Source organism: Erythranthe guttata, chromosome 12 (assembly GCF_056151865.1).
Source record: "Erythranthe guttata isolate IM_541 chromosome 12, IM_541, whole genome shotgun sequence".
NCBI classification, from domain to species: Eukaryota; Viridiplantae; Streptophyta; class Magnoliopsida; order Lamiales; family Phrymaceae; genus Erythranthe; species Erythranthe guttata.
The window spans coordinates 20,047,999-20,182,010 of NC_142544.1; the positions used below are offsets into that span (position 1 = coordinate 20,047,999).

The window sequence follows — 134,012 nt, forward strand, 5'->3', positions numbered from 1 at the left end:
GAGAGAGAGAGAGAGAGGAGAGAGAGAGAGAGAGCAAACTAGGATCAAAGTGTTATTACCGTTGATATTTATCGTTCCCGCCCAAACAGGGGAGTCCTTTTGTTTGGACACGGGAAAGGATTCTCCGGTCAGAGTTTTCTCATCAACTTCACAGTTGCCTTGCACAACAACTCCGTCAATTGGAATAGTTTCGCCCGCCTTCACAGCTAAAACGGTGTTCAAAGGAACTTCATCCGCGTTGACTTCTTGACCGGTCTCAGCTAAGACAGCTCTTTGCGGTACCATACTAACTAACGACGACATAACAGCAGTGGCCTACACAAAAAAATGAACAATAAGCAGCTTGTAAGAGAAACATCGGTTCTTGATTTTAAGTGAATCAAGAAAGTATTTTTATTTTTCATTAGTATCGTTTGACCTTATAACTAGCCCTCGATTCGAGCCATTGGGATACTGTAAACAGAAAAACGACAGTTCCAGCCTCCCAGTAATCTTGCAGGGCAATTGATCCAGCAACTGCACGACATTATTACATAATGCGTTAGATTCTACAATCCAATGTAGTTATGGACAGATGTTTTAAATACATTTTATTTTAGCACCTGTAATAAGAACAAGGATGTTGATATCAAATGTGAGATTACGAATCGCTGCAAACGCCTTGAGCATAATTTGTGGGATCCCGACAACAATCGCTCCGACAGCTAACCATCGAAGAGGGCTGTAGAAATACTTACAAAACGACAGCAAAAGTAATACACCACTAGCAATTGTATATGTGCTTGGCCATTTGTGCTTATGGTTTGTCTCACCAGACACTCGAACATTCGCCTCTAATCTTGCTCGATTCAGTGCCTTAACTGCCACAATCACAATACAAATACGACGATTTTTTTTTTAAATAACCGAAACAAAGGAGCATGATAATTAATGATTGATAAGTATTTTTTTACCTATTTGAATCTGGGAAACGAGGAGAGAGTCGTGAACAACAATCAATGTCTTTGTAGGAACTACCACCGTGAAATCTTTGACACCATCTAACGATTTAACGATGTTTTCGATCAGTTGAATTTCGGACGAACAACAAAGTCCCAATACGTCGAAGTAGCTTTTCTGTAGCTTCTTGCTCATATTCTTGTCTGTAGAATCCATGTCTATCTTTTTCTTGATCTCCAATCTGTACAAAATATTGCAAATAAAAACTCAATTTGTGATCAACACCTACTACATTTTACATTTTATAATGTGAACAAGACAAACACTTACATGTTAGAAAATAACAAATTAATAATTTAAAGAGCTGACTTTGAGTGGTTATATAAAGACTATTATATTTCAGGTTTTATATACGTGTACATGAGAAGCTGCTTGCTTACACGAAATCATCGGTATCAATGAAGAGACAACAGACACTGTAAGAAATAATAAAAACTGACTGACAGAAATAACTCATCCTGTCAATAATTAAATTAAAAAGCGTGCTTTATAGTAGCGACAAGTATACGTACACGTGAATCTTCGCGCGCTTTTGGTGAACAAATTATCGCCGGTGGTTTCTGAAAAACCACCACTTCCGACGAAACCACCGGTGCCAAAGTGTCCATTTTTTATGCAGCGTTCTCATCTGAAACTATCGCCGCACCCACCATGCAACTTGTCGGAAGCAAATCGAGAATCAATCTTCGCACATTCGGAACGCAAATCCTGGTTTCGTGGGCTGCGATTTATACATTGATTTTCCATGCAACGGTTGAATTTTGAGAACGGACATGGTTGTGTGGTTACTGAGATTCCAAATCGTGACCTAATTCGTGACAGAGTTGATGATCCTTGTGAACTGATTCAATATCAGAAGCAGGGGGAGTTAGCACACTATGTGTTTGTGAAAATGTCACTGAGAGAGGTAGACTTGCATTTCAGCAGCAACTTGCTGTTGAAGATCACAAGCAAGTAAGCAAGCACTGCTGCCCACACAACTGGATGCATTACCAGCAATGGCTGAATCCCAACACCCCAATCTTGGTCGAGGTAGTAGATATCATTACATTCTCGATAATTTTGCGCCGGACTTTCTTCGCAATAACAAAAGCTTTCGGTATTTTCCGAATGTCGTTCGTCTCTTACGATTGGGTTAATCATAAGATTTTAATAAACAAGTCAGCTACCAAGGTGTTTTATCTTTCGAATCTCTTACATTGTTCGTCTTTAGCGAGATTATGTTGTTTGCACGTATGCTTTTATTGCGTTTTATCGAACTCTTTTTTTTTTCTTTTTCTTTCTTTTTTGGGTTTATTGTATTGTGTTGGAAAATTTCGACCTTTTTTTTTTTTAATCAAGTTCACATTATACCCGAATTTAGAACGGAAATTTATAAATTAGTGTAATCTTCAAATTTCTAAAATTGGAATGATTTTTTTAGAACGAAAATTAGATCCATTTTTAACTTTCGATTTTCTTTTAGAAAAACTAGCATTTTTTCTCCCGTGCGATGCACGGGATATTATTTTAAAAGTGAAAAAAGAATAACTTTAAAAGTGAAAAAAAAAATCAATTTAAGACATAATAAGAAAATATAGTACACTAACATAGTAAAATTTAATAATGTAGTATTGTTCATATTTTATATAGCATTAGTTTTTTTTAAAAAAAATCTTATATATTAATATTTATAATCCAAATATATAGATTAACATTTATCAAATCGTATTTCTATCTTTATCTCTTAAGATTTAAGATATATTGATGGAAAATAGAAGATTGATAATTGTTGAAAATAAATAGTTAGAAATTAATAGAGAAAAAATATTTAAAATAAATAATTACAAAATATCATTAGGGTTTTTTAGGGTTGCCTAGCGTTTCTTTCTTTTATATATAAGATATCCGAAAAACCTATTTCCGATCAGTTCCGTCCGGTTTCGACATCTAATAAATGCCCTTTTCCCATTCCAGTGTCATTGTTGTAATTTGATGCTATTTCGCAGACAATTTCATTAAAAAATAAAACTTAATGCTCAGGCACATCAGGTTGGGCTTTTATATGGGCCCCGGTTTAATCTTTACTGCTTTATGGCCGACTTTTTTTTTCTTTTCCTTTTTATCTTCACGAATACACTCCCCATTAACCTTTATTTTTCCAATTCTTTATTCCCTAATTAATTAATTAATTCGTTAATCTTATTAATTAACAAATAATAACAAGTGAAAATGACATAGCAATTAGTTAATTACGTTTTAAAAATAAATAAAAATAAAATCCTCATCATTGAATAAATAGCTTTAAATTCCATAGTTATGGTTGGGATTGACAAATCATGAGAAAATAATTAGTCATGCCTAATTGTTGGAAAAAAATATATCAAAAGACCGAGGGCGTATCCGTAAATAAGAAGAAGAATAAGGGCCATAATGTTATCATGCTTTTTCCTTTATTTTGCTTTGGTTTTATTTTATTTTCCTCTTTTCTTTTGTTGCCTTTAATCAAATCTTTTGACCGTTGCTTTTCTCCTCTTCACCAACGTCTCTCTCTCTCTTCTCTCTCTTCCCCTTTCTCTCTCTACACCACACCACACCAGTGTTGAAGCAGCAAGCAAAAAACAACTTCTGCATTGGGGTACGAATGTTCTCTTTCATTCGATTCTCATTTTTTCTCTTTCTCTGTTTACTAGCTACGCTGTAGAGGGTTTCATAATTCATACATGAATAATTATCATTTCCTGAAACGAGGTTTTAGTTTTTGTTTTGCCCCATGTTTGGTCACCTAAAAACCCATATTCACGATTCTTCGTCTTGGTTTACTATTTGCAGGAATTAAATTGTTTGTACACGGGCTTTTGTTAATTCATCAAAATCCGTATTTCCTCATTTTCCTTGGATTGTTAAAAGAAATTCTCTCTCTCTCTCTCTCTTTTTTTTTTCCAAAGAGGGTTTGCTCTGACTATCGCGTCAGTAGTATTGCTGTTTCATTTTTTCTTTTCTTTTTTTTTTTAATTTTTTTTAATGTTTTCTACAGAGGGATTGATTATTTTGTGACATGATTTCCGCCATGTGTTTGTTAAAATTACCGAGTCGTTGATTGATGTTCATCCTCTCTTCTTTGTCCTACTTATTTGTTTCTTTTCATAGAGATGTTTCGGATCCATTCTGTTTTCAATACATTTCGTCACATAAGTTTTGTTTTCGACTTTTTCTCGGTTCGAGGAGGCCTTAATTTCTGATTTTTTAATCATGTGATGGACTAATAAGAAGCATTTGCTTTAGCCTTTAATGTGTTTGCTGTGTGTTCCCACTGACTTTATGATAAAGATTTTCACCTGAAAACTAAATTTGAATTATCCTTTTTTGTGTACTCTTGGTAAGTTTCCACCCTCTAATGTTCCGGTTTTCGAAAACCCCAGAACTACTATAACCTATCTGATACGAGATAATAGATGAAGGCCCTAAATTGCAGTTTTCTCTTTTATCACTTTATAAGCTGTCTTCAGATCAAAGTAAAGAATCTCCACTGTTTGTTGCTAAATAGCCTTAGTTTTGTCTCTTTCTTTCTAGTTTGTATCTCCCCTTTCTTTGCTGCTTACACTTCCTATGATTCTACTTCTAATACTTATTACTTTCTCTCTGCAGAGAGGGATTTCCTTATGAATCTTGTAGGGACACAAAGACAGCTTTGTCTTCGTGGTTCCCATTTCGATTCAGGCCTGAAAAATTCCTAGAAAATTAAAAGACAATGGGATGTTCTTCATCCAAGTTGGACGATGAAGAGGCTGTCCAGTTATGCAAAGACCGTAAGAAGTTCATCAGACAAGCCGTCGAGCAAAGAACAAAATTCGCATCGGGACACATTGCTTACATACAAGCCATGAAAAGAGTGTCCGCTGCACTTCGGGAATATATTGATGTGGACGAGCCTCGTGAGTTTCTATTGGATTCATTCACAACGCCAAAGAAAACAACGAGCCCGGGTTTTATATCTATAACACCTGGTGGTTCCTTCTCAGTGACACCGTTTAAAACCGAAACAAAATCTTCTTACAAAATAAACTACTTTAAGTCCGGTGGAAATTCGTCTGTTTCTGTTGAAGAGAGACCACCTCAATCACCGGAAACTTACAGAGCTGAAGCTTTCTACTCTCCCACGCCTCATTTTGGCATGGATAGCATGTTTTCTATGCAATCATCTCCGATGAATTCTTCGTTTTTTCAGTATTCGCCCAACAATAGGCCTAGTTTTCCTCCACCTTCTCCACAAGCATCTCAATGGGATTTTTTCTGGAACCCGTTTTCTTCGTTGGATTACTATGGCTACCCAACAAGAACCAGTCTTGATCAGACAATGATGGATGACGATAATGATGGGCTACAGCAAGTTCGAGAGGAAGAAGGCATACCTGATTTAGAAGAGGAAACGGAGCATGAAGAAGTTGATGTTAGGAGGGTGTTTAAGAAAGAAGAGAGCGTTAAGCGAGAACTGAACTTTGATAGAGAAGAAGTTGTTGTTGAAGATGTTAACGATAGTGATGATAGTGATGACAGCGACTGTGAAATGGAGGAACATGTCCAAGAAATGCCTTCCCAAGAACAAGAAAGTGTAGAAGTGGCGAAATCGCAAAATGTGGGGCAAATAAGTAAAAAGGAAGCAAAGGCAGTTGCGGATTGTGAATCAAGAGAGGAAACGACACCTGGATTCACTGTATATGTGAATAGAAGGCCGACGAATATGGCGGAAGTTATTAAGGATCTTGAAGATCAATTCATGGCTGCTTGTAATGCCGCTGGAGAGATGTCATGCATTTTGGAGTCGAGCAGAGCTCAGTACTCATCACCATCATCATTGAATGATCTAACAGGTCTGAAAATAATCTTAAATTATCTTGGAATGTTGCGTTAATCAAAGCATGATTTTTTTCTTGTAATTTAATAGATCTTTTAGCTCAACCTGCCAATATATATGTTGATATCGATGAAAGATGACAGTTGTTATCTGTGATAGAATCCAGTCGTTTATAATGCATTAATTTCACTCTCAAAAGGAATTCTCATGTGAAGAATATGCTTCAAGAAAGCGTGTTAAGATAGCCAGTCAAATTCATCTTTCTTTTGAATAGATTAATATTTGTCATCTTTCGGTGTTTCCAAATTCAACCGACGGCAGCTAAACTTAGCAGAAATGCTTCTCACGTCAACTGTTGTAGTCTAGTCATACATTAATTTTTTTTCTCCTTTTGCACAAATGCTCTGTCTAGTATTTCAAGTTCTAATTGAATGGTCTTTCAAAATTTGTTCTCTAATCCATCATTCTCTTTTTCTTTATTGATTACAGCAATGAAGATGCTTAATCCAGTAGCATTATTTAGATCGGGTTCGTCTCGATCATCATCATCAAGATTTATGGTCAGTGCTTCAGCTTCAGCTTCAGCTTCAACTTCAAGAGATGAATGCTCCGAAAGCAGCAGCGACTTCTCCGAAGAATCTTGCATATTTTCAGGCAGTCACCAATCAACTCTTGACAGACTCTACGCTTGGGAAAAGAAACTTTACCAGGAAGTTAGGGTATGCATGCTTCTCAAAACTTTTCTTGAAACATTAAAAATCCTCAGAAAGTTATCCAATGTGAGTTACTAGTAAGTTATCATTGACAGGCTGGCGAGCGTATTCGTATAGCGTACGAAAAGAAGTGCACGCAGCTAAGCAACCAAGACGTAAAAGGAGACGACCCTGTTTTCGTGGACAAAACAAGGGCCGCCATTAGAGATCTTCAAACCAAGATAAAAGTCTCAATACACACAGTTGAAGCCATCTCGAAGAGGATCGAAACCCTAAGAGACGAAGAACTCGAGCCTCAGCTTTTAGAATTGGTTCAAGGGTATATTCCAAAATCCATTTTTTTTATTTCTTCCTAGTATTAATGAGATATATTAATGATCCCATTTTTGTATTCTAATAAATTTGTTCGACAACAAAATTACGAAAACAGATTATCAAGAATGTGGAAAGTAATGGCAGAGTGCCATCAACTGCAGAAGCGTACGCTAGACGAAGCCAAGATATTACTTGCCGGAACACCTTCGAAAAAAAATATATCAAAGTACACAATAATGTCACCATCGGAGCCTCACAGGCTAGCTCGTGCTGCCGCCAGTCTCGAGGCTGAGCTAAGAAACTGGAGGGCATGCTTTGCTACGTGGATCGTTGCTCAACGATCCTACGTGCACGCACTGACAAGCTGGCTGCTTCGATGCGTGGGGCCCGATCCCGACGCGTCGAAATCGCCGTTTTCTCCCCGAAGGTCTTTGGGGGCCCCACCTATATTTCAGATATGCATCCATTGGTTGAGATTCTTGGATGGGGTAAGGGAAGCAACGGTGCTTGATGGAATGGACTTTTTTGCTGCTGGGGTGGGGTCGTTGTACGAGCAGCAGCTGAGGGAAGATTCTAGAAGGAGATTGTCTAGTGGCGGCGGTGGTGGTGGTGGTTCGAAGAGGTTTGGTGGGGACCACATGGTGGTGGAGGTGATTGGTGGTGGTGGTGGTGATGAAGATGAAGTGGTGACGGCGGAGAAAATGGCTGAGGTCGCGATAAGAGTGCTGTGTGCTGGAATGTCGGTTTCGGTGAGTGCACTCACTGAGTTTGCTGTTTGCTCGGCACAAGGGTATAAGGATTTGATCGAGAAACGGGATACTAATGGCGAGACGAAAAGTTTAGATGGAAAAGGAAATTGAGGGGTTTTTTTTCTTTTCTTTTTTCGGTAGAGTTATAGTGTAGCAGGAAATGAATGTACATTATTACAAAGTTTAACTTATGTTGTAGCAAATAGGTATATGTGTAGCTTTTGCTCTATATGCATATGCAATTTTCACCTGAATTGTAAGAACAGAAGATAAACAGGTTGTTGTAATCCAAGAAAGGTTTTTCATTTTCAATTATTTTTCGAATTTAATGAAATATATATATTTACTGTTTTTTCATGCTAATAACTTCCTAAATCAGTAAAACAAATTCCTGTATATGATTTGACTTTTATATTACAAGTATTTGATACTCATAAATTGTTGATTTTCGATATAATTGACGCAATCTATTTTAAATGAATTTGATCATAACTATTTCAATTAATATATAGAAAGTTTAAAATTAGAGGGGTCTAGAATACTGAGGTTATATGGTAAATAGGGAGTGATCTTGAAATCAACAGTAAATTCTTTGACTGCATTGCACAACATAATATTACATTCTTACTAAAAGTAATGCCATTTCTCTTGTATAAATACCTCCAACCAAAATACAAAATTACATGCAAAAAAAAAAAAAATTAATTACATAATTATCAGCAAAAGAATAAATATGACAAGGAAAAGGATAACGCACGAGCTAATAAGCAACGAAAGCAAGAGAAACGCGACACTGCTAAAAAGGACAGATGGTTTGGTCAAGAAAGCGAACGAACTCTCTGTCCTATGTGGAGTCGACATTGCGATTGTTGTCCATAAGAACCTAGGAGGAGGAGTAGTAGAAGACAACGCGGTATTGTGGCCGTCTCCTTCGATGTTTAGGGAGAGGCTCCATCGATTTTTCAACTTCACGAATTTCGAGAGGAGTAAAAGAAAGATTGTGCATGAGAGATATATGGATCAAAGAATTAACGAGGAGATGGAATGTTTATCGAAATTGAAGAGGAGGGTCGAAATCGGAGAATCTCAGCAGATGGTGGTTAATATTGGCCGGAGGGAAGAATTGTATAAGAAGTATTTGGATGAAGTTGACTTGTTTCAGTTGGAGGAGTTAAACTCAGTTGCTGATGAGATGCTGGAAGAACTCGATGAACTGGAGCTGCCGTTGTATCCTCCTCCTCCTCCTCCTCCTCCTCCTCCACCGCCACCGCCACCGCCGCTGTTTTTCTATTCTGGCGATCGGAAAGAACAGATCATGGGTGGTGGTGGTGGTGGTGGTGAAGCTTCTGCGTTGGAGTTTGAATTAGGGATAGATAATTTGAAGAATGAGCAATGGTTTATCGACGTTATGTCAGACGAGCAAGCAGCACCACCACCACCACCGCCGCCGCTTCCATATACTGGTGGTGCTGCTGGTAATTGTGCTGCCGGAGAACGTACAGAAAGATCAGTTGGTGGTGTGGATGTGCCGGCGGCGGCGACTCCTATCAAAGAATCTGCTACAGAGACACCTCAATGATTATGTTGCGTTATTATTTGTTTTATTTTCTTGTATTGCATTTTCTATTTTTTTTGTTTTGGCCATGAAAATAAAAATATGTTTAATCAATAAAAAAATAAAAAACTATTACGTCTTTCAAATTACGCTATTATCGATAATTTAGCTTCGAATGTCGATAAATCGAAACATGGTAAAAAAAGCAAGGAAAAATAAATGTCGACGGAATTATTCGACTACTTATATAAAAAAAGTCACTGCAAGTAATCATCAGCTCCACACTGAAAGCAATTAATTATCAGTAATTATCAATTAATCACTCTTTGCAAAGTGTGCATTTATTGCCAAGAATGTGTGTTTGTGTGTGAGAGAGAAAGAGATGAACTTACCCCTATTGGTCCAAAAATGACAGAAATAGTTAAAGAACCAATCAAGGAATTGTATGTATATATGCAGATTTTGCAAACTCAAGGCAGTGAAAGTAGAAAAGGATGAAAAATAATCTAGCTGGCAGGGTAAAATTCCTAGTCAAACCCCATAACGTCGTCATCGTCTCCAAGATCCACGTCAGCATCGTCGGACCCACCTAGGAGAGAGAGGAAAACTAAAACAGCAACAAGTTGAGTAGCCAGAAAGTACTTAGCTCTTCTCCTGAACTTCTTCTCTTCTTCACTCTTCTCCTTCTTAGGTTTACTCTTCGGCTTTGAACCTATGTTTCGTTCATAACGGGTTTCATTTAATACACGACACATTTTAATAATGGATAAAATGAAGCATAGAAGCCAGCAATTATTGATCCAAAGACACAAAAACAATACGTAAACGGTGAATAGCAAATGCTGAATAAGACTTACGCCAGTACGAGGGGCCGTTTCTTGCAGCTGATGAAGAAGGGTCCGACTGTGGAGCTGATGAAGATGATGAGCTGGCATCTATATACTCCATTTTAAGGTTCTCGGCATACTTTACAAGATTAGCATGACCCAAGAGCTTGCTTCTTAGAACCGATGTTTCCTATTATAAAAAATAAAATAAAAAAGATTAAAGGATGTGATGCATTGAGCTCATCACAAATATGATATATTATTAAAGAAAATTTGATCATACAATCTTCTTAAATGCATTAATGAGTCAACGAAAACCAAATTAAATTGATGTTCCAAGAAGCACGACAATCCCATAATCTTAAAGTTCATCCTTCTGTATATTCATGTCATAGAACAGCCAAAATGATTCTAAATATTGCAGTAATGGGCATAAACACTCAACATAATCTTAAAAAGATTATAGGATTAACCATTTAACCTAGACGGGCCCAACAGTCTCGATAATGATTCAACCTTTTGGTTGTTTCAAATTTTTGTTTACTTTCTATGTCTATTTCTTTCGTCTTTAGGAAGTAAAAAAATTTGAAAAAGATCTCCTTAAATTAATTGTCTAGAGAAGATAAAGAGCATAGAACTCTTAGAAGCACTCACCGGTAAGGCATGAAGGGTAAACAGAACGTGCCCAAGAAAAACTGCATCCAAACTTGTCGGCCTGCATTTAAGACAATGCTATAGGCAGCATGTTACCGAATCGAATACAAGAAATCTATTGTTTTCAGAAATGGCAATTGTTCAAGTGCACAGAGCAAAGGGGAGCACCTGTTTTCAAAGAAAAAGGACTCTTCCCCTAACCTAGATGATAAAGCATCATAAGCCAAGCTTGCTCTACTGTATATCTGCACAAAAACAGCATTGTACGGTTATATTTTACGTTTTTTTTCTAGCGTATCCAAGAAGTAATACGCATAAATCTGTATAACATTCCACCAATGCCTCACTAGTCAAGTGGAAATGATCGATGCTACACGGGCTTAAATCAATGCCCACACACACACACACAAGTGTAAATTTCAAGAAATGGGAGTGTAGATCATATACTCAATGTTCTTTGACCAGACACTAAAATACTAAATTCGATGAGAAACAAATGTAAACAGTAGTACCTCTTCTTCTCTATTCTCTGCATTGTCTGATGTTATCCCAAATAGTTGTTTCACAGCGTGAACTTGCTTAAAGTACAAAATTTTCCCTATCGGCCAAGGGAGATCGGAGTAATAAATCTTGTGAGCTGACTTACCATCAGAGCCTAGCCAGAGTTCATACATGACTGCATCGGCAAGCCACGACTCGATCATTGCCTTCGTTGATACCCATTCAGGTAAACCACTGACCCCGGAGTCCAAATCAACAATGCCATCTTCCTTCAAATTCTGAATCACGCCACCTTTTTCATTATTGTAGGCCACACGATCACCAGATTCAACAAAGGGTATTTGATCTGGTAAAAGTACAATGAATTCTATCAAGAACGATTTCAGATATTGAAAGCTGAAACTACTGATTTAGGTAACAGCCGATATGAACTCAGAACACAATTACTGGTTTAAAGCATGAAGAGACAAACCAAAATATTCTATGTATAGCAGGACCGTAAGGCCAAAATTAGAGCTATTAGATCCATACAAAAAAAAAAAAGAATCCTTTCAATCGGAATAAAGGTTTAAGAAGAAGGGGAAAACATTTGATAGAAGAGTTGGACCAATCTAATTGCAAAAATTATAGTCTGACTTAACCTTAATTATCACCTATGACCCGAAAAAAAGGAAGGCCAAAATTTGCGGACAAGCATAGATCACACACCAAGCAACTTATGAAAGAAGTTGAATATACCAAATTACAACATCGAAGCCCAAAAAATCCTCAAAAGCTAGACAAATCCTAGCCCCGAAGTCGAAATCAGGTAAAATGTTTGAACAAACTATCACTCATGCAGCATATACTAACAATTGACAAAGCATCAGCATAATCCCCTACATTCATCTAATCAATAACAATCATGACTTACGGCTCAGTTTCTTGTAAGCAAGTTTTATCTAATTCTGCATTACCTAGTTGCTATTTTCCAGCTGTTTTTAAGCTACATTAAAACTTGAATATATATGGGTCAATGACGATCTATTCTCCCAAACAATATGAATGCGAAAGGGCTCGATTTTGGATCACAATTAGAATCTAAACCATGACAATCTAAAATTACACCATAAAGCCGAGAACGAATCACAGCAATGTAACATAATTACAAAACGGAAAGCATACTGTAAGAGAAGACGCAACAAAAGAATTGAACACTAGAAAAAAAAAACGAAACTTTAGGTAGAAAAAAAAAGGTACCAGAATCAGGGTGAATGAGATTGAATTCCAAATTAAACGGGATCTTGGAAAATCTAAGGTAAATGTAGACTGGTAGACAATTAGGACAAGCGGTGGGCAGCCCGAAACAAGGTTTTCTTGCGACAAGCGTCAATCCCTCTCTTTCCCCAGTGCCATGTTCCATAACTTACCACGGATTCTGTGAGGAAATCAAAAGCTGTAGAAATGCTGTAATTTATGATATGACTTGAGATTGAATTTTACTGAATCTAGCATGAATCAATATGGATTGGCGGTTAAACCCTAACGAGGGCTTTGCTGATTTTCTGCGTCTCTCGCCTGTTTATTCCCCAAGTTTTAAACTTTATTAAATCAGACAAATATAATTAAATTAGAGGTAGCTTTTTAATTTTAAAATGTTACTAGTAATTCACCCGTGCGATGCACGGAGATTAATTCTAAGTATGATTCTTCATCACGGAAACAATAGCAATTCCATTTGATTTAAGTAACGATATAAAAAAATAATAAAAGAAAATATAAATGTAAAAATTGTGATATAAAAAATAGGATATATTATCTGACCCAAATGGTACTACTACCTCATCCAATACACTTGGATCCTTAACAGAAACTTAATTATTAAAGTAGTGTTTCACAGTATATACTAATACTAATACTAATGCTAATGCTAATAATCATGCTAATACGACTAATACTAATACTAAAATTAATACTGATACTAATACTAACATTAATACTAACAATAATATTAACGCATTACTAACACTAATACTATTACCAATAATAATACTAACACATTAGTAACACTACTACCAATACTAATACACATACTAATAATGATACTAATACTTATACTGAATACTAATACCAAATACCAATATCAATACTAATACTAATATTAATACTAATGTTAACAATAACACTAACACTAACACTAATACTAATACTAATACTAATTAATACTAATACTAATACTAATACTAATACTAATACTAATACTAATACTAATACTAATACTAATACTAATACTAATACTAATACTAATACTAATACTAATACTAATACTAATAATAATAATTAAACTAATGCAAATACTGATACATATACTCATATTAACACATATACGGTTATTTCTATGCTACACCCGGTGAAGGTTACACCGGGTGATTTTTTACCGTTGATCTAGACACACCAATGTGGATGTGTGTGTATTTGTGTGTGTATTAATTGTAAAGATCTACCCGGTGTGTTTCACCCGGTGTAGCATAGTATAAACCCACATATACTCATATTAACACATATACTAATGATATAAATACTAATTGTAATGATACTCATACCGCCACTCATGCAATGCACATGCATTAAAACTAACCTCGCCATACATGCAATGCACATGCATTACATCGTAAAAATGATAGAATAATCTCAAATCGTGATTAAGGGATAAGAGTTTTATACTTGAAGTGTACATGATAATTAAGTAAATTACATGTTGATAAGAAAATAATCAATTAATATACATCGATCGTTAAACTTTTAGCCAAACCAAAAATGATAACCAAATCCGACATTTCGAATGAATAAAGAAATTTGATAAGTTTCGATATTAGATTATTAGTTAATCATTAACAAATACAAATATGGAACAAATAAACACAATAATATATTTAAATAATAATTGACGAAAAATATAATATTTTTTGAAATCATGTCCAAAACTTTACGATAATTGATTATTCATAACCGAAAATTTTATATAATAATAGAGTTGGAAACTTATACAAAATTGCATGTTTACGATGCATCTTGCATCGCCAAAAGAGAAATTTGCATACGACATAAAAGGTTTAATTTACAATGCTTGATATAAGTATAAACATTTGAAATTACCAAAATCCGACCTATGTGAAAAACACACTACAAAGTTCAATATAATGCATAAATATTTTGAATCACAGTTTGTCTACCACACTTTTCAATTGAATAATCTTCTTGTCAGGATATAGCATTGTCGATGTAAACCAACTCATTGTCGAGTTATTAATGATTAGCTTTGTGGTATATTACACACCTTCTCGCGATTCTGAAAAACAAAAGAAGAAATGGAAAAAGAATAACAAAGATTAACAATAAAAAATGAACATCAACAATAATAAAAATAATATAACAATGAAGAAAAAATATCAATAATAACATAAGAATAAAAATAATAACTAATCACAATAAATAACAATAAAAATAATAACGGAATATTATGATATTTACAAACCACAATAGTAGGGATGGCAATGGGGCAGGTTTTGCGATCTCCATCCCCGTCCCGCTTTGGAAATTCCCATCCCCGTCAAAAATCATCACGGGTATTAAAAGAATCCCCATACCCTCCCCATAAAATCCCCACGGGTATCGGGGCGGGTAAAAATCCCCATCCATTTTTTTCCTTTTTTTTTCAATAAATAAATATGCAATCTACTTTTAATGTAAAGGCTTATTTCAATAAATAAACTAATATTTAATTATAATACTAATATTTAATTATATAATCGAAACCTAAAAATCCTCATTTATAGTTAATATTTAATATATTACTATTATTTAATTGTTTATATTTAATATAATAATTAATAAATATATATTATATATATAAATAATGTTGGGCGGGTACGGGGACGGGTACGTGGCGGGTATAGGTGCCGTATACCCGGTAAAAAAAAAAATCAATCCCCATACTCGCCCCATTTCTTTTCGGGGCGGGGCGGGGTGGGAATCCATCGGGGCGGGTCAAATTGCCATCCCTACACAATACGTATTTTACGAAAAATAAGAAAGACATAATGAAATGGAAACAAATTTAGAAGAATGGAAAAAAATAACAACAAATAATGAAAATTAATATCAAGAAAAAATAAATAACATCGAACTCCAATTAATGTTCTTAGGATGAACAAATAAAAATTCGATTGAGAAAAAAATAGGGGAATAAATCATGAAAACAAAGCAAACAAAAAAACCGATGGGATATAAAAATATGAGTGAAAATAATGGAGTTTTTATAGTGTTTTTTAGATGTGGTGTAAAAAGATCTTTTCAGGTTTATATATGTTCGACAATTAAATTATAAATTGATATTAACAATTTAACATAATTAGGGAATTAATAGCTCAAATTTATGGACTGATTGATGATTGATTGTAGTAAAAAAATAATCGAAAATCGTGATTGGTATATTATATTGGAAATGTTGGTTATTAACATAATAAATTAAATTCTTAATTTAAAAAACCGGATATAAATTATTGGCTATAGAAAGCGATTTTTTGGTTATTGGTTATAGGAATCAATTATGTGTATAGATAAAAAATTTTGAAAACTTTCTTTTTTGAGTCATAAATTAAAATGTTAAAATGAAATAGAAAATAATTTATTTATTGATTTAGGTATAGCGTATACGTGGATATGCATATATTTAAAGAAACTGCATATATAAAATGAAAACTTGGACAAAAAGGTATATACGTAGTAATTAAAAGAAATTATGATGCCAAGTGAAAATTAAATGAAAATTGTGGGGTAAAAATTAGAAATGACAATCCTTAATTGTGGCTTTTGTCTTCATATATTATATAGATTTCCCTTAAAAAAAACACATGTTTGTATTACTATTTACAATATAACAAAAGACGGAATTTGTGGATTGAAAACATTGTGTAATTCTGTAAAATTATACTATCCAAATCAAACATTAATCATTCACTTTCATTCTTCCATTATTATAATTTTCAATAACTATTAATGAGATTTAGTTAATTGAATCATTAATTATAATATTACCATTAATATAACCAATTAAAAACTAAAAATCTAAATCAATCATTTATTTTAGTTGGTAAAACAAATCCGGTCATTATGCAAATTATATCTTTCAAATTAATATAAAGAATAATTTTATACTTATAAAACATAATAATGTAATAATAAAAAAATATAAAATTTATAAATTATTCATATATAATTTATTCACACAGATTAAAATATGTGCACAATGCCCATTTGTGTGTCAAAACATTATCTATATTTGCAAAACGAAACAAATAACTAAAAAATAAGATAGATCAAACAAAGATTTTACACGAAACAAAGATTATGAATTAATAATACACCAAGCATGACAAAAATAAAAGAAAAATAAAGTAGACGATGATTGAATGTCGAGAGAATGTAAGAAAATCGTAATTCTCATTGAAACAGTATCAAGTGAATAAGGATACAAAATAAATTTTATAATATGGCATTTAATGTAATAGATTCTTTTAAATTGAATTAGTAGACAAACAACATAATGTATATGCGAAAGACTTTTATTAATTGCTTGCAATAATATATCATCTTAAAACTATTTACTATCAATAATTAGTGCGACAAATAGTTTCACATATTTTTTGTAACCTATTAAAAAGAAGGGAAGATAAGCCTAGTAGTAAAACTACCACAATTTCACTATAATAATTTTGCAGTAAAACTTCCCTTGGATCCCATTTCTCTCACTTCCGCATAACCAAAAAAATAAAATAATATATCAAATTGTGTTAATAATGCAAATATGTAAATAAAAAAAAAATCAAAACAAATTACAGAAAACTACATTATAAAATATTCATATCATAAGAAAATATTGAGTAATACAATAAATAATTGTAAAGAAAAAATGTAAGCAAACCGCGTTGATGTTGGATTCGTGAAAATAATCTGCAAGAAATACATAAAGCATATGACATGTTATTATTTAACTAAATACAAATATAAAATGGAGTTGAAACATATAAAACAATTATGAATACATAAATATATAATACCAACACAAAATAAAAGAAGAGAAATGCACATATTTAAAATAATTATGACAACATATTTTTAGTATCAGTATTGACTTCAACATATTTATGTATATATAAAATTAATTGTGAATATAAAACTATGCATATATACTTATAATAATTTATAAGAAATGATAAAAAAAAAATGTAATATGAAACTGTATAATACGAACATTGTGCACTTTGTAATCGAATGGTGGTAGAAAAAAATGAAATGAACATTGAGGGGTTTATATAGTATTGAAAATGAACTTAATTCTATGGAAAAATAAAAAATTCAAAAGATTTATATATTAATAAACGAAATCAAATCAAACAAATAAAGGAAACAACCCAAAAAAAAAAATAACTTGTGGAAAAAAATATTGCAATATTAAAACATTAAATATGAAGATACGATTTTTATTTTTTACCATTCAATTTTGAATTAAAGTATAAATTAAATCAATCAAAGATGATATGATAGAATTTTGGAATATTAAAGATTCCTTTATATTGGTGATTTGATATTTTATTTGAAATAATAATTAATAAATATAATCCGTTTTATAGTTCGGAGCATATTATATATTAAATAGTGTTTTCCAAATATACAACCAACTACTGCATTTAGAATTAATCCACAGTGCATTGCATATTTATTAAATAATATAATTATTTTTAATTTGAAATATGGTATAATAAAAGTTATATAAAAAAATAGTGTAAATTTATTAAATACTTCAATTAAAAACTTAAACATTTTTTTATTATTTTTTTTTAATGGAATCGATATTCGAATATTCTAAAATATTGAAAATTAAAAAAAAAAAAAAAAACAATAACAACAACATATTCCTTTATTTTAATATTTTAGTATTTAAAAAAATATTTTTTTATGAAAATTATTTGAATATTCGTAAAACAATTGAGTTTCATGAATTTATTTGAATAAATATATTTTGAAATACTGAAAATATAAATAAGATTTTTTTATTTCGAATTTATAAAATATTAACTTTGAAAATAATATATATACATGTGGTAATTATTAAATGATTGTGTAAATGTAAAATAGGAAAAAACTTAAAAACATCCATAAATAAAAATGTCACCTAATCAATTGCAGAATCCACCTAATCAATTGAACTCCAACTAAGCAATTTTGACAAATGACATCATCATTTGCCACATGTCAATCATGGAGGGCATAGATCCTCTTTTTATATTATATATAGATGTTTCTATATTTCTTTATTATTATTATTATTATTTTATTTTATTTTGAGAGAGAATTTTTCAATATTTCTTAAGCAGTGGATAAAAGTTAGATTATCATAGAATTATTATTATTATTATTATTATTATTATTATTATTATTATTATTATTATTATTATTGTTGTTATTATTATTATTATTAATTTAATATTATTATTATTATTTATTAAATTTATTTTATATTGAATAAATACAGTAGAATCCAATGCATTTTTTGGGTCCATTGGTCTGTGGAAGTAGTCGTTGATAAGCCCACGATCTTGTTTAATGGGCTTCTTTTACCCCCAAAAACAATATCAAAAACTACAACACAATCAACCACATATTAAATATATATATTAATGAAATTATATGTATGCAATATATATTTGATTGTTGTTAATTATTTTCTCGAATTTTCTGATTAGAAATGTAATGGTTGAGCTAAGACGACCCGAAAATAATTGATACGGTCCTCAGTTTTCGACCATATCGATTATTTAGGACAAGAAAAATTCCACGGACAAATAGTGAAAAAACAAAAAATAAGAATGTGTGGCTGCAGATGAATTGATATATATATATATAGGTCTGTAATGGACCAGGCCACTAGAGTGCCCCTTTGGAAATTTTATCGTTATCGTTTTCTTTGACATTCGGGATAGCAATCGATTTCTTTGAACAATCGGGATAGCGGTGCCCGGAAATACGACAAACAAATATCTATCCCTAGATGCTCGACCATTACTTAAACAATGTTTTGAAAACGCAACCGCATTTGTACTGTGTACGTAAATAATGTGTGTAATAAAACGCGTCACGACCTCATGAATTATCTATCGTCCCGAACTACCTTCCTTAAATACTCATCGAAACATACATTATCTAAATCATGCGCAACAACGTAATCTAAAACAGTAAAATGGCTCCGCTGGTATTATTGATCTCGCCTCTGCTAATTCTCGTCTTCTTCTTCCTCCTCTTCAACACACAGAAAAAACTCGTAAAAAAATCTCTAAATCCACCACCGGGCCCTTCGGGCCTCCCTTTCATCGGAAACCTCCACCAGTTCTGCAGTAACGCCGCCGCCCCACATATCTATTTATGGAAACTATCGAAGAAACACGGCCCTCTCATGTCGATGAAGCTCGGTTCAGTCCCACTCGTGGTCGTTTCTTCTCCAGAAATAGCAAAACAAGTCATGAAAACAAATGACCTAGCATTTTGCAGCAGGCCGAAAGTTCTCGGGCAGTACAAAATATCCTACAACGGCTCCGACATAGCTTTTGCCCCTTACAGCGAAACGTGGAGAGAATTGAGAAAGATCTGTGTTCTTCATCTCTTGAGCAATAAGCAGCTCCAATCATTCAGGCCCATTCGCGAAGAAGAAGTCTTTCGTATGATCAAGAACCTGTCACTACTTTCGGACAACAACTCTGTCGTGAATTTGACTGTTTTGATGTTGTCCCTGACGAGCACTTTAATCTGCCGGATCGCGTTCGGCAGGATAAACGACGAGGAAGAATCGAGAAAACGGAGGTTCGATGAACTCATGATTGAAGCTCAGGCCATGCAGGGCGGTTTCTTTGTCTCGGATTATTTGCCTTCGTTTGGTTGGGTGGATAAGTTATCCGGAATGATTGATAGGCTGGATAGGGTTTTTAAAGACTTGGATGAATTCTTCGAGGGGCTGATCGAGGAGCATCTCGATCAAACCGGGGTTAAATCAATCGCGGATAATCCGAATATCCTGGATCTGTTTATCCAGCTCAAAGAAGAGAAATCGTCTTCGATTGACCTAACTTGGGATCATGTCAAAGCAACAATCATGGTATGACAATCAATTTTCAATTTTGAAACAGTATACCAAATTTTCAATTTTGATTTCTCCCTATCAGATTTTTTCCGAAATCGCCAATTCCGATCCAATTCGTCCGATTTTCCACCCTAACCCTAATATTAGCAAACTATCTTAAAAAAACACTATTTAGGGGTTCTGTGCTAGAAAAAATATCATCATAGGGGTTTTTCAGCAATTCAGTATAATGCAGGGGAACTAAATGCAATATATCTGACTTTATCTTCCGAAATTAATTAACACCGTATATATATACAGGATATATTCGTCGCCGGAACGGACACCGGAGCAGCAACGATAATTTGGACGATGACCGCCCTAATGCAAAATCCAAAATCAATGAAGAAATTGCAGAACGAAATCAGAGATTCAATTGGGGGAAAAGGCAGAGTAGACGAAGACGATCTCCACAATCTCCCATACCTAAAAGCAACGGTGAAAGAGGCGCTGCGGCTGTACCCACCGGCGCCACTGCTAATCCCGAGAGAAACAATCGAAGAATGCGAGATCGAGGGCCACGTCATCCATCCCAAGACACTGGTGTACATAAACGCGTGGGCAATCGCGAGGGATCCCGACCACTGGGAGCGCCCGGACGAATTCGCGCCGGAGAGATTTTTGAACAGCAGCGTCGACATCGTCGGGCAGGATTTTCAGGTGATTCCGTTCGGGTCGGGCAGGAGGGGCTGCCCGGGAATATCGATGGGACTTGCCACGGTGGAGCTCGCGGTTGCGAATCTGGTGTACTCGTTCGACTGGGGATTGCCGGAGGGGATGAAGAAGGAAGATATTGATACTGATGTTTTGCCCGGCGTTACTATGCATAAGAAAGTTCCTCTTTGCCTTGTGCCTACTAAATATGTTTATTCTATTTCAAATTATTAAATTGTAACCCTCAAATTATTATCTATATGGCGGGAGAGATTAGCTATGATTAATTAAATAATGAGTAAATCCCACTTTATCGCCTTGTACTTTGGTTGGATATCACTTTACTCCATTGTACTCTTAATTGAATCGATTTACCCCCTTGTACTCTGGTTCGATATCATTTTATCCCCTTCTACTCTCAATTTATCAATTTGCCCCCTTCTACTTTGACTCGATATCACTTTACCCCCTTTTATTCTCAATGACATCGATTTGCCCCCTGTACTTGAAAAATTATCTCAATGTGGCCCTCACCGCTAGTTTTCAGACCTTTGACCTTAACACCGTTTGATCTAAGTTTGAAAATTACAAAAAAATCACTCCTCCCAGTTTAAACTGATAGCGAGCCAAAGTACAAGAGGGCAAATCGATGAATTGAGAGTAGAAGTGGTAAAGTAATATCGAACCAAAGTACAAGAGGGCGAATCGATGCAATTGAGAGTACAAGAGGGTATAAAGTGAAATTTACCCTTAAATAATACGACATCTTTGATATTTGGTAAGTTCAATAACTTTTGTGTTGACCCCAAAATATTATGTTATTATGTATTATCTTGTATTATATTGCCTTGTAGTAAACTTTTATGTTGGATGTTTCGAGACCCAATAAGTTATTTGTAGATTATTTAATCTTATTTTGACTAATCTTATCTTTGTAACTAAACGAAGTCTAAGACCTCGTTTACCTGGAGATATTAGTTATGATTAGTTAAATGATTGATGTTTAGGCATTTCCAATCATTTGTTGGATTGACCCGCAAATATTATGTTATCATGACTTATATTTCCTTTCAGGTAGTATTTTTATGGAATATCCCAGGATCCAATAAAATAATAATTGAGTCTCATTAAATTATTTAATCTTATCTTGGCTAATCTTATCTTGTCAATCAAACGAAACACTTAATTTTATATTGACTAATCTTATCTTGGCAACCAAATAATACTCTACAATAAAAATAAATAAAAAAGAGATGCCGAGTGGTGCTAGAAATTCATTAACGAGATAATGTAACCTTCATAATATTCATGACAAATAGCTTCTAAGATTTGAAAATTCAGAAAGAAAAATGGAAAAGAACGGACACTGTTGCGTATTGATTCACGCTACATCCCATGAATTTCACCGATGCTTATACGCGAATATATTAATTAAATGAAAAATATATTTCATTTAGGTCCCCTCCTTTGAAAAAAATGCAGTAGTGCAATAAAACGTTTTAAATAATTGAAAAAAAAAAGTTCAATTTAAAAAATTTCTATTTTTAAACTCTTTAAATACTCAAGCAAACCATACGTAATTCAGCATCCATCTTCAAAATTACAAAATACAATCCCAAAAAAAAAAAAAAAATGGATTTGCTCTCCCTACTGTCACTGATACTGCTACTGATATTGCTACTGATATTGCCTGTAGTAATTTTCTTCTTCTTCTTCCACAAACAGAAAACACTTCAAAAAAAATCTCCATATCCACCAGGACCTTTAAGCCTACCTTTCATCGGAAACCTCCACCAACTCCACCACAACGCCGCCACACATATCTATCTATGGAAACTATCCAAGAAACACGGCCCTCTCATGTCAATGAGGCTCGGTTCGGTCCCACTCCTCGTCGTCTCCTCGACAAAAATAGCAACGCAAGTCCTGAAAACGAACGACCTATCGTTTTGCAGCAGGCCGAAAGTTCTCGGACAGTACAAGATATCGTACAACGCCTCCGACATAGCTTTCACACCTTACAGCCAATCGTGGAGAGAGCTGAGGAAGATTTGCGTCCTTCATCTCTTGAGCAGCAAACAGCTCCACTCGTTCGGCCCCGTTCGCGAAGAAGAAGTCTTCCGCATGATCAAGAACCTGTCGGCTTTTTCAGACAAAGCGGCTGTCGCGAACTTGAGCGTGACAGTGCTGTCGCTGATAAGTACCATGATATGCAGAATGGCCTTTGGCAAGATGAGTGATGACGTGGACGAGGAGTCGAGAAAACGGAGGTTCGACGAGCTCATGATTGAGTCTCAGGCCATGCTTGGCGGTTTCTTCTTTTCGGATTACATGCCTTTGTTCGGTTGGGTGGATAAACTATCCGGAATGATTGATAGGCTCGATAAAGTCTGCAAAGACTTGGATGAATTCTTCGAAGCCCTGATTGATGAGAATCTTGTTCGAACGAGGGTTAAATCAGTCACGAATTATAATCCGAATATCCTGGATTTGTTAATCCAGCTCAAAGAAGACGAATCGAGCTCGATTGATCTGACGTGGGATAATGTCAAAGCAACACTCATGGTAATTAACAATCAAATCAATCGTGTCATATATATATAAGTAAAGTGATCGTATTCGTTCTTGTTTTTTTTTTTTATATTACAGGATATATTCGTCGCAGGAACCGATACGGGGACAGCAACAATAGTTTGGACCATGACTGCATTGATGCAAAATCCAACAGCAATGAAGAAACTGCAAAAGGAAATCAGAGATTTAATCGGCGGAAAAGGTAAAGTAAACGAAGATGATATTCCGAATATTCCGTACCTAAAAGCAGTAATTAAAGAGGCATTAAGATTGTACCCACCAGCTCCATTACTATTAAGACAAACACTGGAAAAATTAAATATCGAAGGTTATACAATTCCGCCTAAAACATCTATTTTCATAAACGCATGGGCCATTGCAAGAGATCCCGAGTACTGGGAAAACCCGAACGAGTTCTCGCCCGAGAGATTCTTGAATAGTGATGCTGCTGATGTCACGGGTCAGGATTTTCGGGTGATTCCATTTGGGTCGGGGCGAAGGGGTTGCCCCGGGATGGCAATGGGGCTCGCAATGGTGGAGCTTGCAGTCGCGAATCTCGTTTACTCGTTCGACTGGGAATTGCCTAACGGGATGAAGGAAGAAGATATCGATTCTCAGGTTTTGCCTGGACTTACTATGTACAAGAAAATTCCACTTTGCCTTGTCCCTAAAACCTACAACTATACTCCTTGATCTACTTAAGAGTTAAGACAATTCCATAGTACTCCTGTCTGTGTGTCAGTGTTCATCATTTGATTTATGTTTCCTTAATTGAATGTATTAGTCATAAATTAATCTGCATGTAATGATCATTTATCTTCAATAATGGAATTATATTCCTCTTCTGGTATAATTATATTTACGTATTTGTCTGCATTCACCAGGGTCACTACCACATTCAAGAATCAAGATCGAGACTATACATATATCTATGAACATTACATATATCTATGAACATTATAGATTATACTTGTGTGGTCCGGTCCGGTCCGTTTCATTTGTTGTTGATGGAGACACTTGCTAACATGGTATAATAATTGTGTTCGAATGTCATCGCGTGAAGCGTACGATTGAATGCATAACTTGAAATATTTCTTTCACGGACGGTTCCCAATTTTTTTGACCAGACCTTAATGGTTTTGGTGTCAGGTTTTAAACGGTTTGAATACGATCGTAATCTCCGCCAAGTGAAATATACCGGTACCAACTTTGAATCTAATTGAATATGTCCATACAAGTATGTTTAAATTGTGGTGGAAATTGGAACGAATATTGCAATTTATGTGGATTCTAATTCGAAAAATTTCCAATTTTAAGAATACTTTTATCAATCCAGTTTCCGGTTCTTTTATCGGAATAGAAATTCTTTTTTTTTTTTTTTTTTTTTTTTATAAAATTCCAATTTAGATTTACGCATTAATTTCTGAAAACTCCAAAAAAAAAATCCCAAAATATTAACTCAAGGGACTAAATTGCAAATTCTAAGAACAACAGAAACCTAATCCTTCTTCTTGTTTACTCCACCATAACTGTCCCTTTCTTCAAACAAATATCCTCCACCTGTATTCTCTCCAGGAATAAATGGAGTCATTCACATTACCGGTGTTGTTGTCGCCTACAAGTTGAATCCAACATAAAAGCTGCCATGGGAAATCTCTTTTGAGATTCCAAGAATCGGACAGTAGATTGTGAGTTCTGGAAAAAATCCATAAAAAAAAGGCTCTTCCCGATTCGTTCCTGTCCGATTTCCTGGCCTAGTTTGAATACACGAAAACTGTATGATAAAACTAGGGTGAAACTCATCTAGCAAAGGGAATCTCCTAGAGACCTAAATAATCAATCAATAAATGAAAGTAGGCAATCCATAAACTCTATTAATTAGTCAATTTTCGGTTCGACAAAGTTTGCTCAAGCAGAAAGGGGAGAAGTTTCGACCCAATACACGATTAGCAAGGCAATCCATAAAGTCTATTTATTAGTCAAGTTTCGGTTTGACAAAGGACGCTCAAGCAGAAAGGGGAAGAGTTTCAACCCAATACACGATTAGCAAGTTGACATTAAGTACTGGGGCGCCAGCCAAGGGGGTCGTCCTGGTATATATTCGATTTTGACTGTCATCCTAGATTGATGCAGTTCTTATCGCCGAAAATGGCTATCCAATTCTCTCAAACATTCAGAAAAGTGCATACAAGCAAGCAATAAACGGAGATACGAACACTAATAATAGCAACGTGGTTAAATTCATTGAAGCCGTAAACTCAAAAATCAACAATCCAGTAATAATATCAAAACCTCGAATGAGAAATAAGCAACAAATCTTGCTATAGAACGCGGTAAACGATGAACCTAGTCAAAAAGTGAGAATCCCATATCGTCGTCACTCTCCTCCTTCTCTTCCTTCTTCTCCTCAGCTGCAGGTGCTTCAGCAGCCGCACCACCACCAGATGCAGCCGGTGCAGCAGCAGCACCACCACCTCCGACGAAGGCACCACCTCCTCCGCCACCACCAATGATCACCTGCATTATTCACCAGTCATCAGCGAGTGAATAAATAAATTACAAAAACTAACATTATAACAGCATAGACGATGGATTGACAAAACAAAAAAGCAAATCAAGCGGATGAAAACCTGGAAAACGGCTGACGAAGGAGTGACGTAGGAGAACGAAGACTGGGCGCCGCCGGAGGAATCGGAAGAGACGGCGGCCTGAACAAGCTTACGCTGGAGTTCGAAGGTGGAGCTGGCTGAAGCCTCGAGCTCGCCATTGAGCTGCTTCGCCGTCCAATCGGCGCCGGATCCTTTGCAGACAAACGTAAACACTCCCATTTCTCGGCGATTTCGATTGATTCGATGTGCGGTGTGCGTGTAATAGGCGGAATCAAATCTCTGAGATTTAGGGTTTAAACTGGTGGGGGTTGAAATAGAACGACTCCTTTCTACCCTTCAAATTTCCGTTTATTTACGATTATGCTGGTCTTGGATAATGGACTCATGGTGTAACTGCTAATGGGCTGGGCTGACAAATAAGGTTTTGGACTTCTTGTTATGCTTCTTGATTTATTGGATTTTTATATTTATATTATTTGCATCAAAAGAATTTTTTTATTACATGATATAAATATAAATATACATTTCAATTTATTCTATACATTTTCTTTATTTATCTAGTACATTTTTATTTTTTATTGTTTTTTTTAATCAGTACTTTCAATGAACTGTATCTTATACATTTAAATTTATTCTATACATTTTTTAATTTATCTAGCTAGAATTTTTTTTCTTTAATTTAAAATGTTTTCCTAGCAGCATGTCAAAATTGTGCCAATCTGCAAGCTGAAAATTTCAAGTAATACAGTGAAATATTTGTGAAGTATAAAAAAGAAAAGGAAAACAATGTTCCTGTATAAATTAACAACACCGATACACGACATCTCCAAGCTTAGGAGCTCATCAACTCGTGCAGCTTGGGAAAAGGATTCTAAGCGAAAACAAATACACCTTTCTCCGAGTCCACCATTCTTTTTGCAGCAGTAGAACCAACTATTCTCTCAAGCTACATATCGTCCAAAAGAAATTTGTTAATACTATTGATATATCATCCATTAAATTTAAGCCCATAATCATAAAACTCCCGAAAAAGATAATGCAAGTATATGAGCTCATATATGGCAAATTTCAGTCACAACCGGTGCTAACATAAACAGTTTGCTTTAAGAACTAAATATAGAAAGATGGGATAATTGGCATGTTTAAATCTTTTAATATAGTTGAAAAGAACCAGAATGATACCCGAAGATGATCCAAACGAGAAAATAAGACTGTGCAGTTCATGTTGTCGGACTCTTCCAGGAAATTCACAATCTGCAGAACAAATTAAATAAGAAATATCTACATTGAAACGGGAAACAATTGTTCGAGAAAAAATATTGTTCTGTAGAAAGCTTTACCTCTGGGTAAAACTCTTTTCTCTCTGGCAGGGAATAGATTATTAAGTTCTGTACACCACGAATCTATTTGAGGGAGAAAAAAGATAAGTAAGAATCCAAGAAAATAAGGGTCACGAAATTAAAGAACAGAAGTACTAACAAGAAAATTTAGTAGTAGAGAAAGAACCTTGTATCTGAAGTAAAAATGGGATCTCTCGGTGTAGAGAATAATTTTCTTTTCTCCTCTGAAGAACTGACCTCGCACGTGAGATATTTCATTCGGTTTTATATACCTGTACAGCCAAAGGACGAATTAAAGAATCCATTAGGACAAGCTGCAAAATAAGCTCAAAAATACAAAAAAGAAATAAAACTGTCTTACTCTCCAAACAAGCAGTAGGAAGCATCTTGTGACTTTAAATAGTTCCGTAGACGGACGAACTCAAAGTAAGAACTAACAAATATCATTACTCCATTCTGTGTGGAAAACAGTAAATAGAAAAAAGTTATTTTTAGTTAATGATAATTAGAGCGTATGACCCTTTATATACTGAGCCCCATATTACCTGAATAGAATCTTTTATCTTGGGAAACACCTGCAAAATAAGATTTCACTTCCATTAGATTTGGCCATCTTTTAAAAGTGGGGTTGTGGAAGGTAGCTAGCACAAATTCAAGCATCACTTAACTACACCGGCTTGAAAATGAGAGTAAACAAGAAACTAAATGTTATTAATATGTTACAAAACATGATAAAATACGTGAAGTCAAACTGCAAAGACGCTCTTTGCAGGAAATCTGTGCACTTGGTTTCATCTATGTACAGAAAATTATTTGAGATTCAATAGCATATAACTGAACCATAAGGTGACATTGGACAGACCTTTTCACAGAAATATTTAAGACGAGCATCATCAGCTCCTGTAATTGATTCTACGTCAAAACGCTCATAAATCTGCAATATGAATAAAATCTGATTAACTGAAAGGTCTATTTTGACGAAATGTCATTTTCAATTCTATACTGAGGAGATATAGACTAGTACTAATATTTAACCTGTCTTGCTGGAATTAATATTTTTGGGAGAACACCTTTATACTTGCACTCCAATTTAACCTGCAGAAGTAAATATTTTGTAATCGTGTGGTTTCTATTTACAGAACACAAAACAGTTAGAAGTGGAACAGTATATGTGCTAACCTTTCCTCGGTAATTAAGGCAATGCTGATTAAACATGGAATTAAATTCTGCAAAAAGTGAAAATCAACCGGAGGGTTACAAGTCAGACCTGATTAAGAATATCGTGTAAAAACTGGATTTATATGAGAAACTCTAAGATCAGTACAAGAAAATAATAAGAAATGTTTCTAAATCATATTACCTGGATTTATATGAGAACCTAAAATTATTGTTTGCCGATAGAAACGGGCTTGTCCATCCGAATACCTGGAATTGCAGACGTTTAAATGCAAAAAATATAACTAAAAAACCACCAGAAGAATTAACTAACTTGAAATGCTACCAATTTATATCTATCACCTCCTCTAATTTGGGCAAGAAACAAATTTTAACTAATAGTACTTAGATCTAAGGAATAAATGCTTCCAACAGCACATGCGATTAATGATAGTCTAATGACAGCAAGAGAAAGGCAAAGGGCTATCCAAGATTACAAGATATTGTCCTTTAAAGCATCAAAAAATTGCGGACAGGGCTATATTACTAACAAAAGAACAGCTCAAAAGCATACCATGGCCTTATGCGCATAATGTCAGTTCCGTGTTGCTTAGATGGTAGTCTATTCAATTGTTCCACAACGGTGTTCACATGTGACCAATTCTGGAAATTTCATAGAAAGAAATAGAGTAAATACATAATTTTCAATGATAACAACAATATCACTTGAGGTTAGTTGCATGGATAATTTATGGACCTGCATTAGCATGACATCTGCATGGTCAATGATTAAGATCTGCGACACAAATTTTCTCCTTGATTAGTATATGATTGGCATGGAAACCACTCTGAAAAACATACTTGCATCACGGATAACTAAAATGATGTCCTTACTTCTATCGATGAAAGATAATCAACATCCTTTTCTTTATCAACTTCCGCATCCCCAATTTTCTGCAACAAAATATTGAACAATCAAACTCAATCATGCCTAATGCTGCTAGATTACGTTAACACGCATAAAACTTAGATACATCTCTGGATGCATTTGAAAAGAAATAGCCATCAAAAGATCAGAAGTTCGATAACATCTTCAGTGCAAAGTACATAGTAGAGGATGGCTCACACTGATCAAACCCAAAGGAGAAGCAACAATCACGTCAGACGTATAGAAATCACCATACAACTTTATGCCTCTGTAGAAAAGGAAAACAATAATAGGAGTTAATTAGATTTACTACTGCCGGCCACATACTACAAGGTTGTTGACAGTCAATTACATTATTCTTTCTAATGCTATAGCAACAACTCTGACAGATTATTCAAATTATTGGATAGTATCAAACATCAAACAAAATAAGAAAAGCAAAGATTCAGAAATCCCACAACACCAAAGTTTCCAGAGAATGATTATAATGACAAGTCAAAAGCTTAAATAATATGCCTTCCCACTGTTGCGAAGTACATCCATTGCTTGAAGAGACGCACACATTACGACAAATTTCATTTTAGCTCAAGTTAATGTAAAGAATCTTACCTGTTGGTAAACTTTACACCAACCATAAAGTGATCATTGGCATTATCATTTCCAAGCAATGCTTGGAAGTCGGGAGGTTTTGCAGACTTTTTGGATTTAGGGATTTCTGAGTCATTATCATCACCCATGCTCTCAGTTCTTCCAGAACCAAACTCCTCATAAAAGCGTTCAAGATCTTCCACATTAGTCTGTCAAGAAGAAAAAGAATATATGATTCCGGAAAAACATAAATTCTGCCTAAAACAATAGCAACTCTGCATAGAGGGCACAAAAGATTACAACTACTGATTTGTAGCCAAACTAATATCTAGCAGCAAACTAACCAAAACAAAAGACGGAGATTTTTTACAGAGACGGATGCAGTCCTGGATTAAATACACTAGCATGACAGAATAAAATATTTTCTAGATAAATATGTCAAAAAGCAGAAAAGAACCGAAACCAAAGCGTTCCTGAAAAAATATTGATATTTAACATTCTCCACATGCAACGAACCAATTATGTTCCAAAATTATTTTTGACTCCTATACTATCTGGAGTCTTTGGTCCACAAGGATAATGTTAAGGCCTTTCCTGTTGAGATTAATCGTAGGATTTCTAGCAGGAATTTCCACATAAAAGCTCTAGCTTCGTGTAGCAATGTATGCCTTTGAAGCAACTCAAAGCATGATACAAAAGAAGTATATCTACCTTATGCTTGGTTGGAGTCAACTGGATCAACCTCTTGACAACCCTACGCGCAATTCCAGCCAGTGGTAAAAGGATCAAAACCTAGTGCATCACATGTGACAGTGAGTTAGCAGAAACACGTGGCATAGAGGAGTAAAGATAAACGACCAAATCAAAAGCATGGATAAGAGACATGGACAGGGCACGGGCAGGACAAATCATGCAATTCCTTGCTACCAATTAGTTAAAGCATGGCATTCCTAGCTATATAGAGGAGGATATCAAAGGGATGCGGACGAAAACAGCGTGATTAAATAAGTAGACAAATACTGTACATGATGTTTCAATTCCATAATTACACTGCATGAAGCAAATAATATATATACATATACCTTAGGGCGAGTAAATCCCCGATCGAGGCAAGCATCATCTTCTAGATTTTGGCCATCCACAGTCTCTTGATTCTTAGACAATTTCCTTTCATTTTTTACCATAAGGTCTTTACCTCTAAAGATATGATTCAACTGCACAGGACAATCACTTCACTTATCATCCGAGGTCATGACAGTTCAACAATAGTAAATAAGAGACAACATAGAATGACCCCAAATAATGACAAGGAACAAAATGATGACCATCTATGTGCTTACAGGTGTAACTGAAAGCATGAACATACATCAAATTAAAAGGTTCATGTACATACAGAATGCATGAGATACGCATCCATGATACTTGAATCTTCTTCCGATCCTTTGAGGTAAAAGGGCTTCTTGTTGTGGTGCATTATATCATAATAGCTGTTGCCTAGAAAAGTTAACCATGAAATCAGAAGTAGCATTAAGAACCCATCAGCATTACATAATAAAATCACTATTCTAAAAAAAAAGGGGGGGGGGGGGGGGGGTGAATTAATGGCATCTTAAATGGCAGAGTCCAAGGGTTGAGAAACCATGATCTGCTCAGAAATTTTCGTAATCTAGAGTTTGCAATATCTCATTCAGTAGCATTTGCAATTGTAGATAAAAGATACCTTCAATGTAAGATAAACAAATTATGTAGGACGCTTATGTACGCTGCTTAAAACATGTAAGCTCGTTGACAGCTTGCTTTATTCACTTACAGATAGAGAAAAATGATCTTTGTTTAGACTGATGAAAGTCACTTCCGCCTGAAGCCGTGTAGCTTTCCAGCCAATGTTTGTAGAACCTTGGTTTGAGACCATAATAAGATGTCATATCCACATCCTACAAGTATAATATTTTTGTTACAGGCAATACACTTGTGCATCTATTGAAAATACAAGATAGAGGAAATAATTCAAACACTGGCTTGCAGCCCCAGATCCTTCCGAATTTGAAAATACAACTATCAAGAAAAAGAATTCTTAAATCTTAATGACGCAAATATAAGATGCCTACACACTTAATACCCAAATTGCAGAAAGCTCAATCTGTAATAATTGATACACTATTCATAAATCTTTTTCTGTTCCCAGATTAATAAGGATTGGGCAGTGATATCATAACTAACTATAGTGATGAAGTCGAAAAAATCAACTATATACATCTTTCTTTCTCTCAAACACCTTCTGCCAAATGTCCATCTAATAAACTTGCAGGTATTGCTATAATTCAAAGTCTTGTGTCTTCCACGAGCAAATAGCAGCACGAACAGTTATTGCTTCTAGGATGATGAAGAAAAGAATTTAACGATAAATCTCAATCAAAGTAAAAACTGAAAAAAGTGCCATGGAAGACATAAAAAATGAACAATACATGCCACAGTAGAAGTCAAAACAAAAAAATCATGAAATGAAACCTTAATAAAGCATGATCCTGTGCCTCTCCAATTGCAATTGGACATGTTAAGAGCGGGCATCTTCCATGTGTACCTCCATTTTCTTTCCAATAAATTCTCAACCTCAGTAGATGGTAGTTTGTAACTCAAATGACTATCGAAAGTACTGCAAAGAACAAAACCAAGTGAAGAATTTTTCTAAGTCAGTAAAAAATAAGCAGCATAAATACACACACACACATATGCATTTTATAAATGTTAAAAGCACAAAGAGAAATGGCTGAAATACTTCCTATCGATATGAAGGTGAGAAGATTTGTACATATACAAGAATTACACATGCGTGGTATTCTACAAGATAGGGAAGTAAACATTTACATATATCTACAAAATAGATCAATCGGATATTAAGGAATCAAATTGATTTGTGCTAGTATGTAGAATCTGTGGTTCTCCCTTATCACATTTCGACAAGGTTTTAGTCAGACCACCCAGCACACTTAGAACAACTGACCAATGAGTCAATAAGACATAAGCATAAAAGGGATTCAAATATGAAAAGGCAGTAGGTCATGACATAAGTATAACGAAAGCTTGGTACAGTAGTACATGAATAAATATTTTATTACTCCAAATAGATATACATGAAGCATTACAAAAACCTTATGATCATAGATGCCTGTGAAAGGGGTTGATCCTTCACTCTCGAGTCGCTTTCTTCATCTGTGTCAGAAATTGCATGACCATCATCATCATCATCATCATCATCATCACCATCATCATCATCATCATCACCATCATCATCATCATCATCATCATCATCATCTTCATCAACATCAGATCTCTTGAAATCTTCATTTTGTTCTACACCATGTTTTACGCCATTTCCAACTGCATAAATCCTAGGAGACGTGTTATCATTTCCTAAATTTGGACAAAAACAATCAAGATTATAACAATAAAAGTTATTATTATCTTCAACAAGGATTTAGAAGTATATGAAAGATCGAAGAGCAGCTCAAGTAAATTTAAATTCAGTTTCAGCAGTCTTGTCAGGACTTTAGTGAAAGGAAAAAGAGATTATCTCTCCTTCTAGAATAGTTAAGGTATGAACAAACAGTTGTTACCGTCATCGTCATCGTCATCATCTTCCTCAGACTCGCTAATAGATTCCATATTGCTGTCTGTATCATCATCTGTGCCCCCTTCCCCTTGTTCTTCTCTTTGCCTGCTCAGAATATAATCATCATAAAACATACGACTAGAGCATCCAAAATGAAGAACAAAAAACAAAAATAGCACTTCAAATGTTCTGCTACCTGAACACGTTTTATGTAATTCTTTATTGCTTGTCACACCTAGGAACATTTATACCATCAAGTTCAATAATATAAATATATAGACCATGTTTATACAACTCAACTCATTGAATTGGACAACTCAAATATCCACGATATAATTTCGAAACAACATCCACAAGCCTTCTCTTAGCCTAACAATGTTTAGGACGTACAAAGATTTCCGGTTCATGAAATTACAACATATATTCAAATCTAAAGGTCTGGAGATGAAAATCCCACATTACATCACTCATAATTCATCCCAACCAATTCAATCCACATTGTTCATGACCGAAACAAACAAAGCCTTGAAAAAACAGCATAAGAGAATTAATAGAATTTACCTTCTCCTCAGAGCCTCTGCAACATTTTCATTCCGGGTCCCCAGTTTCTTCAACAAATCCTCGTACACCGTAGGCTCTTTATATGCAACTTCTACTTCTTCCGGCTCGGAATCTCCATCCGTCTGCCCCTCCTCATAGTCCTCTGCATTGTTCATAAAATAATATTAATTTTCAGTTCCACAGTACTTGAAATTTCCATATTTAATCAACTTGCCCGAGTCGTTAACAGCCTTCTCGTCATGTACCGGGCGACGATTTTCTGCGGCTTTGCTTGCTTTAGCCGGTTTCTTAAACCCTACACCACCAGATTACAACGATAAATACATAGAAAGCTTTAACTTAAACGCAATACGTAATGACTGTGTCCACATACCGCCTCTCTCGGTTTTCCTCAGCTTTGATGGAGGGGCGAGACTCCGAGAAAGCACGTTATCACTCTGGTTCTTCCGCAAACTGTGCCGTTTTAGGGTTCTCATCGTGGATTGCGGCGGGTCTGATTGGCGGCAATGAGTTTTAAAAGTCCCGGCGATCTTAATTCGAACCGGAATTGGGGAACCGCCACCTAAACGGTCGTGAGAGGTGGTGGTAGAAAATAACTGAATAATGTTTTAGTAAAACCCTAACTAAACCTTCGATTTTGATTTGAGAAGACCTTTTTTTATTTTTCTGTTTTTTTCTTCTTTTATGTAGCCGTCCCGTGGGTTTCACGCGCTACTGGACTAGATTTGTTGAAATTTGAATTGGGTCTCAATTTCTTAATGGGGATCCGGAATCTTGACCCGGACCTACCCACTAGTCCACCACCACCCGCCCAATCTTTGACCTTTGTCCAAATTTCAAATCGGATAAACCGGGACTTTATTCAATTTTTCGTATTTTTTTAATAAAAAAAAATAAAATAAAAAATCGTTTCCAACTACGATAAGCTTTTCTTGGAGAGAAAATTTTATTAAATATAGATTTACATTTTTATTAAGTATAGAATTAATGAAAACTATTGTTAAATTACGGCTTTGTGGAATATTTGGGCCAAAATTATACTTAAAATAGATTTGGGCCTATAAACTTTTGAGGCCCTAATTATTTAATTGTAAAGTAGGGCTCTGCTATAATTGGGGCGAGCCTGCTCCTTAGTAAATTCTCATGGCATTTTTATTTTATTTTTTTGGTTTCTTAATTTAAAAAAAAAATATCGACTTTTTTTTTAATAAAAGACACCTATTTTTTTTTTTTTGAGAAAATTCAAGTCAATTACAAGGGAAAGTAGGGGAGGGGGGACTCGAACCCTAGACCGTTACCCTATTGGTAAAGGCTAGGTACCAACTCTCCTAACGAGGGTTGGTAAAAGACACCTATTTCATATTGCTTTGTTTCTGTATACTGAAATATACCACAGTTGTTTCCAAAAAATAAATAAAAAACAATTACACCACTGTTTGCTATAGAGAAAGAATACATGGTTCCCATTGACGGAAACACCACCAACAAGAAGCAGCTCATTAAACCGACACTTATTACAGTTTCTACTGAAGTTTCTAACAAACAACACTAGTCATTTAAGAGAGAGAGTAATCCTACAACTTGAGGCCAGAATGGATAGCAACAACTCCTCCAACGAGGTTTTCATACTCAACCTTCTGAAACCCAGCCTCTGCAATCATTTTCGCAAATTTATCCTGCAGTTTCAGATAATAACATCATCAAAACATAAAGGTTTAATCAATAAACAACTGCTCTGCACGATGGTAAAAGAAATGAATTGCTTAAAATCTCTGTTTATTGATATTATCTGCTAAAACCCCCATTCAAGAAGTATATATGGTCAAGGTGAAATATACCTGTGGGGGAAAACGTCGAATGCTCTCAACCAGATACTGATAAGATTCACGATCACCTGCAACTAGCTCTCCCAATGATGGAATGACTGAAAACGAGTAATAATCATACCTGAATTAACAAAAAAAGAAAACATATATATCAAATAATAAATATTTCGAGGCATGGAACAATTAAAAAAGGTCAGTATAACAACTCTACCTATATATAGTGTTGTTAATTTACGATTTCTTCATATGTGCGAGTAAATTGGTCAACTAATTGAATTGACAATGTGGAATATGTTCTTAAGGAAAACAATTTGCAGCTTGGCACATCTCAGAATTAGTTGCTAAGATAAAAAATGATATACGCAATAGTGCATACAACTCTTTCATCTAATGTAACATTTCTAATACTTACAACTCTTTCAAAACAGGAAGTTCCACATGGCTTAATTCAAGGCAAAGAAATCTTCCTCCTCGTTTGAGTACCCTTCCAAAAAGAAACAACGATAAGTTAGAAAACTGAAATGGGTCGTTTAGACAAGCAAAAGGGAGGGGGGATCGTAAAACACCAAATTAAACTGGAAAATTACATATAATAACTAATACATGTTTCCGTCGAAAATGAGTCTTGGCCGGGATGTTATGTCCGTAGCATTCCATGCATGTGAGTAATTAAAAGAATACACTAATAACATTATTCTATTTATTCTCAAACAAATTAAGGAGATACGAACAACATATGTAATTGGCAAATAAGACCAGGCGGACTCAATCTTCCAACCCCAAAAAAATCGGATATAAATGAACAAATAGTCAACACAATTTAGAAACGAAACGCAGTATATTTAGTCGCAACAAGGGTCTGAGTACAAAATTATGAAGCAAAAAAATTCAGCAGAGATGAATCACAAGCTAACCTGTTAGCTTCAGCAAGAGCTTTTTCTATATGCGTAACATTCCTTATTCCAAATGCAATTGTGTAACCATCCATCGAGTTATCTTCAAACTTTAATGCTTCTGCATCTCCTTCAACCCATATGAGAGACTTATCCTCTCCGAGCCCTGAATGCATTTAAAAATAAACATGCTTTACATTTGGAGAAATATTAGCCTGTTAATTTTTTCTAAAACTGGAGTATAGAAAATCGAATATGACTTACCTCTCTCCTGGGCCCTCTTTTTGCCAACATTTAACATGTGTGGGTTAATATCACATACGTAAATCTGGGTTTCTTCCGGTATACTATCATCACGATTATCTCTCATGGCTCTACTTCCAACGTTATTTATATTTTCCAGGATTCTGAAAGCCACATCCCCTGTAAAATAAGAGAGGCTCTTTATCCAAGTAAATAATAAGACAACTAAACAGAGTTCATGGTCAAAAGAGAATTTAAACAAGAAACTAGTTTTATCTTCGCTAAGACAAAGCCCGACAAGAGTGGATAATATTATTTCTCAACAAAAAAGTCGGATATTAAACGTTAAGATCAACTTGCTCCATATCAGATGCATATTCCATCCAGAACAAGAATGACAAGCAACTTGCAATATAAATTCGCTTTAGAATTTCATTTGAGGATATGCATATAGTTAGCATTTTATCCTTTTGTGGTTCATTCATAACTCGTTCAATCTCGGAAAAGAAGTCTCAAGAATGTAGCTCATGACTTTTACAGTTCCTCTCATAGGGCCTTAAAGAAACTGAAATAGTTTCCAAAAAAAATGTAAACCATATTTAGCAGCAACACGGGACTTTTCTATTAAGCAACTAGTTGATCAGAATTCTAGATAGAAAACTCGATCTCGTTCTATATACAGTGAACACTTTGACATTATCTTCATGCTAGCAATATTCTAATCATCAAACAAGATACCACCACACTAAAAGATCACCTGTTCCACCAGCCACATCAAGATGCTTAATCCCCGGAAACGGATTCAACTTGGAAATCAATCTACAACAGAAGATACCAAAATTAACTTGGAAACAAAATAAATCAGCTAAAAATCCAACAATGAAAGAGAGAAAGCAAAAAAATAAAATCAACCTTTCTTTCCATAATCTATGAAGACCACCACTCATCAAGTCATTCATGAGATCGTAACTTGATGCGACGCTCGTGAACACATTACCAACCATTCGACTTTTTTCATCCTCCCTTACTTCCTTAAATCCTGTAGAGAGAAAATAAAATGATTTGTAACCTGAGATGAGAATCTAACTAACTGAAAAAACACAATCATACAGAATTAAAAACGCCACAACGTATATCAGAAATTACACAAAACAGCGATTTAGGAAAAATGAGTACCAACCGAAACTAGTAGAGTGGGAGTGCAAATGCGAGCACGGATTACACATCGGCAAAATAGATTTATTCTTCCTCAGGCTGCGACAAATCGACCTCAACGCCATATTAAAACCTAAATTAATTGATCACCTCAATCCAATACCAAAAATTGATTAGGCTACACGCGAAGGTGCGGAAGCAGATAGCGGAGCGTGGCGGTACAACGAAAAAGGAAGAAGAAAAACAAAGGTACCTGAAACGACACCGTTTCGGGCTGTGCAGTTGAGTTAGAGAAAGGTTGGGCTGGAATTAAGTTAACAGAAGTTGGGCCTGAACAACTGGGCCCAAATTTTATTAAGGAATTAGGCCCAAATATATTAGTTATGGGCTGGGAGAAACTATGGGAAATGGTCCATGACACATGTTAACTTTCTATTAGTGGATGTCAAAGAATAATTAAATTCGTTATATTTTTATTATTTATTAACATTTGATATACACGATGTGTTTTGATATACACACATACACCCACGTGTATGTTGTGTACTTGGTCAGTAGTTATTTATATAGATCTCCGGTTTAGGATCTCAAACTTTCGCTGTTTCAATTATGTGCCCGTTTGAATGTATTTAACTGATCTTATGGAAAAATTAAGCTAAGAACTCACAAAATAATATCTGCAAGCTCACCTGGGGACAAAAAAAATACTTCAATTATGGATTCTCATTTAAAGTCTCCGATTAGTAAGGTTAGTCAGAATTAATTAAATAATGAGGCCTTAATTAATTGTAATTAAGTTTGCTTATGCTAATGTTTGATATTCATTTTTTGTTCGAAGCAGCAAACTGAATTTACTACTTTCATGAATCTAGTCCTTTGCTCACAAAATTTCAAGGAGTCTCAAGTCGGAAGATTAGGACAATCATTTACTCCGGCCAGTGGCCACAGAGAAAGGCGATCGATCGGATCCACAAACGCTGCTTACACGATGCTAAACTTGAATTGCTAGGATAAGCCGTTTCGCCCTTACAGACAGACAAACTTCCTCAACAGTAAAACCTATCGAACACAGTTCGAAACGGCAGCAACTAACACAAAATTCTAACTACGCACTAATTACAATACCCCGAGACGGTAAATTAAGCCATTATGGGTACCAAACAATTGGTGCGGTAGTGTTTTGGGGAGGGTGTGGAACAAAGCAGTGCTGCTGCCATTGATGGAAGCCTTCGTTTATACTCATCCCACCGCCTCCATTAGCATTCCTTTGGTCAATACCAGTCGCATCTTCCACCTCCATTGTCGTTTCTTCCATGTCTTGAACGTCCATCATCTCACACTCAGAGTTATCGATTTGAGAAGGCGAGACGGTTCCTTGTGAGGAAGAGAGCTGTGATGGGACCCACGGAACAACAGCTAGACACCTGTCACCAGAACTGGAGTTGTTATCCTCCGCCTCCTCGACATCAACTAGTTTCCAAGAGTTTGATGGACCAGACTGCAGGACTTGATCTGCATAAACATACACAAATTGGCTAATTAATTTCGGAACTTCTTCTCGGTTCTAGCAAAGGACAAGAAATTATCATAGCAAAGATTGACGATTTGTTGCTAACAAGAAAAGGCCAAAGAAACAAAGTATAATGCTCGGACAACCCTAACGAATCCAAATCCATAGCTAATCAATCGAGCTTGTTTGAATTAATTTATTCTCTAATGAGCTTCAAATCCATATCTCTCGATTTGATTGTCTTTCCAATAATATACAAAATCCCAATCCTCCCATCGAATCTAAATACTTCCATCCAACTCCCTTCTATCCAAATGAATTACCAGAATTTTCAACATATAATCAAAACTCATCCATCATCCACTAGTCACAAGCAGAATCGGCTACTCAACAAATACGATCGGATGCAGCTATGCAAGCACAACAGTAAAATATGAATTACAAAGCACACGATGGACCAAATTAAAACCGAAAAACACAAGGAATACTTACTGTTGAACACAGAGATGAAATTAGGATTGACGGACACTGAGAAATTGGAAGGATAATGCAGGAGTGGATTGGGGCTGTTTGGTTTAAACAACACAATCGCCCTTTCATCATTGCTCGGTAATTCTTCAATCTTAACACCGCTCGATGAATTACGGAAACCGAAGCTCTGTTCATGTGGCATGGAGTAATCCAACGAGATAGGAACCTCAGATTCTTCTTCCTCTATTATAGGCGGCAATTCAGCATCCTAAATTCATGAAATGAAAAATTCACTCAGAATCACACTTAACCTAATCATACCATACAATTCTAACCTAACGCAAAAGCTGAAAACAATAGATACAGATAACTCAGAAATCCAATTGGTAGTACGGTCAACATAGGAAAGCAAAAAAGTGAGAAAAACAGCAAAAAATCGTACCAGACGTCGGATTTTTCTGGCGGGAGAAGAGAGGGAAAAGTCGGAGAAATCATCGTTGACATCTTCTAGGTCTTTCCTTTTCAATTTCAACGGCAAATAGCTCTCCATAGCTCCTGATTCTCAAATACACCCCGAGAACCCTAGAAAAAATCAGGTTAAGAGGGGGGAAATCAAAACCACGAAAGCCCTAATGAACTGCGTTCTTCTTCAAGTGAGAGAAAAAATCAGCGAAAATTCTGTTAGGTGGTGGTAGAGAGAGAGAGAATAATATAGATAGAGAGCTGTGTGGAAGTTACTTTAAAAAGGGCACCGTATAGTGTGTGTATCAGTGTATGTATATTCTTCCGTTGTCTTTCCAGATGTCTCCAGAACCCGGGAGAGAGAGAGAGAGACTAATTTCTAATAGGCCCCCCGAAAATACAGAATTACTTAATCAGGACTTAAGTTATGTATTTGTATTTACTTGTAGTTTCAAAATAAATAAATACATATAATAAAAAAAATAAAGAATAAAGAATAAACAAAAGGCTTTACTGCGTAGGTTTGTGGGCCAATTTTTATAGATAGGCCCAATGTGAATTATGGGATTTTGTAGCTTTTCCAGTGTGGGCTTTTTTTAAACTTTATTATTTGGGCTTTTATTTGTGGGCTGTAGCTTAATTATAACATCACAGTAATATATCAGTGACGTAATTATTATAATTATCTTTTATTATAATTATTTTTGTATGTTTGAAAAACATAAAAATTAGAAACCTCCTAGACTCTAATTACAAAAAAAATATGCATACTTATTATAATTAATCCGGTCAAAGACAAGATTAGAAAACATTCGTTTCTATTTCTCCACACTAAATTAAATACATATTTATTATAAAAGTAAATTAATAAAAATTTTATTTAAATAATATTGTGGGTTGGTTGACAGTTGGGGTGTACGATGATGAAGGGGGAATCAGGGATAATAAATAAATAATAAATAAATAAAAGAGAGTCAAAAAAGTGAAGTATGAAAAAATGTGTTGTCGTCCGGATTTTGTGTTTCCGTATATCTCTGTCCCATAAACACTACAACGTCCTTTCACTTTCTGCCTCTTCCTGCTAAACCTCCGCCCCACGCGCGCTCGCGTGCTGCTCATTCGCTCAATGTGTAATTTATTAAATCTGAAATAATATGACGAAAATGCCCCTGTTAAGAGTCAAATTAGTAGTCATCATGTTGCGCATGGGAATCACAACTCACAAGCAATTAAGTGTGCGTTTGGTATTATTTAATGTAACTTTTTATGTTATTTAAAGAAGCTGATTAATTAGCCTTAATTGTCATTAATTATTTGAAACCTAGCGCCCGGCTTAATATTTGTAGTACATATGGCACTTATTTATTTATACATACATTGTCTTTTTGTATATCTTAAAAATTGTTTAAGAGGAAGTTTTGAAGTCTCTTATAGGGTAGGTAGTATTTGACAAGAAATCATAGATTCGATTTATATTGAACTGAACGGACAATCGTTATTTGTTTACCGATAACATTTATCGAAACGTGTTTAACATAACTTAACGTGTTCTTTTGTTAACATAAGTGAATTAATGTTTGACACAATTTCGGATTAATAAGTGTAAAATTGGGAAAATAAATTAATTGATTATATATGAAACTAAAAGAATTATCCAAAAAGAAATTTTGGATAAGAAGTATATATGAGATTATAAAATAATAGCATGACATTAAATAATATTGAGATAATTCTAATAGAAAAGGTGAAATTTGAGTTTTTTCTTCTAAAAAATTTAATTATTTTGTATAGAATAAAATAGAAATACAAAATTATATTGTTGTGAGGATGAGATGTCATATCTATTAGAGAGTTTCACGGGTCAAGATCCACGGACTAGTTGGATCTTTTGGATCTATTAGAATATGCAAATCATGTTTATTATAATAATATATTGTTAAAAGAAATGCTAATATTACGGAGTCGTTTATAATTAGAAGACAATTACGAATCTAATTAAGATTAAAATAACAAACAAATTTTATCAGTCTCTGTAAAATCGCACATGTAAATCTTTGACAGAAGAATCCAATTTCAGTTGGTAAACAAAAATCAATTGAAGAACAAAGGTTCCTGGTAAATAAAATAATAATAAAAATAAAAAAGAAATTAAACATTTTATTTAATGGGGGAAGAGGAAAATATTCCAGAAGCATGAATGGATCATCTTCATCGTAACGAAACCCAAACAAAAAATTGGGAATTCGTAAGCCCTAGAAATGAAAAATTAAACATCTCATTGAGTTAACCAGGTAACAGCCATTAAAAACTCTGGTCTCAAGGATGGTTATTGGACCAACATTGCTCAGTCCAAATCCCTAAAAAGCTAAAAATTAAAAATAAAATTAAAAATTCCGCCATTGTTAGAAAGCTTCAAACCCTAGTTTTGTGCAGCAATGGTGTGAACGGGTGGGAGGAGGACACCGCCGCCGACGACGAAGATTCTGTACAGGGCGACGGATCGAAATTCTCCAAATCGACTTCAGAAACCAGCTTCGAGAACTCCTCCATCCCCAGGCCGCGGAACCTCTCCTCGTCCTCATCGAGAAATCGGAGGATTTCCTCGAAGAAATCGGTGCAGCACGGCAGAGCTAGGCCGCCGGTGGTCTGGTACCCGAACTCCTCTTCCGCCTGGTTGAGGAGGTCGACGAAGACAGGTAGATTCAGAAACCTCGTCGGAATGACGAATCGGCGGCGCTCAGGTCCGACGTAGACGGCGACGGAGCCGGAGGGGGTGCGGCGGCCCGAAGCGGCGGGGTCGTCGGCGTCGGAGGAGTAACAGAGTATGGAGCGGCGGCCTAAGCTGCTGGTTTTCCAGCGCTTGACGACTTGCTTCATCCGTACGATTTTGGCGATCATGTTCACTTTCTTCATGGCTGAAGCCATTTTTGCGCTTCTTCAGAGAGAGGAGAGAGAGAGAGAGAGGAGTGAAGATGGAGACTGTTCTGTGTAGAAGAACAATAACAATAAATTTAATTGCAAATGCGCTCAGGTGTGAAATGACTATATTGTCCTTGTGGTGCATATTTCCTCTAATGCCCCTAGCATTTGAGATTGGTCAATGGATATAGTTGAATTAATACGAAATTACATATTGGAATTTAGATAGTGAACATTTAATTCACTATCTAGTTTTCTGTTGATGGGAAATTTGAAATTAAGTTAATCACTATATCTTTGATAGAATTTAATTATGATGCAATGAAATTATATATTAATTTCATGGAATTTTCAATTATCACGTTATTGATGTTCGTGGGCTTTTAAGTTGGTGTGGACTCTGGTGTGCTAAGCCCAAAATTCAACCGGCCCAGCCGGTTCGACCCATGAGGTGACAATTACACGGATCAGATTGAAATTAACACTATTGAAAAACATTGAATTTTTTTTTTTCAGAATTAAAAAACTAGTTCTAATTGTGTTCCTAATAAAAATCTAAAAAAAATGAAAAGCGTAATTTTGAAAATTATAATAAAAATCTCGTTCCAATTTTTGTAAAAGAAAAAATTCCAGTAATTTATTACCATTTTTTCATTTGTCTAGGAAAATAGATAACTCGAAGCGATTAGTTGATGAACCGCTTCGGAACCACCAATCTCCAACTCGGTTACGGTTCATTATGTTTTGGTAATTTGGCTCCAAGATTGCAGCCATGTCTAACTAAAAACATATATAATTTAATGCGATATAACGAACATTAATGGGCTTAATTACCCGCGAGTTGTGTTGTCGGCGACCTCCTTATCTCTTGAGCCTTTTAATAACGAACTCTTTAACACATCTCCGTACGTATTTACTATCCATAGCCCGCATACTTAAGTTTTCTCGATCATTGGGCCTTGGCCCAATAATTTTGGATACGAGAGTATTCGACCCAATGTTATCGAACTGGTCCCATCGGACTTTGTGGACTAATAATCGAAAGATTTTATTCCATTCCGATTTCGGCCGCGTTGAATGTGTGGGAATAAACAGATTATTCTAGCTACAGGACACCTTGTTATACTTGCTTCCATTTATTCCTGGATTTTGGAACCAGATGCCCAAGCATTTGCCACCCATGTGAAGATACTCTCTCTATGCATCCAACTTGTGACAAATGCCCTATTTAACTGCAAGCCCGGCCCTGTTAATTAATTAAGATCTCGGCCCGTACTACTAAATTAAAAAAAAAAACATGGAAAAATTGTCCGATTTTATCGAGAAAGCGAAGCATGGCTACCGCTATTTTCGGACATTGTTGCACCACTCCTTTCGGGGGCTAATGTCGATGATCTTCGTCGTTTTTCCGATGAACCAATTTTGGTCCGAACTTTGCTATTTCACTACACTCTCTTTCATCGGTTTCTTGGCTTTGAAGTTTTCCAAGCCAAGTGTACTATTACCAAGTCATCATCTCCCTAAAAACATCGATCTTTTCTTCACTTCCCTATCAGCCGCCACCGCATCGAGCATGTCCACACTCGAAATGGAGGTTTTCTCGAACATCCAACTCTTCGTTTTAACCGTTATCACTTTCGTCACCGGAGAAGTTTTCACCTCGATTCTCGAACTTCATTTTTCGAAGTCTGCAAAATCCGATTCTTCGACTTTTAAGTATTACTCCAATAATAATAATAACCGAAGAACTGATCAGCTTGGAATTGTAATCAGCAGGGAAGCTGAAGCAGAAGAGGGTTTGTTGAAGTTCAAATCTATTCAAACATTGGCAGTTTTAGTCGGTTGTTATCTTTTAGTGGTCCACGTGGCAGGTACAACCTTAATCTCTGTCTACTTAAACCTAGTCCCGAGTGCAAAAAACGTCCTAAAGAAGAAAGGCCTCAACCAGCAAATTTTTACTATATTCACCGCAGTTTCGACTTTTGCAAACTGCGGTTTTCTACCGACGAACGAAAACATGATGGCTTTCAGGACAAACTCAGGTCTCCAACTAATTTTAATCCCACTAATTTTAATGGGGAACACTTTGTATCCGTTGTGCCTCCGTTTTACGATACTAGCACTGGAGAAAATCACTGGAAAAGAAGAATTCAGGTACATGTTAAAGAATTCCAGGGAATTGGGGTACAGGCACCTGATCCCTGGAAATAAGATGGGTTCGGTTTACCTGGGGATTACAGCTTTAGGGTTTTTATCAGTGCAGTTAATATTGTTTTGCACCCTGGAATGGAATTCTGAAGCCGTTGTCGATGGTATGAGTGGTTATGAAAGGGCGGTGGGATCTTTATTCCAGGTCGTGAGTTCCAGGCACGCCGGGGAATCTGTTTTCGATCTTTCGGCTGTTTCTCCGGCTGTCTTGGTTTTGTTTCTACTTATGATGTAAGTCTCTCTCTCTCTCTCTCTCTCTCTCTCTCTCTCTCTCTCTCTCTCTCTCTCTCTCTCTCTCTCTCTCTCTCTCTCTCTCTCTCTCTCCCCCATATTTTAAACAGATTTGCATAGTGCAGGTACCTTCCAGCATATACTTCATTTGTGCCAATAATATATGTGGAAAATGAAATTAAGAAGAAAAAAAGAAGGGGTGATTTTTGGGAGCAAATATTATTCACACAGCTCGGTTATATCACGATATTCGTAATTCTCGTTTGCATAACCGAAGCAGAAAGCATGAAAACGGACCCTCTCAACTTCAGCGTCTTCGCCATTGTTTTTGAAGTCATTAGGTAAACTTGATAAATAATTAACCTATTTTCTAATTTTTATTTTAATTTGTGATGAATTTGAATGTGTTAATATGAATCGGCAGCGCGTATGGGAATGTGGGGTTTTCGATCGGTTACAGTTGCGAAAGACGAATAAATTCGGATGGAAAGTGCAGAGATGCATGGTATGGTTTGGCGGGAAAATGGAGTAATGGAGGGAAATTTGTGCTGATGGTGGTTATGTTATTTGGAAGGTTGAAGAAATTCAATGTGAGAGGTGGAAGAGCTTGGAAACTATTTTAGTGATCATTATAGTATTTCTCTCCTAATAACATTTCAAGATTTAAAAAAAAAGTAATAATTTAAAAAAATACGTGACGATAACAGTTGTTTGTGCTCGCTTTATAATCGTTAAGAGCTCAAACGTTGGCTCGTGAGTTTATTTATTTAATATTTCTTTTACCCTATTAGTAAGGCTACGTACCAACTCTCCTAGTGAGGGTTGGTTAATATTATTAATAAATGTATAATACAAACATGAGTAATAATATTAAAATTTAAAAAAAAAATTCCTCTAATATTTTTAAGAAAAATTATAGGATATGATTCATAATCAATTTGGGATTATATATATATATATATATATATATATATATATATATATATATATATATATATATATATATATATATATATATATATATATCAAGAAATCAAAAAAATAAACAAAAAATAAGAGATATCAACAATGTGAGGGTGGTGTTTTCTAAGGCAATCGTAACTGGTGAGTTAGATGTTACACTTGGTTATTTATATCGTGTGAATTTGAACCGTAGATTAGATTTAATAACTAGCTTGAAAAATGATTTTTGTTACGATCATTAACTGTAGCAAAATGTATCAAATCCGTACTAAAAATGTTTTTGCTACCAATTCGGCCCATAGCATATCAGAGCGTGACAAAAACTTTGCTACGGGAAATGACCGTACCAAATACTTTTTTACTAGTATACATAGGTGTGTGTAAGTGTGTATGATTATATATAGATTTATGCACAAATCCGCTAAATACAAATAATCAAGTGTAGCATCTAATTTCTTATTATACTTATCCAATTATACTTATCCAACTAATCGGAGGTTCTTTTGTCATGTAAAATCAATAATTGCTCTTTTATATTGACAACTAAAGAATAACATGGACCAATTAATTATATTCCTTCAATAATTATCTTTTTATTTTATAAATATTCACAAAATTTTCATCACAAATTAAAAAAATGTTGGAAATGTACGCGGCTTCTACTCGGGGTTTATTGACGCCTTATATTTTTAATTTATTTTGCTGGTATAATGTTTTTAACTCTATAATTAGAAGAATAAAATGTACCCGTTTTGATTCTTTAAGGTTAAAACCCTAATAATGGAGTTGAAATGTGAGCTAAATAATCTGATTCGTCACAGCATATTATTTATTATTATTATTATTATTGGGATTGGACACGTCACACAAGCATGCTTATATACTGTTGGTTCGTTCATGAATTTGTCTAGGGTTAATAATAATAATAATTGAATAAATTCGGTAACAAGAAACGCGGACGAAACGCGGATGAATGAATCGTGTTTTCAATCACAAAGCATTATTTGAAAACACGATTTTAAACATCAATAATTATGTATATTATATAAATTTCAATCCAACGCCACTAGTGTTGGAATATTTTTGTGTGCGGTTGGTTACCCATGTGTCCACCACATGTCACTGCCCACGTGAATCAACTTCATTCATTCCTTGCCACAAATTATTTGGTTCTTTAATTTCCCATGCTAGATAGTCAAACTCTATACATCTTTAGAGTTTAGACGAACTCCAATGCTAAATATAAAAATTGAATTATCAAAATAATTCAGTCTATAGGAAGTATTTTTAGATTCATATCTAAATAAAAACCTATTTTAATAACACCTTTGGAGAATAAATTTTTTGAGTTTTAGGGTTCAAATGCATGTGAGAATTATTATTTCGTACAATTTACAAGTAATACATGTAAATATTTTTTTATAAAAAAAGAGAGAGAGAAAATAGAAACAAATTATTCAATGTTTTTATTTAAAATGACAACATATGGTACAAAAACATGCAATTCCTAAAGTGACAGTCAAGTGAAAATGACACAAGTATTGTGGGAAATTAGATGATATTTAGTTATAAACAGTAGATTTACACATAATTTCACGTACATATTGATGATGCTAATTTCTTAGATCACCTATAATAGAGTAATAAACGTGTTAGGAGAGTAAAGCGGGTCAGTAGCTAATCAATTCGATGATCCTGAGATCCCTGCGAAATGAGCACACGTGAACTAAGCCGGGGGTTGATCCAACGGAAACCCCTCCGACGCTCAAGTCAGATGTATGGATCGTAGAGATGGAGAGAATAAACACTCAAGATTCTTTTTTGAATAATAGAACATCTTTTAACAAATGAGTAAATACCTCCATTTATATGTCGTTGATTGGGTTGGGTTTACTTTGTTGGGCCCAAGCCTTATATTGAAGGTGCTTGGCCTTTCGCGTAGTGGACCCAATTATTAGAGAAATTAGGGGGCCATTGGGTAGGCCCAATTAGGTATATCATGATCAACCCCCGGCTTAGTTCACGTGTGCTCATTTCGCAGGGACCTCAAGATCATCGAATTGGCTAGCTACTGATCCGTTTTGCTCTCCTAGCACGTTTATTACCCTACTTTAGTTGATTAAGAAATTAACATCATCATTTTAGCGCCGTATGTGGGAACATGCAAACCAGATCACGTAGCCAACAAGATCTTCTTGAGGCATCCGCTCGGAGAGAAAATGACACAGCTAACAACCTCCCAATCTGCGGAGGCTCTGGCTTGCTACCTCCTCCACGTGTTCGGGATCCGCCTCGCGAGGTTCAGCTGATCCCCCTCGGGACCCACCACTCGCCGATCCGCCACTCCCTGCTCCCCGAACGGTTCAGATAACCGAGGATGCCCTCCAACGCATGATAGCAGAAGCCTCAACTCGTGTTGCCATAGAGGCCGTGACCTGATATATATATCGCCACGATGGAAGCAAATGCTCCCAACGCGATGCCAGCACCTGCTCCACCTGTGGTGTCACCTAGGGGTGCAAGTTGGAACGGATTTTCCAATTTCCGCCGGTTCCGATCCGAAAAGTTCCGATTTTGGAACAACTTTTTTCATTCCGACTTCCGAAATTCCGATTTCCGAAATTTTCCGATTTTTTTGGATTGGAATTGGAATTATATAAAATAAATTTGGAATTTCCGATTTCCGATCCGATTTAATTCCGAAAAATTCCGATTTTTTTCCGAAAAATACACCTATAAATAGTATATATTATACAATACTTATTTTCAGAAAAATACACCTACAAGTTTTGTTTTAGGATTTTGACATAATGAATTGTTGTTAGAAGTTTTATTGGATATTATGATGTGTTTATTTTTATTTAATTTTTTGAACTGAAATTTAGTAGTTATTAGTTTTACTTTTATCGACATGGATGCTCTTATTTTCGAAAAATTATGAACATTTTAGAAAAGTTCGGCTAAGTTTTGAAATTTTAAAGCTTATGTGATTTCCGATTTTTTTCCGAAATTCCGAAATTTCCGGCCTTTTGGATTTGGAATGAATTTTTAGATTCCGAAAATTTTGGAATTGGAATTGGAATTGATTTTGTACTTCCGAAATTTTTTGGAAATTTTCCGAAAAGGTTAATTCCGATCCGATCCATCCGACTTTCACCCCTAGACTGTCACCCATGGCACCACCGCCAATGCAGAACCAAATAAGTGTCTTCTCATCCACCTCGGACCCACGATCCTGAGTACAACTATCCATCAATCACAAGGGGGCTCCGAAGACATTTAATTACAAATTCGACCCGAAATTATGAATTACGATCCGTTGAACAACGTCACATTTAACTCTTGACACGATTTGGAATCCACTCGACACGTCTGCCATCTCGACTCGAGAGTTGGGGGCTTAATGATATACCTAACTGGGCCGACCCAATGGGCCCCTAATTTCTCTAATAATTGGGCCCACTACATGAAAGCCCAAGCACCTTCAAAATAAGGCTTGGGCCCAACAAAGTAAACTCAACCCAATCAACAACATATAAATAGAGGTTTTTACTCTATTATTCAGAAAAAAAATCTTGAGTGTTTATTCTCTCCATCTCCACGATATGTACCTCTGACTTGAGCGTCGGAGGGGTTTCCGCCGAATCAACCCCAGCTTTTATTCAGAAAAAAAATCTTGAGTGTTTATTCTCTCCATCTCCACGATCTGTACCTCTGACTTGAGCGTCGGAGGGGTTTCCGCCGAATCAACCCCAGCTTAGTTCACGTGTGCTCATTTTGCAGGGACCTCAGGACCATTGAATTGACTAGCTACGTATTGATCTGTTTTGCTCCCCTAACACGTTTCTTATCTATTATAGGTGATCTAAGAAATTAACATCATCACACATACTCATGTGTGTATGTGTTTTTAATGTACTTAGCGGATACGGTTAACAAACACGACCCGGTGTATATAACCAGATGTGACGTTCATCTAAATCCTTCAAAAATTACAATATTTAAATTCGTTGGTACTTAGGAACAATGAACGTGGCACACCATATACGTCCCCCTTCTCTCTCTCTATATATATATATATATACCCAATGATCCAAAATTCAAAACCATACTTCATTATCAGCTAATTAAATCCACAGTGTGTGTGTGTGTGAGAGAGAGAGGGGGATGGATAACTTGGGTAGTAATAACTACGTAAAGAAACTGAAAAACCTGTGCAGTGATTCATGGCAGCTGACGAGGTTGTTCCTCCGCTGCTCTTACAGCTATCTCCTCTTCACACTGAACCCATTCTTGATACAGTACATTCTCCATTTCTTCAACCCCTTCTCCACACGCATTCTCTATTTCTCATCTCTCTCGTTTGCCGGTTTCGGAATTCTCAACGCTTTGAAGCCCAGAGCCGCCGCGTTCACACCCAAAACCTTAGATTTATTCTTCACGTCGGTCTCCGCCGCCACAGTCTCGTCCATGTCCACCGTGGAGATGGAGGTTTTCTCCAACTCACAGCTACTCGTTATTACCGTCTTGATGTTCGTCGGCGGCGAGGTTTTCACTTCCATGGTGGGCCTTCATTTCACTCACACGTACTCCAAGAATATCACTAGATGGAAGAGCGAGGGTAGAGTCGAGTCGGTAGAAAGCGGGCCCACCTCGCCAATTCCGGCGGAATATTCTTTCGATCAAATCGACTTGAATATCGCCGAGGTACTCGAATCTGGGTTAACTCGGTTGGAGTCGCGTCACAACGTATTAAACTATTCATATTATAATAGTAATAATACATATATGAAATATGATTCTGTAAAGTTTTTAGGGTATGTGGTGTTGGGTTATCTTCTGGTAATACAATTTCTAGGGTTGGCTTCTGTTCTACTATATGTAAGCGTCGTCGAAAGCGCGGGAAATGTGATTCGGAAGAAGGGGATCAAAACGGCGACGTTTGCTATATTTACGGTGGTTTCGACGTTTGCGAGCTGCGGGTTTCTGCCGACGAACGAAAACATGATGGTGTTCAGAGAGAATTCCGGGTTGATGTGGATTCTGATTCCCCAGATTCTGCTCGGGAACACGTTGTTTCCTTCGTGCTTGAGATTTACGATATGGGTTCTGGGGAGGAAGGTTAAGAAGGCGGAGGCGGAGTTTTTGATGAAGAATGCGGCGGAGGTGGGGTACCTGCACTTGCTTCCTGGTCTGCATTCTGTGCTGGTGGCGGCGACGGTGGTGGGGTTTGTTTTGGTTGGGTTCGTGATGTTCTGCTCTTTGGAGTGGGATTCGGCGGCGTTGGCTGGGCTGAGTAGTTACCGGAAAGTTGTGGGTGTGCTTTTCCAGTGTGTGAACGCCAGGCATACCGGCGAGACTATTGTCGACCTCTCTACGGTTGCTCCGGCGGTGTTGGTGTTTTTCGTCGTCATCATGTTAGTTTCTCTTTCTATCTCTATCTCTATCTCTATCTATCCATCCATCTATATGTCTCTCTCACACACACGCGCATAATCCTTACAATAGGACAACTTGGCATTAAAATAATATAAACATATACAAGTAGGATATGGGTGCAAATTTAGATCGGATAACCTGTTTTAATAGAAAAATTAGAGTTCATGTGATGATTGACACGTGGATAGTTTAAATAAAAAATATAATTGGAATTCTATAATTGGAAAAAAAAAACCAGCATAATCCGTAACCCCTCTAACCCTAATTATAATCAGCCTAAATTATTAAGAATTTAGACTTAGGAGTGACATATGTAAAAAAATAAGTGGAATCCGATTTATATTAAATATTGTCTGATCCGTTCAGAATTTCTCATCTCCTACGATATTGCAATTAATCCTATATATTAGGGTGTTAAACCATGCAGAATATTAGTTTATGATCAAGTCATGCGCAATCTGTATGTAAACATTTTGTCTTAATTAAACAACTATATATATATATATATATATATATATATATATATATATATATATATATATATATATATATATATCTACTAGATAACATTGATTGTTTGAAGGAATATAACTAAACAATTTATATATGTTCATAAAATATATATGGAGTGATCAGTTTAATATGGCAATAATTGAATGTCACTTATGCAGTACTGGATTCTCATACCATGTTCATCCCCAATCATTAGTATTTTTTTATATCAAGTACTGACATAATTGTTTGCTGTATTATTTTCTTGTATATTAATTAATAATTAGGTTTTATCAGCAATACACATTATCTTGGTATATTAATAATGATTCTAATCATATTAATTAATTAATTAATTAATTAATTAACGGCTTTTGACAGGTACCTTCCTCCATATACTTCATTTCTACCTATAATCAAGAGGGATGACGACCAGCAACAAAACCCTGAAATAATAAGGAATCAAAAAAGAAAAACGTCAGCAGAAAACCTCGTTTTTTCGCAGCTTTCTTATATCGTTATCTTCATCATTCTCATATGCATTACGGAGAGGAAAAGCCTTAAAGATGACCCCATAAACTTCAGCGTCTTAAATATCATAGTCGAAGTCGTAAGGTAACTAACTAACTAACTAACTAATATAATTAACCGAAATGTTAATTATTTAAATCCTTCTACAATTGTTTATATATGTGTAAATATTATTAAATGTTTTAAAAAAAAAATGGGAATAATCGCAGCGCCTACGGGAATGTGGGTTTCACAACCGGGTATAGCTGCGGGCGTAAGGTTAGCCCGGATCCGAACTGTGTGGATAAATGGTACGGGTTTTCCGGAAAATGGAGCGATGAGGGTAAAGTGATTCTAATCATAGTCATGTTTTTTGGTAGACTCAAAAAGTTCAATATGAATGGAGGTCAAGCATGGAAGCTATTGTAGTAACTTATTTTAATTGTAAATTGTAATTAATAAATTAATTACTTAATTATTATTATAGTCATTAGAGATTAATATTAGTAATGAACATATGCTCCTTCAATTGACCCTAATGAGTCAAACTAGCTCTCAAATTAAACTAGCTAATCATAGTGCTTTTTTATTATTATTTTTAAATACCGGGGGACAAACAATCAACTCGTGCAATCGCTTGCAAATCACACTATGTTAACCACCAGGCTAAAAGCACAGTGAACTAGGGTTAAAATTAATTAAACTCTAATCTTAGGTTAGCATTAACTTTAACGACCATATAATATTTGTGATTTGATATCATGATATAGACCTCATGGAAGGATCAATCAATTCACATCAAAGAATTCGAACTTTGTAAAGAATTCATGGAAGGATTAAAAAAATAAATAAAAAACGCAACTTTTTGATCCGCCCGTAAGAGCTGGCTCAGTTGATCGAACGAACAAGAAAGATAGCGAGGAATCAAAAAGTTTTAAACGACACAAATTAGATTTTTTTCGAACTTGTGACACATAACTTAACAATATTTTATTCCCAATCCCCCCAATGAATTTCTTTTTGTAATCAATTATCATCATACTAAATTAATGATATGATTGTGATGACAAGACCATAGGGACCAAAAAAAAATGTTATTCTGCCAATATGAAAATAGATGTTGTCAAACTATTTGACAGAAGTGTATGTTAAAGCAAACAGAGTGTGTGATTTGATAATCACTTAGACTTGTTTCCGACAAGAAAGTTGGTTAGAAGATAGGACTCTTCAGTGAGGAAGAAGCACAACTTACTATTTTTGTAATTCCATATGAAGAAGCTTGTCTCTCAATTTCAGTTTCTGGTTCTTTCTCATCATAATGGATTCCTCACACTTTCCAATTTAAATTCGACTTTTCGCCAAATCCTATCGACAATTATGTATAACATAACGTATATATATGCACGTAGCCACGTATATGTTGATATTTTATCTTGTATTTCACTGACCGTAGCTACGTATATGTTGATGAGGTCATCGATTATATATGTACGAGAATGTCATGATGAATACGTGACATGTATATATGCATCATGCATGTAATATTTGAAAGAAGAAGAAAAAAAATCAGAACAAAATTAAAAATTTATATGAAATGAGAATCTCTCTAGAAACTTTACAGATTTTGAGAACACAAAAGTTTAAGAAAAATGGAAATTGGAATTTCGGAATCAAAATGAAAAGAATCATATCGGAAGGCAATTAAAAATAAAATAAAATGATATGGACGGAACGAAAATTTCATTCCGCTTGCTACCACCAATCACATGTTAACAACACCCACATTGCCACGCAACCGATGGTTAAATTTTGACGGGTAAAATGTGCGTTGTCTGAGCAAATATGGAACAGTATTTTCATATCCAATTTTGTAGGAGTACCTAGTAACATCTACAAAGGCATCAAATAAAGTTAATTACAGTGCACTAATAATAATTAAAAAAAAAAAACACAATTTTCATCGAACTTCGGAAATGACTACACCCTATATATACCCCCATTCTAATAATCCATGCTTCACTGCCAAAAAAAAAAAAGAAACGAAAAAAGAATCTGCGTGTGTGTAAACATGAAGAACTATGCATGTTCTTTGCAAAGGACAAGGTTTCTCATCTGTTGTTCTTACCACGATTTTCTTGCCAAACTCAAACCTTTCTTGTTATATACATTCTATTTCTCCTCCATTTCCTTTGTGGGTTTTGGAATTCTTACGGGTTTGAAGCCCAGAACCTCGTTTAAACCTAGGAACCTCGATTTGCTCTTCACATCAGTGTCATCCGCCACTGTGTCAAGCATGTCCACAGTCGAAATGGAGGTCTTCTCCACCTCACAACTAATCGTTATAACTATTCTCATGTTCATGGGTGGTGAGGTATTCACCTCCATGGTTGAGCTTCTCTTAAAGAGGTCCAAGATTATCGGAACATGTAATTTCGACGGAAGAAAAATCGAGTCTATAGAAAGTGAACCTACCCGTTTTGAGTATTCCACTAACCCGTTTCTAAAATACGACTCTATCAAGTTTTTAGGTCACGTGGTTTTAGGGTATCTTGTAGTGATCCACATTCTTGGCATCTCCTCTGTTTTACTCTACCTAGGCCTTGTTTCGAGTGCAGAGGATGTACTAAGAAACAAGGGACTTAAGAAATTCATGTTTGCGGTTTTTACAGTTGTGTCAACTTTTGCCAACTGTGGGTTTGTGCCGACAAACGAAAACATGGTGGTGTTTATCAAGAATTCGGGCCTACTATGGATTTTAATCCCACAAATCCTACTTGGGAACACACTGTTTCCTTCGTGTTTGAGATTTGTGATATGGGTTTTGGGGAAGAAAATTAAGAAGGCAGAGGCGAATTATTTACTGGAGAATGATACTACGTCGAAATCATCAGTTTATCTTCACTTGTTTCCTAGTCAGCACTCTGTTCTCCTAGCAGCTACAGTATTCGGATTTACAATACTCGGCTTCGTAATATTCTCCTCTCTGGAATGGAATTCAGCGGCTTTGTCGGGGCTGAATACTTACCAGAAAATTGTGGGAATCCTTTTTCAGTGTGTGAACGCAAGACACAGCGGTGAAACTATAGTTGATCTCTCGATAATTTCCCCGGCAGTAACGGTGTTTTTCGTGGTCATGATGTTAGTCTCTCTCTCTCTCTCTCTCTCTCTCTCTCTCTCTCTCTCTCTCTCTCTCTCTCTCTCTCTCTCTCTCTCTCATATGATTGCCATGTATATTATCCTGGTAATAATAATTTTGATAAAATTTGACAGGTACCTTCCACCATATACTTCATTTCTACCTATTACGAAGGATGAGGAAACCCCACTAGAGTCTGTAATAAGAAAGAAACGAAGAAAAACAGCTGCAGAAAACCTCGTATTATCGCAGCTTTCTTATCTTGTTATTTTCATTATTATCATATGCCTCACAGAGAGGAAAAGCCTTAAAGAGGATCCCGTCAACTTCAGCGTCTTGAATATCACAGTCGAAGTCATAAGGTAATGTTAAAAAAAAAATATTAATTAAGTAATTACTTTTATTTATCATCACTGAAGCAGTAATGCCACTTGAATTCACAACCCATACTTTCCGAAAAAACACAAGTAAACAACAGAGAAAGACATGATAAAAATTAAAATTCGTATCTCAACAGACAGACTATGCAACAAAGCATATGCCATCTTAAGTGGTATTCGATTGCTTAGATTCTTTAAAACAAAATTCCTATTATCTATCTGCTTATTTAATTTGTTGCTTTACGAAAAAGATTCGACAGGTGTCTGTTTTGACATAGAATAACTCTGCTAATATTCCCAGAAACGAAAAAATGAAATACCCATGCGTAAAGATTCTCCAAATCACCTTGAACTTTCCTTTGCACTTATATATTCCTGCTACATACTTTTCGACTTTTGCCTAAACTAACCTTTGAAGAAACAAAACGAACTATGAAGTACTGAACTAGGATACACAGTTAATAAATCTGTTTTACCGTCTAAATGATTTCTATATTAATTACAGAACAACTGCTCAATGCATCTTTAAAAGTATAAATATAACAGACTGATTAATCGCTTCTATATATATTTTTATAATTGCAGTGCATACGGAAATGTTGGCTTCACAACTGGATACAGTTGCGAGCGTCGGATAAGGCCGGATCCAAACTGCGTGAACAAATGGTATGGATTTTCTGGAAAATGGAGTGACAAGGGTAAAATAGTCCTAATCATAGTCATGTTCTTCGGTCGTCTCAAAAAGTTCAACATGAACGGAGGCCAAGCATGGAAACTCTTGTAACAGGATGCGAAAAGGCACGCAACTATATCATAAACTATCATTAAGCAAAAGATATTTCTAAACCGTGTTTCGAATAAGAAATTAAACACCCTACTGAAAGTTACGATAAGTTCTTGATTCAATTAGCAGCAGTACTTTCGGAAATATATATTATCTTATGGTACCGAAAAAACAGTCTTACGCAACATTGTCAAACACCAAGAATTAGGTAATTAAGAACATTGATATGATATAAAGATGAAAACGATTATTTTCGACAAAGTTAAATGGGAATCCTACACATAAAACATCAATCACAATTTGACTTTTTTTCATTTTTGAGCCGACATAATAAATATTCATCTTCCACGCCAGATCTATAAAAAAACTGCACTATGTAAACATCAAAGAACAGAACTCGCATGATAACCTTATCAATTTGCCAAACTAATGATTAAGGTTTATTGTCTGTGTCACTAGTTATCATCTCCTAATCCTCAATTTCAAATCAATTACGTAAGACCCAATCGACAAAATCACTCTCCATGGATCAATTTCACAACGCAAATCTCAGCTCCAGAAAATAAATCGGTCCATTAAAAAAATAAATAATAATAAAGGCAGAAAACATTATTCAAAAAGTCACGCACCTTTGTCTGTGCAGAATTGCGGCTGAAGATGCTTTGATCGATCCGAGATCCGAGATTCCAAGAGTAAACTGCAACAAGTATTCATGCGTAATTTCTAAATAGCGAAAACCCATGATAAATAAATTAGTAAAAACCCCTGTGAAATTATTTAAATAGCACACTCGACCCATTTATTATTTGAGTGTTGACTTCATATAAAAAGACATAAATACCCCGGAATTTTGCAATTAATAAATTCTTATATTTTTTAAATATTTTAATTATTTTATTTTTCTTATATCTTAATTATAAAGGTACAATGGTGTCTTCAATTTATTTTTATTTTTACTATCACATAATTTTTGTATATATTTTAAATTATTGCTACATCAAAAGAAAATTTAAATTCCGTTATTATGTATTTAAAAAAATATATACTTAATTTGATTAATACATTTTTAATAATTTTTAAATTTAATTATTTACTCTTTTTTAAAAATATTTTAATTTCTAAACAATTAAATTAAAAGGAAAATATATATACATATAATATATATACATATAAATACATTTTTAGGGTCAATTTCGTCATTTCACGTCCATAAACCTACTACCAGTCGCGCAACCCGCGAGTGAACCACACTTAAGTCAACCGGGGGATTTTTGCCTTTGACTAAATTTCACAGGGGGGTTTTTGCTAATTTATTTATTACAGAGGGATTTTTGCTATTTAGAGATTACACATGTGTATGTTTTGCAGTTAACTCGAGATTCCAATGATGAGGGTCAAACATGAACTGCGCGGGAACAACACTCACTCCTTCCCAAATTATTTCTGGTTTTTGGGTTAGAAAAATATTTTTTTTAATTATTATTTGTCATTTTCAATTACAATTATGAAAACAGGATTTTAAAATTGGAATAGAAAATTCCAGGATTTGGTCTTTTTAAGATTCAAAATTCAAATTAGAATAGAAATTCCGGTGGAATTCAAAATTCAGTTGGAATAGAAAAATGTGGAATAAGGCGTGTCACTATATTCAATTGGAAATTTGGAATAGAAAAGTCCAACATTTGATTTCGGCCCAATTTTGGAAGAAGAAGAGTTCCAGTTTGAGAACTTACTTGGGCTAATCATATAAAACTAAACTATAGGGCAACCAGCGGAATTGACTTGGGCTGGTCGTATAAATTAAAACTGGGCTATGCCCAATTCCTACACAATACAATGTTTTGGGAAATCTATATATAATATAAAAAGAGGATCTATGCCCTCAATGATTGACATGTGGCAAATGGTGATGTCATTTATCAAAATTGCTTAGTTGGAGTTCAATTGATGAGGTGGATTCTTCAATTGGTGAGTTGTCAAATTAATTTTGGTATGTATTTAAGTTATTTCTTATTTAGCATTTATACACTCATTTAAACAATTACCACATGTATATATATTATTTCCAAAGTTAATATTTTATAAATTCGAAATAAAAAAAAAATCTTATTTATATATTCAATATTTCAAAATATATTTATTGAAAAAATTCATGAAACTCAATTTGTTTACGAATATTCAAATAATTTTCAGAAAAAATATTTTTTTAAAAATTAAAATATTAAAATTATATATATATATATATATATATATATATATATATATATATATATATATATATAATTTTAATATTTTAATTTTTTAAAAATATATTGTATATATATATATACATAATATATATACATACATAATATATATATATATATATATATATATATATATATATATATATATATATATATATATATATATATATATATATATATAATATTTCATGCATTTAATATCCTATAAATTCGAAAGATATATTTTCTTTAATATTTATTTTTTTGAAATATATATTTTCCGCCTATATTTTTAAGAAAAACCATAACACTCAATTTTTAATGTTTGAATATTCAATTTTTTTATATTATATATATATATATATATATATATATATATATATATATATATATATATATATATATATATATATATATATATATATATATATATATATATATATATATATATATATATATATATAGTATTAATTCCTTGAAATATTTTATATTTATAGAATTAGATATTTAATTTTTTTTATTTAAATTATATCCGTGTCAATATATTATTAAGATTTATATTTTTTATTGAAAAAAACGTGTGTAATAAAATATTTATAAATTTATATTTTTTTTATTAAAAAAAACATGAGTTTAGATTTTTTCAAATAATTCAGAATCTCCATAATATATTTTTAATTAGGATGGTAAATATTGGAATGGTAAGAATATATACTAAAAGATGTGTTTTATAGTATAATAATATTCACTTCTTTACATGTATGATATATATTCCTAGAATATATATCTGCAATATTTCTTCTCTATAAAAAATATATCATCCTTTTATTGCATTTAATGTTTTTGATATTATTATCATATTTAATTGATTCTTTTTTTTTTTCCTAGACAAGTATATAAACCCACCACATATTGACTTTACTTCACCATCATTTTATTTTTATTATGCATTAGTTCTTTCGTCATTTTGTATTGAGGTTTTGTTTTTCATTATTGACATCTTTTGTTATTTTCATATGATGATTTTAATTATTTTGTGTACAATTCAGCTATTTAATCGTAATTTTTAAATGTTAATAAATAGTAAATTTATATTATTAATGATTAATTGTTATTCAAAAATATTTAAACTCATAAGAAATATCATTTATGGCATAAAATCATAAATCATATTCGTCTATCCTGCCTTATAAATGATAACTTTATTTTATTTTTTCATTAGTAATATATATTTGTTATTAGGGAAATTCGAAAAAATCGTTTAGACCGATAATTAATACTAAGTTTCCTAATATTTGTTTGATTTTTACCTTTTTACATTATTTTCCACCAATATAAATATGGGGTAAAAATATGGATATCCATCACTTCAAATTATGTAGCACAGGATACAAGTTTGATCTTTTTTTTTTTTTTTTTTTTTTTTTTGTATCTTTCATGTCCATTATTATACAATTAAATTTAAGATATGTTTTTTAATTAATTATTTATGCACACCTAATAATTATTTTTGCATACATATCATTCTAACAATTATTGGCTTTGTTTATGTTTTGCAGATATGAGTGCCGATAATTGTAAAGACAAGTACTTTCGGACGATCAATTGAATGGTATAGGCCATTCTATCACTTCATGATTTCGGTTGGACTTTTATTAATTTATTATGCATATTTCGTACTTTTGTAATCATATATTATAAATTTTGGTTACGTTGTACATGATTATAACAATCATTGTCTTTTATACAGATGTTTGTGTATTATCATCGAAAATTGATTTATTCACAGTAACTTAATCTTTTATGTTAACATATAACTCCACTTTAACATCTGATTGCAGCAACAAATTTCTTTCGTTAAAATTATAGTGCAGGATTTGCTATCATTATCTGAACTAATAACAATATTGGGAATTGTTGCCTAACTTTTCGCTCTCCTCCTTCTAAGAGTGGAGATTGGATTTTTCATACATTGTTCTTAATGTCGAAACCTCATCCACAAAATTGTTGAAGAAATTAAGCAAGAAAAATGAAGATTTTGTTTTTTCTTGATTTTATTTCCTCTTCCGTGATGTAACTTTCATTTTAGTAGATTTTTGTAATGTTGTTTTCCATAACAACGCTTCGTCTTAAATTATTTATACACGCTTTTTTAAATAAAATTTCGTAAGTATATTTCAAAATTAGGTTATACCGTAAACAACGAGTTATTCTCAATTCTCTATTCTACCCCTTATAGGAATTAATTAATTCAAACAAAAATTTCATTCCGCAATCTTCATTTCTCTTTGCTAAACTAAATTATGTATCTTCTCTCTCGATACTTTCATAATTCTCTTATCTCTATATTCTCCATTTTCCCATATATTTCTTCTTTTTTCATCTCACGTATCTATTCTCTCTAATTTCTTTCATTTTCTCTTATTATCTATTTTCAGTACCATTTTCTCTAGCCCCCTTTTCCAATTTCTTAAATAGTTTTCCTTTATCCTCTCAATATATATATATATATATATATATATATATATATATATATATATATATATATATATGAATTACACTCCACAATTTCGAATTTACGTTAAATGATTAATGTGATATTATTTAAAACAATGTTTCAATACATTAAGAATTAACTAATCAAACCAAATTAAAGCAAAATTTATATATTATGAAGGAAATCAAGATGTATATTGCAATCTTAATGATCGTTCGTTAAGTTGTGTAATGTTATGTTCAAGTCCTTTATGTATGAAGATTCCATAAAGCAATATAAATCATTATATATATATATATATATATATATATATATATATATATATATATATATATATATATATATATATATATATATATATATATATATATATATATATATATATATATATAATATATATATAGTGTTAAATACAAAAACACTCTTATACTATGGACTTTGTATCATATACCATCTGTATTACATATAAATAAAAGAAACCCCTCACATTAATTTTGTCCCCAAAATATAACGAAAATACCCCTACTCAAGCATATATATATATATATATATATATATATATATATATATATATATATATATATATATATATATTTACTTGAGCCTTTTTTACTATATATTTTACCATTTTTAATCATATATACGTGCAAATTTTTGGTATTTATATTTTTTTCTCCAAAACATCTAATTCTTAGATTTTTTTAATTTTTGGAATAAAACCTTTTATTTTTGTCATTTTGAGTTTCTTCATTTTTTTTCTTAAATTTCTTCCGGTAGTTTAAACATCTTTACAATCATATTATTGTTGTGAATTTGAACTACCGGAAGACATTAAAGAAAAAAAGAAGAAATTCAAAATGACAAAAATAAAATGTTTTGTTCAGAAAAAAAAAATCTAAGTAATTAAATGTTTTGATGAAAAAAATAAAAATATCAAAATTTTCCAAGTAAAATTGATAAAAAAATGTCAAAAAATATAATGGAAAATGGATCAAACAAACCTTTTATTTATAGGCTTAGTTGGGGTATATTCGTCAGATTTTGCAAAAAAAATATAACAACAAGGGGATTTTGTATTTATGTGTAGTACAGGGGGTAAATGATACAAAGTCCATAGTTCATGGGTTTTTTTGTATTTAACCCAATATATATCTACATCTATATATTATATATTTATAAAAACGATTTGCAAAAAAGTTGGCCAAAACAGTGATGGATATCACGTTTTTCCTCTTTAATGCGAGGGAGATACTAAATAATTGCAATAACATATCTGGCACTCTTTTAATCTTTATTATGGGGTTTTAGCGATTTTTTTGAACACAAACATCTTGATATACAGGGATGGAAGGAATATTTGTAGGTAATAGCAGAAAATAAGTATATATTTATAAACCTTAATCAAAACAATGTAAGTTGAAGTATAGCATATCGCGAATATATGAGGATGAGTAGCATACTAAAAAAATATTAGTTTTGAAAGAGAAATTTATAGACTACGAATCAAATATCATTGAAAAACATCATTAAAAAACAAATACTTGTACGTTTCTATGTTTTTTTTTTCCGTTTCTTGGGCTTTAAAAAAATTAGGTTTTTAGACAGTGAGAATGATTTAATAGAATAAGATTTGATAGAAAGTTGAATGGTAAAAGTTCTCTTAATTATTGTATTTTCATAATAACTATTTTTTAAGTAAATATTTGGTGTCTCTCGATTAAATATTATATATATATATATATATATATATATATATATATATATATATATATATATATATATATATATATATATATATATATATATATATATATATATATATATATATCGTTAGTATGAGTATCCGTATCAGTATAAGTATATTAATATTAGTATCAGTATAGCATTATGAGTATCATTAGTAGTATCAATATGAGTATTTATATGATTATAAGTATTAGTATCAATATTAGTATTTGTAACAATAGCAATATCAATATATCAATGATAGTTTCACTATGAGTATCAGTATAAGTAGGGGCGAAAGTCGGATGGATCGGATCGGAATTAGCCTCTTCGGAAAATTTCCAAAAAATCAGAAGTACAAAATCAATTCCAATTCCAATTCGAAAATTTTCGAAATCTAAAAATTCATTCCAATTCCAAAAGGCCCGGAAATTTCGGAATTTCGAGAAAAAAACGGAAATCACATAAGCTTCAAAATTTCAAAACTTAGCCTAAATTTTCTACAATGTTCATAATTTTTCAAAAATAAGAACATCCATGTCGATAAAAGTAAAACTAATAATAACTACTAAATTTCTTTTCAAAAAAATAAATAGAAAATAAACTAAACATAATATCCAATAAAACTTTTAACAACAATTCAATATGTCAAAATCCTAAAAAAAATACTTATAGGTGTATTTTTTTGGAAAAAAACTGGATTTTTTTCGGAATTAATTTCAGAATTAAATCAGATCGAAAATCAGAAATTCGAAATTTATTTTATGTAATTCCAATTTCAATCCAAAAAATCGAAAACATTCGGAAATTAGAATTTCGGAAGTTGGAATGAAAAAAATTGTTCCAAAATCAGAACTTTTTGGATCGGAACCTGCGGAAATTGGAAATTCTGTCCCAACTTGCACCCCTAAGTATAAGTATCAGTATTAATATTAGTATGAGTATCTTTATTAGTATCAGGATGAGTATGAGTATATGCATTAGTAACATGATGAGTATGAGTATTTGTATTAGTAATAGTATGATTATCAGTATTAATATCAATACAAGTATCAATATGAGTATTAGTATTAGTGTTAGTATTAGTATATCAATATGAATATCAATATTAATATCAGTATGAGTGTCAATATTAATATCAGTATTCATATCAGTATTAGTATTAGTATTAGTATTAGTATTAGTATTAGTATTAGTATTAGTATTAGTATTAGTATTAGTATTAGTATTAGTATTAGTATTAGTATTAGTATTAGTATTAGTATTAATATTAGTATTAGTATTAATATTAGTATCAATATCAATATAAGTATTAGATGAGTATGAGTATATCAATATTAGGTTCAATATTAGTATCAATATTAGTATGAGTATGCGTATGAGTATTTGTATTAATATCTATATCAATATCAATATCATTATGAGTATCAGTACAAGTATAAGCATGAGAATCAATATTAGTATGAGTATCAGTACAAGTATAGGTATGAGAATCAACATTAGTATGAGTATCAGTACAAGTATTGGTATGAGAATCAATATTAATATTAGTATCAGTATTAATATCAATATTAGTATCAATATAAGTAGCAATACAAAAATCAATATTAATATTAATATCTGTATCAGTATCAATATCAATATGAGTATCACTATTAGTATCAGCATTAGTATCAATATATGATTATTTGTATAAGTATGAGTATCAAAATTAGTATCATTTACCAATGAGTATGAGTATGTGTATCAATATGTTTAACAATAATAATATCCGTAGTGTCAATATTGTATCAGTATATGTATGAGTATCAATATTAATATATCAGTATATCAGTATGAGTTTTAGTATTAGTATCAATATAAGTATCACTAGGATTATCAGTATTAGTATCAATATTAGTATCAGTATCAGTAGTAGTATTAATATCAGTATCAAGTATTAGTATGAGTATAAGTATAAGTATAAGTATAAGTATCAGTATCAGTATTACTATCAATATCAATATTAGTATTAGTATCAGTTTGAGTATATGTATTAGTATCATTATCAACATATGTATATGTATTAGTATCAATATAAGTATTTGTACGAATTAGAGTACCAATATTAGTATCAATTTGAGTATATGTATTAGTATCAGAATCAATATAAGTATTAGTATCAATATCAATATGGGTATCAGTATCAGTATCAATATCAATATTAATATCAATATTATAACTATGTTTCATATTAAGGACTAGGGGTGGGTTTGGTAGGGCAACCGTACCAAACCCCTCGAATCACTACCAATACCGAAATTTCGGTATTATGAAATCCATTACCATTGCCCTACCAAAAATTTGGGTATACCGATTTCGGTATACCAAAAGTTCGGTACGGTAGGGTATGGTAATGGTAACTACTAATTTATATTATCTATTATTTAAGTCTAAATTGAATATCATTTTTTTCAAAGCAATTCAAGTTATACATGTTTAAAATGCACAAAACTAATTTTTAAAATATAAGTGTCCTAAATATATGTTCTAAATTTACCTAATGTAAAATATTTCTTAAATAAAATTATAACATAAAAACTTTTAACATCAATTATATATAATAAATTGAATTATTAAAATAAAAATTTATTTATTAATAATATTTCGGTACGGTAGGGCATTACCATTTTCATAATGTTAAGTGCCGTTGCCCTACCAAAACATTTCGGTAGGGTACGGTAGGGTACGGTAATAATTCGGTAGAGATTTTTCGGTAGAGAATCGGCACGGTACGGTAGGGCATCGGGTTGGTAGGGCAATTTGGTAAAAAAAAACCCACCCCTATTAAGGACTCGAGTGAGTTGATCGAGATAGTGACATTTGTGTCCGATGATATGTATACCATATTTTTAATATCACATTTTCCATATTTAATATGTTTATCAATTATTTTCTTTTATTCGGTACTAAAATCAAACATAACGATTTTTATTATTTTTATTATTATTATATAATAATAATTATATATATATATATATATATATATATATATATATATATATATATATATATATATATATATATATATATATATATATATATATATATATATATATATATTAACAGTGTTTAGTAAATTATTTTTATTTTTATTTTTTAAACTATCTCCGTGCATCGCACGGGTGAAGTACTAGTAATTTTAAAATGAAAATAATATTTAATCTTTCGGAAGCAATATAAATAAATTGCAAATGGGTAACAAACATTTAAAAAAAAATGTATTTCGGGAAGGGGGTTTTGTGCAAATATAACTAAAATTTCGAGATTCTGCAGCCACAATATTCCATTTTTATTTAAATCTAGAAAAAAGAAAATTATCTCTCTCTCCAGACGAACCGCTTGTCTCTCTCTCTCTCTCTCTCCAGTACTTTGAAAAAATATCTTGGTAAATATCTCAGAATATATAATATTTTTCTTGGTTCTATTTTATGGGTTGGCATTTTACAAGCAATGACAAGGCCTAAATCTAGTGACAACTATTGTATGTTAGCTATATCTATTGTACAAAAGAGATATTCCGAGTCGGACGGGGGCCATGACCCCCTCCAACATTTCTCAAATCTTTATTAATTTATAAAAAAAAAAATAAAAAAAAAATCATATAGGACCCTCTTGTGCATTCGCCTCCGGACTTAAAAAAGGAACATAGGTACAAACTGTAAATCATGTGATCGACGAGACAAAACCCATTGCACAAGTAGCCATATGCAATATGAAATACTATATGTAATAAAAAAAAATCGAAAAAGATAAATGATTGTGTGAGAATTGTGAAACAACACAACAAAAACATGTCACGGGTTCGTTACAATCCAAAACCACCCCCGGCCCCACCCCCACCCCCACCCCCACCCCGCCCCTTCTTCTTCTTCTTCTTCATCACACTTTCCGTGCTTGAACCGACCAACCAATTCTCCCTATAAATCAGTGCTTCTCAGCAAATACAGAATTTATTTCAAATATCCAGAAAATTAAATTAAAAACTATATATATATTTCAATTACTTCTCTCCTTCGATCAATGGCGTACTACACATTGAAGTTAGCAAATCCAGTCGTACTTCGATTGAATCATATGATGATTGCTTCCGTCATCATCTTCATCTTTGGCTTTTCTTCTGTAAATGTCCATTCTCTCAACATTGGTCTTCACGCACATGCAGACCTTAGCTTGGTAATTACCTACTCTTTATTTATTAATCATCATTTACATTTTAACATTAATCTCGTCTTAATTAATTATTAATCTGTTCATATGTAACATCAATTTTTTTTTCTTCAAATAGTTTAAACAGTGCAGTAGAAAGTGCGAATCAATGTTCTGTGAAGGTATATATACTCTGTTTGTTCACTTTTTTTTTCCCCTTCGATTTTGTGGTATTTGAATTAGCAATTAAATTATGAAATTAGTTTACGATGAAATTGCAATTTGCAGCTCCGCCATTTTTGAGATATGGAAAATACTGCGGCCTGTTATACACCGGCTGCCCCGGTGAGCAGCCTTGTGACCGATTGGACTCGTGCTGTATGCATCATGATCAGTGTATTGCCAAAATGAATAGTAAGTTATTTTAATAAAGCAGATCATCATCCATTAATTTACTTTAATCGCTTTATTCGAAAAACATAAAGAGATTAAACTAGTTTTGTTGATCCATGTCAAACAAACAAGAATGATTTTAGCTCCGAATTGATTCAACTAGGATAGGGATGGAAATTAAATTAAACTAGTTGATATATTCAATTTGAGATTGTTCATTAAAAGCTCGTTTGAGTTCGATTTGTTAACACAATTACAAACTAAGCTTGTATATATGCATGTTTTTTTATTCGATAAGTTATGAAGTTCGAGCTCGATTCGATTTGTTTACACAGTAGCTAAACGTGGATCTGTCGCTTATCACAAGGCAACACTCACCGAAAATGACAAAGAACAGCCTGTCGGTGTAAACATGCACTTATATAATTATAGTTGTTGCTATTTCAACTTAATTAGCATGTTTTACTGTTAATTATTACAATTTACAAATTCGAACAATGACTAAATTGTTAATTGTGCGGTGCAGATGATTACTTGAGCCAGCAGTGCAACAAAGAATTTCTCAAGTGTGTGGACGTGTACAAGAGATCTGGTGCACCCTCATTCAAAGGGAATACTTGTGATACTGATGAAGTTATCAAATCCATTGATAATGCTATCAAAGCTGCTGTTCTTGCTGGAAAAGTTTTTGGTAAACCTTAAAAAAATGTATTCTGTAGATAATTTTGATTTAATTTTAATGAAGTTTTATTTCATCGAATATTTAATTATCGTTGTGTTTATTTTTCATTAAGTTCGTTTTAATTTCTATTGGTCTTAAAAAAATTGGGAAGTATTTATAATTTCAATCCCCGGTAATTTTCTTTAAATTTAATTTTCAGTGAATTGAATGATTATTGATTATAATTTCAATCTACAGTAATTTTCTTTTAATTTAGTGAGAAAAGTATTTTAGTATTAAAAATAAAAAATAAAAATAAAATAAAGATATGTGCGTGGCCTTCAAGTAATTCCGCCGACTATAAATTGATCGATCGAGTTCACCACTTCACCTCACCAATTCTCATAAGCAATTTCACAAATAGCTGTCAGTCACTCTCAACAATGGCGCAATCAATTCCAATTCTTCTCGGTCCACCGGAAATCTATCAGCAAATCGGCGGCGCCGCCGCCACAGGCAACACCGAGACTGATCCATTCGTTGACCTTATGGTGGCTAACTTTAACACCACAAAACTCTACAGTCCACCAATGGGCCTGACGGAGAATTTCTCTCCGACTTTTCTTTCGACGGGTAATCCATGTTTGGATTTCTTCTTCCACGTGGTTCCCGACTCGCCACCGGAAACAGTGAGTCAACGCCTGCAACTCGCCTGGGGTCAAGATCCGTTGAAGGCCCTGAAGCTCGTCTGCAATCTCCGTGGAGTCCGGGGCACCGGAAAATCCGACAAGGAAGGTTACTACACCGCCGTACTCTGGCTGCACAAGCATCACCCCAAAACCCTAGCGTGCAACGTGGCCTCCATTGCTGAATTCGGGTACTTCAAGGATCTGCCGGAGATCCTCTTCCGCATTCTGGAAGGTGCCGATGCACGAAAATTGGCGAAGGAATCGTGGGAGAGTAGGAAGGGTGTGAAAAGAGGGAGGAGGTCTCTTCGCGGCCGCTTTTCTGGCAGAGGACGGTTCACCGCCGCCGCCGGCAAATCCGATGTAACTGACTCGAAATTGACCCGTGAGGAGAAGAAGATTGAGAGGGCGAAAAGGGTTGTGGATAGGTTCAATCGCGATCCCGATTTCAAATTCCTGCACGATCGTGTCTCTAACTTTTTCGCACGTTGCTTAAGATCGGACATGATTCTGTTGAATTCAGGGGATCTGTACAAAATCAGCCTCGCCGCAAAATGGTGCCCCTCCCTCGATTCGTCATTCGATAAATACACGCTCCTCTGCGAAACCATTGCGAAGAAAGTTTTTCCTAGAGAGGAATATCCGGAGTACGAAGGAGTCGAAGAGGCTCACTACGCGTATCGAGTGAGGGATCGATTGAGGAAGGAGGTGATCGTGCCACTCCGTAAGGCTCTCGAATTGCCGGAGTCTTTCATCGGAGCCAACGACTGGGGTTCCATTCCTTACAACAGGGTCGCATCGGTCGCCATGAAATTCTACAAGGAGAAGTTCTTGAAGCACGACAAGGAAAGATTCGAGGAGTATCTCGAGAAAGTGAAGTCCGGCGAAGCCAAGATTGCCGCCGGTGCGTTGCTCCCGCACGAGATAATCTCCGCCCTCGAGCACGGCGATGGCGGCCAGGTGGCGGAGCTTCAGTGGAAGAGAATGGTGGACGACATGGGGAAGAAGGGGAAGATGAACAATTGCCTTGCTATCTGTGATGTTTCGGGGAGTATGAGTGGAATTCCGATGGAAGTATCGGTCGCACTCGGAGTTTTGGTCTCCGAACTGAGCGAAAGCCCGTGGAAGGGGAAACTCATAACGTTCAGCGAGAATCCAATGCTTCAATCGGTTGAGGGCGAGAGTTTGCGCGAGAAGACGGAGTTTGTGAGAAATATGGATTGGGGGATGAATACTGATTTTCAAAAGGTGTTCGATTTGTTGCTCAAAGTTGCTGTGGATGGGAGATTGAAGGCTGATCAGATGATTAAGAGGTTGTTTGTGTTTAGTGACATGGAATTCGATCAGGCCTCGGGAACTCCATGGGAGACTGATTACGAGGCGATTGTGAGGAAGTTTAAGGAGAGAGGTTATGGAGAATGTGTGCCGGAGATTGTGTTTTGGAATTTGAGGGATTCGATGGCTACGCCGGTGCCCGGGAACCAGCCGGGAGTTGCTTTGGTGAGTGGGTTTTCGAAGAATTTGATGAAGTTGTTTTTGGAAGATGGTGGAGTTTTGAATCCTGAGGCTGTAATGGATGCTGCCATTTCTGGGGAAGAGTACCAAAATCTGGTTGTTCTTGATTGAATTTTTGTAGTTTGTATGCAAAAAAAAATTGCAGCTTTTTGACAAATTTTCTTTTAGTCCTCTGAAATTATTGTGGATGTTGTTATTCTCAAATCATTGAAAGAATTTGATCTATTATTTGTTGATCGTATCAAGAAAGCTCTTAGTCAGTCTCACCATTGCGCAATCAACCCAAACTCTTCTCAGTCCACCGGAAATCTACGAGCCATTGTCTGCCACCGGAAGAGGATCGAAAGGGCGAAAAGGGTTGTGGAGAGGTGTAATCGCGACCCCGATTTCAAATTCCTGCACGATCACGTCTCTGATATTTTCACACAATGCTTGAGATCGAATACGAAGGCACTGAATTCAGCCGATTTTCAAAATCGGTCTCACAAACCTACGCTATCGTATAATTGCTTGCAAATCATACGAGAGATATAAACCACAATAGACTAACCATGTGTGACAAGCTCGACTCATTGACCGTTGGCAATGAAATTCGAACTATGATCAATTAACACAAGTTACTTGCTCTAACCGCTAAATCATCGTCTGCGGGACAAAAATGTTTATAAAATAATTGTATCCTTATGATCTGGTTGTTCTTGATTGTGGAATTTAAGAGCTTATAAGATTTGTAATGAAGGTATCCACAATTGATCAATCAAAAATCAATCTCCACAATCTAGAACAACCGTATCATAAGGAAACAATTATTATATAAATTAAGAGCTATTTATATATGTCTAATTTAATTATGGGCTGAAGGTATATATTGGGCCTGTATTTGCAATTCGGCCCATGCCTCAAATCATGAGTACTTGGACCCTTGATATTTTATGCCGAATGTATCTCTCGTAATGTTATTATTTTGTTACGTTCTTTTACTTTATATTAAAATATACTAAGATTTTTTCCCCATGCGATGCGTGGGGTCGTATTTTAAAAGTGATAAAAAATGATCAATTTAATACATAAAAAAAAAAATAATACACCAACATAGTAAAATTTAAGAAAATAGTAGTATTCATTACAACATTAGTTTTTTAATTTGATGTAGTAAGATTTATAATCCAAACAAATAGGTCAAGATTTAACAAATCGAATTTCTATCTTTATCTCTTAAGATTTGATTTTTGAGATATATTCATAAATAGAAGATTGAAGCCGGTAGGATTCTGCACGGTTCAGTGTCAATTTTGATTTGTTGAAATTTGAAAAATATAGGTAGGAAATTAGTAAAGAACAAATATTAAAACTAAATAATTACAGAAATGTCATTAGGTTTCTTAGGGTTGTCCAGCGTTTCTTTTATATATATATATATATATATATATATATATATATATATATATATATATATATATATATATAAGATTTACTAAAACTAATAAAATATTTTCTAAACTAGATTTTTAAAATATAAGGGCTAATATGAAACTAAATATAACATCGAGAGAGGACCCTGTAATTTATTTATTTGTTATGTGTAATTTTTCAAATTTGGTGGGGTCTAAATATAATTGACCCAACTTCAGGAGAAAATGAGATTTGCAAGTATCGCAAAATTAATGAACGACTATAACTTACGTAAAACTCATTTCATCTAATAAGTGACTATCACTATAATCTTTCTATATGGGATTTGTTTTGCTAATTTGGAGGGAATTGTTAGTTTCGATAAACTTCCAAATTATTGCTTTTGCTAATGGCAAATATTTCCAATTCTAGACGTTTCAATTCCTTTAAATACGTCTTTGTAACTTTCAATTCCTTCAAATTCATTTCTTATTTATAAGACAATTAACAAAAAATGTCAACCACTATTGGTAAATAAACTGTTTGGTTATCATGATTGGAATTTTGACATTGATCCCACTCCTATAATTTGGATAATTGGTTAAATTTCTATCTAATATCTTATATATAAAAGTACGAAACGTTAGGGCAACATAAGTAAGAAACGTTAGGGCAACGACCTAAGAAACTCTTTAGTATTAATTAATAGTATTTTTTCATCTCCTATTTTCTAGTTTTTTTCGCTAATTGCCTTCATTTCGAACTTTTTAACACAATAATTTATTTTTGAAAAATTAGTAGAAATAGTGAACAAATTAAATTACAAAAATGTCATTAGAGTTTTCTAGAGTTGCACAAGCGTATGCTACTTTTTTTTTATAAGATAGGATATATCTTTTTTTTATAGAGTTGGATTGATTTTCAGTTAACCCTAAATTCATTTTCAGCTACCTTGATATAAATTGCCCACAATATAAATTGAACTCTTTAAATAAGACCCATAATCCACTAATTCAAAGCTCAAAATCATCATATTACACACACACACACACACAAAAACACACACACGCAACAAAAAATATATTGTCCAAATTGCAAAATGAAAGTCACAATAAAAAGTTGTTGCTTAGTGGAGCCAGCAGAATCAACGTGGAATGGCTGCATGGCGTTGACCGAGTCCGACCAAACCGGTTTTCTAACTCATGTCCCAACAATCTACTTTTACCGCCCTTCTCTAAACGGGCTCACTTCATCGAAACAAACCATGTTCGAAACCCTAAAAGATTCTTTAAGCAGAGTTTTGGTCCATTTCTACCCGTTAGCGGGCCGTCTACGTTGGCTGGCCGGGTCCCGTCTCGAGCTCGATTGTAACGGGAAAGGGATCGAGCTGATCGAAGCTCGGACCGAGTCGGATTTGGATGAACTTGGCGACTTCTCTCCATCTCCTCACTTCGACCACCTTATCCCTCAGATGAACTACTCATCCCCCATTGATGAAATCCCTCTCTTGAGCGTGCAGCTTACCGAGTTCCGGTGCGGCGGCGTTACTCTTAGCTACAATATATCCCACGCGGCGACCGACGGCCAGAGCGCCCTCCATTTCATCACCGAGTGGGCCAGGCTGGCACGGGGCGAGCCGCTGGCGGAGGAGCCTGTCCTCGACAGGAAGCTGTTTCGAGCCGGAGAACCTCCGTCGGCTCGGCCGCGTTTCGAGCACGTGCAGTTTGATCCTCCGCCGCTTCTTATGGGCCAGTCGAGTAGCGAGAATGAGAGGAGGAAGGAAACTACGACGGCCATGCTGAGGCTGACGAAAGCCCAGCTTGAAACCCTCAGGAACGAAGCCAACGGTAATATCACCGCGGCGCGTCGTGCGTACTCTCGCTACGAGGCGGTAACCGGCCACTAATGGCGGAGCGCGTGCATGGCGCGTGGCCACACGCGCGAGCAGCCGACTTCGCTGGGGCTCTGCGTGGACGTGCGGCGGCGAATGAAGCCGCCGCTGCCGGATAGGTACTTCGGGAACGCGATAATCGACGTGGTCGCGAGAAGCCGGGCGGGGGAGCTGATGACGCGGCCGCTGGGGTACGCCGCCGGAAAGGTGAGAGAGGCGATAGACGGGGTGACGTGCGAGTACGTGCATTCCGCCATTGATTACCTGAAAAACATGGAGGATCTGTCGGAGCTGCAGGACATACACGCGCTGAGAACGAAGGAGGGGGCCGGGGCGGTGTTCTACGGGAATCCGAATCTATGGGTGATAAGCTGGATTTCTCTCCCGTTGACTGGAGTTGATTTTGGGTGGGGGAAAGACATTGCGATGACACCGGGGGCCCACGCCGGCGACGGTGATTCGGTGATCTTGCCGGGATGTGACGGTGATGGTTCGTTGGTGGTTGCGATTTGTCTTCAGTCTGAGTTCATGGAGGGTTTCAAGAAGTTCTTCTATCAAAATATTCCAAATTAAATTAACTTATTAATTAATTAATAATTTTTGGATTAAATTTGTAAGCTTATAACAGCTGAGGAGCTGAATGATCAATAATATATATACATGTTATTATAAAATGAAAATTATAGAAATAATATATTTTTATTTTTTGTGATAATTTCCTACATATTAAATACAATTTGTAGCCGAATTCAACATCCATTTGAGTAGAGTGATAACTTATTAAAATAAAAAAAGCGTAGAGTACTAGTGTTTGAAGTTTGAACTTGCATTTCATATTTATTGCGAATTTTAATTATTTCTTATTGGATGAAATTTATGATTTTCTTTGCATATTGTTTATTCTTTTGAACCAGAATAACGAGCGAGCTTGATAGTTGACTGGTGGTCAATTCTTATATAATATACCAACTCGGTTTTATATTAAGTGACGTTTAAGGTTGTTGCACATTTATTAAAAAAAAATATTAAATAGTCTTGATTTTGGGGTAAAATTTCGTATTTTGTCAATCTTACTCACTAGTGTCTCTTCATTTTCTCAATAAAGCTTTATTAATGTTGGGGTAAAGTTGGACAAATAAAATTGTCCTACCTTGAAATTCTAAAGTGACACTTAATATGAAAAAAAAAATATGGTTAAAAACTAAAAAGACAGTTAATATGAAACGGAAGTAGTAATCATTTACAAATCAACTCTCGTACATAGTCGACTGGAATGGTCGATCAATCAAGTATATATGTAGAACTTTTTTTTGTGGGAAAAAATAATTATACATTAGTAGATTTAATTTAGTTGAATGTATTTAACCAATCAACTTGAATCTTCTAAAATTTTTTAGAGAAAAAAACTATAAATCAACAGTTTGACCAAACTTAATTGTATATATATGGAAAACATATACAAATTTAGGATAAATTATAGCCACCTCCGCGAGGTAAAGTTAAAATACAAAAAGTTCCCTTAAAAATTACAGTAAGCTCGATACAGTTTATAAATTTCTTCCATCGAACTCTCTATGTAAGGGTGCTAATGTAAGAAATCTAATCAAATTTAGGGTTGAATGTAATTATGTAAAATGAAAGATTTTTTTTCGTAAATAAACCTGGGCTCATGTAGTAGGTTGTAATTTACCAAAAAAATTATTAGCATACAGTCAGACTCGTACACTTACGAAACGGATAAGGACCTTATTGTCCTTTCTCACACTGACTTGGGGAAAAATTCGCTCTAATTTTAATTAATAAATAAATTGTTCTAGGGCATTCGTAAGTACTATTTATAAACCCTTGTTGGCGTTCGCTCAACGACAGAGTAGCTGGGAAAATTGCAGCAGCAGCAGCAGCAGCAGCAGCGGTCACAAATCAACGCACGAAGAACGAAAAACGAGCCCGGAAAATCGCAGATCAACAAATGGCTTCAAGGGTGGCTCTAAAGGCGGGGAAGGGGAAGAACGTGAAGAAATCGGCGGCGGCGGGCGAGGATGAGGGATCGGTGGCGGTGGCGGCGAAGTTCGTCAAGGAATGGAGCACGTGGACCATGAAGAAAGCTAAGGTCATTACTCACTACGGTTTCATACCATTGGTCATCATCATCGGCATGAATTCCGACCCGAAACCATCTCTCTCTCAACTCCTTAGCCCCGTCTGAGAACAATTGATTTGTTATTGGAGGTTTTGATTTTGAGTTTCCCCCTCTTCTTCTTCTTCTTCTTCTTCCTTCTTCGTTATGTCTTATCAGTCGAATTTACAATTAGGGATTTCGATTTTACAGTTAGGGGTTTTGAGCTAGTCCTCTTTGATTTCGTGTATTGGATCTGTGCGCGTGTTTTCCAGATGCTGGTTATATGATGTGCCCTAATAAATACACTTTTATTTCGGTGATTGAAGTTTTATCTGCTGAGTGAGATGATTTCGTTTCGGATTTGCATATGATGAATTTATGTTCAATGGGCTCTTCAGTTTACAAATGTTGTTTCTAATTGGTTATGGTTTTGTTGATTATTGTTTGTTTAAAGATTATATGGTAGTTATATTTGTGAGTGCTAGCTGATTCCTTCCATTTACGAAACCGATATGCTTACCAAGAGTCTGCATATATGCATATACTTTACAGGCAAATATATGATGTACGGATGGTGTACATATATTTTATTCTAGAAATCTTGATGCAGTTTAATGTAATTTGTGCTTGAAGGTTGAATTCGAAGGACTTTTTTTGGCAGAAAATTGCTTCTATCTGAGATTATGTTGCGTTAAAATTTTGCTTAGTGTCCACTTATTTGCTTTCTTCTGAATTAATTTGTTGCTGCAATGCATATCAGAAGATAGCACCCTTACGTTTAATTGCTTAAATTGACCCCGGATTTCTTGTGTGGAATCAATGAGAAAATACGTAACTTTGAGAAAATAGTGGCTGTTGCGTAACAACTATACGTTTGTATCGATTCTTTGAGGTAGTTCCACATTGCACTTGCATTTTCATGGAAGGTGGTAAGTGTTATCCTGCTCTGTTTACACATGTTCGTTCACACACATCAAATATGCGAATCTTTTGCTCGTTTTTATCCTGCTCTGTTTACACACGTTTTTATGCACCGTTATCTCAATAAATTCGAATGTGACTATTAGATTGCTGCCATTCTCTTCACAGTAGATATAAAATATCCTTTACATAGTAATTGACTGGTTTATTTACTCGGGTATTAAATCGCGACCCTCTTTCACCTTTTCCGTGTCATCTTCTTTCTGTCACTTTGGTAATGATAGTTATTTTCTGATTGAAGAATTGGGCTGCAACTGTTGCTCTAATTCAGATATTCGTGTTGAGAAAATTGTCATATGCAGAAACAATTACTTATGTTTGCTTGCCGTCTTTATTGCATTCTAGACATATGCTAGCTATCCCCTTTGCAGTTTTGCTCGACACAAGTATTCAAGTTAAGCGCTTCACTTGTTGCTTGTCGAATTTGAGTTGCCGCTAAATAAGTGATGTTATTCTTGATTGTGCTGTAAGATTGTGCCATTTGAGTATGTATTGTGGTTCATGCCTTTAGATTATCACATCTCTGTCATCTCTTTCAACCTTTTTTTCTTTCTTTCTGAAATTACAGATCTTTTATATGTGGTGATTAGGGGTGTGAATGAGCCAAGCTCGGCTATTTTGGCCGGCTCGAGCTTGAGTCCATTTTGCAAGAGTGAGAAGAAATTATATTATAACAAGTGTGAAGAAATTATAAGAAGTTTACAAGTTGTAGCTAATCCTATAACAGGTTCACACGATCATAATTTGAGAATCTGACAAGTTTGATGTGAAATGCGCACATTTAACAGGTGACAGGTGGTTATTCGGATCGGAATAAGCCCTTTCGGGAAAAAATCCATTTTTTCCGAAAGTGAAAGATTAGTTCCAATTCCGTTTTGAAAAACTTGTTCCAAATAGTGGATTTCTGAAATTTCTATTTTTGATCAGCTAAAATATAAAATACATAATAATATTGGGTTTAAGTGTAATATTCGGCAAAAAAATCGGATTTTTTGGATTATTTTTGGAACTTGAAATCAGATTGGAAATTGAATTCTCATGTATAATTCAATTTCGATCCAAATAATTTCAATAAAACCGGAACTCGAAATTTTGAATTCGGATTGAAATTTTGTTTCGAAAAAAATCCTATCGGAATCCAAAAATGCAAAATTTTATTTCTTCGATTAGCAATATTATGCAGTTATTTTCAAGATATTGTTCTAGTAGAGGTGGCCCAGTTGGTGAACCAGCCCAAATGCAGGCCGACGGGTCATTCGGCCCAAAACAAATAAATTAAAAAAAAAAGTTAAATCATATGTTATGTTACAAGATTTGATAATTCACATCCCCTATTAAAAAAGAGTTAAATTCGAAATTAAATGCTACTCCCTCTGTCCCATATTATATGTCTTTTTAGAAAGTTTTTCTTGTCCCAAATTATTTGTCATTTTAGACTTTCAATGTATCATTAATTGCACTATTTTCAATTTTACCCTTTATCACTCATAATTAGTTAGTTGTAAAACAATTAATGTCAAGGATATATAAGTATTTTCCTATGCTTTTTACTATAATCTATATACATTTATTGATTTTCTTAATACGTGTGCAATAACCCAAAACGTCATTTAAATTAGGACGGAGGGAGTAGCATTTAATCAAAACAATAGTTGTCATACATGCTATATTTATTTCTACGCATCGACAAAAAAAGAATTCTTTTTATATTTTATCCATAAAATACTCCATATTAGAATATGATTATTGTCAAATAAGGAATGTAATTTCAAAAATACATTTAATATTTACTACTAAATTTTAACACTAAATATGACAAAAATAAAATAAAAATGAACATCTCATTACCTAAATAATTAATTAGTCAATAAGAAATTAATCCAATGCAAATTCAATTTAAATTTATTTGATTTCATCATTTGAATGGAAAAAATTAATGGATTGATTCACGAGTTCATCAAACTCGTTTCTAACTCACTTTTAAATCATGGTTTAATTTCATGAATTGATTCTCAGATTTGGCAAACCCAGTTGGTGCAATCCTTATTAATTGAAATATTTTTATAGCCCGTTATCTTTTATGTTATTCCAATTTTAACCCCCTTCAGACAGCCATAAATGTCAATTCTCTAGCTGCAATTGCTTATTTACTACACACACCCCTGTCTCTCTCTCTCTCTCTCTCTCTCTCTCTCTAGACCTCTTTTCACCTGACCCCTGCTGAGAAGAAACCTCTGCAAACACATTTTTTATACATATATACATACGAATGTGTGTTGTTATATACCTAGAATTTTGAAGAGCGTGATTATTACAGAATCAGCAGCTGATTCTTCGTTCTGTCGTTAATTATCGGCGTAGATCTTTTGATCTCTCCAATCCTCTTTTATGTAATTGTTTCTGCCCACTGTCATTTTCAATTTATTCAATGTGAATTATTGTCTATGTGCCTGGTTTGCCTAGGTTTTGGTGATGGGTTTCCTGCCCTAGTTTTTGCTTATCTCCATGTGGATCTTTTATGCTTTTAATTCCATGGTTTTTTAATCAATTTACTTGTTTAGATTTTAATTTATATTGGCTTATTGAATTTCCGTGAATCTGTTCATTTTTTCCGGTCATGGGTTTTGGTTTGCATGTCGGCTTTGCTGCTGTTTAAAGATAGATTAATCATGGGTTTTGTTTTGCAGATTGTCCGACCTATCTTCACCTCTTTTTTTAATGTTTAATTTGTTATTTTATTTTTTCTGTATAATTCTATGGATTGTGTGCCTTGACAGCATTTTATTTTTTGTGTGGATGTAAATGTATCTTGTCAGACACTGCATATCTAGTAGAGAATAGAGATTGATCATAGTAGCTCAGGAAAAATGGGATTGGATCCATAGATTTGGAGTTGAAATTTCTGATTTTCGATTAATTAGACTTTGAATTCATCGTGCATGGCTTTCGAAAATTCCCATGGTATGTACGTATGTATGCCGAAAATGATAAGATACGTGTTTGGTATTTAAACGGATTTTTCCCCTCGAAATTTAGCATTTATCAGATTCATTAAACATGTGTTTGCGAACAGAAATCTTATACTTGCTGTGGATGCTACTCTTTCAGGATTCCTTCAATCTTTCTTGAATTTCCAAATTTGCCGTCGGTCTCAGTTTTTGGTTTACATTTAACTTCAGTAACTGCTTTGTGAAAATTATTCCTAGGCATATGAAGCGATTTTACTCTCTAGATTCATGGTGTAATAATTTATTTCATTTAGACGAGAATATTGAATGAATACATACTTGTTTAAATGTTTCGTACTTCCCGTTTTCTTATTGTGGCCATGTAGCTCATATGAATAGCCGAAGAGGAAACATGTATTGCTATGTTTGAAGATTCATGATTTCCATCACTCATTCATATATTTATGAATTGCTTTATTTATAAATTGATCGTTTAATCTAATCGCTGGAATTGTTTTTTTTATCTCAGTTATTACCTTGTCGAGTTAGTAGATCCTTAACCGGTGATCGCGAAAGAGTGAAGAGGAAGCAAACGATAATCTGAGGGTTAGTTTTCTTGGATATTAAGTGGAAAGTTATTAATGCTTAAGCATTTATAAGTGCAAGCTTGTGACTTTTAACACGTGTAAAACTTAACTAGTTATGCTGTATATATTAGTAGGTGGTCGAAATTGGGATTTTACGTAAAATCAAAAGGGGGTTGTAATTTCGGAACTTAAAATCGTAGGATTTTGGGTATCTTGTAAATTTATATAGTATGCCATTTTTTTTGACATGTATCGACATATATAAAACATCTCCTAACATAAATGAAGTATGTCCCAACATAAATAAACATGTGTTTTCTGGTGGTTGTTGATTTCTTAGATTAGTTCTTGATCGTTGTTCATTGTTTCTATGGATTAGTGTTCTACTAGGATTTAACAAGGGTAGTAAAATCCTGAAATCCTAGATTTTAATCGGGATTTTAACCTAAAAAGAATTAATTGATAACTGCCAAATTATAAATGGAAAACATGATCTTGAATTCTTCATCTTCTCATAAACTATATTCGAATATAATTATGTATGATGCCATGATTATCTTCAAAGTTTCGTCATCTCGTATGTCATATATCAACAATTGTTCAGCATCATAGCGCAATTGTTGGGATAAAACTGTGCTTATTATGTTCTAGTCGTGAGTTCTGTATTATTTTATGGACTCCTTCTTTAATATATTAAAGTTTCATTCTGTGATTTCTTTTCGTGATTTATTTCTTACTATGCAAATAAAAACATATCTTTGCTTTATCTACCATAGTTTGATTTAGTTTGTACAGTTTTTGGACTTAATTGCCTATAGAGTAGAGACACGACTGTACTTATTCTGACCACAAATTGCACTAACCATTTCTATAAGTTCAAATTATCACGGCAACTCTAATTGAATGTATTACTTTCTGTATTGACAGTTGTTGAAGCTGTTCTTCAGCTAAAAAAGAAAAAAAGGTCTCAAAATTTGCTGATCACATTCTTGGAGGTGAAGGAGAGAGAGCAATAATGCCCTTAAAACTCACCATCAAGCTGAAGAACGAGAAAACGGCTGACAACTCTTCAGCAGTTGTTGACCAACCGAGTAGTGTAGAAGGATTACCCGGTGCCACGTCGCCCACCAGCTGTCAAGACCAAGGCGATCTCACTTCTGCAAGAGAGGTAGAAGAAAATCAAGCCATAGAAGATCCAGAAAATGAATCGGAAAACTCTGGATATCAAATGGTGGTTTACAACCCTGCTGTTGCGGATGCTTCTGCTGCAAACGAACTTGTTCCGGAACCTTCTTCTATTCCGAGGGAAAACCCCTTTGCGAATAGGGGGCCAAGAATTGTGCCGACTGTTGGTGCCTTCACTGTGCAATGTGCCAACTGTTTCAAATGGAGGCTGATTCCGACAAAGGAGAAGTACGAGGAAATAAGGGAGCATATTATCGAACAGCCCTTCTACTGTGAAACAGGCCGAGAATGGAGGCCCGATATATCGTGCGAAGATGCGCCTGATATTACCCAAGATGGCAGTAGGCTTTGGGCGATCGATAAACCCAACATTGCTCAACCACCGCCAGGCTGGCAAAGGCTTCTGAGAATCAGAGGTGAAGGGAGCACCAAGTTTGCAGACGTGTATGTATTCTATTTCCTTTATTTTTGCACCAAGTTTGCACCTTAGGTCGTTTAAATAATTGTTATAGTGTTCTTTATAATAGTAGAAGATTAAAAGGGTTGTCTACTTAACTCTTTGTCCACCTTTTTCGATTAATATTTACAGGTATTACGTGGCTCCAACAGGCAAGAGACTTCGTTCAATGGTGGAAGTTCAAAAGTATAATAATAATTTCTTGATCTATGACTATCTTTATTGCGCGTCCCATTTTTTCGCCTCACAGTTCTTCTAACGAGATGCTTTCTTGCTTAGGTACCTTGCTGAGCACACAAAGTACGCAGAAGAAGGTGTTAGGTTGTCGCAGTTTTCATTTCAAATACCTAGACCACTGCAAGAAAACTATGTGCGCAAGCGAACCGCTCGTACTGCACAGACAACTGATTTTAATCCTTTGGAAGGTAACTCTTAACTGTTAATTTCTTCAGGACGTATGCTGTCATAAATTATGTAATTATGGGCTGTTTGATTTATAAGAATTAATTACATTGATAGCGCGGGATTTATTTACTTTTTGCAGTTCGTCCTTTAGCATGGGTAAATCCTGATGAGGATGATGCAGCGGAATATCCCGATTTGGACCCTGAAATTCAATCAGCTAAGAAGCAAAGGAGCGATGGCGATTTAATTTTATAAACAAAATGAGGTGGATATTGTGGAAGAGCCACGTCAGCGCTGATCGGGTGTTTATAATGTGAAACATGAGCTCATGTTGGGTGCACTATTTGTACCTTATTTGGTGCTAAGTTGGTGCATGTTGTAACGATATTTCGGTTGGGAATTATAGTTTTCGTTCCAAACTTTGGCAATTTTGTACTACATAGTTCTTGATGTAGGTTTTCTTATGGGTTTCTTTTTTACAAATATATATATACACATGTTGTATAATTGTAAGGAACATTGTATTTCTTGGACAAGTTGGTTTGATGTAGTCCCTATTTACAAAACTACAGTAAACCACACTCCCACACAATGGTAGAGAGAGGTCACAAATATTTATGTGCAAAAATCAGCCGTTACAACTTCGTCCGACGTCAGAAAGCCCTAATGACCTCACCATCCGCGGATGCATCGTACCCACTGCCTAAACCCTCAATTACAGATAGCGATAATGGCAACGTCGCCCCCCATTGGCTAAACCCTCGGTTTCGGAATTTTGTTACATCCTTTAGTGGTAGGTATTAGACCGGTTACGAAAACTTTTATTTCTCCATTTTAGTATGCGTTTGTTCATAATCGTCATATCGAAGACAACATTATGATGGCTCATAAAAATCTGCGTATATACTAGCAAAAGAGCCACGTCAGCGCTGACCGGGTGTTTATAATGTGAAACGTGAGCTCGTGTTGGGTGCACTTTTTGTACCTCATTTGCTGCTAAGCTGGCGCAATGTTGTAGCGATATTTGGACAATAACTATTATATACTTCGATCGAAAAATGTGAAATATTTCCACAAGAATATCTATTTACCGCACACAAGAACAGATGAGAGGAGCCGATCGGCGGCTCCGGTGACAGTAGCGCCCTTCCTTTTAACATACAACAAATATTCCACCGCCGCCTCGGTGATAAACTCACCAGGAAACAGCACCGGAATTCCAGGTGGATACGTACATATCAACTCCCCACATATTTCACCCACACTCTCCTCAATCACAACATTTCTCTTACTTGCAAAGAAAGCATCTCTTGGACTCAAAACCATCTTAATATCATTGTCGAAAACCGCCACCTTTCTTACGTCAATCGCCCTCTCCACATTGCTGTAATAAGTTTCCGACAGATACTTCAATCCCAAGACAAGTCTCGAGACATGTTCCCTCTTAGTTCCTAGGTTAAACGCTAGTGTAATAGAGTGGGTCCCGACAAGTTCCGGAACCACCCCAAAATCCCTACATAAGATATCATCAGCTTCAAAACCCGAAAGACCAATGCCCTGCATTCCAACAGTGACCCTCAAAGGATCAATACCAAGAAAATTCGGAAAATCAAGAACGTCCAAAACCGAGATTCCAGGAATCTTTTTGATCCCATTTTTCGCTCCGACAGCTAATCGAATAGCTTCATTGAAAATATTTTCCGGGTTTTCACTTATCTGGGCTCTAGCAGCATCCAACGAAGCTAACAGCAGATAACTAGGGCTGCTGCTTTGAAGTGTTTGAAGGCACCTGCAGATCTTTTCTCTGTCTATCAAGTTGCCAGAGAGATGCAGCATGGATGACTGTGTGAGTGAGCACAGTACTTTGTGTGTTGACTGCACCACAAGATCGGCGCCTTGGGCGAGAGCTGAGGTGGGGAGGTGGCGATGGAAGCTGAAGTGAGCCCCGTGAGCCTCGTCTACTATTAGTGGGATTTTGTTATTGCGACACAGCTGTGAGATTTCGCGAATGTCACTGCATATACCGTGGTAGCTAGGCGAAACGATGAAAACGGCAGCTGGATTCCGACCTTCCTTCTGTATCACCTCCTCGATTGCTGTCTCTACCTGTTTATCACAGCCATGTCGAATTAGCGGAGGACACAGTTCTCTTAAGGCCTCGTTTGTTTTCCAAGATAATATTAGCCAATATATAATCTCATGACAAGAACTCAATTGCATTGTCGGAATTCAATAGATAATCTCTTAATTAGCCAAGAATATCCGAACACACAAAAAAAGTCCAATTATTTTATTTAAACATGGATAATTTTACCACCCAAACAAGGCCCAAGTAGATAAAAAAAGACAATATTTTCTGAAAAGGGAGACAAATCAGTAAATTATGATTCACAAAAAAAAATCAAAAAAAAAAAAAAAGATTGAACTTGCCTGTAAAGGAGTGATGCCACCGGCTATATCCCAATCGGAGTGATATTCAGGAACAATGTACTTCGGTACTGCACCAGATAACACCATACCCGAAATTGCAGAGATATGACAGTTTCGAGGAAGAACAAGAGTCTCTCCAGGTAGACAAGTTGCCATTATTGCTGTCTGAACTCCACATGTACTCCCACCGACAAGAAACCATGTCTCTGATGCTCCGAAAAGTTCAGCGGCCCGTTTCTGTGCTTCTAAAATAGGTCCTTCCGGAGAAAAGAGATTGTCTAGCTCCGGAAGTTCCGGTAAATCGTGAAGAAACGGTCTTTCGCCAATCAGATCGGTGAAAGATGAAGGAGCTGCGTTTCCTCTGTTATGCCCCGGGAAGTGAAAACGGGCTGCATTTTGTTCGGCCGAAGCTTTTAATGCAGTAACGAGAGGAGGGTTTTCCGTATTCGGAGAATCATTCTTGAATACATTACTATGTTCTTCTTGCCTTTTTCGTAATGCTACACGAGAACATTCCTGCAGAAATAGATTCGAAAAATTGGGCATTGAGTTCACAAGCTTTAATTACGATACCAATGGAATCGATACGTATAATCGAACACATTATGAGAACTTATGCTACTTTATACTGATAGGAAATTAACAATTCAAAGAAGTTTAATATACATAAACTAATAGCAATTGTGGGCAAATTTGTTGAACCTAATTCATAAAGATCAACCTCAATACCAACTAATAAAAACTCAAAATATCAACAGTTATCGCAAAAATAACATCTTAAAACAAGTCGAGGTGATAAAAAAGGATAACATTTCTATTTATTTATTTAAATGAGAAAACCCACCTGAGAAACACAAGCTCTTGGCGTTTTGATGAGCCTGAAACTCCAGTTATGGCCAATATTCAGACACGAGTTCTGCAATTAATAAAAAAATGTATTAGAGAAAAAGATTAAAACTTTCTTCTTCTTCTTCTTCTTCTTCTTCTTGTTCTAGATGTTGAATGCGGAAATGATGGCGCGAGATTTGAGGGCTTACTCACCATATCCAGAAGCGAAACCAGATAATATAATACTCTGTAGTCTGTTCGCCCCAATACAAAAACGTGCGTCAAAGATTGTATTATTCGTTTCCAGTTTCTATAACGTAATAATTAAAATTTATTTTTAACCAATATTTCTTATCTGCTACATAGTTAGTTTGGCCCATATATTAAATTGACCAGGCCCATTTTCCCTACAGAATAAACACGATACCAAATTCGCAATTAACTGTGGCCCAAAATTAATTTTAACCTTGAACATTTCATTTCCGGCTCAAATCAAATTGTGGACCTAGGAATTTCAAGTTACGGCCCATTTCAGAGTGTATTCAGGCCCACTGCAACGCTCATTTCAGGTCCAAAAGGTGGCCCATTCCAGGCCACTTTACCATAAATCCAGGCCCAAATATCACCGTTTTATGGGCCCAGTACAACTTTTTAATAGCCCAACCTATCATTTTTATGGGCCTAATATAGATTTTTCATAGCCCAAACAAGCTAGTGCAAGTTTTTAACGGCCCAATCTAACTTTTTCATGGGCCTAATAAGCGTTGTATCGGGCCGAGTACAACTTTTTAACAGCCCAACATAGATTGTTCATGGTCCCAACCAAAGTTTTTTGTGGGCCCAGTACAACTTTTTAACAACCCAAAATTTGTATACTTTTGTACACAGATTTTGGGTAAAATTGGTTATAAAAATTATTTCACAATCAAAATGACAAAAAAGTGTATAGTATAGTACACAGATTTTGGGTAAAATTGGCGGAATGTCCCAAAAAAAATTTCACGATCAAAATCACCAAAAACTGTGTGCTATAGTACACAAATTTTGGGTAAAATTGATGGAACGTACCAAAAACTTTTTCACGATAAAAATCACCAAAAACTACAGATTTTGGATAAAATTGGCAGAACATCACGATCAAAATCAACTAAGATTGTACGCTATATAGTACACATATTTTGGGTAAAATTGGTGGAACGTCGAAAAACCTTTTTCACGATCAAAATCACCAAAAACTGTATACTATAGTACACAGATTTTTGGTAAAATTGTTGGAACGTCCAAAAAAAAAAGTTCACGATTAAAATCACCAAAAACCGATTCCAATTTTATCAAAAAATTGTGAACTATATATAGTATACAACTCTTTGTGATTTTGATCATGAAATAATTTTTTGGACGTTGCATCAATATGTGACGTCCAACCCCACAAGCAGTGTTAAATTCCTTGTTTCTGCAAATTATCAAAACTAAAATTAAGGTTTTTGATGAAATTTGTAATGTAACATAAGGTTTCTTTCTATTATTAGACGACTCATCTCAAACTCTCTCAACAATATGCCAATCTCGCTTGCCCGAAATCCCATTAGGGAGGAATACCACATTGCCTTGGCAGCAAAATAAAGAAAATAAATCTAACATTCACTAAATATAAACAAACACGGGAATGAATCATTACTCGAAGCCAAAAGATAGGAATGCAGGTTCACTGATTGCTCATATTAACTAGTTAGAATCTTTTACACTGCAGAAAATATCAACTACTTTGCATGTTTATAATGCACGAGAAAGGGAAAATGAAAAAAAAAAATCCCAAAAGAGGATCGTTTTCAGACCTCAATTTTCAGCGTGTTGAGGGTCGTTTGCAATATTTTCTTCCAAATTCCATCCCCTGATTACGAAAATAAGAAACTCATGAAACATGCAAATCAAAGAGGGAAAAACCTAAACGACGAGGAAATTGATTACCTTCCAGCAGCTTCATTCTTTAGCTCTTCCATACGGGTTTCAATTTCACCACATGCAGCTTGGATTTCAATGTTTTTCAAGCATAGCTCCCTCCATTGTGTAGATAAAGCATTCAGCTCATAGGCAGTGTTTTGCTGAACAATTAATTACAGAAGAAAATATTACATTTCAAAACAACAAGCCCATTCTTTCATGTGTTTTTCCTCCTTTGCAGTATAGTTAAAAGTTAAAACCTAGCACAAAAAGGCGACGCCTGTTTTTTAGTTACCTGGTGATACTTCCTCTCTCTATTTACAGATTCAATGTTTCCACTGAGCTCCAGAACTTGTGATTGCATTCTGAAAAGGAAGCCAAATAACTATATTATTTTTCAATTTTCTTACATATGGTCATTGTTTTGCCATGAGATGGTAATCCATCAATAATCGGTATAATATGAGAGAGCTTTAAACGGCGAAAATAAAGGTTAAATGTTCAGTGAAAACATGTTTGTACATGGAATTGGAGGTGGAATAATAAATGATAAAAAATCTGTAGAAAACTGAAGAAAAGTTGCATAAAGGATCAAGAATATAACAAATATACTTGCTCTTCCATAGAGAATTCAACACGTAACGCGACAAACGCACCTTGCCAGAAATGCTTCCAACTGTTGATTATACAACTTCCAAACTTCAGGGCCATGCTTTGACATCAAATCCAGATTCTCAAGCCTACAAAACAAAGAACCAAAGTCAAGGTCGACCTCAGAAGACAAGGTACAACAGGAGTGTCTCGTGCCAAGATTTTCGATCGTCTGAATTTCCAATTCGAAGCTGAATGTAATCATCCTATTCATGACCAGATTCGTGGAACAATATGAAGTTTAGACTGTCGTCTTACTAATATTTATCATCTTGGATGAACATTGTTCGAATCGACTGCCTTCCGACAATCCTAACATTTTTCTTGTTTGCTTTTTCCATTTCTCTTTTACTGAAGCAGAAGAAACAACAAAATATTTCATTACAATCATGAGCCATTACCTGATCACTTGATGCTGCAACAAACGCTGCGCTTTCTGGACTGCCTGCCTCCATGCAGTCTCGTCATTCCGTTTGTTCATCGGCGGCATTTCAAGTCCGTATCTCGATGTATCCATAAGCACTGGTGGCTTTCCAGCTCTGACCCTCTCGTATTCTCTAGCAAGCATTGGATGATCCTGAAATATTGATATTATTAGCTAGACAGAGGCACTAAATCTCTTTCTCACACACACACACACACACAAACGCACGCACCACAAATCATAGAAGTATCGAATTTTGACACACACCTGAAAATTGGATTTGGGGAGAGGGGGGAGGTCTTTGAGAAAATCGGATGGTTTCTTAGAGCTCCGGCGCATCTCATCTTCGACCAATCGGTCCACCTCTTCTTTAACTGCCGGGTTGCCATAGTCATCATCAATGTAAGGCAGCGCATCAATTATTTGAGCTGGCGTTGCTGCAGACAATTGAGGCGGTGCCTCTAGCATCAATATATCTTCATTACTTCCATTTGCAATCGCCATAACTTTGCCCCTGCTGATTACACTTAGTGGTGAGAATTTGTGTCGTATAGTTGGAGCTAAGAAGGCCTGTTATATTTGGGCTTCTAATTAGGGTTAATTGCTGCTGCCCCCAACCAATTCCACTACAATTAAGATGTTGAAGACATTAAGAACATCTAAACCTAGGATTACGAAAATTTCGAGAAACCGAACTTTAGGCATGAAAATTCACCAGGCTGCGTATCATTTATACCATTAGCATCAACATTCAAACTATATTCACTATCTGGGAAACTGATAAAACAATTAATGGAAACACAAATATGAAGGAGACTGATAAATTTTTGAACAAAAAATGAAATGGAAACAACAATGAAGGGGATTTTACTTAGGTTTCAGGCCACACTCAGTTTCATTTAACCATAACTAAGGAAGAACTACCTGATTTCAGTGGCTAGGTTTTCAAAACTAGAGATGCTCGGAAAGCGCTGAATCTGGACTCAATCGGAGAAAATCGTGTGGTTGCTGGCACGCGAAGAGCTGACGGTTGCGGCTGGGGAGGAGCGGCGCCGTAGCGGAGTGCCAAAATAGCTGCCGGTAAACAAGTGTGGAAGAAGAGGTGAGTGATGGCTCAACTGCGCTCGACGGAGAACTGGTGGTGTGGGCTGAGACTGAATAGTGTGGTCGGCCCATTATACAATTAACTGACCTAATCAAAGGCCTTAATTGAATGGCCCAAATGAAAACATATGAATATTCAAAAATTATTTTCTTTCAAATAATTAATAATTAATATTGGAAACAATAATTAATGCAGTATTCGAATTTTAAAGTGACAGATGAAGCGAAACAAAGAATTGTTTTTCCAAAACGACAGTTGATTCGGAACGTATGCAATATAACGACAAAGTTGTACGTCGTTTCTTAAACGTAATTATAGTTTTGGACATAACCTCTTAACCACTAGATTTTTAGGGTACCCTACTTAGGAGAGGGTGTCTAGCAATAATTGAGTTTTGTAATCTGTTTTAGCTGGCTTGTAGGATCCCATTAAGGAAATCACTCAAAAGAGTCGGCCAATATTTTGCATTTAATGAGGTTTTGGCTCATTCCGAAGATCAATTTTTATATATAGTAAATGGCTCAAACTCGATTTCGCTAACTAAAATATAATTAGGCCGAGCCATCAGGCTTCAGTTAGGCCCGATCAATTGGCGGTTCTAATTATATATGATATTTCAAATACAATTGTGGTTTTCTTCGTCAATCAAGTCCGGCATGGAATTATAAATACAGTGGCTAGCACATATTGGGAATCCCACTAAATACAACATGACTTGTTTAATTCGATCCAATCTTTTTTTTTGTGTGTAAATTATTGTAGTAACGCAGAGTTTACTAAGTACTAATAGTGGTTGTGACTATCGATTAGACGTTAAAGCTAAATTTAGTGGATATTAGGATAAATTCAATGTCATTGTGGAATTTAATTTTCCTTTCCACTTATCTTTAATCAAGTCATTTGATTCCTTAACATGATAAAATTTGAAACCATTTGATATATAACCTTGCTTAGGTAGTACTCAAATGTAATTATGAGCTATTGCTTACATAATTATCAAGTCGAACTAGTACTAAGCAGTAAGCACACATGCATGTGACCGTGTTTTTTTCTTCAGCCCGTTGCAGAATCGGCCCAAGTGCAAAGTCCAAGAGGTCTGGCCTCCAAAATTTTCTTTTGTTTTTTACAGGCATATTAAAATAAAGAAAATGCTCTTTACGGTTTAAAAAGTGCTATTTACCGTTCAAAATAAAAAAGTGTTTATCTCTCTAAAACCCCTATAATTTTCGAAAAAAATGGACGAACGCCCAAGTCGGGCGCCCGCCGCCTGAACAGACGCCCAAAGTGGGCGTCCGTTCAGGCGACCGGCGCCCGACTTGGGCGTGTAAACAGTTTTTGGACGCCCGGTTTGGGCTTTTCCCGGGCGAACCGGCGCCCGGTCCAGGCGTCGGTTCGCCCGGGAAAAGCCCAAACCGGGCGTTCGATTTTTTTTTTTTTTTTTTCTGTTTTAAAATAAATTTTTGTTTTTTCTGAATTAAAATAAGTTAGTAAATTTAATATAATTTATGTTTACAGAATGTCTAATTGGGCGAAAAAATTCGGACTCGGATGTTAGTATGTTATTATTATTATTATTATTATTATTATTATTATTAGAACATAATATAATAATAATAACATACTAACATTCATTATAACATCATAACATAATAATAATAATAACATACAATGTCAATAGTAATACATTCATTCCAATAAAAAAAACAAAACTAAATCAAACACTATTTAGAATATCCCACGCTTCACGTCGACTCCGCAACGCCTTTGGTAGACTACTCTGACCTCCCATATATTGGAAAATGATTATGCTTCCCGTATACTACTCTGACCTCCCATCTATCGTCCGACCGTAGCTCTCCGACAATTTGAAAACCACAGTTTCTTTTTTTGCTACCGGTCCTTCTCGGGCGCGCGTTTGGGTTAGTTGATGGACATTCTCGTTTCTCCCCGTATAGGTCACAAGTCAGAAAAATCTTTTTTTTAGAACAACTTTTTTTTAGCATTTTCACAAAAAGACCTCTTGCAACGAACCTCGCCCAAACCACTACCTCATCCTTCGAGTCAAACAACTGAGTTGTTGTAAAATAATCGGTATGATCAACTTCAATTGTAGACGTATCGTCCTGAAAAAAGCGTAAAAAAATTGATAAAAAAAAAAAAAAAAAAAAAAGAAAAAAAAAAAAAGTTTCAAAGCCCAACTCGGGCGCCCGAAGGTGCAGTGCACGCCGATGTTGGGCGTGCAAGAGCCAACTGCACGCCCAACATAGGCGTGCACTGCACCTTCGGGCGCCCGAGTTGGGCTTTTAAACGTTTAGCCCATTTTTTTCGATCGAAAAGACGGAATTTTTACCTCGTTGTGTCCGCTATCCAGATCTTCATCCGATGAACTCATTTATGTTCGTATATCACACCAATAAGTATGATTTGTGATCAAAATCGTCTTGAGAGCGAATTTTTTTAGAGAGAGAGAGAGAGAGTCTTTGAACGGTAAATAGCAGTTTTCAAACGGTAAAAAGCAAATCCCTAAAATAATATTAAATATAGTTTGAGTATTAGATAGTGATGAATTAATAAGGATAAAATATGAAGGAAAAAGTAAATATTTAGAATGCCTTTATTATTTGTTACCGGGTCAACCCGGTCCATGCCAAGCTCATGGTCAAACATATATCAGCACGACACAGCACATGCACCTCACCCTACATAATTACACGCGGCACTCTATTATAGGACGAGACCCAGGTGCAATTTTAGTCCACATCTGACGGGGCACGAGGGCCCACTTCGGTCGAGACATGTCAATGAATATTGGGCCCACATTGCATATCAAACGACTCCCACAAATGTCAACTAGTGGTGAAATTGAAGTCCAAAACCAAATTAGCACTATATTTTTCAATTTCAATTTTGTTTCCAAAAAAAAAAAGAAAAATAGAATCTCGTATATAATTAAATTAGGATCCAAAAAATTTCATCAAATAATTGAAATTAGGAACTTAGTAAATTTAGAATGCAAGTTATTTATTTCAAAATTTTAAAAATTAGAATCAAAATAGATGGAATTCAAAAATTCGGTTCATTTTTTGCATATGAATACCTACACATTTGGTCTTTTTTATGATGTCACATGAGGAAACATTTAAGCACACTGTTTTGTTGCGGGAAGAAATGAAGTAATAAGAGCATATTAATATAGTCGCATATATATAATGAAAAAAATAAGATTTTGGTCCCAAAAGGTTCTTTGTTTGTGGTCCTGTACGCATGTTAACGTTTTTCGTTAATTTACGAGTTTTATTACATTACGATCATATTGTAAATGGTAAGTAGTATCAGATAAACCACCTAAGGTTTACTCCATTTTACGGATTACCACCTAAAAAAAAAAAAAATCGATACCAATTGAATTCAAATATTTGTGCTACATTGCCTTTTTTTCTTCTCATTTTCAGGCCAAAATGGCCGGAAATGAACACATGTGCATTGAACATGCGATTTGAAAGGACTTTTTTTACAATTTATATAATAAAACTTGTGTCTGTTTTTACAAATCTATGGATATATAATATAATCCTTCACACCGACAATATTATAAATGGTCCCAATATTTGGACTATGAATAAAGCGACATTTTAATTGAATTGTCTGTTCATGGTATATAACAAAAACCTCAAAATCACTAAAAAATCTTTAGAGACAAACTTAATAAATGTGGCATAATATCACATGGTTGGAATAATTCAATTGCTCCCTCCATTTTCTAATGTCTCTTTGAGTCATAAAATATGTTACCATATCATTTGTATTCGGGTGATCGTAGAGTAGTAGAACCAGGATTTTAAGTTCGATAATTAAGATGGGAAAGATTGTGCAAAATTTTGGAACATGTAAGTTTGTTCAAGAACCTTAATATGTTTATTTATAATTAAATTATCTTTAACGAATAACTCTCTATTAAATCACAACTTTAATGGACTTGATGTGTGAAACTTATGATATTGGCTCATTAACTTAATTATTTGTAGCCACAAATAAACATTTATTAATGGGCCCACTAGATATATCAATTGCTAAACGACAAATTGACAACATATCATTATAAGTGTTGTCTACTAATGCCCAATTACAAGAAAATGTACTAATTACATTAATGCATAATTAACATTTCAATTATCTTAAAGTAAACAAAATTTAGAGGTAATATTCGAAACACAAAATAGTCAACAATAATTATTTTTGAACCACCACGAAATATTTTGGAATCTCTAAGCCAGCTAAAATCAGCTAGCAATAGAGCCCAATCATTTTTCGGGTAGGATCCTAAATCCTAATCATAAAATTATAACTGGATCCAGGCCAGACTATATACCATAATTATAATATTATTAGGATTAATGTATTTTCAGAAAATAAATTGACCCTATATTTTATTTTTAAATATAAATACATGGTGTTAAAATTTATCGATTTTACCCTTTTTATGACTCTGAATATTAAATTATTTAAAATAATGGCAGAAAATAGGGGAAAAAAAGAAAAAGCAACTCCACTAAAACAAGCCGGGTTTTCGGCTGCAAATGGTCACGACTTTATTCTAATATTAATAGAGCAGACCAATGGTTTGTCTAACTATATATTAATGAATTAAAAAAAATTAAAAAAAAAACTTATCAAATAGTAAAAGTATTATCCCCTAAAATAAAATCAAGGAAATTTAGTTTTTTTTTGTTTTTGTAATGAGTGCCATCAATAGCCGAGCCATCTACGCCGACCACTGACTTCATTGACGGCTCAACTGTAATTACGTCAGCGGAATTTCTCACAGTACTAGCGGACCCCACTGACATGAAGAAATAAATATATCAATAATAATAGTACAAAATGAAATTTTGTCAAACAAAACTAAACAACAAAAATACTTTTTCAACTAAAGTTAAACTACTTTTTATGGAAAATAATATGTGAAAATATAATAAAGTTATGGTTGAAGAATCTACTCTTTTGCATTATTTCAGAAATTAAACGTATAATCAGTAAAAAATAGTTAGTAATTAGTAACAACAAACAAATAGTAATTTCCAGTTCATTTTAGTTTATTTATTTTACTGAAAAAAAAAAAACAACAAACAAAAAGTGTAGTCAAATGATAGGGACTGTTTGATGAAATAAAAAAAACTATAGGGACTGAATTGGTGAGGGCTGATAAAATTATTGGGCCAAAACGAAAGTTTTCAGAAGGTAAGGTGCAAATCTGAAAATATGAAACCTGAATAGAGCAGGTCAGCAGCTGACATATGTGGGCCGAGCCGCCGATTCAGTCTGGCATGGCACCAGCCACCAACTATGAATTATTTAATCCATGCAGTTTAAGCAAAAAAAATTAAATAAAACACAATCAAGCTTAATTACTTATTAGTTGTCACAATCATTAACTAGCCATTACATCCTTTATTAATCCAAATAATTTAGCTTTGGGCTAACAAATAATTATCTATGAAAAAGTAATGTGAAAATTAAAAGAAAAGTAAAAACCACTAGATGATTAATGACTAATGATTAATAATGATAGAATGTCAATGAAGTAGTAGCAAATATTATTGACAATAACTACCATAGCTTTTATTTGACGCCTGCATATTTATTTACTCCAGGCCACCTCATTATTGCATTGCAATTTGCAGCTCCAAAATGTGATCAATTAATTTAAAACACACAGACTAATTAATGTGGAGTGTCAAGAGCTCAACATTAATTAACAAAAATAAATAAATATTACTATTTTATTATAAAAAAGAATTATGTTTGACATTTTTGCAATTTGTTTTTGTTTTTGTTTAATGTTTACAGTTAATATTGCAGCAGCCTAAAAATCTGTAAACCAAAAAATAACCAATGGGTAAACGATGGAATTAATAATGTCTGCTGCTATGTAATAATGACAACTGAAGTTTGAATTTAATTTTTATCCTAACTGGTCAACTCTATAAGGCCCCCTCAGTCTGACTCATCCCTCAGGGATGAGTGTAGAGAGAGAAAGAGTTGTAATCGAAAAATCAATTTAGAGAGAGAAAGAGAATCACGAGGCATAAAAAAAATTTATTTACTAAATAAATGAAAGGTTAGAACTTTGAGTAGAAAGAGAAACTTGGAATTGATCAGAGAGAAAGTGAAGTCCTTGGAACAAGAGAGAGAAAGTGAGAGTAATTAAAAATGGGTGCTTGAATATATATATATATATATGTAGAGAGAGAGAAGAGAGAGAGAGAGTATTTGTGTGTGTAATTGTGTGTGTAATTGTCTGGAATGTGTAGTGTGGAAAAGGGGGCAATTAAAAGTAAAAATGCAGCATTTGGTCTCTGCTATACTCAACATCCCCTCCTTTCCCAAAGCTCCTCTTCTCTCCTCCCTTCATTGTAATTAAAAAAATCTATTTTCTCTATCCATTTCTCGCCGGAAGTATTCTCCGGCGCCGACAAACCCTGTTTCAACTAATTAGCTGGTCGAAACTGTATTCCCTCACATTAGTTATATTATTCCGCGGCGAGATGAGAATCTAGTGAGAACTCCGGCCGCTTATTTGAGCTGGAAAAGGCGAGTTCCTGAAGGGGAATGAAGACACCAAACTCCGGTGCCGGAGCTCCGCCTGCTAACGCTGAAGGTCACTATCTCTCCCTCTCTCTCTCTACAGATGCGATGCGATTAATTTTATTTTTAGTTTTATATGTTGATTTTTTTCTCCTTTTTAACAACTTTGGAGGAATAATCCTGTGGTAAAAATCTGATCTTTTATTCCTGGAATGAAATAAAAAATGAACGGCAGCAGGTGAGAAGAAGAACATAAATCGGGAGCTATGGCAAGCGTGCGCCGGTCCACTGGTAAACCTGCCGGTCGCCGGGACCCACGTCGTCTACTTTCCTCAAGGCCACAGCGAACAGGTTATTATTATTATTATTATTATTTCCCCCCTTTTTTAATTTACTGCAATTCAGGGCAAAATCCATATTTCTTTTTCTGTATCTATCTTGTATGCATAGATTAATAAGGTTGTCCTTTTCGTTGAGTGAGGGGAAAGCTGCTAACTTGCGCCTCTGCGGTGTCGTTTAGCGTAACAGCCGTGCTCTCATCCCCACCCCCCTCGCTGTCAGTGGGCTTTTGCTTGCAGCATAATTTGGTCACATGCAGGGATTTCATTATTATTGCGTATCATCATTATTATTAAATTTTTAAATATTTTTAATATTATATTATATATTATATATATTTATTTTGGGTGGAGCAATCTCTGCTATTTTGAGCTGGTGGTTAGAATTATTTATTGAGGAGCATGAGATGTGAGAATATGAGTGGGAGTAGTTTGCAGAAACATGGCTCAAAGAAATTATAGAGACAAAACATAGTGGACCATGCTAACGTGCGCAGTTATGCCAAGAAAGAAACAGGGGTTGTTGAGGATTTTTCTTACTCTTTTCCTCTTTAATCCCTTCTTCTTTTCTTGCCTTTCTGTCATTATCCCAAATCATGTTAAATAATTCTGTAAATTATGGGCAATGTTAAATTACGATAAAACCTCTCATGTTAGGGTGCGGTATAAAATTTATTTGAATCTTCTAGATTATGTGGAACATCCTCCAGTTTGTACCCGTTTTATCCCATTCGAGCTCCACATTTTGAAACAAGATCATAAAATGTGTCTCTTGGCCTGTGAATATCAAATCGTGTTTTTTTCACAAAATGAGTACAAGTTGGAGAATATTCCACGGACATTTAAGAAGATTCATAGTTGAGAGGTACATGAGAGTTTTTTTTTTCGTAATTTGACCTTACCTCATGGTTGGCCGTAATTTACCCTAAATAATTCGAATGAGTTATTAAACGTGTCTAAAAATCTTATAATTATATATTACTGATATGCACTTCAATTCGTTTCACTAGGAATTGTATTAAAGAAAAACCAAGAAAAATTGCTTCTTTGATCCAAGAATGAGAATTAGTGGAAGTAAAATGGAGTTGATGTTGAGTAACTGGTTTGTTGTCTGCAGTTTGGAAGATATCTACTGCACAAGATATGTATTAATGGATACAATAATACTAGGTTAAACTAATTCTATATCCTAACACATGTAAATCTTGATTTCTCAGGTAGCTGCATCCATGAAAAAGAATGTGGATGCCCTAATCCCGAACTACCCGAATCTTCCACCGAAACTATTATGCCTCCTTCACAATGTCACTTTGCATGTATGCACTTGCCTTAACTAACTATACTACCACATTTTACTTCTCGGATAAAATCTTTAATTGTTTTTTTGGGGGCATCTATTAGGCTGATCCAGAAACGGACGAAGTATATGCTCAGATGACACTACAACCAGTGCCTTCGGTAACTTAATTTTTGCCTTCGTCGAATAATATTATTGTACTAAAAAAAGAATTAAGAAAAAACTGATCATCTCTATATATTTAAATTGAAGTTTGATAAGGATGCTCTATTGAGATCAGACCTTTCGATGAAATCAAACAAGCCTCTGACGGAGTTCTTCTGTAAGACTTTGACTGCAAGTGATACCAGCACCCATGGGGGCTTCTCCGTGCCTCGTCGATCCGCAGAAAAGATTTTTCCTCCTCTGGTTTGTTTGTTTGTCTGAAGGAATCTTTGTCTCTGATTTTTAATATATTTTCGTGTTTGATGGACAAACGGTTATTTCAATTCCAGGATTTCACAATGCAACCGCCTGCGCAAGAGCTGGTTGCAAGGGACTTGCATGATAGCCTGTGGACATTCCGACATATTTTCCGAGGTAATTAATTATTAATCACTCTGCTTTGGTCCATTTAAAGTATTTATTTATTACGATGATTTATAAAAAAATCCGGTGGTTTTATTTAGGACAACCTAAGCGTCACCTTCTTACAACTGGATGGAGCCTGTTTGTCAGTGGGAAGAGGCTGATTGCCGGTGACTCCGTCTTATTTATTAGGTAATGATTCAAGAAACCAACTCAAAAGAACCTTTTTTTTTTTTTTTTTTTTTAATTCTTGAAATTCTGAAATGTTGAATTATTACAACTGTCAATAACTGACAGGGATGAAAAGCAGCAGTTTCTTCTAGGGATAAGACGAGCCAACAGGCAACCGACAAATATGTCTTCGTCGGTTTTGTCGAGCGACAGCATGCACATAGGTATATTAGCTGCTGCAGCACATGCTGCTGCAAATAACAGCCCTTTTACAGTGTTCTACAATCCGAGGTAATCATTAATCCACTCACAAATTCAATTTCAATTCGTGCTATTTATTTATTTGATGATGATCAAGTGGGATTTATTTGAATACGAGCACAGGGCTAGCCCGTCGGAATTCGTGATCCCGTTAGCCAAGTACTACAAGGCCGTTTGTAGCAACCAAATATCTCTCGGCATGCGCTTTCGCATGATGTTTGAAACCGAAGAATCAGGGACTAGAAGGTAATATTTGCTCTGCTCGTACTTTCTCCACTCTATTTTTTCCTTTAATAAATCACGAAAAATAAGAATTTTTTTTGTTGTACCTTGTGCAGATATATGGGTACAATAACCGGAATCAGTGATCTGGATTCAGTCAGCTGGAAAAACTCCCAATGGCGCAACTTACAGGTATAATACCATTTCGAAGAAATTAATGTGCTCCCATTTTATTTATTAACTCTAAAAGAAAGAAAGAAAGAAAAAGACTATGTTCGATATCCATCCACTTGGCATTCGCAGGTTGGTTGGGATGAGTTGACAGCTGGCGAAAAACGTAGCCGTGTGTCCATATGGGAGATAGAACCTGTAACCGCTCCATTTTTCATCTGCCCTACGCCGCCTTTTTTCCGACCGAAGCGCACTAGGCAACCTGGAATGCTAGGTAATTAATTTTCGGGTTACCTTATTTCTTTTTCTTGATTTTTTACAGCTCACAATTCACAATGATTCAAGAATTGGAAAAAATGTGAAATATTAATATTATGTCATTTTGGCCCTGCAGATGACGACTCTTCGGATATGGACAATTTATTCAGGAGAACAGTGCCATGGCTAGGCGACGAATACGGATTAAAAGATCCACAATCTCAACAGGGCCTCAGCTTAGTACAGTGGATGAGCATGCAGCAAAACCCCTCCCTCGCTAACTCCATGCAACAACCGAATTACGTCAACGGTTCAGAAAACTCACGGCCGTTGGGCCCACCAGCAACCCAAATCCCCCATCAGTACAGCCCACAGTTCAACCAACAGAGGCCCAACCAACCGCCACAACAACAGTTGACCGATATTGACCAACCGCAAAGACAGAATTTCGTCGCTGCTCAAAATATACCCACTAACCAAGTTCAGTCCCAGGTTATGCAGCAGCAGCAATCTTTTCTGAACAATCATCAGCTACAGAGAAATAGCAATCCCCCTCAAAATCTGCCTCAACAACAGCAGAATCTAATCCCAGCCGTCGATCAAACAAACCAACAATTGCATGTTTCAGACAGCCAAATCCAGCTCCAACTTCTTCAGAAACTCCATCAGCAACAACAGTCTCTGTTAGGACAGCAAACTTCGCAGCCGACACAGCTCCAAGATATTCCGTCAAACTTCTCCATGTCCATGAAAAGAAGCCAAATGATCGACCCTTCTCAAGAAACGACCAACATGCATCATCCTAGTCAGCAGATGCCAAGAAACCCTAGTCAGAACAATCTTCAGTTTGCCCATCAATTCGGAACACAGTCGGAACTGTCCGGCCATGTCGGGACAACCTTAAACCAAACAAACAATATGTTGATGAACGGAGCCATTGGTAATAATAAGGGCCAGTCTGCAGTTACAGACGATGTTCCGTCTTGTTCGACTTCACCATCCACGAACAACTGTCCTAATGCAGTTCAGCCGTTAAAGAATGTTAGAAATAACCGAGTTACAACAACAATGGGGGATGAGATTATTACCCATCCTTCTTTCACTCTTTTAGATTCAACAACTGGCCTGGATCCCATGTCTTCTGGCGGTAACCTAGTTAAAGACTTGCATCAGAAACCTGGTAATAAGCCCCCCTTGAATACTAATAATAATAACAATAGTACATCAAGAAGTCAGAACCAAGGATTTTTCGCAGCATCTCAAACTTACCACCTTAATTCCGGTGGGACCCACATAGATTATTTGGACAGCTCATCTTCCGCAACATCGGTTCTTTCGCAGAACGATGCACGGATGCCGCAGAACAACTCCATGTCATTCAATTCTACTCAGTCGATGTTGTTTAGTGATCAAAGGAACAACGACTCGTTTGGGGCTGCTAACATGGACAATCAGTTGGGGATTCCCATGATGTCTGAGCCGTTGATTACGAGGAACATGGTGGGACCAGATAAGGACTTTTCGACCTACGAGAATATTCCCACGGACGTTCAAAATGAACCCTCTTCGTCTATGGTCTCACAGTCATTTGGAGTTCCAGATATCACTTTCAATTCCATTGATGATTCCAACATAAACGACGGCAACTTCATGAATGGAGGAGGTGGTGCATGGGTTCCACCGACGCAAATTCCTAGGTTGCGGACATATACAAAGGTTGGAATTGATTTTATTTTGTTTTTCCCTATTGTGAATTGTGATAAATGCTGACTAGGCAATTATGTATGTTCTTGAAGGTGTACAAGCGTGGAGCTGTTGGAAGATCGATAGATATTAGCCGTTACTCGTGCTATGATGAGCTGAAACAAGATCTGGCCCGTCGATTCGGCATAGAGGGACAGCTGGAGGACCGTCAGAGAGTTGGTTGGAAACTCGTCTATGTGGATCACGAGAATGATGTCTTGCTAGTTGGCGATGATCCTTGGGAGTAAGTGTATTTTTTATTACTATTTTCTTTTATTTGGAAAAAATTCGGTTGCATAATCGTGTATATTATTATGCTGAATTCAGGGAATTCGTGAGCTGCGTGCGTTGCATCAAGATCCTTTCTCCACAGGAGGTCCAGCAAATGAGCTTGGATGGAGATTTTGGAAACAGTGTTCTTCCCAATCAAGCATGTAGCAGCTCCGATAATGGTCTGATTTAGAAAGGACAAAATTGTCATTTCCATTTACCACGTACAAAATATAGCCCTCGATACGTTGAATGAAAAACGAGCAGCCTTGTAGGGATAAATATATTCAGAAAATGAATCCCTAGCAGACAGGGCTATCGTTGAACTTTGGACAACAGAGATAGTAGCGTGTTAGAAGTAGACCGGAGAGCGAAAGCATCTCTATGCCACGTCTATTTTTTTGAAGCAAATATAGGACAAGCTGATAAGCCGGATAAATACGTTCTAGTTATCACGGTTATTTCTTCTTTGTTTCATTTGTAAAAACTTGATCCCTACCAAATTGTATTGTAGAAAGTAACAGCTTGAAATCTGTATGCATTGTGTAGTTTCCAATCGTATATACAATTGATGATATTTCGGACAGGGTAAACATAAAAAAATTTGACTCCTCGAATTTACTAAAGGGTATGATAATTAAGGGAGATGATGTAATATGTTTAAGAAGGGAGATTATAAGTATCCAGAAATTGGATGCAGAGTAATGTATAATGTAATCAACCCCAGAAAAAAAAATTGTCAATTTCTGAATCTTGAAAAAAAATAATAAATTCCGAGAATGAGTTTTCAATAAATAATTTTCCGGGGTAGTGGCTCAAGTACAAATTCAACTTGCAACAACAGAGTTCAGTTTGCATATGAAAACAGAGAAAATTAATTTAATTCCACCAGATGGAATTTAAGTGATCATAGGTTCAGGACTGGCAGCAGCTACGATGTCCAAGAGTGAATTCTGGGCTTCGATTTCTTCATGCCATAGCGGAAGTGTGTCACCTGGGTAGAACTTTCTACTTACCCCATCTTTGTTAATCTGCAAAAGGAACGAGATTCTCAAACATCAGAAATTTGGATATAATCGAAAGGGATTTAATGTGATATTCATAAATAATTTAATTCCCAATTCAAAGAGAGATTCTTTAGAATCACTACTAGTTTAAACAAGGAAAGAAATATTCCTATGAGAAAGCAACTCACAGTCACTGTACGAACAACGCCACCACTGGCACCGTCCCGAGCAATGGCAAGAGAGACTGCCTTCACAACTAGTTGCTGGACAAAGAAAGAGTGAAACATCACAAAAATTAGGAAGATCTCTTTCAGACAAAATTCAAAATTCAATCGCATCATAGATACTGATACATAACAAACAAACCTCAGCTTCTTCTCGAGTCATCCCTTCCTTCCATACTTGATCAAAGAAACCATACAGATATGACGAGCCAGATCCTGATATACAATAAAGATTTGTCAGTCGTTTATATTTTCATCTACTAGCGAGTTGAAAATGTTTCACCCAGTGACCATAATACAACTATAGATTGAAGGATCTTGAAAAATAGCTCTAAATACTGAAATAGTTTGATTCAGATTTAAATTTACAACTACATATGCTCAAGGGTTTATCAAATATAATTCATGAGTTGAAGGTAAGACTGAAGAAAAACATATAGTAACAGTGACAAGATCTCACCTCCAATGGTGAAAGGCAGATCTAGAACTGTTCCACCCAGAGGTATTCCGTATATTTTACCCCCTTCATACTTATCCCATCCGCCGACAATGAGGCCAGTTTGCAGCATATTCTGCGAAGTCGAGATTACAATTAACTCACAATGAGAAACTAATGAAGACATGTCAAAGAAAAGGGCTAGTTAATAATCTTTGTGAAAGAAAAAAGTACTTATCAACAATCTTCGTGCAACATATATGATGACAAAATTGTGACCATCTTTCCATACAGAGCTACCAATATCTTTTAAAAACGGTAATTATAGACTTCCATACATTATGGACTAAAAGAACTTTTTTGGAGGTAGAGGCAGTTCTGAACTAGTACAGACTACATAATCAGAAGCTGGAGATAAGAAATTATTACAAACCTTGTTACCATAAGCTACTAATCTGACAAGGTTTGCAGCAACTTTAACAGTTGAAGGCTGACCAAGTTGTATCCTGCATAATAAATAAGCATTCACTTCAGGAATAAAATAAAAAACCCATCTATGAACTCTTAAAAGAGAAGCGTACTACTATCAGAAGATTAGCATATTTCTTCTCATGTGGATAATACACAGAAGACCATAACCTAAATATCCAGCCCCATTTTTCTGTACATCCTTAAAATTTATACGCAAGAGATTCCTAAAACAACTAAGAACTGCCAAATGAAGGAAGCAACAGAATAAAATGGGGTCTATTGAACATTGCCAACCCATCAAAAATCCCAAATGAGAAGTGTCTTCAGCATACAAGTGAATAAACGTAGGATAACCGAGGACAAAAAAAACCTCTAGGAATTGGATAGATCACTGTAAAAATGCCTGCAAACAATAGAAAGGATAATAAAATGCAGGATCATACTACTTTGTACAATGTAGAGTGAACTCTTACGTGTGTTGATGGAGATAGAAGCGCACATAATCTGAAACAATCTGCGAGTCTGCTGCCTGATTAAAGAACATTGCAAATGCTACTCAGAAGAAGTTTACAAAAGAAAAAGAAAAGCCATTCCAGCAATTAAAAGTATTACATATCTTTAATTTCATGGCCAAAATGCACCCCAAAATCATATCAGTTAGAACAGCAAGGAATCAATCTGAAAAACAAACCGCTATGTTGCAAAAAGCACGTGTTTAATCTAATTATAATGCAAACACCCACCCTCACCCCCTAAAATTCACCCAAGAATAAATTCAAGCAGAAATATGTTGACAATAAAGTTGCCCCATCTGGCCTCAGTCTCACATATATGTTATATACAACTTTTAAGAGCAAAAATATCTCAAGTGAATCGAAATTTGCCATTTACTACCATAAAATATTTTTGTTCTCATAGTTCAACTTCTTATTGTCAAGCTCTTCCTTTCATCACAAGTTGAATCAAACAGCAGAATCTCAATTCAGAAAATCATGTAATAGAAGGAGCAAATATTTTCCTTACATCAATTTCAACTTCTAAACACAACTAATTTTATGCAGAATAACCCTAAAAAAGTTAAACAAAAAAAGAAGAAGCAATCAAATGAATACAAATGAACATTGCCATAAAAAGATACAAATAGAAAGCTCAATGAGGTAAACAATTACCGAGCCAGAACGACAGACGTAGACATTGTCGGTCAACTGAGTGATCTTGTCGGATGCCCTATTCGCAACATACATCCCTACAAAATTACATTTACTTCAAAATTCGCAATAAGCGGCAAACCCTAGCATTGAACAAGGACAAAATTAACATAGAAAATCGAAAGGAAAATGTTCGGGGCGGGGTTACCGGTGCTTGTTCGAGAGTCTGCGCCGAGAACAACACCGCCGTCGTAGGTGACGCCGATGATGGTGGTACCCATCGAGTGTGGAGCATCCAGATCGCTTGAACTCACGTCCATGGTGTGCTTATGGTGGAGATGGATCGATTGAGCTTGAGCTGGAAAATTTAACAGTGGGCAATCGCTAAATATGAGTAAATACTGAATATATCGGAAAGAGAAAAAAGAGAGTTTCTTGTGGGGGAAGAAGCACTGATGTAATAGTTCGTTAAATACCAATTTGATCCCCCAACTCTCTTTAATTATAAAATGAGCCCATCATAAAAATAAGAGTAAATTACAAAAGAACCCCTTCTTTTTGGGTAATTACAACCAGCCCCATCAATTATGAATCTATTTTTATGTAGTGTCAAATTCAACATAATTCTAGATTCGTGGAATGTTTTCTAGTTTGTACTCGATTTGTGCGCTATTTCACTTGTAAACGCCCATCTACTACAATTTCATGGTTTTAGGGTATTTCAGCTGAGCTGAACGTGACCAATATATGTTGCGCCAAATGTCTATCTAGTTAGCTTCTAATTGCACAAGATTAGTTATTAACATAGTATGTGTTAATTGTAAATACTTCTCTAATTCATCATTGAATCAAACCTTCATCACCAACTACACAAAAATGTATTTACTTATTTTTGTACAACAATAAAAAAAAAAAAAACATATATATGTTATATGTTACAGTTGGTGAATCTTCTGCCTGTAATTAAATCCTTAATAAAATAGCAGTTGTTTACCAAAACCATTTTCTGATCATCCAATCAAGAATGAAAAAGAGAGGCTTAATCACAAATAATTATTACAGGAGTAAATCAGAAAAAAAAAGAAAAAAAGAAAAAAAGACAAATCCTATGATGAATGCTAATGAATTAAAAAACTAGCTAATATAATTAACTGTACTATTAAATATTAATCATTTTGAAATCATCAGATAATCCTCTGGAAGAACGCATGTCGGTTTCGCTGGTGTACGAGGAATAGAAGTCGTCGTCGGCATCCTTGTCGTTGACCTCCTCAATCATCTCCACCGCGGTTTTAATGTCCGGCCGCCGGTCCACGTCAGCATGGCAGCAACTCAACCCTACTTTCAATAGCTTCATCATCTCCCCCTTGCAGTAATGGCTCGTCCCCGCCGCCATGTCACCGTCGAACACCTCCAGTCCACCGCCGCCGCCTTGCATCACCGACTCCACCCACGTCGCCAAGTCGACATCCCCGCCGCCGCCGCCGCCCTGCTGCAGCAGCAAGTCCGACGGAAACCTCCCCGTGAGGATCTCGAGGATGAGGATTCCGAGGCTCCAGACGTCGGTCTTCTTGGATATCCGGCGGCTGGCCTTGTACTCCGGCGACTTGTATGAGATCATCTGGTCCTGAGCGTGCTCCTGGTTGACGACGGGGACAAGGCCGTAGTCGGCGAGGAGAGGTCTGAAAGAGCCGTCGAGAAGAACGTTGGATGATTTCAGGTGGCCGTGCGGCGCCGTCAAGCTCGGCAGCTCGTTGTACAGGTACTGCAGCCCTTTGGCAACTCCTTTCACAATGTTCAGCCGTGTTGCCCAATCCATACACGGATGCCCCACAGATCGATTGCCTGAGTACGCACAAATTATGTTACAGAAGAGAAAACGCTATTTTGCTATAATATAATAGGTAATATAATAATATATATAATACCGTGAAGCTGAAAAGCGAGGCTGAAATTCTCGGCGTAATCGGCGACGAGGAGTTTCTCCTCTTTCCGGTAATAGAAAGCGACGATGGGAAGAACATTGGGGTGGCTCAGCCGGCCGAGCCGCCTCATATGCTCGTTGAACTCTTCCTTTCCGACGTTGTTCATGTGCCGGAATCTCTTCACCACCATCACGTTCCCGTCGTTCAGCGCCGCCTTGTAAGTCGACCCGAAAGCCCCACTTCCCAGAATCTCCGCCGAAGCCTTCAGCAAGTCCGCCATGTCGAATTTCTCGCCGCCTTCTCTCAGGAAAGTCAGCCTCACCCCCTGCTTCCCGTTCTGATCAGGCGACGACGACGACCCTCCGCCGCCCCTCTCCATTCTGTCTAACTCCGCCGCCGCGCTGTCTTTGTTACGCTGATGGTCTCCTTGGGAGGCTCCCCCTGGTTGGTCGGTCGGTGGGTTTTTCTTGCGCCGGAGGAGGATGCAGACTACTGCCACAAGCGCCGCCAATGCTGCCGCCACTAGCACCGCCACGATTACTATTGTTGCCACCGAGAGATGTTCTCTGGCCGCACATGGACTCAGCGGCGCCCCACATAGGTCTGAGTTGCCTGCAGCCAGAGGAAAAAATAAAATAATACGATTAATTAAATATAATACAACAATGGTGAATTAATTAAATGCTAAAGAAAATAAACTCACCAGAGAATGAAGAAGCATTAAAATGGCTAAGGGTAAAAGGAATCTCCCCCACCAAATCATTGTTCGACACACTGAATCGCTTCAATCCATTCTGTCGAAAACGTGGTATCTCGCCGTGAAATTGGTTGTCTTCGAGCATCAACTCCATGAGCTTAGGCAACGTGGCCAAAGTCGAAGGTATCGAGCCCGTAAACGAATTGTTAGCCAGATGAAGTTTCTTCAAAGACTTCATCCCGTAAAAGGCGTTGGGTGAAATATCCCCATAAAACTTGTTGTTCGACAAATACACCGTTTTCAGCACACCCATTCTCGTAAAATTCGGTAAATACCCCTCGAAATCATTGTTCATAAAACTTATACTCCTCAAATCCTTCAATTGCATAAGTGTCTCCACATCGATGACTCCGCCCAACCCCGCATGCTCGAGCTTGATCGCCCAAATACGGCCTTTCTCGCATAGAATCCCGTGCCAGCTGGCATTGCAGGGGGACGTGGCGTTGTCCCAGTTCGACAACACAGCGGTGTTCTCGAGAGATTCCTTGAACTTGAGGAGAATCTCGGCATCTGATTCGCCAGATACCGTCGCGAGAGAATAGAAGAAGAAGATGATCGTAAAAAACGAGAGAATATTATAGTAATGTATTTGTTTTGGAGCCATGATGATGATTAGTGCCCGTGGTGGTGGTGGTGGTGGTGGAGGTGGTGCGCGCACGTGGTGGTGCGCGCCCGGCCGAGGGACACGGAGAAATGAAGGTAAAAAAGATGGCCTCTTTGATGAGAGAATGAAAGAGGGAGATGAAATGGAGGATTGTGAACATAGGAGGGTTTGGAGAGGAGGAACAAAAGGGAAAGTGCCAATAATAGTGAATTGTTTTGTTGGTGTTGGGGTTTTGAGATTCATAGTATTGACAAATGGTGACAAGTTTAAGGATGTTGGATAAGGTCCACTATTTTTTTTATTGCATGGGGTGTTGAACACGTTTTCTGCATGAGAAGTATGCGCTATGCCTTTTAATTTATAAGTTGGCTGCCTTGGAATAACAATATTAATAAACATAGGCAATGTCAATCCAAAACATAAACTCTTGAATAGATATAACTATATATGTGTATATCTATACTTTTAAAAAAAAAAGCCATATTTGTACTAGATAAACGCACTGATGAACATACCGTGTGTGACAAGCTCGACGAGAGGCGTAAACGCACAAGGCAACATCTCAATCTGAAAAGTATTGACAATAAAGATCAAACTTGAGTCGCTAGACACCACTCTCTTTTTACAACGACTATCTCTGTTTGTATTGTGTTTTGGATTCCAAATTAATTGTAATTAATTTTTTCCCCGGAAAATTATGTGAATTTTCCATGTTATTTTTATTCATTTTTTCGTCATTACGATGAATTTCAAATATGCTTAATACCAGATTGAAGCAAAGGTGTTATAATCCCATTTATTTGCATCGAAATCGAGCTTTAACCCTCCCACACAGTGAATCATTGTCTTCCTTCAACGGTATATATGAACAGTTTCAAATGCCATTCGGTGTTCGACAAATTTGTGGCACTGAGTTTAATGGTTCTTGTATATAAAAATAAATAATAGTGAAAATAATTCAAATGGCTATACCAATTTATTTACTTATTTTCCCAAGAAGAGAACTTGAAATTTTAAGCAGGACCAATTTTAATCATTTTTCCGTCTGGATAAGCAGCGAAACCCACTCATGTTGGTAAAATCATCAAATGGTTTATTATAGGTCATGTGGGCATATACTCACAAGAGATAAATCGAGCCTGGAGGGGAGATAGATGGAGAAAGTGAACCATACATATATATATCAACGATTTCCACTTGCCGTGGTTGGAAGTGTTTGAACAGCCGCTAGAGGATTCACTTGGTATGAGAATGCAAGCTGCCACAAGTCGAGCAGACCCTTTTTCATGGACACAGCTTTCTTAGCAAGAAACCTGCAAAACGAGAGAACAAGTTAAAAGGAAGAAAAAAGCATGTCTTCTAGAAAATTGTAATAGTTTAATTATGAGTATCGGAACTGGAGGGCCTGCTCATTTAAATCTATTATTCGCAAGAAAATAAAAGTCGTACCTCTTCACCAAAGCTTGCTTTTTTCTCGTCAAATAATAAAGAAGCAACAGAAGAGAAGCCACCAGCATTTTCCCAGTTGGTATAACTAATTGAGTACTGCCTAACTTTAATTTGATTGCAGGAAACCACCAGAAGAATGGAACTCTTTGTCGAGAAAATTTCAGAATTTCTTCTTTTGATGTATTATTCTCAACATCTCTTAGATGCCCTTTATATGGTTTTTGATCTTGTAAGTAATCAGAATTGAATTCATCCGACAGTTCAGGTGATGTAGATTTTTTCGATGAACTGGTGACAGTGGAATCCATCGATTGTAATCGCCTCAGAAGTTCCTGAGAAACCAAGTAGAAAAAATTATGAAATGGAAAAAAAGTTTTCACTAACGTCTAATCCACTATGTAGTTTCAGAAACACCAAATGAATTAAGTAGAAATATTTTCATGCGCAGAATCGTACCGTATATCACATAGTATATTTGAATTGTTTATAAATGAATAAAATAGGAAAACAAGTTGAATGTTTATTTAGAAAGAAATCAAGCATGCGAAATCTTACCAGCCGCTTCTCGATTGGCAACATGGCTTTCTCCACCCATATAATAGCAAGATTTGTGTTCTTTACAGTCCTAGCAAGAAGTGTTACGACATAGAGCTCAACAACTGCTAAATACTCGTCAACTCTGATAGAACACATTAACGAAGATCCTTCTGTGTCAGATACTATAGCTTCTGCCCCGGAGAGAGGATAATAACGGTCATCTACATATTTCCAGCTGTTCAGAAATTCCTCAAGAAAACCTTGAACAGTAGAGGGGCTCTCCGACATTTCAAAGCACACCCTGAAGGCAAAATAGAACAACTTACACAATCAGATTGTAGGGAATATATATATCTCGGGATTTTACCCAAAAACAATTTTAACAATTTTACATGCCATAGGATTTTAGTACAATTTTAATCCCGGTTTTAACTAACCTTGCACATACCTCAGTACCTCACTCTACGACCATATGTCACTAATCAATTGGATAATGTAATATTGCCTACCAACTACAAGACTGGAAGAAGGAAGAAACTGTTCAGATTCATCAAATGCAAAACGTGTGGTTAACGAAACTTGGAATTAGACTATGTTGGCCTAACAAAAAAATGGGAGTACTTCAATATACATCATACCAAAGCAATTCCAATTTCCACAATTTAAGAATTCAAGTTAAAAATAATAAAAAAAAAAGGGAAATTTCAATATTCTACATCTGTAGCATCCCATTAAAACTTGCAAGGAATTCTAAGAAAAAATATATAAAGGACAAAGTGAGTTAACTTACCCAGAGAGGAAAACTTGAACAGGCATCGCAGTGAGTGAACCAAATAACAGTTTAAGCTCCTTCAGTATTTCTGACGTCCTTCAAAATTACAGGAAAAATAAAAATAATGGCACAAAATTCAAGAAGATAATTACGAAAACAACATATGCAGAAAAGGAAAAAAAAAATCAGAAACAAACCTAATTTACCTTTGGGAATGTTTCATGGATTGTACAAGCACCATGCCCGCCGATTCCAGCATATCACCACGATCGTCCTCGAAATTCTCCGATGATTCGCTGAGCTTACAATTTGCGAGCAATCGTTTAAGAATAGATGAAGCTGACGAGGCGGCTTCATCGAACATGCCACAAACGAGATAACTGCCAAATCGCATCCATAGATTTAATATGTTAACACATGAGATTCTGCTAGAATGAAGACTGAAAAATGAAACATAGATAACACACGAAATATTTTACCTTTCGGCGCGGTCAATTTCTTCCCAGATTCGCGTCTGCTCACCTGTAATCGCCATTTTCAATCACACTCTCTCTCTCTCTCTCTCTCGCGTTGGGGAAAGAGACGAGGGATTGTTGAATTTTGTCCGCCAAGCAGTGAAGTTGATTTCTACTTTTTGAAGTATTGGGATAAAATAACTAATTAAACAAAAAGCGACTTTTGTTTTAAAAAAAAATGGGCCATAAAAAATATTAACAAAAGTTTTGGGGCTTTTACGAAATCCAGTTTTAGTTTAGAGTCGCAGCCCAGCCCACCGTCTTCACACTGTCAAGTGTCAACGTCGGCTCAAAAACTCGTTTCAATTTCTCTCTCCTTCCTCTCTCTCTCTCTCTCTCTCTCTTTCTATCTGAGCGCGATTAAACATACCTACACAGAACACGGGCAGGTAAATCCTTTCACTGTAATTCATTTAACTTAATCCCGTTTTTTAAATGTGCTTAACCTAGTACTCGAGGGTTTCTGTATATTTATTTCATGCTTTCAATCCTGGAAATGGAAATGCTTCATTTTCGAATTTTGATTTTTAGATAAAAAATCAAAGCACACTCGGAACCCTCGAGATTCTGGGGGGGAGTGGATGGGTGGGTGTGGTGTTTGTGTAAACCTGTAATTTTGTAGTCCTAATGGAATTTAAGTTTTTTCAGTGGTTACCCTTTGGAATGAATGACGACTCTTGGTTAATGTTGTTTTCTTCTCTCTTCTGATTACAGTTATTTTGGATAATAGAGTGATAAAGTAGGGTATGGCTATGGGTTCTTCAGAAACTGACGCTTTTTCTCATATTCAGGTATATTTAATTCTGCAAATTGTACTGGTTCAGTATTTTTAGCATTTAATAATAATACACTGTTTGTGTGTATCAAATTTAAAGCTTCTGAGACATTATATGGAGTATATGTTATATGGTATAATTTTAGCTTCTGAGATGTTGTATGGATAATATTCGTTTTATGGTATATATGTACGTTGTTATTGATAAATTTATGAATTTAATTTAACTACGCCGCTGAAGCTGTTGACGAGTTACCTTTTATTTTATAGATTTATACTGCAGTTAATTAGAACATATGATTTGGTGATTTTTTGAAATTTCATGAGCATGACGCGTGTTCACTCAGAGTTACCTTGATTTGTATCGTTGATTTGAACTACTTCTGTTCTTCGATTCTTCACTCCTTATTTGGTAGCTTTTAAGAGCAAGATTAGATATTATAGACCCAATTTGAGTATGTAAGCCAACTCTTACGGTCACACTGTATATAATGAACTGAACATATAGCTCACAATTTACTTTCAAAAATTTGTTTGTTTTAATTTATTAGAATTGCGACGTGTTCGACTGATTAATAGAATCTTGTAGTTAAGTATGGTTTATGCGGTTTACTATTATTGATATAGTGAGTGGAATACACGATCTATCCGCTATACAACAATTCAATGCCTTGAACATAAGTTTACTAATATGGAGTGCAATAATTTTTTTCCTTAAGAAAGGTAGATGATGCATTTTCTATACGTTAGTTCCATATCAGCATTAATATTTTTCATTTTGGAGTAGCATAGAAATGAAATTTCTTCCTCTTCCATTATCCAGCTAGCTTGGCTGGAATTTCGTGCAGGTAAAATGCTTATGGACGGAACACGTGTACTCCCCGATCCTCGTAAAGGACTTGTTCGTATAGGAAGGGTACGGTTAAGTACAGCAATATTCTTGTCATTCATCCTTTTCATTTTCTCCAAAGACGAGAAGTAGTTTACATTCTTAGTGTAATCACCTTCCTCTATTTTTACAGGGAGAAGAAGGGTTAGTCCATTTTCAATGGCTTGACAGATCTGCAAATGTTGTTGAAGATGTATCCTAGTTTTTTATGTATATAGTTTTTTTTCGAATCCACCATCTCCATTTTTTATCTAATCTGTATTGGCCGGTAGTTATTCCCTAACGGAAGATGGATATAGGACCAAATTGTTTTTCCAGATGAGTCGGTTTTTGAAAAGGTACATCTCTTAAGTCTGAAGTATTGTTCATAGTTTTGTATATAACAATTTCCTTATTCATAAATTCCTAAATCTTTGGATCTCGTTTTTGTTTTATCTGTACTTTATCAGGTTAATCAGTCTTCTGGGAGGGTATACATCCTGAGGTTTCTTACAGATGACCGAAAGTTCTTCTTTTGGCTTCAGGTTAAGTCATTAGTTGGATTTTCTTTTGCACTATATGGTATGATAATATTCTAAAATTTCTGTACTGTATTGCTTGGATTGATTTTAGGAGCCCAAAGCTGAGAACGATATAGAGTTGTGCGATACTGTCAATTTCTACCTGAATACGCCTCTAGGTACTTGGACTGCTACTATATATGCAAAAAGTCAATTCATTTAAAATTCTTACTGTCATTTTTCATATCGTGTATCGTTGGTATTCACTGTTGGTTTATTAGGCTGGACCTGATTGCCGACTTGTATTTAACTTTTTGTTTGATCAACAGACCCACCCGACGAAGATGAAACTGATGTTTCAGTTCCTTTGCAGAACCCTGAAGTTATAGTTGAGGATGATATACTTTCTAGGTAAATTTAACAATCTGGAGAGCGTGTCATGATAATGGGGCAAATGGATAAGATCTTCCTGTAATCACATTTAAAATGAATATATACCGAAGACCGATATTCTTCCCCATTATTTACCTTTGTTATAGATAGTAAATGTATTCTATAGTAAATATAAGCTAATCAATCCTAGATATATGTAGAATATATTTACTATCTATAACAACCTCGTAAATGTTCCTCAATGCTTTTAGAAACTTGAGTTCATAAGAGAAAAACGATAATGTTGCCTTGCACATCACACAAGCACACACACACACACACACACACATATATATATATATATATATATATATATATATATATATATATATATATATATATATATATATATATATATATATATATATATATGTATATATTATTGCAAAAACTTGGTGAAATAATCCTGTAACTTTACTGTCATTTATACTTCCGCAGGGCAGGAAATTTTGTTGGACCAAGCACGGGTGTTGGAGCAACTAGTGATGTAACTTCTGCTGGACCTGTAAAGATGTCCGATCTGCAGCGAATACTAAGTAACATAGGATCTTCAGGTATTCTTGAATTCTTAGTGGAATGTGCTTAAAGTATTCTTGTTTTTATTTTTTTCGACCAATAACGTAAATTTTGTTTTCTGATGTAGATGAAGCAGGAGACCCAGATGCAGGTAGGAGATTTCCTCTTTCAGAGACTTATAGCACATAACCTTCTTCTATTCTGTATTCTGCTAGGAAGCTGTGTTTAATTTGAGAAGTTGCACTTTGACTTTTTGAGTTTTAAATTAATGGAACTTGAAGTTAAATCACTCGATTATCTGAATTAAATTGATATGCGTGATCACACCATGTAACTGGTGGTATTTGATGATTATTGTATGGATTATTTCCAACTCGAAATTGTTCTGATATCCTTCCTGGTTATCATAGGCTTGGGATTAGGTGATATTTTGAAGCCAGAATTTATTTGGCCACTTATTGAAGAACTACTACCGTTAGATGAGCAGATGGTGACATTTTTACCTGAGGTAAGAAATTGACATCTGTCATTCCCTCAGTTACTGATTTTTTTGCTCCATTGTGAAGATTCCTCTGTGGTTACAGGGTACATGGACCGCCGAGGAGTTAATAGAATTGCTACAGAGTCCCCCATTCCGCCAACAACTTGATTCATTTACTTATGTGAGGCTCTACCTCTTCAGATTCTCTCTTTCTTTCTTTTTTTTTCTTTTTTTTATAAATATTTTTTATTTAATTTTCTGTTTTTGTTCTAGGTGCTGCGCACTGGACAGGTGGATCTCACTCAGTTTGGGATAGATCCTAGCAAATGTAAGCAATCAAAATTTTCCTACTTGGCTAGAATAGGACACACTTTGCAAAATTGTGGCATTTACGAAGAATTATATTGTGTTAGAAACTCACTTCAGCTGCATTAACTAGAAATATGATACTGGCGTGCTTAGTTACTCTTCCTCTGTTGGCTTCCAATGTACAAGTATTATGTAATTGTTCTGTCTGTATGACCAGTTGACTTAATTGTTTGCAGACAAGTTCACTGTTCCGTCGTTTCTTGAGGCCCTTGAAGATTCCGTTGCTGGATCCGGAGAGTCGGGGCAAGGAGGCAATGATGTAAAATCTCAAACTTGTCTTGGTAGTGATGCAATGGATGAAGGTCAATAGTGTAATATCACATCAGATACAGTCAGCTTTTAGTTTACTTTCAAGGTTCATGCTAGCCGTTGATCATTTAGATACACACTGATCTTGCTCTGTGCAATCTTATATCCCTGATTTGGAGAAAAGAGAAGCAACCAGTATAGCGTTCCTTTAGCTATATTACATTGTTTGGGTTGTGTGGATGAAGATATTATCATATTTTACGAAGTCAAAATTGATCACTTGACCCTACTTGTATTTGAGCAGAATCTTCGTTTTGTTGTAGGATGTGTGTTATTGAAATAGCTTTAGTACTGTTGGTGGATTTGTTTGGAAAGCGAAAAGATGATGAATATTTGAATCAATTCATTCCCTTAAAAGTAATGCATGCATACATTAATAGCCAATTCCGACCGAGCACTCTTACATGTACAGATTGAGGTTGCTCTTACAGTCCATATTCACGCGTGTATACAGTTGTTTTCTGTTTCATGATTTCAAGACCTTATTGAGATAAGCTCCGAGTGCCCATATCGGAAAAATGTTTCGATAAGCAGAGTAGCTTATCATACAGTTCTTGTTGAATACACCGATAATTTCCTGTTGTGGGAAATCTCCATTCTCCATTTGTGAATTAATCAGCACTTTAGCTGCACGGTGCAGTGGACTTGGATCCCGTTTCGCCTATTATGAAGAGTTAGATATATCAGTCAACGATATATATATATTTTCTCATTACAATATTTACTAGCAGATTTAACATAAGACTTACTTGTCCTGCTTCAATAAGCGCCAGCATAGCCCATCCGGTGTTTACGATGTGCGATACGTCTTTCCCAATATTTGTGTATACCTTTATATCATGTCATGCAACTTTTAGTACATAAAATTAACAAGAACCGACAATCGAGATATATATATATATATATATATATATATATATATATATATATATATATATATATATATATATATATATATATATATATATATATATATATATATATAGTAGAGTCGTACGTATAAATGTATATACATACCTTGTCTTGGCTTGAAAGATAGCTTTCTCCCCATCCACCAGATGGAAGTTGCTTTGATAACAAGAATTCACAACCTTTTCTTACAGCTAAGCTGTTTTCGTAAGTCTTCCCACCTTTGATTAACCCCGTTATCCCAAACCATGTCCCGTAGGTGTAGCATACAGCCCAAGATCCATACCTGTTAGTCACTAATTTAATTATAATTTTCCATTGAAATATAATCAATTGGCATTATATATATGGTAAAAGAAAGGGACTTGCCATGAGCCGTCAGATAACTGTATGCTTTCGATGAAGTCAACTGCCTTGTCAATGCACGTGTCTATATCTTTTCTCCGGTAATTAGGGTACAGTTTGTTGAATTGCTTCAAACCTTGAATTGCTGCAGATGTGCATTCAACGTACCTATGTTCACAGATTTTTTTATTTAATGTCAGAAAGCGTTAAAAGGTTTTGAGTTTTGACGGTGTAATAAAAATTGAAAAGTAAATAATAGTTGGAATAATTACTGGTAGTCGATGACGATATCTCCGAATGTTTCTGATGGATTAATCACCTGTTTCATGGATGGATATACATTCGGTTAATCTAAAAAACGCACTTTTTTATTCCCTTATAAAATAAACACTGTGACCAGTGTGTTTTCAATTTATTCATTACCTCCAACCAAGCGTATGATCGTGTGAGCTCGTATGACGCAAAACCTCCATTACTATTCTGTACCAATAAAATGCCGATGATTTCAATTTAGATAATTTCCAATTTAATATATATGTAGAGATAACTGGTCAAATTAAGGTGCTCTGAGAAATGTGTAAAACCTGAAGGGATAGAATCAAATCAACCGAATCGTATAGCTTATTTTGTTCTAATCCTTCTCCAGCAACCTCCAGTGGCAGCTCCGATAACATAACTGCAGCCTGTATTTTAAGCAAATAAACAATTATTTTAACAAATCATTTACCAATACAAAATCCAGATGTGATTCGTATGGTCTTAGGAAAATCATACCTTAAGACCTTCTGACGTACAATCTGAAACCGGCCAGCCATTGTCTGAAGTAGAAAACGGCCACCCGCCTTTACATTTGTGTCGATACCACAAACTCAAATCTCCTGCACTATCTTTTCTCATCTTCAAAAATAGAAAAAGAAAAAAAATTAATAAATAAATCAGATATACTAAATTAAATAAAATATATGATAGCAGAAATTTTTAAAACTCTCTTACTTGTGATATTTTGATGAATTGATGTGCCTTTTTAAGCATTAAACCGTATTCTTGAGGAAGGTTAGTTCCGACTATTGCTTGGACCGCGAAAACCGTGTCCCACAACTGACTCCCATTGTATCCCTGAAATAAAATTATCAGCATCAAAACTCAATAAACTTGCTTTAATTTTTTTTAAACTGAGATTAATTAGATATTCTGTATCTTTTTCTTATTACATTCATCTTCATGCCATCTTCAGCTACCCACAGATAATCCTTAATTCTTGAAAGATGTCGTTTTACAGCTGTCGAATTTGGATCGTTTATCCAGCAGCACAGCATGTTAAGTACCTGTTTTTATGACACAAGATATTATCTCTCATGCAAGATATATAAATAAGTTGAAGATTATTATTATTATTAGCCGACAAAAGAATGCAAAAACGAGGATTCCAATACCTTATTTACTGGTCCTAAACAGACATAATTAGAGTTTACATCATCGTACTCCATATGTTTCATCACAGTGGTTAGTGCTCTATTCCTCAGCTTAGAGAAAGGCCATTGCATAAGAAGAGGTTCTGCAAATTTGTCCAGACACTTCCACAAAACATCTTGTAATAATGGATGTGGGAAGTACAAATCCTCCTGCAACAGAATTAATTGTACAATCAATACTTCTAGAAGTATTTTTCCAAAATCAAGACAAGGATAACATGTCTCTTATTACCTTGGAACATTGATTTCTGGCCAAATTCCAATCAATCTGATGGTAATCTTGATTATAAAGCTCTTTCCTGAGAGACAGAACAACGCTATTGATGGGCCCCACAAATCTTTTCCCGTATAAATACGACATGGGCAGATACACCATCCGAGCGTGACACCACATACGCCCTACATATTACCAAAAAACCATATTAACCAACGTTTGTATATATATATACAATATGTATGTATAGTAGAGGACAGGGTCGAACAAAACCTGGATGAACGGGAAGAAAGTAAGGAAGAAGCCATATCTCTGGGGGTAGAGGGTTGTTGCCATCCCATTCGTACACGCCAAGAACCTATGTATACATATACATACAAAATATGTTGGAAAAATAACACTTAAAAGAATAACGGGAAATTAAGGTACGTGTTGAGACTGTATATATATTTACCGAGAGCCAACACTTTCCCCACGAAGGGGTGTAAGTAGCACCACCATGATCAAGAATCCATGTCCTGGCTTTGTGCATGGCTCCATCTCCACCGTCCATTTCTTGTCCTAGAAGCCTTAAGCTTACATAATTTAGGATCGTGCAAAACATGCTGCTCTGCGCTTCTATATGCAATCCCCACCCTCCATCAAGATTCTACATTCCATTAAATAGTCTCATCAATATATACATATCAAAATAACATCAAATTAGATAAATGTAATTAAAACTAGAAGATTGGATCAGTACCTGATGGTTATATAGATAACGGCATATCTCTTTCGTGTGTTCTTCAGGGAGGACGGTTTTTAGAGCTTTCATAATATACAAAGATATAATCTGCAGTGTTTGAGATTCTTTTTAAGTTCATATTCTTTCATTTCCACACCCAATTTTCCATTTCTATTACTAATGAAAATAAAAAAAGAATAAACATGTTTTAGAGGTGGTGTAATAACAGAGTAGTTTAGTATTCTGACCAATCCTGGCAGAAGAAACAGAGGACCACCATAATCACCAGGCCAGTGTCCATCTTCAGCCTGAAGAGTTGAATAAAATCTCAGTGCTCTTTTCAATGTAATAACAACTTTTTCCTCTGTTACTTCTTCTTCACTTTCTACCTTCACCTGCTCCAAATCCACTGCCCCACAACCGTTCTCTTTCGCCAACTACAACAATCATCAAATCAAACAAATCAAAAACCTTAAATTTCACAAAAAAAATAAAAAAATTTACTACTTGGTTCAAGGATTTTGCTGCAGTAATCACCTGAATTCGCATTAGGAGATCAGAACTTTGTTTGATTTCATAACGGCTATTACGAAAATCTGCACGAGCCTTTTCGATCAGAGCCTGTTCTTCTGTGATTAATGGATCAAATTCCCAGAACTGTCTTCCAGCATGGTTATTGAAGCTTGCAAGACTTGGATCATTAATATCCCCTTGAGAAAATTTCAGTCTCCACATTTTGCTTACACTGTCTTCTTTCTTACCACCTTAATCCAACTAAACTGTTCTATAAATCTTATGTCTACCTAAGATTGACAATTTACAAGACTGGTGGATAACAAAAAAGAATAGAAGATGCCACTTCGTACAGGATTAAGTTGGGTGGATACATATATATAGAAGTTTGGTCAAATAAATTCAACTTGCTCGAAAATATTATAATAGGAAAGGTCAATGCATCTTCCTTCAAAATCACTCATTACATCTCGAGTTTGAGAACTCAATGAGAGAAGCTGCAAGTGGCTTTCTAATCTAACTTGATATGCTACAGATACAGGTTGACAGTCAAAGTTGGGGGTAAGAATTGAATTTTTTTCTCAACAACAAAGAAAAAATTAAATAACTATATATATATATAAAACATGTGTGAATAAATGATAATATTGTTTCAATCATTGATCTTCAAATTCCAATATACCAATTAAACCATACCGATTATTTTAATATATGGATTGGCCTGTCAATCTCAATGATGATATACCAGCTAAACCATAACAAATATTATTATTATTATAATAATAATAATAATAATAATAATAATAATAATATAAGTACATGCGGAAAGTGAGGCACCATTGCAATGTACAGCTCCACTATCCATCCGCATCGGCATGGCACTCGTTTCAAAGTTATGTAATAGTAATTTATTTAAAGATGTTCGTTCATCTTTTCCAACAATAAAAATAGCATCTCTTCTTCATTCGTCCCATATCTCTCTGCTTTATTAAGCCAATGCCCAACAAATTATTCATGTGTCTTCACTCTTTAATTAATTAATTCATTAATAATAGAGTGTCTAAAAAAATAACTGAAGTCGTAGACTATTATTACAACACACGTACCCAGGAAAAGTAAACCCCAAACCTAACTCGCACGTACGAAGAAATTGACCTAAAATTCGATCATCTTGCCAATAATTTCTAGGTCAAACTCGTCACACATACTTGTTTTGTTCAGTACAATTTACGTTTCTCATGTAATTTACATGCTATTGCACGAAAGTGTAGTTTACTCAACTCACAACTGCAAGTTCCTGTAAAAACTTTTGGTAAACAATTGACTAGTGAGGAACAAACTCGCAAAGAGTAAACCAACAAGGCTTTAGCCTGGTGGTATCAAGAGCCTCTCTCATTGTGGTGTTTGGTGAGATATCGGGGGATCGAATCCCTTTGGGTGCATGTGTACTGTTCGTTTAAAATTATGGGAAGGGAAAAAGACGTTTCTAAGGAAAGTTTTCGTTACAAATAACCATCATTTTTTGTTAACGAAGTAAGTACCTGTCGAACGGTGAGCATCATCAATCTATGATAGGAACCTGCCAAATATATAAAGTTGCATAAAAATATGGACTAGTTGAAATAAAAATCTATGAAGAAATAACGAAGGTTGCAATCCGATCTATTTGATTAATGACATCTAAAGCTAGGCCAGCCAAGCACATCAACAATTAAGTTATCTTTAATCTTGGTGCTGTCATATTCCCTTTATCTCCCTTCCCAATCACCACCACAATTTTTCCAGGACCAAATGATTGCCATATGAATAATTTTGGTTCAGAAAAAGAAAAATAAGTGACAAGATGAGTATTTGAATAAAAATCTATCCCTAAAAAATAATGCATTAAAAAAAACGACCCAACACGATTATATTTATAATTACATCTTAAAGAACACACAATTAGATCTCTCTTCAGTGCATATACATAATACATACAGTTTTGTTTTCATGCTTTCAAGACCTTGTTGAGGTAAACTCCAAGTGCCCAAATCGGGAAAATGTTCCTGTAAGCCGAGTAGCTTATCATACAGTTTTTGTTGAAGACGCCCACAATTTCCTGTGAAATCATAAAGAACGGACAAATGTATAACTTTCTTGAACTCGGATTACGTGTGAGAAAAAAGAAAACGGTATACCTGTTGTGGGAAATCTCCATTCGCCATTTGGGAATTAATCAGTACTTTAGCAGCACGGTGCAGTGGATTGGGATCCCGTTTTGCCTATTCCCCCATTGCAATGTTAACAAGGATATATTAGAAAACTATATGTTCTCATTACATTATTACCTTTAAATTTTCTTGCAGAACTATTCGCGTAAAGATCGATCACTTACTTGTCCTGCTTCGATAAGTGCCAGCATAGCCCATCCAGTGTTTACAGTATGTGATACGTCTTTCCCAATGTTTGTGTATACCTTGGCTTGGCTTGAAAGATAGCTTTCTCCCCATCCACCCGAGGGAAGCTGCTTCGATAACAAAAATTCACAACCTTTTCTTACAGCTAAGCTGTTTTCGTATGTCTTACCACCAGTTATTAGTCCTGTTATCCCAAACCATGTCCCGTAAGTGTAGCATACAGCCCAAGATCCATACCTATTATGAATCACCAATTATTTATACTTTACATACAAATTAATCAGTATTATTAGATACAGTAAAACAAAGGGACTTGCCATGAGCCATCGGATAACTGCATGCTTTCAATGAAGTGAAGTGCCTTCTTGATGCACACCTCTATGTTTTTCCTTCGATAGCCTGGGTACAATTTGCTGAACTGTTTCAGACCTTGAATTGCTGCAGACGTGCATTCTACATACCTATGTTGACAGTTTTATCGTTAAAAGGTGGACAACCACAACAATATACTACATATTTGGTTGTTAAGTAACTCTAAAATTAGTGAAGTAAATAGTTGGACTCACTGGTAGTCGATAATGATATCCCCGAAAATTTCTGATGGATTAATCATCTGTTAATTGATATAAGTGACATTAATCTCAAAACATGTTTCTGTAAACACACCTACTGTGTTTAGAATTTAGATCCATTCATTAATTACCTCCAACCAAGCATAGGATCGTGTGAGCTCGTATGATGCAAAACCTCCACTACTATTCTGCACCATTAGATGGAGACAAGGAAAAATGGATTTATTTCCCGTGAATCCAAATTCTTATAAGAAATTCTCTCTTTCATAGTTAAAATTTGTAAAAAAAGAAAAGAAAATTAGTCTCATTTTGTGTGCAGTGGTTTTGAGATAACACCTGAAGGGATAAAATCAAATCGACTGCATCGTATAGCTTAGTTTGTTCTAATGCTTGTCCAGCAATCTCGTATGGCAACTGCGATAGTATAAGAGCGGCCTGCATTAAAGGAAGGAACAGCTGTCATCATTGAAATAGGAAACCATATGGTAAAATGTTAAAACATTATGTACACCCTGTTTCGGAATTTTCCCTTCATTTTCATTCTAATCGAAAATTTGCATAATAAGCAAAGCAATTTCACATAAATTCCGAAACAAGGTGCTACGAGTAAAAAGAATTGAATTGTTATTCATGCGATATTAGGAAGATTAAACCTTAAGGCCTTCTGCCGTACAATCTCCTGCTGCCCAGCCATTGTCTGCAGTAGAAAAGGGCCACCCTCCTTTAGAGCTGTGGCGATACCAACAACTTAAATCTCCTGAACTATCTTTACTCATCTTCAAAATACCAAAATAATATGATTAAAAAATATACGAAAGCGAAAAAATATAACATGTTTTTGCACCCTCTTACTTGTGACATTTTGATGAACTGGTGTGCCCTTTTAAGCATTAAATCGTATTCTTGAGGAAGGTTGGTTCCAACAATTGCTTGGACAGCCAAAACTACATCCCACAACTGACTCCCATTATATCCCTGCCATAAAGTACCCACATCAAATTCAAGAACTATGTTCTGCCATAGGATAGTATAAAAGAACTGAGATTAGCTGTTCTGTATAAATTTTTATTACATTCATCTTCATGCCATCTTCAGCTACCCACAGATAATCCTTTATTCTTGAAAGGTGTTGTTTGACAGCTGTCGAATTTGGATCGTCTATCCAGCAGCAGAGCATGTTCATTACCTGTTTTTACCATGTTATACATAGCTATGAAATCATTCATGCAGCTCGTAATGAAAACAAGGATTTAATACCTTATTTACTGGTCCGATACAGAGATAATTAGTGTTTACATCTTCATATTGGATATGTTTCATCACAGTGCTTAATGCTCTACTCCTTAGCTTAGAGAAAGGCCATTGCATAAGAAGAGGTTCTGCAAATTTGTTCAGACACTTCCACAAAACATCTTGTAATAATGAGTGTGGGAAGTACAAATCCTCCTGCAAGAAAATGGATTACAATCAATACTACTGAAAAAATTTATCTGGTTATTCTTACATGACTTCAATAAAAAAAATAAACAACAACTCATTTTCAAAGATTAAACCGAATAAACAGATATGAAAGCAAGGACAAGTCTCTATACCTTGGAACACTGGTTCCTGGCCAAATTCCAGTCAATCTGGTGATAAGCTTGATTATAGAGCTCTTTCCTAATAGATAGAACAACTCCACTAATTGGCCCAGTGAATCTCTTCCCATATAAATATGACATGGGTAGGTACACCATCCTACAGTGACACCACATACGCCCTACAAAAATTGCATTCACATATAAATACCCTTTTCTATTACCAAACCCATATAAATCAAAATTATACTACAACGCTAGAAAGATCCATCAGCTGCAATAGTTCAAAGCTTGTGAAATGGTAACTGCAAACTCCCAAATCAAGCAAATATGCACTAATCTTCTCAAGCACTTTCATGACTATGTACAACAGAAGTAAATAGGAACCAAATTAAAACAGAAGTGAACACCTGGATGACTTGGAAGGAAGTAAGGAAGAAGCCATAGCTCAGGGGGTAGAGGATTGTTTCCATCCCAGTCGTACACGCCAAGAACCTATATACATGTTACGAAAAATACTTTCAAAAATGGGAAATCCAGTGCGTGTTGTATATGAGTGTGAGTGTGTGTGTGTGTGTTAAGGCTATATTTACCGAGAGCCAACACTTTCCCCATGAAGGAATGTAGGTAGCACCACCGTGATCAAGAATCCATGCTCTGGCTTTGTGCATTGCTCCATCTCCACCGTCCATTTCTTGACCTAGAAGCCTTAAGCTTACATAATTTAGGACTGTGCAAAACATGCTGCTGCGCCCTTCTATATGCAATCCCCACCCTCCATCGAGATTCTACACCTTGGTTAACTAACCTCATCAATATCAAACAGCCCGGACTTCTCACCTTGGCAAATGTAAATAAACGAGAAAAAACTACCTGATGGTTATAGAGATATCGACACATCTCTTTCTTATGCTCCTTCGTGATGATGGTTTTAACAGCATCCATTACAGACAAAGCTATCACCTGCAACGTTGAGATTCTTGCTTTTTTAAATTCAAACACAATTTTCAGTTTAAATACCTTCAAATCTCAATCAACTATACCTATCTATAACTGCACTATCAACTATATATCTATCTAATATTATTACTATTTCAAAACCACATCATTTTAGTGAGACTTGCCGAATACAAATCATCACCTTCAAATTAATTAGGGTTAAATTTAATTTAAACCTCTGTAGTACAGTCACTGTTGCATTCTCCTCTGTTGTACTTGTATCCCCTGTTCTTCGAAATTGGAATGTTTTGTACACTTTTACACCTTCAAACATCCATCTAATGTTGCAGACTCACCTTTCAATTCCTTCCGTTCATCCTCCTAATTTTCCGCTTCAACGTCCAAAATCGCCGATCGTTATCTCTCTTCTCCCATCGACGCCTCCAACCTCCACCGCCGCCGCCGCCGCAGCGTCTCTCTCCACCATTTCACTCCTACTCCGGAAAAGCCTTCCCCAACACCACTCTCGTTGTTCCCTCAGACATGAAACTGGATTACGGGCAGGCTCCATCGTTAAACCCCGAGTTGCAAATATCAAGCCGAATTTTAAAAACGAACGTCGCACTTTTGGAAGAAGAGGAAATCGAATTTGTGGAAACCAGTTCAGATTATGGTAACGGAATTAGGGATTCAGATTATAGTATTACTATAATGAAGAGTAGTTAAATCGCAATTAGTAAAATATATATTGCTAAAACATGTTAACTCTAGTAATTAGTGAAAACATTAACTTGTCGGCAGAATTAATTAAAAAAAAAAAATAGTAATAATATAATATATTCTGACCAATCCTGGAAGAAGAAACAACGGACCACCATAATCACCGGGCCAATGTCCATCTTCAGCCTGAAGAGTTGAGTAAAACCTAAGTGCCTTTCTTAATGTGTTCACCACTTTTTCCTCTCTACTTATTTCTTCTTCTTCACTAATATGTTCATCATCACTACTCTTCTTCCCCAACTACATATTAATTAATAATCAATCATTAAAATCGTAAACCGGAAAATTCACCGAAAAAACAAAACACATTTACAACTGACACCACCTGAATTCGCATTAGGAGATCAGAACTCTGTTTGATTTCGTAACGGCTATTACGAAAATCTGCACGAGCCTTTTCGACGAGAGCATGTTGTTCGGGTGCACCGACTAATAACGGATCAAATTCCCAAAACTGTCGACCGACGTGATTATTGAAGCTTGTAAGGCATTCGTTATCGTCGTCATCTCCTTGAGAAAGTTTAAGTCTCCACATTTTGATTTTCGTCCACTTGCTTTTCTTTCTTAGCTTTTACCACCTCACCTTTAAGGCTTTAACTAAACTACTGTTCTAGATATAATAATAATAATAATGATATTCTTGTCTTGACCATATATTTAATTATTGCACATGCTTCAAATACTAAAATATGTGAGATATATATAAGTCAGTGCATCTTCATTCATATATATACACACCAAAAATATCCTTGAGCCAACCTAGGCTAAATAAGGTTCACTCTTTGGTTGCACAGAAATTCAGACAGCTACTGATTCTTCACCAGTTCAGAAAACTAATCGCACTGAAATTTACACATCAATTATTACGACGTGGCGATAACACCACCTCGATTTTTTTTTATTACAATATAGTATAGGGTTTTTAGTTCTTAGTATTGTATTGGAGACTAAATTAAATCTATATAAAACTATAAAGAAAATAAAGATTTACGAGCTATAATATAAATTATGTGTACTGTACTGTTTTAATCACAATCTATCAATACTTAATTATATTTATCAAAAAATAACGGTACTACCCCCGAACTCCAAATTTATTTAAATCGAAGAAGGGTGGGTGATATTAATATTATTGATCCAATCATTGATCTTGAAAGTCGGTATGTATTTTTATAATGATTGTTATTTTGGCCGTCTGTGGATCTCAATGTTGATCGATCTTACCTAACTGATTAAACAAATAATTCATAACTAATTATTTATTCTAATAGATCAATTTGGATGACGTCATAAATTGTTTTCTGCACTTTTAGTAGTCTATTTTTATATATTTATCTCAATAAAAATAAATAATGCTACAGATTGATTCTGCATGTATATATAAAAGGGTACTTCTCAAATCTCAGTCAAGTAGGAAAAAATAAGTTCCTTTTATTAAAAAAAAAAAGAAAAAGAAAAGGTAGAGAACCAAAATGCAATAGTTTCAGAATAAATAATTAATAATAATAAAAAATTCAACATCCATTAGAGGATGATCTCTCAACCATCAAAGCATCTGGAGAAGGAGGTTCATAAAGATCACACTCCTTAGGAGGCTCACTTTTACTCCTTCCGTTATTCTTCGGTATCTCGCCTTCTCTTCCGCTCTCGTTTTTCACCGACGGGTCACTTTCCTTCTTACTCTCCTCGGGGGGGCATTTTCGTAATTCGTAGAGCGTCACGCTGCCACCTCCGTTCTGCAGAAGGACCGCCTCTTCTTCATTGGTTTCTTGATTCACGAGGGGTTCGAGTATCTCGATCACCTGACTCATCACGGGCCTCCCTTTAGGGTTTTGGCTGAGGCACTGGTACGCCAGGCTGGCGACCTTTATAAGAATCTTGGTGGAGTACTGACCCTCGATTCTTGGATCGAGTATTCTCAGAAGCTTCTTGTTGTGGTTGAGGAGCGGGCGGGCCCACTCCACCAGATTGTGCTCTCGGCTCGGCCTGCTCTTATCCATTGCCCGCCGCCCGATCAGCATTTCGAGCAGAACAACTCCGAACCCGTAAACGTCACTTCTTGCTGTCAAATGTCCTGCACATTTTTTGTACATGGAAGAGGAAGCTACAATTTAATTTAACTGCTATTTCGAAGATTGGACATGATTAATTAAAGAGATGTGACAAGTGTCATTCGTTTCGATTTCAAACGTGATTTTGGCCGTTTTCGAGTCGGAATTTGGTCAAACTCAAAAACCACGGAAGTTGTAGTTCTTTCAGTTAGATTTCTAATCCAAATTGAATCACCAAGATTGGATGTCGTGTGAGAAAGATATGCACAAATCAATGAACGCTGGCCACAACTTTGATGTTTCGAGTTATGTCAAAATTCAACATGTAACTGATCCGTGCATAACTTTGTCACTCGACATTTCAGTTAATTAAACAACTCTTTTAATTTTATTCGATGTTTGGTTAGTCCAATAACTTTTCGGGCCGGCCCGCAATTATGGAAAAATAGATCTACACTAATCTTGATTGATTGGAAGATTATTTATTGGACCTCCTATCTTAGGAACCAAACGAGGCCTAACTAAATGTAATTGCAATAAGACTCACCGGTCATGACATATTCAGGGGCAGCATAACCGTAAGTACCCATAACCCTGGTTGACACGTGGGTTTGATCTCCGGTGGGGCCCACCCTTGCTAGTCCGAAATCGGAAAGCTTCGCGTTGAAGTCCTGTTTAATTTCTATTCACTTTTAGCATTTTTTTTAATTATTTAAAAAGACTTTCATCATATTCGATGGATTCTATAACTAACCGCGTCCAGCAAGATGTTCGAAGTCTTGAAATCTCGGTATATAATCGGTTTCTCCACACCATGAAGAAAAGCAAGCCCTTTTGCAGCATCTAAAGCAATCTTCAATCTTTTATGCCATGTTAAAGTGGCGCGTACTCCTACAATTATAACATGTAAGAAAACATAATATTTAAAAGACATTATTTATTGTCGATCATTTGCATAGATAAATATCAGTTTTTAAGCTACTTACTCAAGAACAGGTGTTTCTCTAGACTACCGGATGCCATATATTCATAGACCAAAAGCCTGTGGTCGCCCTCGCAGCAATAACCGATCAGTTTCACCAAGTTAGAGTGTCGAAGTTGACCTAAATAGTTGACTTCTGCCTGCAAATGAAGACCTCAATCGGTGAGCCATTTGATTATCTTTTCTGCATTAAAATATTAATTTCTCCAGATGGTAAACAAATATATTTGCTTAAATGAAGGCAAGTCGTAATCATCCAACCATACTTAACAATATCATACCAGCCTTCGGATGTTTGAGAGCCTTTTTTTCCAAGAAAATATGCAATTTAATATAAAACTTAACAAAACACAGACAAATTTTCAGACACAAGGAGAATCTCAAAACATCGACATCCATAATGCCACTCGAGTACATTCCTCAGTCAAGAAAGGCTTTGGTGTAAGCTTACTAGGAATACAAACAAGCTATTCAGCTTATAACCACTTTGTTCCTAGGATGATAACAGAATCGCACAACACGTAGAAAAACAACAAGGGAAAAAAAATACCAAAGAAAGGAAGAAAAGATTAGTCAACGTATGATTATGTTTGGTCATTTAGGCCTCGTTTGGTTCGCAAGAAAATATTAGTCAACATAAGATTATGCAATCTTATGAGAACCCAATTGTATAATTGGACTTGGGGAGGTCCAATTCACAATCCCTCACCAATAAGCAAAGATAAAAAGCTCATCTTTTCACAATCGTGGGTAGGGCCCGGCCCGAGACGTTACTATACTTATCAAACATCAAATAGTACTTAACTATTTAATTGATCATGGTTTATCTTACCAACCAAACAAGGCCTTAGAGTGCTAATTGGATGCAAATTTATCTATCCTTTCAGAGAGAGCGATAGAGTATAAATGCCACTTGTAAAGAAAAACAAATCCCAGTTATACGAAATTACCAGCCATTCTCGATCCCCTTGTAAACCTTCAGGATCGAGCTCTTTAATTGCAACTTGTGTTGGCTTATACCCCATCCTCACATTTTCATCTATAAACCCTTTATAGACGATGCCAAATCCACCCTCACCAAGAACCTGATCCGGTCGAAAGTGCTTCGTTGCCAACTTCATCTCTTCGTACGTGAAAATATCAAGATCGCCATTCCCAGAACTTTGACGTAGATCCTTCACGTTTTTCGGAATTATCACAAATGCGTTCGAACCAGCACTGCCCCCTTTCACGTGAGACGCAGAATCTCCATGCACGCCTGATAAATAAACGTTATAAAAAGAAACGGGTAATGTAACATGTCAACAAAAGGAGAATGCAATAAACTGGTTATGTACGTGTAAGAAGTTTCAGAGCACTCGATAGAAACGCAATTGTTTCGACGAAATCGTGTCTACTTTTACAAGTGAATAAGATACCATTACAAAATAACTGTTGTCTGCCTTACACTAAATCTAAACAAATTTCTCCACACGACATTAACAATCAATATTCCATTATTGATGGTAAATAAATATCTGAATGACGTCATATATTTCATCACTCTACTTAGATTATCAAATCATACACAAATCATGACTTAGTATTCTCAATTCCCACTAAAAATCACAAAATTGAAACCAAATCGAAACAATTAAAGATGATTAAAACAATGTGAGGAGTAAAAATCAACGAACCGGGTTTATAATTTGAATATTTTTTCTGCGATGGCAGTTGCCCATCTTCCTCGATACTCAAACAAGACCCCATTTCTTCACCAAACTTCAACAGATTCACATTTCAATCAAAAAACGATTGGATTTAATTTCGGCACTGATTTAATCAATAGAAAACAAAACAACGAAAACCCAAATGGGTCGGCGCAAAATGGAAAGGTTTGCACCGGAATCTGATCAGGGTCGTCGGAATATTACTCAAATAATGGAAATGCAGTTGCATAAAAATTATCTACAAAAGAAGTGAGTTGTGGGGAACACTGACTCGGTTTGATTGATTGTAACGTTGGGTTTTTTGGAATTTGTAGAGTGACTCAGGCCAGTCAAGTATGATTGGCTTTCAAGAAATAAAATTCCGAATCCAAACAAGACGATTTGTCCTCTGGTCTCTACAAGAACTCTTGTTAATTACCATAATACCCCTCCTAAACATCTACCAAGTAATAAAATAATAAACATTTAATATAATAGTGTTTTAATTTTTGCAATAAAATAATAAACATTTATAGAGTTTAGCATCAAATTCAGTTCTAATTATGTAGATTTGGATTTCCGAAATAGTTCAAATAGGAGGGGGCAATTTCGGAAAATATTTTCAGAAATTGGAATCTAATTATCTTTTCTTATTATTTGTCTGCATTTGGCAATCAATGAGTTGACCAGACTCGTCACGCGCTTTTGCACCAGTACCACACGCTTTTAACCCTTCTTCTAAGTTGAAGTTGCTACATTAGATTTTTGTACATTCATTGGTGGTAATATATATTTTATATATTATATACAGTTACACCTTTTTAAATTAATAGAGTCTCTAGAATCACCTAATTGCTTACTCCAATTATAGTAATTCAATTAAGCCTTGTTTGTTTATCTATATTGGATTAGATCGAAGTAGATTAGATTGGATTAATTTCCCTATTGGTTAACTAATTAATTAGTTAATAATATGTTTGGTTCTTTGGATTATATATTGTATTAAATTTTTTAAATTCTGTTATTATACGTAAATTGACTATAAAGTCATTTATTTAACAAAATTAAATTATTATTTTAAGGATAAATTTGTAATTTTCCATTTTAGTCACTCCCTACAAAATTAATCCCAGGGGAGGGGTGTAACTAATTTCATGGCATAATAATACTTAATTACAACAAAAAAAAAATACTTAATTGCGGGCTTCAACTTTAGTAGCGGGCTTGACTAATGTTGAATACTATTAACCAAACATCTTACTAACTCCTACTATTTATTTAATCTAACCTAATAGTAGCAAGCAAACGAGGAGGCGTTATTAGACACTAAAAGTTTCACAACCATATAATATTATTAGACATTTTATTTTATAAGTCATATAAATTAGACATTGTAGTCAAAGTTTTGTAGATATATATATATATATATATATATATATATATTATTAATTAATATATATATAATATAGTACGTCTACGTTCATGACAGCGAGTACAAAGAAAAAATAATTGCATGTCGTTGTATTACTTTATTGCATTGGCCAAGTATTGATTGACTAGACTAGGTTTGTGAGTCAAAAAAGTACATAAATTTTATCATTCATCCTCTGCATGAACA

General features: G+C 35.3%; 30 protein-coding genes and 1 long non-coding RNA gene across 50 annotated transcripts in view; 15 read left to right on the top strand and 16 right to left on the bottom strand.

Moving 5' to 3' along the window:
* Positions 1-2,224, bottom strand: part of LOC105956528 (cadmium/zinc-transporting ATPase HMA2) — a 4,398-nt gene extending 2,174 nt beyond the window's left edge. Inside the window, exons 1-5 of one of the 2 annotated variants that reach the window (XM_088826467.1) lie at positions 1,512-2,224; positions 954-1,180; positions 603-860; positions 419-516; positions 60-315 (exon numbers count right to left, since the gene is read on the bottom strand). In XM_088826467.1, the coding sequence (XP_088682593.1) occupies positions 60-315; positions 419-516; positions 603-860; positions 954-1,155 (814 nt within the window). In that variant the 5' untranslated portion in view covers positions 1,156-1,180; positions 1,512-2,224. Of the gene's footprint in view, positions 1-59; positions 316-418; positions 517-602; positions 861-953; positions 1,251-1,511 lie in introns of those variants that run through there. The other variant, XM_012980376.2, reaches the window with a different exon arrangement.
* A 1,226-nt stretch (positions 2,225-3,450) lies between these two features.
* LOC105956863 (uncharacterized) lies at positions 3,451-7,922 on the top strand. Of its 4 annotated transcripts, none has more exons than XM_012980772.2 (5): positions 3,451-3,616; positions 4,627-5,849; positions 6,323-6,552; positions 6,642-6,865; positions 6,977-7,922. In XM_012980772.2, exons 2-5 carry the CDS (start codon positions 4,730-4,732, stop codon positions 7,719-7,721), a joined length of 2,319 nt encoding a protein of 772 aa, XP_012836226.1. In that variant the 5' UTR covers positions 3,451-3,616; positions 4,627-4,729; the 3' UTR covers positions 7,722-7,922. The 4 variants fall into 4 exon arrangements, with proteins under 4 accessions (XP_012836226.1, XP_088682339.1, XP_088682340.1 ...); XM_088826213.1 differs by having other exon boundaries at positions 3,609-4,493; XM_088826214.1 differs by having other exon boundaries at positions 3,614-4,357.
* Positions 7,923-8,261: 339 nt separating this feature from the next.
* On the top strand, positions 8,262-9,288 carry LOC105956529 (uncharacterized). The gene has a single exon (XM_012980377.2). The coding sequence runs from the start codon at positions 8,344-8,346 to the stop codon at positions 9,187-9,189; it is 846 nt and encodes a 281-aa protein (XP_012835831.1). The 5' UTR covers positions 8,262-8,343; the 3' UTR covers positions 9,190-9,288.
* A 144-nt stretch (positions 9,289-9,432) lies between these two features.
* Positions 9,433-12,764, bottom strand: LOC105956864 (metaxin-like protein). Its single transcript, XM_012980774.2, has 6 exons — positions 12,387-12,764; positions 11,159-11,493; positions 10,815-10,891; positions 10,647-10,707; positions 10,023-10,182; positions 9,433-9,877 (listed from the first exon to the last, which is right to left on the bottom strand). The coding sequence occupies exons 1-6, from the start codon at positions 12,547-12,549 to the stop codon at positions 9,693-9,695; spliced, it is 981 nt and encodes a 326-aa protein (XP_012836228.1). The 5' UTR covers positions 12,550-12,764; the 3' UTR covers positions 9,433-9,692.
* Positions 12,765-19,114: 6,350 nt separating this feature from the next.
* Positions 19,115-21,854, top strand: LOC105956866 (6,7,8-trihydroxycoumarin synthase). 2 transcript variants are annotated; one of them, XR_016034620.1, is made up of 3 exons: positions 19,115-20,334; positions 20,620-21,310; positions 21,796-21,854. XR_016034620.1 is itself a non-coding variant. In XM_012980776.2 (2 exons), exons 1-2 carry the CDS (start codon positions 19,426-19,428, stop codon positions 21,244-21,246), a joined length of 1,536 nt encoding a protein of 511 aa, XP_012836230.1. In that variant the 5' UTR covers positions 19,116-19,425; the 3' UTR covers positions 21,247-21,396. The 2 variants fall into 2 exon arrangements, 1 of the variants encoding a protein (XP_012836230.1); XM_012980776.2 differs by lacking the exon at positions 21,796-21,854 and having other exon boundaries at positions 19,116-20,334; positions 20,620-21,396.
* A 727-nt stretch (positions 21,855-22,581) lies between these two features.
* LOC105956867 (6,7,8-trihydroxycoumarin synthase) lies at positions 22,582-24,439 on the top strand. The gene is made up of 2 exons (XM_012980777.2): positions 22,582-23,577; positions 23,662-24,439. Exons 1-2 carry the CDS (start codon positions 22,645-22,647, stop codon positions 24,277-24,279), a joined length of 1,551 nt encoding a protein of 516 aa, XP_012836231.1. The 5' UTR covers positions 22,582-22,644; the 3' UTR covers positions 24,280-24,439.
* A 1,368-nt stretch (positions 24,440-25,807) lies between these two features.
* LOC105956868 (60S acidic ribosomal protein family) lies at positions 25,808-26,581 on the bottom strand. Its single transcript, XM_012980778.2, has 2 exons — positions 26,217-26,581; positions 25,808-26,103 (listed from the first exon to the last, which is right to left on the bottom strand). Exons 1-2 carry the CDS (start codon positions 26,412-26,414, stop codon positions 25,933-25,935), a joined length of 369 nt encoding a protein of 122 aa, XP_012836232.1. The 5' UTR covers positions 26,415-26,581; the 3' UTR covers positions 25,808-25,932.
* Positions 26,582-26,898: 317 nt separating this feature from the next.
* NOF1 (U3 small nucleolar RNA-associated protein) lies at positions 26,899-35,100 on the bottom strand. 2 transcript variants are annotated; one of them, XM_088826967.1, is made up of 25 exons: positions 34,751-35,100; positions 34,592-34,672; positions 34,378-34,519; positions 33,821-33,921; positions 33,356-33,584; positions 32,715-32,859; positions 32,017-32,140; positions 31,600-31,700; positions 31,289-31,420; positions 30,918-30,998; positions 30,228-30,415; positions 29,817-29,886; positions 29,585-29,644; positions 29,448-29,486; positions 29,265-29,353; positions 28,896-28,960; positions 28,715-28,761; positions 28,571-28,630; positions 28,398-28,469; positions 28,081-28,110; positions 27,897-27,991; positions 27,702-27,807; positions 27,536-27,598; positions 27,378-27,449; positions 26,899-27,141 (listed from the first exon to the last, which is right to left on the bottom strand). In XM_088826967.1, the coding sequence occupies exons 1-25, from the start codon at positions 34,851-34,853 to the stop codon at positions 27,067-27,069; spliced, it is 2,370 nt and encodes a 789-aa protein (XP_088683093.1). In that variant the 5' UTR covers positions 34,854-35,100; the 3' UTR covers positions 26,899-27,066. The 2 variants fall into 2 exon arrangements, with proteins under 2 accessions (XP_088683093.1, XP_088683092.1); XM_088826966.1 differs by having other exon boundaries at positions 33,356-33,617; positions 34,751-35,098.
* A 673-nt stretch (positions 35,101-35,773) lies between these two features.
* LOC105956869 (S-adenosyl-L-methionine-dependent methyltransferases superfamily protein) lies at positions 35,774-38,750 on the bottom strand. The gene is made up of 8 exons (XM_012980779.2): positions 38,520-38,750; positions 38,252-38,378; positions 38,097-38,158; positions 37,361-37,519; positions 37,118-37,262; positions 36,616-36,687; positions 36,216-36,324; positions 35,774-36,053 (listed from the first exon to the last, which is right to left on the bottom strand). Exons 1-8 carry the CDS (start codon positions 38,617-38,619, stop codon positions 35,952-35,954), a joined length of 876 nt encoding a protein of 291 aa, XP_012836233.1. The 5' UTR covers positions 38,620-38,750; the 3' UTR covers positions 35,774-35,951.
* Positions 38,751-39,407: 657 nt separating this feature from the next.
* Positions 39,408-41,344, bottom strand: LOC105956871 (DBH-like monooxygenase). Of its 2 annotated transcripts, XM_088826835.1 has the most exons (4): positions 41,214-41,344; positions 40,918-41,057; positions 40,497-40,743; positions 39,408-40,006 (listed from the first exon to the last, which is right to left on the bottom strand). In XM_088826835.1, the coding sequence occupies exons 2-4, from the start codon at positions 41,023-41,025 to the stop codon at positions 39,642-39,644; spliced, it is 720 nt and encodes a 239-aa protein (XP_088682961.1). In that variant the 5' UTR covers positions 41,026-41,057; positions 41,214-41,344; the 3' UTR covers positions 39,408-39,641. The 2 variants fall into 2 exon arrangements, with proteins under 2 accessions (XP_088682961.1, XP_012836234.1); XM_012980780.2 differs by lacking the exon at positions 41,214-41,344 and having other exon boundaries at positions 40,918-41,186.
* A 1,730-nt stretch (positions 41,345-43,074) lies between these two features.
* Positions 43,075-43,928, bottom strand: LOC105956579 (protein SMALL AUXIN UP-REGULATED RNA 51). The gene has a single exon (XM_012980430.2). The coding sequence runs from the start codon at positions 43,860-43,862 to the stop codon at positions 43,350-43,352; it is 513 nt and encodes a 170-aa protein (XP_012835884.2). The 5' UTR covers positions 43,863-43,928; the 3' UTR covers positions 43,075-43,349.
* Positions 43,929-45,097: 1,169 nt separating this feature from the next.
* On the top strand, positions 45,098-47,001 carry LOC105956580 (cation transporter HKT1;3). Its single transcript, XM_012980431.2, has 3 exons — positions 45,098-46,295; positions 46,421-46,636; positions 46,720-47,001. The coding sequence occupies exons 1-3, from the start codon at positions 45,154-45,156 to the stop codon at positions 46,916-46,918; spliced, it is 1,557 nt and encodes a 518-aa protein (XP_012835885.2). The 5' UTR covers positions 45,098-45,153; the 3' UTR covers positions 46,919-47,001.
* Positions 47,002-51,357: 4,356 nt separating this feature from the next.
* LOC105975133 (putative cation transporter HKT1;4) lies at positions 51,358-54,229 on the top strand. Its single transcript, XM_088826112.1, has 3 exons — positions 51,358-52,675; positions 53,571-53,804; positions 53,930-54,229. Exons 1-3 carry the CDS (start codon positions 51,426-51,428, stop codon positions 54,126-54,128), a joined length of 1,683 nt encoding a protein of 560 aa, XP_088682238.1. The 5' UTR covers positions 51,358-51,425; the 3' UTR covers positions 54,129-54,229.
* A 337-nt stretch (positions 54,230-54,566) lies between these two features.
* Positions 54,567-58,780, bottom strand: LOC148766706 (uncharacterized). Its single transcript, XR_016034621.1, has 3 exons — positions 58,629-58,780; positions 54,952-55,064; positions 54,567-54,798 (listed from the first exon to the last, which is right to left on the bottom strand). It is a non-coding gene; the product is annotated as an uncharacterized LOC148766706 (long non-coding RNA).
* Positions 55,664-58,121, top strand: LOC105975132 (sodium transporter HKT1). Its single transcript, XM_013000311.2, has 3 exons — positions 55,664-56,837; positions 56,970-57,197; positions 57,801-58,121. The coding sequence occupies exons 1-3, from the start codon at positions 55,711-55,713 to the stop codon at positions 57,997-57,999; spliced, it is 1,554 nt and encodes a 517-aa protein (XP_012855765.2). The 5' UTR covers positions 55,664-55,710; the 3' UTR covers positions 58,000-58,121.
* A 9,463-nt stretch (positions 58,781-68,243) lies between the features above and the next one.
* On the top strand, positions 68,244-72,135 carry PLA2-ALPHA (Phospholipase A2 family protein). Its single transcript, XM_013000310.2, has 4 exons — positions 68,244-68,661; positions 68,774-68,816; positions 68,923-69,048; positions 69,554-72,135. The coding sequence occupies exons 1-4, from the start codon at positions 68,509-68,511 to the stop codon at positions 69,727-69,729; spliced, it is 498 nt and encodes a 165-aa protein (XP_012855764.1). The 5' UTR covers positions 68,244-68,508; the 3' UTR covers positions 69,730-72,135.
* On the top strand, positions 70,132-72,135 carry LOC105975131 (uncharacterized). The gene has a single exon (XM_088826332.1). It carries the CDS (start codon positions 70,132-70,134, stop codon positions 71,998-72,000), a length of 1,869 nt encoding a protein of 622 aa, XP_088682458.1. The 3' UTR covers positions 72,001-72,135.
* Positions 72,136-74,275: 2,140 nt separating this feature from the next.
* On the top strand, positions 74,276-75,875 carry LOC105969990 (spermidine hydroxycinnamoyl transferase). Its single transcript, XM_012994763.2, has one exon. The coding sequence runs from the start codon at positions 74,381-74,383 to the stop codon at positions 75,185-75,187; it is 807 nt and encodes a 268-aa protein (XP_012850217.2). The 5' UTR covers positions 74,276-74,380; the 3' UTR covers positions 75,188-75,875.
* On the top strand, positions 75,188-75,875 carry LOC148766707 (spermidine hydroxycinnamoyl transferase-like). Its single transcript, XM_088827018.1, has one exon. The coding sequence runs from the start codon at positions 75,203-75,205 to the stop codon at positions 75,743-75,745; it is 543 nt and encodes a 180-aa protein (XP_088683144.1). The 5' UTR covers positions 75,188-75,202; the 3' UTR covers positions 75,746-75,875.
* A 1,132-nt stretch (positions 75,876-77,007) lies between these two features.
* On the top strand, positions 77,008-77,616 carry LOC105969948 (mitochondrial import receptor subunit TOM7-1). Its single transcript, XM_012994716.2, has one exon. It carries the CDS (start codon positions 77,142-77,144, stop codon positions 77,376-77,378), a length of 237 nt encoding a protein of 78 aa, XP_012850170.1. The 5' UTR covers positions 77,008-77,141; the 3' UTR covers positions 77,379-77,616.
* A 2,802-nt stretch (positions 77,617-80,418) lies between these two features.
* Positions 80,419-84,420, top strand: LOC105970140 (methyl-CpG-binding domain-containing protein 2). The gene is made up of 6 exons (XM_012994939.2): positions 80,419-80,662; positions 81,750-81,826; positions 82,735-83,436; positions 83,582-83,635; positions 83,729-83,874; positions 83,994-84,420. The coding sequence occupies exons 3-6, from the start codon at positions 82,823-82,825 to the stop codon at positions 84,107-84,109; spliced, it is 930 nt and encodes a 309-aa protein (XP_012850393.2). The 5' UTR covers positions 80,419-80,662; positions 81,750-81,826; positions 82,735-82,822; the 3' UTR covers positions 84,110-84,420.
* Positions 84,421-84,877: 457 nt separating this feature from the next.
* LOC105970168 (uncharacterized) lies at positions 84,878-87,432 on the bottom strand. The gene is made up of 4 exons (XM_012994968.2): positions 87,326-87,432; positions 87,129-87,200; positions 86,285-86,800; positions 84,878-85,960 (listed from the first exon to the last, which is right to left on the bottom strand). The coding sequence occupies exons 1-4, from the start codon at positions 87,326-87,328 to the stop codon at positions 84,938-84,940; spliced, it is 1,614 nt and encodes a 537-aa protein (XP_012850422.2). The 5' UTR covers positions 87,329-87,432; the 3' UTR covers positions 84,878-84,937.
* Positions 87,433-88,804: 1,372 nt separating this feature from the next.
* MOS4 (modifier of snc1,4) lies at positions 88,805-91,476 on the bottom strand. 3 transcript variants are annotated; one of them, XM_012995003.2, is made up of 7 exons: positions 91,053-91,476; positions 90,396-90,645; positions 90,106-90,281; positions 89,710-89,793; positions 89,349-89,418; positions 89,081-89,214; positions 88,805-89,003 (listed from the first exon to the last, which is right to left on the bottom strand). In XM_012995003.2, the coding sequence occupies exons 2-7, from the start codon at positions 90,630-90,632 to the stop codon at positions 88,949-88,951; spliced, it is 756 nt and encodes a 251-aa protein (XP_012850457.2). In that variant the 5' UTR covers positions 90,633-90,645; positions 91,053-91,476; the 3' UTR covers positions 88,805-88,948. The 3 variants fall into 3 exon arrangements, with proteins under 3 accessions (XP_012850457.2, XP_012850456.2, XP_088682259.1); XM_012995002.2 differs by having other exon boundaries at positions 90,396-90,642; positions 91,053-91,286; XM_088826133.1 differs by having other exon boundaries at positions 90,396-90,754; positions 91,053-91,286.
* A 5,600-nt stretch (positions 91,477-97,076) lies between these two features.
* LOC105969966 (auxin response factor 19) lies at positions 97,077-103,452 on the top strand. 2 transcript variants are annotated; one of them, XM_012994734.2, is made up of 14 exons: positions 97,077-97,891; positions 98,057-98,169; positions 99,374-99,472; positions 99,558-99,614; positions 99,706-99,861; positions 99,948-100,032; positions 100,122-100,212; positions 100,318-100,482; positions 100,576-100,698; positions 100,791-100,866; positions 100,978-101,119; positions 101,240-102,819; positions 102,900-103,090; positions 103,174-103,452. In XM_012994734.2, the coding sequence occupies exons 1-14, from the start codon at positions 97,843-97,845 to the stop codon at positions 103,307-103,309; spliced, it is 3,063 nt and encodes a 1,020-aa protein (XP_012850188.2). In that variant the 5' UTR covers positions 97,077-97,842; the 3' UTR covers positions 103,310-103,452. The 2 variants fall into 2 exon arrangements, with proteins under 2 accessions (XP_012850188.2, XP_088683218.1); XM_088827092.1 differs by having other exon boundaries at positions 97,178-97,891; positions 98,054-98,169.
* Positions 103,453-103,887: 435 nt separating this feature from the next.
* LOC105969973 (proteasome subunit beta type-6) lies at positions 103,888-106,896 on the bottom strand. The gene is made up of 8 exons (XM_012994745.2): positions 106,611-106,896; positions 106,424-106,500; positions 105,728-105,783; positions 105,217-105,289; positions 104,808-104,919; positions 104,490-104,563; positions 104,312-104,386; positions 103,888-104,147 (listed from the first exon to the last, which is right to left on the bottom strand). The coding sequence occupies exons 1-8, from the start codon at positions 106,720-106,722 to the stop codon at positions 104,016-104,018; spliced, it is 711 nt and encodes a 236-aa protein (XP_012850199.2). The 5' UTR covers positions 106,723-106,896; the 3' UTR covers positions 103,888-104,015.
* Positions 106,897-107,343: 447 nt separating this feature from the next.
* Positions 107,344-110,250, bottom strand: LOC105969967 (pollen receptor-like kinase 1). 3 transcript variants are annotated; one of them, XM_088827093.1, is made up of 4 exons: positions 110,204-110,250; positions 109,031-110,014; positions 108,331-108,939; positions 107,344-108,247 (listed from the first exon to the last, which is right to left on the bottom strand). In XM_088827093.1, the coding sequence occupies exons 1-4, from the start codon at positions 110,247-110,249 to the stop codon at positions 107,562-107,564; spliced, it is 2,325 nt and encodes a 774-aa protein (XP_088683219.1). In that variant the 5' UTR covers position 110,250; the 3' UTR covers positions 107,344-107,561. The 3 variants fall into 3 exon arrangements, with proteins under 3 accessions (XP_088683219.1, XP_088683221.1, XP_088683220.1); XM_088827095.1 differs by having other exon boundaries at positions 109,031-110,057; positions 110,204-110,249; XM_088827094.1 differs by having other exon boundaries at positions 109,031-110,061; positions 110,204-110,249.
* A 392-nt stretch (positions 110,251-110,642) lies between these two features.
* Positions 110,643-113,095, bottom strand: APEM9 (3-phosphoinositide-dependent protein kinase-1). The gene is made up of 6 exons (XM_012994742.2): positions 112,926-113,095; positions 112,653-112,826; positions 112,465-112,542; positions 111,693-111,975; positions 111,138-111,469; positions 110,643-111,001 (listed from the first exon to the last, which is right to left on the bottom strand). Exons 1-6 carry the CDS (start codon positions 112,979-112,981, stop codon positions 110,872-110,874), a joined length of 1,053 nt encoding a protein of 350 aa, XP_012850196.2. The 5' UTR covers positions 112,982-113,095; the 3' UTR covers positions 110,643-110,871.
* A 127-nt stretch (positions 113,096-113,222) lies between these two features.
* On the top strand, positions 113,223-117,589 carry RPN13 (regulatory particle non-ATPase 13). The gene is made up of 14 exons (XM_088827104.1): positions 113,223-113,350; positions 113,676-113,752; positions 114,560-114,652; positions 114,759-114,818; positions 114,925-114,963; positions 115,075-115,149; positions 115,238-115,304; positions 115,455-115,536; positions 115,996-116,111; positions 116,201-116,224; positions 116,484-116,581; positions 116,658-116,735; positions 116,828-116,882; positions 117,100-117,589. The coding sequence occupies exons 2-14, from the start codon at positions 113,708-113,710 to the stop codon at positions 117,231-117,233; spliced, it is 966 nt and encodes a 321-aa protein (XP_088683230.1). The 5' UTR covers positions 113,223-113,350; positions 113,676-113,707; the 3' UTR covers positions 117,234-117,589.
* LOC105969968 (cycloartenol Synthase) lies at positions 117,556-122,117 on the bottom strand. The gene is made up of 17 exons (XM_088827096.1): positions 121,434-122,117; positions 121,145-121,333; positions 120,915-121,004; positions 120,627-120,821; positions 120,446-120,530; positions 120,191-120,357; positions 119,920-120,108; positions 119,698-119,811; positions 119,480-119,602; positions 119,261-119,383; positions 119,071-119,169; positions 118,910-118,966; positions 118,759-118,805; positions 118,511-118,654; positions 118,250-118,427; positions 117,982-118,062; positions 117,556-117,893 (listed from the first exon to the last, which is right to left on the bottom strand). Exons 1-17 carry the CDS (start codon positions 121,629-121,631, stop codon positions 117,699-117,701), a joined length of 2,274 nt encoding a protein of 757 aa, XP_088683222.1. The 5' UTR covers positions 121,632-122,117; the 3' UTR covers positions 117,556-117,698.
* A 313-nt stretch (positions 122,118-122,430) lies between these two features.
* LOC105969969 (cycloartenol synthase) lies at positions 122,431-128,756 on the bottom strand. 8 transcript variants are annotated; one of them, XM_088827097.1, is made up of 19 exons: positions 127,999-128,373; positions 127,740-127,913; positions 126,828-126,917; positions 126,548-126,742; positions 126,365-126,449; positions 125,970-126,136; positions 125,635-125,823; positions 125,450-125,563; positions 125,230-125,352; positions 125,031-125,153; positions 124,714-124,812; positions 124,509-124,565; positions 124,372-124,418; positions 124,123-124,266; positions 123,784-124,042; positions 123,587-123,670; positions 123,387-123,507; positions 122,951-122,988; positions 122,431-122,857 (listed from the first exon to the last, which is right to left on the bottom strand). In XM_088827097.1, exons 1-17 carry the CDS (start codon positions 128,206-128,208, stop codon positions 123,397-123,399), a joined length of 2,271 nt encoding a protein of 756 aa, XP_088683223.1. In that variant the 5' UTR covers positions 128,209-128,373; the 3' UTR covers positions 122,431-122,857; positions 122,951-122,988; positions 123,387-123,396. The 8 variants fall into 8 exon arrangements, with proteins under 8 accessions (XP_088683223.1, XP_012850193.2, XP_088683226.1 ...); XM_012994739.2 differs by having other exon boundaries at positions 122,431-122,988; positions 127,999-128,412; XM_088827100.1 differs by lacking the exons at positions 127,740-127,913; positions 127,999-128,373 and adding an exon at positions 127,250-127,714 and having other exon boundaries at positions 122,431-122,988.
* A 328-nt stretch (positions 128,757-129,084) lies between these two features.
* LOC105970136 (Protein kinase superfamily protein) lies at positions 129,085-132,928 on the bottom strand. Its single transcript, XM_012994935.2, has 6 exons — positions 132,383-132,928; positions 131,657-131,964; positions 130,711-130,846; positions 130,479-130,615; positions 130,272-130,395; positions 129,085-129,747 (listed from the first exon to the last, which is right to left on the bottom strand). Exons 1-6 carry the CDS (start codon positions 132,453-132,455, stop codon positions 129,188-129,190), a joined length of 1,338 nt encoding a protein of 445 aa, XP_012850389.2. The 5' UTR covers positions 132,456-132,928; the 3' UTR covers positions 129,085-129,187.
* Positions 132,929-134,012: the final 1,084 nt, after the last annotated feature.

Bases quoted from the DNA above. Each gene is read 5' to 3' on its own strand.
- LOC105956863 (XM_012980772.2), top strand. From the start codon at position 4,730: ATGGGATGTTCTTCATCCAAGTTGGACGATGAAGAGGCTGTCCAGTTA. The intron at 5,850-6,322 runs GTCTGAAAATAA...TATTGATTACAG, and splicing joins ATCATTGAATGATCTAACAG to CAATGAAGATGCTTAATCCA. The intron at 6,553-6,641 runs GTATGCATGCTT...TATCATTGACAG, and splicing joins AACTTTACCAGGAAGTTAGG to GCTGGCGAGCGTATTCGTAT.
- LOC105956529 (XM_012980377.2), top strand. From the start codon at position 8,344: ATGACAAGGAAAAGGATAACGCACGAGCTAATAAGCAACGAAAGCAAG.
- LOC105956864 (XM_012980774.2), bottom strand. From the start codon at position 12,549: ATGGAACATGGCACTGGGGAAAGAGAGGGATTGACGCTTGTCGCAAGA. The intron at 10,708-10,814 runs GTGCTCCCCTTT...TCTTAAATGCAG, and splicing joins TCCTTTTTCTTTGAAAACAG to GCCGACAAGTTTGGATGCAG. The intron at 10,183-10,646 runs GTGAGTGCTTCT...TTTTTATAATAG, and splicing joins TTACCCTTCATGCCTTACCG to GAAACATCGGTTCTAAGAAG.
- LOC105956866 (XM_012980776.2), top strand. From the start codon at position 19,426: ATGGCTCCGCTGGTATTATTGATCTCGCCTCTGCTAATTCTCGTCTTC. The intron at 20,335-20,619 runs GTATGACAATCA...ATATATATACAG, and splicing joins ATGTCAAAGCAACAATCATG to GATATATTCGTCGCCGGAAC.
- LOC105956867 (XM_012980777.2), top strand. From the start codon at position 22,645: ATGGATTTGCTCTCCCTACTGTCACTGATACTGCTACTGATATTGCTA. The intron at 23,578-23,661 runs GTAATTAACAAT...TTTATATTACAG, and splicing joins ATGTCAAAGCAACACTCATG to GATATATTCGTCGCAGGAAC.
- LOC105956868 (XM_012980778.2), bottom strand. From the start codon at position 26,414: ATGGGAGTGTTTACGTTTGTCTGCAAAGGATCCGGCGCCGATTGGACG. The intron at 26,104-26,216 runs GTTTTCATCCGC...TGAATAATGCAG, and splicing joins CTTCGTCAGCCGTTTTCCAG to GTGATCATTGGTGGTGGCGG.
- NOF1 (XM_088826966.1), bottom strand. From the start codon at position 34,853: ATGAGAACCCTAAAACGGCACAGTTTGCGGAAGAACCAGAGTGATAAC. The intron at 30,416-30,917 runs GTAGATATACTT...TCTTCTTGACAG, and splicing joins TGACTCCAACCAAGCATAAG to ACTAATGTGGAAGATCTTGA. The intron at 28,470-28,570 runs GTTAAATATTAG...TTCATATTGCAG, and splicing joins TATTAATTCCAGCAAGACAG to ATTTATGAGCGTTTTGACGT.
- LOC105956869 (XM_012980779.2), bottom strand. From the start codon at position 38,619: ATGGCGTTGAGGTCGATTTGTCGCAGCCTGAGGAAGAATAAATCTATT. The intron at 36,325-36,615 runs GTAAGTATTAGA...TTGTTAATTCAG, and splicing joins CTTCCTGTTTTGAAAGAGTT to GTATGATTATTACTCGTTTT. The intron at 36,054-36,215 runs GTATATTTCACC...CTGAAACTGCAG, and splicing joins TTCGACGTTTTCCCCCACAG to GATAAATTTGCGAAAATGAT.
- LOC105956871 (XM_088826835.1), bottom strand. From the start codon at position 41,025: ATGGAGAGCTATTTGCCGTTGAAATTGAAAAGGAAAGACCTAGAAGAT. The intron at 40,744-40,917 runs GTACGATTTTTT...TCATGAATTTAG, and splicing joins CCAGAAAAATCCGACGTCTG to GATGCTGAATTGCCGCCTAT. The intron at 40,007-40,496 runs GTAAGTATTCCT...ATGTTTATGCAG, and splicing joins TTTCATCTCTGTGTTCAACA to ATCAAGTCCTGCAGTCTGGT.
- LOC105956579 (XM_012980430.2), bottom strand. From the start codon at position 43,862: ATGGCTTCAGCCATGAAGAAAGTGAACATGATCGCCAAAATCGTACGG.
- LOC105956580 (XM_012980431.2), top strand. From the start codon at position 45,154: ATGGAAAAATTGTCCGATTTTATCGAGAAAGCGAAGCATGGCTACCGC. The intron at 46,296-46,420 runs GTAAGTCTCTCT...TGCATAGTGCAG, and splicing joins GTTTTGTTTCTACTTATGAT to GTACCTTCCAGCATATACTT. The intron at 46,637-46,719 runs GTAAACTTGATA...ATGAATCGGCAG, and splicing joins ATTGTTTTTGAAGTCATTAG to CGCGTATGGGAATGTGGGGT.
- LOC105975133 (XM_088826112.1), top strand. From the start codon at position 51,426: ATGGATAACTTGGGTAGTAATAACTACGTAAAGAAACTGAAAAACCTG. The intron at 52,676-53,570 runs GTTAGTTTCTCT...GGCTTTTGACAG, and splicing joins GTGTTTTTCGTCGTCATCAT to GTACCTTCCTCCATATACTT. The intron at 53,805-53,929 runs GTAACTAACTAA...GAATAATCGCAG, and splicing joins ATCATAGTCGAAGTCGTAAG to CGCCTACGGGAATGTGGGTT.
- LOC105975132 (XM_013000311.2), top strand. From the start codon at position 55,711: ATGCTTCACTGCCAAAAAAAAAAAAGAAACGAAAAAAGAATCTGCGTG. The intron at 56,838-56,969 runs GTTAGTCTCTCT...AAAATTTGACAG, and splicing joins GTGTTTTTCGTGGTCATGAT to GTACCTTCCACCATATACTT. The intron at 57,198-57,800 runs GTAATGTTAAAA...TTATAATTGCAG, and splicing joins ATCACAGTCGAAGTCATAAG to TGCATACGGAAATGTTGGCT.
- PLA2-ALPHA (XM_013000310.2), top strand. From the start codon at position 68,509: ATGGCGTACTACACATTGAAGTTAGCAAATCCAGTCGTACTTCGATTG. The intron at 68,662-68,773 runs GTAATTACCTAC...TTCTTCAAATAG, and splicing joins CACATGCAGACCTTAGCTTG to TTTAAACAGTGCAGTAGAAA. The intron at 69,049-69,553 runs GTAAGTTATTTT...TGTGCGGTGCAG, and splicing joins GTGTATTGCCAAAATGAATA to ATGATTACTTGAGCCAGCAG.
- LOC105975131 (XM_088826332.1), top strand. From the start codon at position 70,132: ATGGCGCAATCAATTCCAATTCTTCTCGGTCCACCGGAAATCTATCAG.
- LOC105969990 (XM_012994763.2), top strand. From the start codon at position 74,381: ATGAAAGTCACAATAAAAAGTTGTTGCTTAGTGGAGCCAGCAGAATCA.
- LOC148766707 (XM_088827018.1), top strand. From the start codon at position 75,203: ATGGCGCGTGGCCACACGCGCGAGCAGCCGACTTCGCTGGGGCTCTGC.
- LOC105969948 (XM_012994716.2), top strand. From the start codon at position 77,142: ATGGCTTCAAGGGTGGCTCTAAAGGCGGGGAAGGGGAAGAACGTGAAG.
- LOC105970140 (XM_012994939.2), top strand. From the start codon at position 82,823: ATGCCCTTAAAACTCACCATCAAGCTGAAGAACGAGAAAACGGCTGAC. The intron at 83,437-83,581 runs GTATGTATTCTA...TAATATTTACAG, and splicing joins AGCACCAAGTTTGCAGACGT to GTATTACGTGGCTCCAACAG. The intron at 83,636-83,728 runs GTATAATAATAA...TTTCTTGCTTAG, and splicing joins TCAATGGTGGAAGTTCAAAA to GTACCTTGCTGAGCACACAA.
- LOC105970168 (XM_012994968.2), bottom strand. The intron at 86,801-87,128 runs GTGGGTTTTCTC...CTATTTCTGCAG, and splicing joins CAAGAGCTTGTGTTTCTCAG to GAATGTTCTCGTGTAGCATT. The intron at 85,961-86,284 runs GCAAGTTCAATC...TGTGATAAACAG, and splicing joins GTGGCATCACTCCTTTACAG to GTAGAGACAGCAATCGAGGA.
- MOS4 (XM_012995003.2), bottom strand. From the start codon at position 90,632: ATGGCGATTGCAAATGGAAGTAATGAAGATATATTGATGCTAGAGGCA. The intron at 89,794-90,105 runs GTAATGGCTCAT...TTTGTTTTGTAG, and splicing joins TTGCAGCATCAAGTGATCAG to GCTTGAGAATCTGGATTTGA. The intron at 89,004-89,080 runs GTAATCAATTTC...TTTCGTAATCAG, and splicing joins AAGAATGAAGCTGCTGGAAG to GGGATGGAATTTGGAAGAAA.
- LOC105969966 (XM_088827092.1), top strand. From the start codon at position 97,843: ATGAAGACACCAAACTCCGGTGCCGGAGCTCCGCCTGCTAACGCTGAA. The intron at 99,862-99,947 runs GTTTGTTTGTTT...TTTCAATTCCAG, and splicing joins AAAAGATTTTTCCTCCTCTG to GATTTCACAATGCAACCGCC. The intron at 100,483-100,575 runs GTAATCATTAAT...ATACGAGCACAG, and splicing joins ACAGTGTTCTACAATCCGAG to GGCTAGCCCGTCGGAATTCG.
- LOC105969973 (XM_012994745.2), bottom strand. From the start codon at position 106,722: ATGGACGTGAGTTCAAGCGATCTGGATGCTCCACACTCGATGGGTACC. The intron at 105,290-105,727 runs GTAAGAGTTCAC...TTTATTATGCAG, and splicing joins TTCTATCTCCATCAACACAC to GATACAACTTGGTCAGCCTT. The intron at 104,148-104,311 runs GTGAGTTGCTTT...TTCCTTTTGCAG, and splicing joins GCGTTGTTCGTACAGTGACT to ATTAACAAAGATGGGGTAAG.
- LOC105969967 (XM_088827093.1), bottom strand. From the start codon at position 110,249: ATGTTGCCTTGTGCGTTTACGCCTCTCGTCGAGCTTGTCACACACG. The intron at 108,940-109,030 runs GTGAGTTTATTT...CTCTGGCTGCAG, and splicing joins TAATGCTTCTTCATTCTCTG to GCAACTCAGACCTATGTGGG. The intron at 108,248-108,330 runs GTATTATATATA...GTGCGTACTCAG, and splicing joins CCTCGCTTTTCAGCTTCACG to GCAATCGATCTGTGGGGCAT.
- APEM9 (XM_012994742.2), bottom strand. From the start codon at position 112,981: ATGGCGATTACAGGTGAGCAGACGCGAATCTGGGAAGAAATTGACCGC. The intron at 112,827-112,925 runs GTAAAATATTTC...GCGATTTGGCAG, and splicing joins GAAATTGACCGCGCCGAAAG to TTATCTCGTTTGTGGCATGT. The intron at 111,976-112,464 runs GTAAGTTAACTC...TTTTGCCTTCAG, and splicing joins GTTCAAGTTTTCCTCTCTGG to GGTGTGCTTTGAAATGTCGG.
- RPN13 (XM_088827104.1), top strand. From the start codon at position 113,708: ATGGCTATGGGTTCTTCAGAAACTGACGCTTTTTCTCATATTCAG. The intron at 113,753-114,559 runs GTATATTTAATT...TCCATTATCCAG, and splicing joins ACGCTTTTTCTCATATTCAG to CTAGCTTGGCTGGAATTTCG. The intron at 114,964-115,074 runs GTACATCTCTTA...GTACTTTATCAG, and splicing joins ATGAGTCGGTTTTTGAAAAG to GTTAATCAGTCTTCTGGGAG.
- LOC105969968 (XM_088827096.1), bottom strand. From the start codon at position 121,631: ATGTGGAGACTGAAATTTTCTCAAGGGGATATTAATGATCCAAGTCTT. The intron at 120,531-120,626 runs GTAAATATATAT...ATGTATACATAG, and splicing joins GGGGAAAGTGTTGGCTCTCG to GTTCTTGGCGTGTACGAATG. The intron at 118,428-118,510 runs GCAAGTCCCTTT...AGTGACTAACAG, and splicing joins CAGTTATCTGACGGCTCATG to GTATGGATCTTGGGCTGTAT.
- LOC105969969 (XM_012994739.2), bottom strand. From the start codon at position 128,208: ATGTGGAGACTTAAACTTTCTCAAGGAGATGACGACGATAACGAATGC. The intron at 126,137-126,364 runs GTGTTCACTTCT...CAATTTTTGTAG, and splicing joins CTTCCTTCCAAGTCATCCAG to GGCGTATGTGGTGTCACTGT. The intron at 125,824-125,969 runs GTATAGAGACTT...ATTTTCTTGCAG, and splicing joins CCAGGAACCAGTGTTCCAAG to GAGGATTTGTACTTCCCACA.
- LOC105970136 (XM_012994935.2), bottom strand. From the start codon at position 132,455: ATGGGGTCTTGTTTGAGTATCGAGGAAGATGGGCAACTGCCATCGCAG. The intron at 131,965-132,382 runs GTTCGTTGATTT...TTTATTTATCAG, and splicing joins ATATTCAAATTATAAACCCG to GCGTGCATGGAGATTCTGCG. The intron at 130,847-131,656 runs GTAATTTCGTAT...CTTCATTTGCAG, and splicing joins AAGGGGATCGAGAATGGCTG to GCAGAAGTCAACTATTTAGG.